General features: G+C 35.5%; 15 protein-coding genes, 1 long non-coding RNA gene, 2 other non-coding genes and 1 pseudogene across 29 annotated transcripts; 8 read left to right on the top strand and 11 right to left on the bottom strand.

The window, feature by feature from the left end:
* The first annotated feature begins 1723 nt into the window (after positions 1 to 1723).
* LOC103951619 (1-aminocyclopropane-1-carboxylate synthase 8-like) lies at positions 1724 to 7053 on the top strand. Of its 2 annotated transcripts, XM_048580003.1 has the most exons (6): positions 1724 to 2315; positions 2777 to 2880; positions 4424 to 4602; positions 5037 to 5168; positions 5515 to 5675; positions 5977 to 7053. In XM_048580003.1, the coding sequence occupies exons 3-6, from the start codon at positions 4462 to 4464 to the stop codon at positions 6923 to 6925; spliced, it is 1383 nt and encodes a 460-aa protein (XP_048435960.1). In that variant the 5' UTR covers positions 1724 to 2315; positions 2777 to 2880; positions 4424 to 4461; the 3' UTR covers positions 6926 to 7053. The 2 variants fall into 2 exon arrangements, with proteins under 2 accessions (XP_048435960.1, XP_009361327.2); XM_009363052.3 differs by having other exon boundaries at positions 1724 to 2880.
* Positions 7054 to 11346: 4293 nt separating this feature from the next.
* Positions 11347 to 16548, top strand: LOC103955266 (annotated as a pseudogene).
* Positions 15422 to 15574, bottom strand: LOC125480269. Its single transcript, XR_007260649.1, has one exon. It is a non-coding gene; the product is annotated as a small nucleolar RNA snoR138 (small nucleolar RNA).
* On the bottom strand, positions 15625 to 15748 carry LOC125480260. The gene has a single exon (XR_007260642.1). It is a non-coding gene; the product is annotated as a small nucleolar RNA U19 (small nucleolar RNA).
* Positions 16549 to 21170: 4622 nt separating the features above from the next.
* LOC103951639 (CSC1-like protein RXW8) lies at positions 21171 to 26962 on the top strand. The gene is given in 13 exon segments (XM_009363075.3): positions 21171 to 21481; positions 21775 to 22205; positions 22303 to 22449; positions 22632 to 22695; positions 22832 to 23041; positions 23297 to 23432; positions 23435 to 23481; positions 24293 to 24591; positions 24752 to 25028; positions 25404 to 25676; positions 25949 to 26182; positions 26290 to 26467; positions 26560 to 26962. Coding segments are annotated over 12 exon segments (2214 nt in total). The 5' UTR covers positions 21171 to 21481; positions 21775 to 21927; the 3' UTR covers positions 26631 to 26962.
* On the bottom strand, positions 26906 to 27921 carry LOC103951629. The gene is made up of 3 exons (XM_048579989.1): positions 27748 to 27921; positions 27381 to 27628; positions 26906 to 27135 (listed from the first exon to the last, which is right to left on the bottom strand). The coding sequence occupies exons 1-3, from the start codon at positions 27799 to 27801 to the stop codon at positions 26997 to 26999; spliced, it is 441 nt and encodes a 146-aa protein (XP_048435946.1). The 5' UTR covers positions 27802 to 27921; the 3' UTR covers positions 26906 to 26996.
* A 6142-nt stretch (positions 27922 to 34063) lies between these two features.
* On the bottom strand, positions 34064 to 35848 carry LOC103951652 (transcription factor MYB36-like). Its single transcript, XM_009363087.2, has 3 exons — positions 35665 to 35848; positions 35386 to 35515; positions 34064 to 35200 (listed from the first exon to the last, which is right to left on the bottom strand). The coding sequence occupies exons 1-3, from the start codon at positions 35798 to 35800 to the stop codon at positions 34198 to 34200; spliced, it is 1269 nt and encodes a 422-aa protein (XP_009361362.2). The 5' UTR covers positions 35801 to 35848; the 3' UTR covers positions 34064 to 34197.
* Positions 35849 to 41145: 5297 nt separating this feature from the next.
* LOC125478853 lies at positions 41146 to 44005 on the bottom strand. Its single transcript, XR_007259634.1, has 3 exons — positions 43678 to 44005; positions 43199 to 43410; positions 41146 to 42435 (listed from the first exon to the last, which is right to left on the bottom strand). It is a non-coding gene; the product is annotated as an uncharacterized LOC125478853 (long non-coding RNA).
* Positions 44006 to 45198: 1193 nt separating this feature from the next.
* Positions 45199 to 51702, top strand: LOC103955276. Its single transcript, XM_048579950.1, has 4 exons — positions 45199 to 45333; positions 45422 to 45655; positions 46055 to 46265; positions 46670 to 51702. The coding sequence occupies exons 2-4, from the start codon at positions 45470 to 45472 to the stop codon at positions 51556 to 51558; spliced, it is 5286 nt and encodes a 1761-aa protein (XP_048435907.1). The 5' UTR covers positions 45199 to 45333; positions 45422 to 45469; the 3' UTR covers positions 51559 to 51702.
* A 148-nt stretch (positions 51703 to 51850) lies between these two features.
* On the bottom strand, positions 51851 to 56262 carry LOC103951662 (branched-chain-amino-acid aminotransferase 2, chloroplastic). 3 transcript variants are annotated; one of them, XM_048579982.1, is made up of 10 exons: positions 56129 to 56262; positions 55735 to 55855; positions 54064 to 54140; positions 53559 to 53742; positions 53257 to 53433; positions 53010 to 53141; positions 52827 to 52925; positions 52527 to 52739; positions 52332 to 52444; positions 51851 to 52211 (listed from the first exon to the last, which is right to left on the bottom strand). In XM_048579982.1, exons 2-10 carry the CDS (start codon positions 55756 to 55758, stop codon positions 52097 to 52099), a joined length of 1134 nt encoding a protein of 377 aa, XP_048435939.1. In that variant the 5' UTR covers positions 55759 to 55855; positions 56129 to 56262; the 3' UTR covers positions 51851 to 52096. The 3 variants fall into 3 exon arrangements, with proteins under 3 accessions (XP_048435939.1, XP_048435936.1, XP_009361370.2); XM_048579979.1 differs by lacking the exon at positions 56129 to 56262 and adding an exon at positions 54640 to 54770 and having other exon boundaries at positions 55735 to 55851; XM_009363095.3 differs by lacking the exons at positions 55735 to 55855; positions 56129 to 56262 and adding an exon at positions 54640 to 55609.
* On the bottom strand, positions 55970 to 58871 carry LOC103951671 (branched-chain-amino-acid aminotransferase 5, chloroplastic). 7 transcript variants are annotated; one of them, XM_048579954.1, is made up of 10 exons: positions 58579 to 58871; positions 58351 to 58451; positions 58060 to 58237; positions 57560 to 57736; positions 57343 to 57474; positions 57169 to 57267; positions 56811 to 56927; positions 56583 to 56741; positions 56366 to 56475; positions 55970 to 56272 (listed from the first exon to the last, which is right to left on the bottom strand). In XM_048579954.1, the coding sequence occupies exons 1-10, from the start codon at positions 58660 to 58662 to the stop codon at positions 56158 to 56160; spliced, it is 1272 nt and encodes a 423-aa protein (XP_048435911.1). In that variant the 5' UTR covers positions 58663 to 58871; the 3' UTR covers positions 55970 to 56157. The 7 variants fall into 7 exon arrangements, with proteins under 7 accessions (XP_048435911.1, XP_048435925.1, XP_009361381.2 ...); XM_048579968.1 differs by having other exon boundaries at positions 56631 to 56741; XM_009363106.3 differs by having other exon boundaries at positions 56583 to 56729.
* A 5533-nt stretch (positions 58872 to 64404) lies between these two features.
* LOC103951701 (homeobox-leucine zipper protein HAT22) lies at positions 64405 to 66333 on the top strand. Its single transcript, XM_009363149.3, has 3 exons — positions 64405 to 65243; positions 65397 to 65476; positions 65691 to 66333. The coding sequence occupies exons 1-3, from the start codon at positions 64737 to 64739 to the stop codon at positions 66013 to 66015; spliced, it is 912 nt and encodes a 303-aa protein (XP_009361424.1). The 5' UTR covers positions 64405 to 64736; the 3' UTR covers positions 66016 to 66333.
* Positions 66334 to 75082: 8749 nt separating this feature from the next.
* LOC103951709 (homeobox protein knotted-1-like 2) lies at positions 75083 to 79516 on the bottom strand. Its single transcript, XM_009363161.3, has 5 exons — positions 78828 to 79516; positions 78485 to 78607; positions 78187 to 78337; positions 75732 to 75985; positions 75083 to 75510 (listed from the first exon to the last, which is right to left on the bottom strand). Exons 1-5 carry the CDS (start codon positions 79287 to 79289, stop codon positions 75307 to 75309), a joined length of 1194 nt encoding a protein of 397 aa, XP_009361436.1. The 5' UTR covers positions 79290 to 79516; the 3' UTR covers positions 75083 to 75306.
* Positions 79517 to 92074: 12558 nt separating this feature from the next.
* Positions 92075 to 98001, bottom strand: LOC103951721 (endo-1,4-beta-xylanase 1). Its single transcript, XM_009363171.3, has 10 exons — positions 97245 to 98001; positions 97088 to 97153; positions 95992 to 96323; positions 95753 to 95903; positions 95171 to 95526; positions 94923 to 95082; positions 94445 to 94797; positions 94127 to 94304; positions 93485 to 94021; positions 92075 to 93335 (listed from the first exon to the last, which is right to left on the bottom strand). Exons 1-10 carry the CDS (start codon positions 97320 to 97322, stop codon positions 92220 to 92222), a joined length of 3327 nt encoding a protein of 1108 aa, XP_009361446.2. The 5' UTR covers positions 97323 to 98001; the 3' UTR covers positions 92075 to 92219.
* A 5316-nt stretch (positions 98002 to 103317) lies between these two features.
* LOC103951731 (zinc finger CCCH domain-containing protein 23) lies at positions 103318 to 104892 on the top strand. The gene has a single exon (XM_009363182.3). The coding sequence runs from the start codon at positions 103359 to 103361 to the stop codon at positions 104478 to 104480; it is 1122 nt and encodes a 373-aa protein (XP_009361457.1). The 5' UTR covers positions 103318 to 103358; the 3' UTR covers positions 104481 to 104892.
* A 10252-nt stretch (positions 104893 to 115144) lies between these two features.
* On the top strand, positions 115145 to 117221 carry LOC103951742 (transcription factor MYB36-like). 2 transcript variants are annotated; one of them, XM_048579939.1, is made up of 4 exons: positions 115145 to 115449; positions 115589 to 115718; positions 115842 to 116308; positions 116986 to 117221. In XM_048579939.1, the coding sequence occupies exons 1-4, from the start codon at positions 115314 to 115316 to the stop codon at positions 116997 to 116999; spliced, it is 747 nt and encodes a 248-aa protein (XP_048435896.1). In that variant the 5' UTR covers positions 115145 to 115313; the 3' UTR covers positions 117000 to 117221. The 2 variants fall into 2 exon arrangements, with proteins under 2 accessions (XP_048435896.1, XP_009361466.1); XM_009363191.3 differs by lacking the exon at positions 116986 to 117221 and having other exon boundaries at positions 115152 to 115449; positions 115842 to 116652.
* A 2568-nt stretch (positions 117222 to 119789) lies between these two features.
* Positions 119790 to 122722, bottom strand: LOC103951751 (vacuolar protein sorting-associated protein 32 homolog 2). The gene is made up of 8 exons (XM_009363199.3): positions 122569 to 122722; positions 122265 to 122388; positions 122024 to 122123; positions 121478 to 121563; positions 121302 to 121393; positions 120962 to 121076; positions 120567 to 120794; positions 119790 to 120066 (listed from the first exon to the last, which is right to left on the bottom strand). Exons 2-7 carry the CDS (start codon positions 122334 to 122336, stop codon positions 120588 to 120590), a joined length of 672 nt encoding a protein of 223 aa, XP_009361474.2. The 5' UTR covers positions 122337 to 122388; positions 122569 to 122722; the 3' UTR covers positions 119790 to 120066; positions 120567 to 120587.
* Positions 122723 to 128992: 6270 nt separating this feature from the next.
* Positions 128993 to 133561, top strand: LOC103951764 (clathrin interactor EPSIN 1). The gene is made up of 12 exons (XM_048579908.1): positions 128993 to 129104; positions 129221 to 129268; positions 129365 to 129416; positions 129869 to 129948; positions 130056 to 130134; positions 130242 to 130325; positions 130445 to 130590; positions 130696 to 130953; positions 131215 to 131363; positions 131766 to 132007; positions 132262 to 132649; positions 133130 to 133561. The coding sequence occupies exons 2-12, from the start codon at positions 129228 to 129230 to the stop codon at positions 133354 to 133356; spliced, it is 1746 nt and encodes a 581-aa protein (XP_048435865.1). The 5' UTR covers positions 128993 to 129104; positions 129221 to 129227; the 3' UTR covers positions 133357 to 133561.
* Positions 133562 to 133924: 363 nt separating this feature from the next.
* Positions 133925 to 137672, bottom strand: LOC103951793 (piRNA biogenesis protein EXD1). 2 transcript variants are annotated; one of them, XM_009363250.3, is made up of 10 exons: positions 137510 to 137672; positions 137030 to 137205; positions 136372 to 136503; positions 136230 to 136280; positions 135653 to 135749; positions 135299 to 135345; positions 134767 to 134983; positions 134333 to 134462; positions 134194 to 134236; positions 133925 to 134100 (listed from the first exon to the last, which is right to left on the bottom strand). In XM_009363250.3, exons 1-10 carry the CDS (start codon positions 137562 to 137564, stop codon positions 134020 to 134022), a joined length of 1029 nt encoding a protein of 342 aa, XP_009361525.1. In that variant the 5' UTR covers positions 137565 to 137672; the 3' UTR covers positions 133925 to 134019. The 2 variants fall into 2 exon arrangements, with proteins under 2 accessions (XP_009361525.1, XP_048435874.1); XM_048579917.1 differs by having other exon boundaries at positions 137030 to 137231; positions 137510 to 137627.
* Between the last annotated feature and the right edge of the window lie 3413 nt (positions 137673 to 141085).

Here is a 141085-nt window from a genome sequence, read left to right as displayed (position 1 = left end):
ATAAGACTTCAGTTGTTTCTCAGAAACTCATCTAAAATAGAAGGTATGTAGTATTTTTTAAAAGGACGACTGTCAGAATTTCTGAGAAGTTTCAAAAATTCGTTGTCAATTAACATTCATATTGTCATTAATTTAATTAATTGTATGGTCTAATAATTGTCACAGTCGATCTTATGCAAAAATATCGATGTAATTAATAGTAAATTATTCATTTACAAAATAAATTTAAATAACTTCATGAGATTTATATAAGGTGGGAGATAAGCTTTAACGCTGAGAAGGGAGAAGGCAATAAGAAAATGGCCGAGAAAACTAAACGAGTAATTTATACGAAATAAGTTAACTGTTATAAGAGTGTTTCGATCTAATAATGTATTGTTGTGTAAAAAAACAAATTTAATATAATAATATATTATTAGTTCAGAACATTATGTGACATTAAACATGTTCCATGTAAATCCTTCTTGAAAAACAAAGGATTAAATGGGACCCGTATATCATATGGATTTGGAACATGACACTGCTAGCCCTTACCCTAACTCTACACGCCTTCTATTGAGATTCTCATTGCTCCTAAACGCCATGGAGTATGGACCACCCGATGTCCGAATTAAAAACACGACACCTGGCAACAGCCCACAACCAGGAACTCCTATCTACCATTCTGTGCATCTAATGGTACGGTATGGACCACCTAGTCCGTGTTAATCATTCACCATTGGATAGAATGGATATATGGAAAACATATGGATAAGAGAAATGCAAATGAGACTTTATAAAGTGATATTTTTTATAAATTTTTTATGAATTTTTGGTTATTTTATATTTTTGACACAATTTATATGACGACATTATAAAATATTATACCAAAAATATAAAGCGGCCGAGAGTCTATGAAGAGCTTCATTTCGAGAGAGTCTCTTTAACATTATCGTGGCTGGCATGGCATCATATGCCAAGCTTTGCAGAGTGCTCTCTCTCTCCCGCTCTCTCTTCAGTCCGAGAAATAAAAACAAAGAGGAACTCAAAGGCAAGTCCCAAATGTTCCCCAATTGGGTTACCTGATTTGGAGGGATCTGCAGAAGTATACAAGACCAGACTTCCTGGGTTCCACGATTGACTACAACTACTCAGGACACTCTAATAATAGTGATATTTCACCACCTCTTCTCCAAAGGATGCAATCATGCAAATATATCAATTTCTTTTTTACGAAATATCAAACCGATTTATAAGTATCATGAGATGTGATAATTTCTTCTTTTTTTTTTTCTCAACTAAAATAAGGTTAATAATGTTATTTGATATTCTAAGATATTCTAATTTACGAGAAGATAATTCAAATTTGAATACAAAGTGATAGACACATTATCTTAGACAACAGATACACATCCGCGTCTTTGTATGATATTTGAGTTTAAGATAAAAAATGAAACCATGCTTATTATCCTTAAAGACAAATTTTGATCTTAAGAAATATAAATAAGCCATTATTTAAAGGGTAAATTACACAAAATTAACTCAACTATTGGGTCAACCACAGTTTCATACCTCATCTTTAAAACATTTCAATGTCATACCTTATCTTACGAATTTGTTGCAATGTTATACCTCTGTCAGTTTGTCTGTCAATTTCTCCATTAAATGCTGACGTGGTTTGAGGCGGGCCCCACTCTTTTGTTTAAAAAGTGGGATCCACCCCCTACAAACCCATCACCCTCACCCTTCTTCCCCAGCCCACCTAAGGACATCAACCTCGCCCTCTCCTCCCTCACCTAGACTTCATCCAAAGCCCTATATGCCACAATCACAACCATTTTACACAAATTTTACCAAATTAATCACTTTTTAGTTGAAAATTCTAAAGCTGATTTCATTGTGTAAACCTCCTCCACCACTCCTTATCCTCCCTCTTCCTATGTTGCTATCCTCATCTTCCTTACACTCTCCTCGCCGTCGAGTCCTAGATTAATAACCAAAAATATTCATCAACTCGCCCAGTACACTCAGAACCTCAAAATCGTCGTGACTTAATATCACTGAGTTGTTCTTGAATAGGAATATGAGCTCTGCCGATGAGTTGTTCTTCGACTGGAAGATCCGACCCATAAAGCTCACAACGCACCAGGAAAAGCCCCAAATTAAAGACCCCTAAAATTCTCTCTCAAGCTAGTCCAACACCTCCGCCACCCACCACTACCAATGGTCTAACACCTTTACTCACGACCTATAAATTTCCCAGTGGCTCCGTTTGGATCTCGAGTTGGAAACTAGGGAAGACAAGGGGGATCGAGTCGGGTTTGAGCCCATAAGAGGTAGAGATCTGGTGGAATTTTGCCACATACTAGGTTGAAAGAGGGGCCCAGCACGGCAAGATTGGAGAGGGAGAAAAGGGAAGGAGGGAGGGAGTTGATGGGTTCAAACTCTCTCCTCCGTTTCTCTAACCTGCAAGTAATCTAGCAACAGTAATGGAGGTGGGAAGGAGGAGGGTGATAGAAAGAGAGCTGGAAGTTTATGTAAAATTATATTTTTCATGTTCAAATGCCCATTGTGGATAGTTTGTCAAGGAAGGGAAGGAGAGGAACGGAGGGAGGGGGAGTCGAACAAGTGGCGGAGGAGAGGTTGGGGTGACCGAAGATGGGTGAGGTTGATGTCTGAGGTGAACTGGGAATAAGGGTGATGGTGATGGGTTTGTAGGGGATGGGTCCCATCTTTTTTTTTATAAAAATATTTAAATGATTTTTTTTTCTAATATTTAATTAATTTTTTAATCCAGTTGGGCCAGCGAGTGGGCCCGCCTCAAGCCGCATCAACATTTAAAGGAGGAATTGACAAACAAACTGACGGATGTATGACATTGCAACAAATTCGTAAGATAAGGTATGACATTGAAATGTTTTAAATATGGGGTATAAAACTGTAGTTGGTCCAATAGTTAATGTAGTTTTGTATAATTTATTCTTATTTAAATTATGTTTTTTACACGGTTTTATCTTATTTAAACAACATAAATTTTCAGTATAAGAAAGAATGCACTCGCCGTTTTCCCTTGAGTTTGAATCCTCTTCTATGTGTGTAGTTTAATTTAAATTATAACAGCACTTCAAAGAGTTACTAAAATTTGCTAATTTAGCTAGTAAATAGCGTCAAAATTTTGCTAGCGCATTTAACTTGTATTTTCAACAATAGTCTCTATTTTAACAAATTTTAAATATATAAATTGAAACCATAACATTAATCCTACCACAACACACTTGATTAACGTGGTTACATATTCCGGAAAAGGATCCTGGGCAGATCATTTTTCTAGGGATCCTAGGAATTTTATGATCGTAACTGTTCATCGTACATTATGCAGTCAATTTTTGTTTGGTACTATTTATATTTAATTTAAAATTTAAAATTTTAAAATAATTTATGATCACACGATATATAATGAACGATCACAATCCCAGAATTCCTAAAATTCCTAAAAATAGAATCCGATGATGATCCCTTTCCACATATACCTACCATAAGACATTTGATTATGCGGTTATATTATATATTATGAAATTGAAAACTCAAAAACTTGATTAATTGGAGAACGATGACGCAAAAAGACATTCGTACATGATGTTCGCTTTCAGAGCAAAAAAACATGACGTTAGCGTGTCGGTGCTTCACTGGAAGTCAGAGTTGAGTGCCATCTGTCTTCGACATCCAATAATCCTATCCAGCTACAGCAACTAAAAATATAATGTTTAATTAATGATGGGAATAATGACATAACCACATTTGTCAAAAATTGCAGCCAAAAGTATCATGCATATAGCCATTATTCCCTTCGTTTGTATGTAATTTAACTGCGTGAATGTGGGGTGGTATGAGCTATTTTTCTTGATTTCTCATCTCCTTCCACTTTTATTATAAATAAAAGATTACCAAAAAGATGGATTTTACTTTGCATTTAAATGAAATGAATTTATAATATTTTGTATATGTATAGGCCGTTAACAAAAATTCTATAATACTCTTATTTACATGCTATATATAACAATCTAATAGTATAGTAAGAGAAGTACGTACATGCACAATTTTAATAATAATGTCTATATCCATAAAATGACTAGGACTTATGAAGTGATTAATTGTGATTACAGTTATAATTACTTTATATTTTATAAGATAAATTTTTTATATAATTTGTAAACACTGGTCAAAGAATCAGCACCGTCAATTTATTATTCATAGTGTCGGACTAATGTGCATTTCGGGTTTTTCCCTCATGTACCCCCGTGCCTTGAGGCTCCCTATTTATATGCATGCAGCGCTCTATTTCCACAAAGCAAACCCTCCTTCCTAAAAACCAACTTCTCTCTCTCTCTCTCTCTCTCTCTCTCTCTCTAAGCTTGTTAAGAAAAAGTTATTTTCATTTCACAAGTACTTAACCAGAGGCAAGCAAGCTTGGTTGCACTGAAAATGTTGTCAAGGAAAGCAAGTTGTGACTCGCATGGCCAGGACTCATCCTACTTCCTGGGATGGCAGGAATACGAGAAGAACCCATATGATCAAGTTCAAAATCCAAATGGTATCATTCAGATGGGACTTGCTGAGAATCAGGTGAGAATCCGTCATCATGAAAATCTACGATCTATTATTGCTACTAAAGTCCATTGAAATTAGTAAATTAAGTATAAGGTTCGAAGCCCTCTAACGTAAAAGTAAAAAAAAAGTACTACTTGCTAGCTTCTATGCCACAAAATATTTTGAAAAGATCTCATGGCTTGGTCAAGCCTCAAGCTATCATGATAAGAAATAATCATGTAATCAATCAGATGGTACATGGTTGTTCAAAGTCACAATCCAAGTTGGTTGGTGGTTTTGCATGCGTGCGTGCGCATGGTCTTATATCTGTTTATACATTTTTTAATTAATTTTTATAATTATTTGAGTGTTAATATTTTGTACATCTTTAGTCTCTTCCGCAATTCCACTTCCGGTAACTTGCACCTCTCTCTCTCTCTCTCTCTCTCTCTCTCTCTCTCTCTGTGCAGCTCTCGTTTGACCTTATTGAGTCATGGCTCGCAAGCAATCCCGATGCACTGGAGTTGAAAAGAAATAGAGAATCTGTTTTCAGAGAGTTGGCTCTCTTTCAAGACTACAACGGCTTCCCTGCTTTCAAGAATGTACGTAGTTACTTCTAAATTTATGTAAACATTTAATCTTCTAAATGTATATATTGAAATTTTTTTTTTTGTTAAGAAATATGAGGAATGCTATGGAGAATAAATTTGGATATTAAATTTATAAAATAAATTATGCGTCACCAATAGAAATAAGCATGTTTATCAACGTTTAAGTAATAAACCAATCATCAACTTCCATATATATTATTTAGTTTTCAAAACTTTGTTTTTAAATTTAGTTTCTCTAGCATTACCCAATAAATATATATGTTTACAATTTTGATCATGGATTAATATATACGTGTGTGTGTGTGTATTGTAAACTAATATGCGCTTGTATATACAGGAGATGGTAGAGTTCATGGCAAATATGAGAGGAAACAAAGTAAAATTTGATCCAAGCAAGCTTGTGCTCACAGCCGGTTCAACTTCTGCCAACGAAACTCTTATGTTTTGCCTTGCTGATCCCGGTGAAGCCTTCCTCCTTCCCATTCCATACTATCCAGGGTATTGATCTAATCTTTGTCCGCTACATCGTAATTACGTCCAATCATTTTTTTCTCAGTGTACTCTGAGAATTTTTTGTACATGCTAGTTACATATAAACCCTTATGTCACAGCTACAAGCAAGTAAAACTCACCACTCAAACTGAGTCTCACAAACATTTATAACTTGTGAGTTTCATATGCATGAACCGGTGCATACAATTAATAATTTAATCCCGCGTATAACTTCTTAGTTAGTACTTCGATTTTGATTGAAAATATAACTCAACTATTGTTGTTGTTCACTTCCTCTTTTTGGCAGGTTTGATAGAGATCTGAAGTGGCGTACCGGAGTTGAAATTGTTCCAATAAAATGCACAAGTGAAAATGGATACAAAATCACTGAGTCTGCATTGCAAGAAGCCTACCAACAAGCCCAAAAATTCAACCTAAAAGTTAAAGGAGTATTGGTCACAAATCCTTCAAACCCTTTAGGCACAACAATGACTCGACTTGAACTCAACCACCTCATAGACTTCGCCATGGAAAAAGAAATACACATAATAAGCGACGAAATATACTCAGGAACCGTCTTCAACTCCCCTAGTTTCATAAGCATCGCAGAAGCTCTAACTGAAAGAAAACTAGAAGACGACGAAGTATGGAATCGTTGTCACATTGTGTACAGCCTCTCTAAGGATCTCGGGCTGCCGGGTTTTCGGGTAGGCATGATTTACTCCAACAATCAAACTGTTGTGTCCGCAGCTACAAAGATGTCAAGCTTCGGACTTGTCTCTTCACAAACTCAGTACACTCTTTCCCAAATGCTGAAAGACAAGAAATTCACCGCCAACTACATGAAGGAGAATCAAAGGAGACTTAAAAGGAGAAAGGAGATGCTTGTTTGTGGGCTCAAGGGGGCAGGGATTAGGTGTTTGGAAAGCAATGCTGGGTTGTTTTGCTGGGTGGACATGAGGCACCTTTTGAGGTCCAACACTTTTGAAGCTGAAAAGGAGCTTTGGAAGAAAGTGGTTTGTGAATTCGGGTTGAATATCTCTCCCGGTTCTTCTTGCCATTGCTCTGAACCGGGTTGGTTTAGAATGTGCTTTGCAAATATGTCTGAAGAAACCCTAATGGTTGCAATGCAACGTGTCAAGGCCCTCGTTGACTCCGCAATTGTTCACCAGCAAACAGGACTGTCCAAATCCAGGTGGTTAAAGAGCAAGTGGGTTTTCCAATTGGCTTCATATGAGCGTGAACCAGACCGTTAGTTAATTAAGTAATTAATCCTGTGTGACGTACTGAATTTATTTGTTTTGCTGATAAGGTAGAGATTAAGCAGGCGATGCTTGCAGATTATGTTTTCATCACCATAAAATGTAGTTAATTATTGTATTTATTCGTTGTATTTTGTGTGGTATTTTTTATTCGTAAGAATGATGGTTCACGGCACGTTATTGGAAAAAAAATGAAAATGTAGTCTCATATGCATATATGTATACATATGTGTGTAAATTAATGATGAAGTGTTACTGATATTGTAGAATATCTAAACAGTGATAGTAGTAAACTACATGTGAGATGTATATGTATATATTTGCTTTTTAAAGGACTTCCTTAATCTAAAAACAGTCCTCTAAGGTCCAGTTAATCTGTTAATTAACTATTGATGATTTAGTGATAACTTCAAATTCGAATCCTTTAGTCGTAGATTATAAATGGAAAAACTCGTAGCCAAAGGACCTTCTATTTTAGATGATAGCTCTTGTCATTAATTGTAAAAGTGTGAAACTCTTTTTTTTTATCAGATTGAAAGTCCTAGCAAGATTTTTCATCGAGACTCACTTCTCGCATCCTACCCTTTGTTTTGGACAAAAAAAGGCCTTGCCGGTCATATTCCAACCAAAAAACACCCCAGTCATTAGTCATAGAAGTTGTTTTGATCTGTATTGAACTTGTCATTAGTCAGTATAATGCTTAAACGCATCTTTCCACTACATGCAAAACAATTTTCCCTAAACCCTGAACCCTTAATCGAACAAACCAAACCCTAATTGTGCTTTAATTTTGAACAAGAGAAAATAAAAAACTCAGACCATAAAGAGAACATCATTCTATTTTCTTATTTGTTTGGTTTTATCTGTGTTGGCATATGTTGCATCAAACGTCTTGTAAATCCCTTGCAACTTTCCAACATTGAAAATTAAGAGATTACTATATTTTTATCTGGTTTGAAACATTTAAAAAGCATTTGCAGCAACTTCCAGTCACTAACCTTGGTGCAAATCAGAATCTAATTAACCGGTGTTGCATGCATTCGTATACGAAAATACAATACGATACGGCGATAAAAAAAATATTCAAAAGTTAAACGAATACTGCAAAGATGCGACAATGAAATGGTGAACATATCGGTTCACAAGTTTGCATCCACTCTGTCATGTTGAACACAAATTACCATGAGAGATTTAGATTAGTCGTTGCAAGCTGAAATAAAATGGACCAATTATAATAGCTAATGCTTTGAACAAAAGAAAATTGGTACTTGTGTGGTAGGAGTATATTCTTGAGAGACATATTAAGGCATTGTAATGCATAGTAGGAAGATTGAAAAATGAAATTAGAGCAATTGTCCCAAAATTTTATTCTAAGTGGAGTTTTGGTACTGAACTAAATACTTGTGAGTTAATCTTTGAATTTCTAACAATGTGGAATAATGGTCATTTTAGGTAACTACGTACGTTAGAACTTTTGTCCTTTATATAGTTATATGCCCATCTAAACTCTATATTTTGGATGGAGGTTATGCCGGGAACCAATTCTCGTGAATTTTTAGGTCAAGAACCAATACTCCCATTTTCTCAATACTAACAATGACATAATCACATCTGTCATAATTGCAGCAAAAAAATAGGGTAAATTACACTTTCATACCTTAGGTTTGGGGTATATTTCAATTCCTAACATTTTCAAAACATTTCACTTTCATACCTTAAGTACTATTTTATTTCAAAATAATACATCCGTTACATTTTTCATCCATTGATCTGTTAAACGCTGATGTGGCTGCCAAATGTCTGCCACGTGGCAAATAAAATAATTTTTTAATTTTTTTTAAAAACCTGAATTTTCTCAAAAAAAAAAAAAAAATGAAACCCACTATCCCTCCCCCGCCCCCCCCTCCAGCAACCCACATCCCTATCCTTAACCCAAAACCCAAAAAACCTGTTGCAGCAGCAAAAAGAAGAAGAAGAAGTAAGGGGAGGAAGAAGAAGAAAGAAAAAAAAGAAAAAAAAAAAAAACTGCAACATCAGCAGTAGGAGGAAGAAGAAGAAGGGAAAAAACCCCAAACCCAGTTCGTCCCCCCCTCCAGTGCTGTGCGACCTTCCCCCCTTCCCCGTCCCCCTCGGGTCAAGATCTCATGATTTTCAGTATGGGTGGGTTTTGAAAATACTTTGAGTTTGAGATGATTTTTGGGCTGGTTTTGTGGTAGATCCACCTAATCTCGGGTGGAATTTTTGTGGATGATGGGGGATTTTTGGGAGGGGTGATGGGGGATGGGAGAAAGGGGTGGCTCGGGTGGGACAAACTGGGACTTTTTTTTTTTTTCCTCCCTCTTCTTCTTCTTCTTCTTGCAAGTTTTTGGGTTCTGGGTTAGGGTTGCTGGGGGGGGGGTGTGGGGGGGGGGAGGGGGCTGGGGGGGGGTGTGTGGGGGGGGGGGGGGGGGGGGGAGGGGGCCGGGGGGCGGGGGAAGGCACTAGTTTCATTTTTTTTGTTTTTTTTTGAGAAAAATCAGTTTTAAAAAAAAAATTATTTGCCACGTGGTAGACATTTGGTAACCATGTGGCATATATGTGGCAGCCACGTAAGCATTTAACAGATCAATGGATGAAAAATGTAACATAAGTATTATTTTGAAATAAAATAGTACTTAAGGTATGACAGTGAAATGTTTTAAAGATGTTGTAAGAAATTGAAATATACTTCAAACCTGAGGTATGAAAGTGTAATTTACCCAAAAAAATATCACGCACTGTCATTCTTCTTTTAATTTGTATGTAAATTAGCTGAATAAAATGTAATAGTAGCTCTGTTTCTTGATCTCCCATCAACTTCTGCCCTCCAATTTTTTTGGTTAGATTTAAAAACGAAAAAACAAAAAAAAAATTACCAAAAAGATGGATAAAAATTTGAGCTTGCAAAACATGAACTTGTAAAATTTTTTGTATATGTTATATTCAGTTTCCACCAGACTGCCATTTTAATTTCCATTTCTGTCCACGCAGGTAGATTCTGTGCTGAATTCACACATTTAAACTAAATTTTTACCAAAATGGCATGTATATTTCTAAAAAGTGAAGTTTCGGGGTTTCCAAAACAAGTTATTTTATGGTAAATAGATTCCGTGAATTTGCATGTTTTACAGATTGATTCACTGAATCAAAGATAAACCAATTTGTCCATTCCATCCAATGTTTTATAAGTTTTTCTTTTCATCGAACAAACCAAAGTCAGTAATTCTTTAATTTTGAATGAGAATTGTTATTAGCACTTCTAAAATCTCATTTGGCACTCTAAATTTTCTATAATTAGAAAGAAAAATACACGCAGTGTATAATAAGATTTTTTAAATGCTAATAACAGCTCTTATTCTGAATACCACAAGATATATTGTTTGGTTAATTACGTCTTTCCAATACTAGCATGAAATTAAACAAACATAATTGAAAAGGAAGACGACAATCAAACCAATCCCAACTAGGAGATTCTAAAAGTCATGAAACTTGATATCGCCAATGAATTGGAGGTCTCGAATTCACAAAAGGATAAAGTATTTTGGAAATAATAATTAAATTCCAACAATGTTTTCTATTTTATATACGAGATCAAATCTTTTGTGACCTTTCTTTTCTTGCCCTATTTATTTGAGCAACACGTGACCATTCATTTAAACTTCATTTAACAGTGTTAACTTTCAACTTATCTTCTTAATTAAAAAATTAAAAGCTAATGATAAATTAAATAAAAAAGACACGTGTCTCTCAAAAAGATAAAACACAGATAGACACATAGGATTTTGGGTGCATAAAATTTGAACTCAATATATACTTTCAAGTTTTCAATACTACATATATCCGTTATGCGTTCTATTGGTATTATCGGTCATACTTTCTTTAATTCATACGAGAATTTTGTTGAATTGAATTTGATCATTTTTTTAAACTTTGTTAATTACTCCCAGCGTCTTTCCAAGCTAGCTTTTCCCCTATATATATTGGAGTCCGATCTTGTGAGAGATATATACTTCTAGCATGCATCCTTCTCTTCGATTCTCTTGTTCATTCAAGACTTCTACATTCTCTAATTGGTCCATCAACTTCTTCATCCAAACAAAAAAGATTCGAGTTGCTCATAGATCGATTTGAGTATTGTAATTGTCCTTGAGGAGGTGACATACTCTAAAGGAGAGCAGTTACACGCATCAACCTAAATTGTGTTCTAATCAAGCATTCACAGATACCATTTCGAAGAGAAAATTAACTGTTTTCGTTTTACTGTTGTAACTTTATTCATAGTTATCATTTTCTAACCTGTTTTTGGTTTCTTTGTGAAGGTTACTGGAGGAGTACCATTCATCAAGCAAAAATTTCGAACGTATAATTGGAGCCTACCTACCATGGCTGTATTGAAAATGTTGTCAAAGAAAGCAAGTTCTGACTCTCATGACCAGGACTCATACGAAAGGAACCTTTACGACCAAGATACAAATCCAAACGGCATCATTCAGATGGGACTTGCAGAGAATCAGGTGACACTCTATGTATACCTACCTAGCTTAGCTATAGTATATATAATTATTAAGCAAACAATTTTTGCAGAGAATCAGGTGACACTCTATTTATACATTTTTAATTAATTAATTTTTACAGGTCTCTTTTTTTTTTTTTTTTTAAACAAATGGTAAATTTATTACCAACCGAAAACTTACAACACAAAGGCCCGTACTAAAACACAAAGCAAAAAGGGCCAAACAAACTACACACCAAGGTCCAAACCTTATACACAACACAAAATTGGACCTTACAAACTACACACAAAGGGCCAAGACAAAGGTTAAAGCCCAAAAACAAAGACCCACCGAAAGAGAACCCTTGTCTTCTGCTACAACCGCCTCTGTAGCACCGCACGAACAGCAAGAACCAAGTACACCATAATTCCAACCAATCAACACCTTAGAGATGAGAGGAAGGAAGACCCCATGATCCATCAATGAAACCCTCTCCGAACGCAACCACCAAGGAGAAGAAAACAACGAAGCCTGTGAGAATCCCACAAGAAACACTGCCAATAAAGGCAGACCAAGAGAAGGAGGTGGTGCGGACACCCAAGCCGATATGAAGACCGGAACTTGACACACCTTCTCGATGTACCGTGACAGATCACAGTCAAAAGTGACTGTAGACCAAACAAGGGTATAAATTGATGAAGGATGGAGCCAAATTGAAAATATAGAGGATCGGCTTTGTGGGGGATGGATGAGGGACATGAAGAGGAGTGATGGATTGGATGGATATGAGGAATTAATTGAGTAGGAATAATGGCATCAAGGATGCATAGGTCTCACTGATCATGATGGATAGCAGAGGAAGAGTAGTAACAGAAAATAAGGGAGGGAAGAGCAAAAAGAAAAAGAAGAGGATTACCACCATCCCCAGCCATAGTTAGGGTCGGCTGCCAAGCGGAAAAACCAAGAACGAAAACCTCACACAAGAGGTGAGAAGGAATCTCAGTTAGAGAGAAAGACTCTCACCAACTCGGGAGAGAAGGTTAATGTCGCTTAATTATTAAGTGTGTTCTTATTTTTGCAGCTCTCAGTTTGACCTTATTGAGTCATGGCTCGAAAGCAATCCACATGCACTGTTGCTGAAAAGAAATGACGAATCCGTTTTCAGAGAGTTGGCTCTCTTTCAAGACTATAATGGCTTCCCTGCTTTCAAGAATGTATAATTACTTCTAATTTTATTTTCTAAATATATAGCATATTTTTTTTGTAAATAAATTTAAGCTTACAGTTGACCTGGATGAACATATACTTAGACGTGTGTGCGCGCATGCAAGTACAGTATACATATTGTAGACTAACATGCACTTGTATATACAGGCGTTGGTTGAGTTCTTGGGGGAAATGAGAGGAAACAAAGTAAAATTTGATCCGAACAAGATTGTGCTCACCGCGGGTTCAACTCCTGCCAATGAGACTCTTATGTTTTGCCTTGCCGATCCTGGTGAAGCCTTCCTCATCCCCACTGTGTGTGTGCCTTGCATTCTATTTATGCCAAAACATGTTTTTTGATCACTGCTACTTTTCGGCAGGTTTGATGAAGATCTCAAGTGGCGTACCGGAGTTGAAATCGTTCCAATTCATTGCACAAGTGCAAATGGATTCAGAATCACTGAATCTGCATTGGAGGAGGCCTCCCAACGTGCCCAAAAATTAAACCTAAAAGTGAAAGGAGTATTGTTCACAAATCCTTCAAACCCTTTAGGCACAACAGTGACTCGACTTGAGCTCAACCACATCATCGATTTCGCCATTGCAAAAGAAATACACATAGTAAGCGATGAAATATACTCGGGAACAGCTTTCAACTACCCCAGTTTCATAAGCTTCGCAGAAGCTCTAACTGAAAGAAACCTAGAAGAGGCCGACATATGGAATTGTCACAATATTGTGTACAGCCTCTCTAAGGATTTTGGCTTGCCGGGTTTCCGAGTAGGCATGCTTTACTCCAACAACCCAACAGTTGTGTCCGCAGCGACGAAGATGTCAAGCTTTGGACTTATCTAGCTCCTCACAAACTCAATACATGCTTTCCGAGATGCTGAAAGACAAGAAATTCAGAACCAATTACATGGAGGAGAATCAAAAGAGGCTTAAAGAGAGAAAGGAGATGCTTGTCTGTGGGCTCAAAGGGGCAGGGATTAGGTGTTTGGAAAGCAATGCTGTGTTATTTTTCTGGGTGGACATGAGGCACCTTTTGAGGTCCAACACTTTTGAAGCTGAAAAGGAGCTTTTTTTTTAAAGTGTTTCGTGAATTCGGGTTGAATATCTCTCACGGGGCTTCATGTCATTGCTCTGAACCCGGTTGGTTTAGAGCCTGCTTCGCAAACATGTCTGAAGAAACACTGACGGTCGCAATGCAAAGAGTCCATTCCCCTGTGGACTCCAGTACCATTGTTCATAAGCAGTTAGTAATGACCAAACCCAGGTGCTTAAAGAACAAGTGGAGGCTTCATACGATGGTGAACAGGGCTGTTAAGAGATTAAGGACCTAAAAGAAATGCAGTTGCTGACAACTGGGTTTGCTCTCCTATCCAGCCATTTGACATGAACACCGCCCTTAAATATCCTTTGTGTGCCTCGACTTACAAGTTTGTTTCATCTTCTTGATATGTAGGTTAGGGGTCCAAGTTCTATGTCCCCTCTCTTTTACTTGTGTACTTCTTTCTAGAGATCAAGTATATACCCCCACGCTCTATTTTTGTATTTTTTTTTTTTTGTTTATAAATGAGGGATAAGGTTTATGTCCTCTCTTGGGTGTAACATTTTTTTAAAACTAATAAAATATTTCTCGTACTGTCGAGATTTCTTTAATAAAAGAAAGATTAAGGTTGGTACTTTAAGATAGTTTTATGTTTCATCACCAGTATTTGTAATCAAATTACTATATTTATTCATTATATTTTTGTGTAGTACTTTTGATTCGTATAGAATCGTAATCCTCAACACGTTATTGTAACATAAGTAATCTCATGTATATACGTGTGCGTGTTAATATGAAAGTGTTGCTCTCAAGCAAAATATATAGTTAGTGATATTATACGTATAGAAAAATTCCTCTAAGACAAAGGGCTTCAAATGTCGCTCTCATTTTCTATATGTTTCTCTTGTAAAATAAACCCTCGCCGGCACCCACGAATACCACCGCATAAAGCATTCACAGAAAATCTCACCCAACGTGCTCTTTCAGTTTGCCCCTTCGAAGCAAAGGTATAGAAGCTATTGGGCCCCCTATTCTGGGCTTTCGGTGCTCCATTCTTAGGTTCGTTGTTAATGGATATCCACTAAGTATTATCATTTTTTAATTTTGAACAACTTTAAAGTAACTTATTGAATTACGACTATTCAATTAAAATTTAAATAAATTTTAAGAAAACTGAGTATCCAATCAAGATTAAAATAAGTATATAAAAATTTACGCGTATTTGATTACTAGTTAATGCGAAAAATTAAAAGATTTTGTTGAATTTGATTAGCATTATTATTTGTTAATGATATTTGATGTATCCAGCATTATTCATCTGCTATTACTTTACTTGTTGCATGCTTCATTTTTCAAGTTCTTTTTTCATTTATATCCCCAAATTTAATCCTTAATCTTTTTTATTTTATCATGATGTAGGAAACTAATCAAGAAAATAATAATTAATACGAGGAAGTGAAAAATACATAACTTTCCGAAACAACCTATAGGAAGGGGGATAGAAAAACATTCATCCCTAACCCTCAAACTGATTCGGGGGGCCATTCCCTTACTCTGAGAGCCTCCGCGTGAACCGAACGGCGCCGTTTCACATCCACCTTTCGGTTTCTAAGAGGCCCCTAACCTCACAGTTAAATTTTTTTTTTATAACATATGATATTATCCACATTAAAAAAAAAATATCTCAATTAATCACATCAAAATAATTAAGCGAAAAATGAAAAATGTTCGAAGCAAAGTTTTTGAAAAATGAAATAAAGGACGAAGAAATAATCAGATCTTCGCCCACAAAACGGCTTCGGATCGCTGTTTGCCCCTGTCTGAACCAAACGGCGTCGGATTTGCATCTCGCCTTCTGGTTATTCGGAGGGCAAAAGTAACAAAGCAAACAAAAACTTAAAGAATATTTGGGAAAAAAGATTTGAGAATGTGTGAGGCTGCTTGGAGGACAATCGATTGAGAAACCCAAAAGGCCTCGGTCACAAAACACTGAAATTAAATTAAATCAAATCAAATCAAATTAATATCTGCCTCCTAACTAAGCCAAAATACGAAATTGAAATTGATTCATATGGCTACTCAAAGAGGCAGTGAAATGGAACATAAAATCGGAACAAATAAGTAAATTTCAGCGCCGGAGATTGGAGGACGACGGAGATGGAGGCGCTGGCGGCTGAGAGATGCGGGGGAATTGAAAATTCGAGAGGAGATGTTGTAGGGTTTTGAGATTGTACAAGGGAGGCACAATAATCTGGTGGTGCGAAGACCGTTATAAAGAAGTATGAAGCCAGTAGAAACGTGCCACGTAGAAATAAAATATTTGCTTGGGCTTTACGTTCTTCTATAGGCTAAGGCGCCCTGGACCGATGACATAAAAATAGCCCATCAAAGCAAACCGTGAGGAAGGAAATGTTTTGTAAAGCAATTGGGGCTGGACAAAGTTTTTTTTTTTTTTTTTTTTTGGGTTTGGTTCACTTTTGGTTTCAAAAGTTTAAAAAATTGAAAACCAAACCGATTTTTAAACATTTTGGGTTTTTTCTCTTCTGAGGTTCGGAGTTTACATGCCCACCCATAAATCCAATTCGGTATAAGAAGAGATTTACATAAGAGCGAGAATGGTTTACTTATATACACTATAAATGTTTTTCTTTTTTTTTTTAAAAGGAAACTGGTTGATGGCTTCGTCATGGGATTAGGATTCTCTCCCCTACTCTTTGATATTTCCATCCCTTTCTCTCACATTCTCTATTTTGTCTCTCTCTTTCTATAAAAATTTAATTTAAGATGTTGACGTGGCTTAACCATAACCGTTCAAATAGAAGGGGAGGGAAGAGGAAGGACAAAAAGAGGGGAGAGAATCCTACTCCTTCGTCATGATAGTCTACTCTTTTGGAGGCCGAGAAGACTCACAGAGACATTTTAATTCTCCCCTCGACTACCATCGTTTGATTCATGTGCCAAGAATCGAACTCATAATGTATTGTATGGAGTACACAACATATGTTTTCAGGGGCTATTGTGTTTTGGGTTATTCAATATCCCATAGGTTAACCAAACAAGCCCCCATAAGGCCATCTCCAATCAAAGGCTGGCTAGAGAGCTCGTTTTAGCCCTCTGGTCCTCCAATAAATTAATATTTTAATAAACGGTGCAAGGCCATATTTCTTACCATCTTCAACCGAGGTCATAGGGCTTGTTTTAGCCCTGTCACAAAAAACCGTCTCAAACCGAGGGTCATAGGACCAAACATAATTTATTATTTAAATTTAAAAACTACAACAACTTAAATTTTAAAACTACAACTACAACAAATTAAATGTAAGATAATTAAATATTTCAAATAAATTATGAAAGGAACATGCTTATGAAAGGAACTACAACAACAACTACACCCATTATAATTGTCCCACATTAGTTGTGGGAGATGAATGAGCAAGGAAACATGCTTATAAAATAAGGAGGAGGATTCTCTACCCTCCTATTCGCATGCCCTTCCATGCTCTCCTCTTACACATTGTTTTTTGTCTTATTATCTCTATAAAAAAATCAGTATAGGATTTTAACGTGGCTTAAACATGACTGTTCAAATAGGAGGGCGTGGAAGGGTAGAGAGATTATGAGAGTAGAGAATCCTCCTCCATAAAATAAACACCCCAACTTTGACCAAAACACCTTTCTCGGCCCAAAAAATCTAAACCCATAATTAAATATTTTTTAGAAAATTTTGGCCACAAAAAAAAAATGATATCATCATGACATTAGCATGTGCCCCGCCCCAAGGGCTAGCTAGTTGGTTTGGGCCAGCTCGTTGGCCCTTTAATCATTTTTTGTCCAATGAGGTCCACAAGCCATTTCGTCTGTCCCTTGGTTGAAGATGATTTTTGGGCTATTTTCGGCCTTCTGATCCTCTAAACCATTCGGTTAGAGAGGACCTAAATCGCCCCTCTTAAAATAATGGGCCCACTCTTGACCCAATTTGTTCTTAACCACAAACGAGTGGCCACTCACAGCAAACCACGTAGAGAATAAAATTGTGTGGTGCAGCGTCCGCATGTCCGCATATAAGATAACGAAAGTATAAACCCGCGACGTCGTAGGTAGGTGCTTTCTCGGTACTCTGTGGTTGTGACAAATGAAAGCTCCATGCAATACTTATCAACTTAAAAGCAGAGTTGTATTTGGACCCTAAAAAAATAATAGAAGCAGAGGTGTATTGCATGCAATGAGATTAGATATACTTCAAGCCTTTGTAGTGTAACAGAGAGGAGGAGAGCATCGGTGAAACTCTTGGAACATTGCCAGTGCGGTAGCAAATGCGCATATTTGTTTTAGTTTTGGAATTTAGATGGGGATTTTTCGGGGAACTGTTTTAGAATTATCGTAAGTGATAATTATGTCATGCATGGTGGAATCGTTAAGAAAGTATCAATCGAAACGAATAACTATGATTATTTCATGGTCATTTATTTGAGTCTTAAATTAGGCAAATATGTGATTTATGGTAGTGTATGGAACTAAAAGTAGTTGAATTCACTTTCGGGTGCACCAAGATTTGTGTTCAACCCGAGGTGCACGAAATAAGAGAGTGAAGTCCTTTCGGTTAGAGTCCAATGAACGATCTATTCGGGTTTCATATTTGAGGATTGAGAGTTTGACAAGATAACTAATGAAAAGAGAAAAGATTTAGCTATTAACTGGGTTAAGAACAAAATTAAGAGGAAACCTTACATTCATGCATCACTATAGCTTATGCTATGCATTATGGTTTTTGTCCTACTAAGCTAAGAGCTCACGCTTTATTGACATGTGTTGAACTGGACAATTGAAGAGTAGTCGAATTTCACTAAAAGTGTAGACAAGCTTTGGTGATGTAAAATAAAAGTATTTTATTTTCTTTGTATTTTTTATTTGCATACTAGGAGCAATGTTTAATTTTTTTAGCGACCCATGATTATGGGGTGGCAGTATCTTAACACCGACGCCAAAAAGAGGGGTGTATTCAATTAGGATCTTAAAGGATTTTACTTTATATAATTTCAAGGTATTCAAATAATGTGACAGCCCGTCTTGAAATATTTGTATCGATGGTGTGAAATTACTAAAGTACCCTTGAACGTTTGTGGCGTTGTATGGTTTAAATTTTGGATGTGGACCAATATGTTAAGTCCCTAATATTTTGAAACCAATTAGGAACTTAGACTTAGGTTTGTTTTCTTGTTTTTGGTTGGTTGCAAACTAGACCGCATAACACACACACACCAATTCCTTTCCCCGTTGACCTTTTCTCTCTCTTCTTTTCTCGAACTTCATCCATTTTCGTACAAGTCGTATGGACACCATCCAAACCATTCCATTTCTTCACGGATCGACGTCGAGGAGGATGTTTTTATATTCCTTGCAAGCTCAAGGAACTCATCTATACTATTATCTGGACTGTGAAGCCTTCATTTTCTCGAGAAACCATAATCTTTGATTTGAGCACTGTTCATGCAATTGTAAATGTGAAGTTTTGAGGAGATTTTAAGCGCTAGGAAGCTTTATAACGTCTTCACGAAGATCGGAGAAGAAAAACGAAGTGTTTTGGATGTCGGGAAGTTGAGTTTGGCAAGTTTCAAGTTTGGCCAGATTATCGAGGGTTCTCTGGCAAGACCCCGTGGATTTCAAGGCTTGGAAGTGTTTCCGGTGACACAGACGGCGGCCGGCGGCGGAGTCCGACGATCCACCGGAGAATAAAGGAGAATATTCCATCAAATTTAACGGAATATTCCTAACGGCGATTAACGACGTCAGTTATTTCGCATATAGGTAAGACCTATCCTCAGGACGAGCACAGTCAATTAGGCTTGAGGGCTACGACCCTTCCATATACCGGTGAGTGGGCTTTTGGTTTTCCGTATATACCTATATAGTTGAGTTTTTCCCAAAAAATAGATTTAAATGAAATTATGTTTGAAATGCCATGCATATTGATTTATGCTTAAGACTATGAATTTGTATGATATCTGCATATTGTAAATTGATGCGGTGGACGCTCGGGTAAGTACCAGGTGAGTTGTAGATTGTTTATGTGAATTGATGATTATGTGAGATATGTTGAGAGCTCATAAACCTGCACCCCAGGTGTTAGTGCTCCCGCCCAGAGTTAGGGCATAGTCCTTCACGTGATGTCACCTCCTGCACCATACGCTCACCTTGGATCCAAGTTTGGTGCACATTCCTGTCGTACAGACCACTATAGGTGGTTCCGACTCGTAGGTGACCTACAATTATTCGCACAATCTTCACGTGATCGTAGCACTTGAGCGTATTTATTTACACCCAGTCATGTCGTACAAATCACTTCAGGTGCCTCCGACTCGTGTGCAGGTATATTTGTTGAGATGTGGATTTGAGCCGTACAGGTCACGTTAGGTGACTCCGGCTGACATATCATTTTCATTAATTTATATCACCTGGCTTGCGTATTTTTTTTTATGCTAAGATATTTGACATGGCATATTCGTGGATTTTGCTATTCTGAGCATGGTTGTGATGTATAGATATGTATTCTATTTTTTGGGAAATTATATAGGTTTTACGACGAAGGGTTACTATCTTTGGTAATTGAAATGGTTTTGAAAAGCTTTGCTTTTGCTCACTCATGCTTTCTGTTTTGCACCCCTCCAAGTTCTAGTTAGGAGTGCTTTTTGGTGGCTTGCGAGGAATCCACGACAGCTGTGATAGATTACCACAATTGTATGGTCATTTTGAGTGTTGTATAATTAGTATTCGTCTTGCTGGACTGCACTTAGGCTACTTATGCTCTGTTGTGAATTCATACTTATTTCGTCTCGCACCTTATCTTATATAGTTAGTTTGATTTTTATTTATTCGCATTTCTTATATTATTATTGCTTCCGCACTGTGCACATGGGTACGTCACCCTCACGTGATGCCCAAAACGCTTTGATTTCGGTCGGGATGTGTCAAATAAGATCTTAAGTTATTATCTGAAAGTTTAGTGTATTCATAATTTTAAGAGAGAAAATTAAAATCTACCAAAGTTCAAGTACATTCACTTTCGATTTTATACGAGTTCATAACATTCTAGGAGTATTTAATTACAATTTATTTTGAATGACTTTTAAAAAGTTGAAAAGTTCAAGGGAATTAGAGAGGTTTTTTTTAATGTATTTTAATATTTACAAATCTTATATTTCTCTCTGAGAATCTGATGAAATTCACAGAAAATCAATTAAACTTCATTAAAATTCATAAATTTATAATATTCAAATTCTTCCATAAAACAAATTAATTAAAAATCCAAAAGAACCTTCGACAGTTACTTGTATCCTGGACAGTGAGGCCTGGACCGTCCATAGCTGTCCTCCACGTGTTCCACCCGTTAGAGCCGCGTATTTTTTAGTGGAAGTACAAATACATCAGACGCCACGTGGCACTCTCGAAGACGCTTTTACGGTATTTTACAAAAAAGTTGATTCTTCTTTCTTGGCTATGTCTCTTCTTTTCTTTCTCTCCCATTCATTGAAAATTGCCTGAAACATTTATCTAGGGTTTCTTTTCGAGGTTTTGCCTTTTCTTCTCTCTTTATTTATTTTTTCTATTTCTGTAAATTTTTGTTCGTGGATTTTTGTGCTGTTGGAGTTTCTTTGAAGTCGAAGCAAAAGCGCGGCAATTAATGGCGTGCGAGTCTTAATTCCCACTTTGCCCTCGGAATTCCGGTTGATTAATTCGCTTCGATCACTTGGATTTCTCTGCGAATTACGCGAATTGTTGATTCAGGTACTCGAATTTCCAGTTTTTTTATTTCTTGGATTTAGTTTCTACTTTGTTTTGGATTTTCGAAGACTCTGAATTGCTCATCTAATTCTTAATTACTGATTATTTGTGATGAAATTTGATGTATTGTTTCGAATTATTTGAGTTGACGCAATGTGAATAAATTTGGTTTTGTACGAGTGAGAATTGAAGTTGAATTTTGGAAATTTTGGAATTTGGGATATAAATAATTGAATGATGGCGTTTGGAATTTTATTTATTTATTCTGAGTTGTGTTCGAAATTTCGAATTCTTAGGCAGATCGACGGATAAGTATTGCAGCAGCTGATTTGTGTGTGTTCGGAACTTCGGATTACTGGTTGTGTTCGGCTTATGGTGTAATCGGGTGTCTCGAATTCGCTTTCTTGGGTGATGAGATACTTTGAAGATTGTAGATTTAGTGGATAGAGATGAATCTTGCAGCTCTTTTGACTTCTGCGGGGATTAATATCGCTGTGTGCGTGATACTCCTTTCGCTATATTCTGTTTTGAGGAAACAACCGTGCAATGTGAATGTCTACTTTGGACGAACGGTTTCGATAACCAAAAGAAGAAGTGATCCTTTCTGCTTGGAAAGGTTTGTACCTTCTGCTAGTTGGCTAGTGAAGGCATGGAGAACAAGAGAAGAAGATTTATTGGCTGTTGGTGGCTTGGATTCAGTGGTTTTTATCAGGATGGTTATTTTTAGGTAATTAAACCCTGCCTAGATCTTTATGGTTTATGCCTGCAGAATAATAGTTTATACCTAATGTTTTTTTTTTTTTTTTTTTTTTTTCTATTTACAGTCTTCGAATCTTTTCCATTGCTGCTGTCATATGCGTCTTTATAGTACTTCCGGTGAATTATCATGGGCAAACCAAGAATCACCCGGGAATCCCTGAAGAATCCTTGGAAGTATTTACCATCTTGAACGTTCAAGAAGGTTCAAAGTGGTACGAGACATATATTCTTGATTATTGAAACAATTATTAAAAATTGCATCTTTTATGCGCCTTTTATTTTGTTTTCTCTCAATCTTTATGAAGTTTAAATTCTGATTTAACTTTTTATGGTTATGTACACCAGGGAACTAATTTCTAATTGGTCATTTGCTTTCTGTTTTAATTCATGTCAGGCTCTGGACCCATTGTCTCGCATTGTACATTATCACTGCTTCAGCTTGTATTCTCCTATACTTTGTAAGGATTTAAAACCCATCCTCTTGTACAATATAGTATATATATTGTAAAAAGTTCTTATTCATGCTTTTTAATTCATACATATATAAGCATCCTAAGACATTGGTTTGGTGTATCTGTGGTGGTTCTTCTGTAGGAATATAAGCACATCACTAGACTGAGGCTGGCATATATTACCGGATCTTCGTTAAGTCCAAGTCATTTTACACTTGTTGTTCGTGCTATTCCATGGTCACCGGAAGAATCATATAGTGATTCAGTAAGAAAATTCTTCACAAAATATCACGCATCAAGCTACTTGTCACACCAAATGGTGTATCGAGTTGGTAAAGTTCAGAAACTGATGGTATGTACGTGGCTTGAATTATTTCAGCTGTTTCCTGAGCCACATTGTTTTATTATTGGCTTATATTGTCATAACTGCTAGCATGAGTTTCACTTAGACCAATATGTGGTTTAAGATAGCTATATAAACTATATGCTGGGTTTTTTTTGCGAATTGAATATAGGATCGCTGGGTTTTTCTTCCACTCATATGCATCTGTTCAATTATGTCTCATATTCTCTTTAATGCAACTTTATGAAAAATCAAATTTTGCAGAGCAATGCAGGGAGGGTGTGCAAAATTCTTAAGGATGTTTCTGTGGAACAGACTCATGCACCAGGTTTATTTCATTGTGGTATGTGTGGAGGAGCTACTGATTCTTTTAAGATACTCGCGACCGATTCAGAGAGTGTTAAGGGAAGTCATCCCTTATCGACAATAGTTTGGGTGGAAGAAAAAAGGTCATACAAGCTCTGGCCCCGATTAATTTAATTTGCTCTGGTTTTCATCATTATTCACATTCAACTAGTGATTATGTATGGCTTGACTCTTTGCATCTGGTTTGGTTCTTTAAGAATCGTTTTCCGACTATGGAGTTCTTGAAAATTATGTACATATCAGTCCTAGAATAATATTGTGTTCCTGTAAGTGTTCTTAGTATCACCATGTATTCTTGCCTCAGTAGGCTCTAGTTCTTGTTAGACGGTTGGCCAGGTATTATTGTGGCGGTTATAACACCTTAAGCATAAATTTGGACTTGAATGTTTGGAAGCAGAACTGTGTTTGGCGTGATTAATTGTATAGGCTCTTTAGTTTTTATATTGGATGTTTTCTTATTTAGTTACCATAGTTCAAATAAAATAAAAGTAGAAATAAAAGTTGTTCAATGTTAAAGTAATATCTATATCTATGTTTGTGTATGTATTTATGTAAGTTAATATGTTTATTTTATGATAAAAAAACATACATGCACACAAGTAAACATGCATATCCATTTCCCCCCCTAATTATTCCATTTATGTATAGGAAAGTACAAACCTTAATCTGCGGAGTAAGTAGCTAGTAAAAAAGTCCGACATGGCAGTGTCATAGACATGAGGATGAATCTTGCGTACTGTCTATTCACCGTAACAAAATGAGTGACATTTTCATTTTGTGGTTCTATTAGTTTGACTTTGTTGTCATCATTTAGGTTTAAATGTTTGTCTGAGTGAGTGTAAACTTCTGTGGAATTTTCAACATTGTAGCTTAAAATATATGTCTTACATACAGGTGTGTGCTGCTGCCTTTGTCTTTTTCAAAACTCGCTATGCTGCTGTTGTTACTTCAAAGGTTCTTCAGTCTTCAAATCCCATGCATTGGGTGACAGATATGGCTCCGGAACCAAATGATGTTTATTGGTCAAACCTTTGGATACCGTATGGACAACTGTGGATCCGGAAGATAGCTACACTTCTGGCTACTATTGCTTTTATGCTTGTGTTTCTTATACCTGTCACATTTGTTCAGGGCATGACTGCACTAAAAATTCTAGAAAAGAAATTTCCAGCTTTGAAAGGATTGCTCAAAAAGTAAGTCAATTGACACAGATACATTCTTCTTGTTACCTTAATTTTTTTGTTATGCTGTTTATCATGGATACTAGACATGGACCAATTTTTTGTGTGTACGGGGATAAAGATTCGCAATGGATTTGACCCATTTGCATGGTTGCTTTGTGCGCATGTGCAGGAAATTTATGAGCCAGGTGATAACGGGGTACCTACCAAGTGTGGTTTTAATTCTGGCTTTTTACATAGTTCCACCAGTCATGATGCTGTTTTCAACAGTGGAGGGGTGGATCTCCCGCAGTCAGAGGAAAAAGAGTGCATGCTTCAAAGTCTTATACTTCACAATCTGGAATGTCTTTTTTGTTAATGTTTTTACCGGCTCTGTTATCAGCCAGTTGAGTGTATTTTCTAGTGTGAAAGACATACCTGGGCAACTTGCCAATGCAGTTCCAGCACAGGTGATATGCCTTGATCTTTAAATTTGTTTAGAAGATAAATAGTTTTATGTTCCAGGTCTATTTGGACTGTTACATCACTTACATCTGCCCACTGTTTTTCCTTGTCAAGTTTGAAACGGGTTACTTTGCAAGTGTCCATTAGAAATTGTCATCTCATGTAAACTTTTTCAATCAATTTTAGTTTGAATTACGGATGGTCATAATGGTTAACAAAGTGACATAGAGTTTTGTGACCGATAATTGTTTTGACTTTTCGAGACATTACATCAGTAATAAGATGCTTATAAAAGTAGAAGTTTTCCAGCCTTTTATATCTTGGAAAGTTTAAAGCTTTATTATTGTTTTTTTAATTATGATTGTGTCTTGAAATTTCAGGCTAAGTTCTTCATGACTTATGTTTTATCATCTGGTTGGGCAAGCTTGGCATGTGAACTCATGCAAATTTATCCTCTTCTTTGCAACTATTTCCGACGGTTCATATTACTGAAAGAAGGGTATAATGACACCCTGTCATTTCCATATCATACAGAAATTCCTAGAGTACTGCTGTTTGGGTTCATCGGCTTCACCTGTGCTATCTTGGTTCCCCTAATATTGCCATTCTTGCTGGTTTACTTTGTACTTGCTTACTTTATATATCGAAACCAGGTGAGGACTTCTCCCATCCATCATTCCTTTTTCTGTCAGGTCTCATTTTAGGGAGAAGAACTACCCTGCAACGGGGATGCCACTGTAGCATCCCCGGTGTAGGTAAGTTCCTCTCACATTCTGGCCATCGCATGTGGTTTTTACTCTCATTCTTTCTAGTCGTATTTAGTTATTGTCCTCATTTCATAGTTATTCTCTTTTCATATTTTATTTTTGTTTGGGGGCATTCAAATAATCAATCTTTTGCTAAAGCGTTACGATGCCTATTTCAGATTCTCAATGTGTATATAGCAGAATACGAAAGTGGGGGACAGTTTTGGCCTATGATTCACAATACAGTCATAGTTTCATTGCTTATCATGCAAATAATTGCTCTCGGTGTCTTTGGATTAAGAAGAACACCAATTGCGTCAGGTTTCACTATTCCACTGCTTATCTTCACTCTTTTGTTTAACGAGTACTGTCGACAGCAGTTTAAACCGGTGTTCAAGAACCATGTTGCAGAGGTAGTTATTGAAAATGAACTTATGTGCGCTCGTGCGCGTGCATTTATGTGGTATTTGAGACCATGTTTCTCTACTCTTTCAAATTTTGATGAGTGGATTGTTTGCAGATTCTTATTGATATGGACCAAAAGGATGAGCAATCAGGGAGGATGGAAGAGGCTTATAAACAGCTGCATTCAGCTTATTGCCAGGCCCCATTAACTCCTGATGACTCGTGCAGTTCTGGAGGCTCAACTCGCCATGAGGGGGACATCGTTCCAGATCCAGAGAATGCAAAGCCCCCAGGTTTGATTCATCCAGTACTTGCGAGGGTTCCTGTTCCTGTATGCGGCATCAATGATGTAATCGCTTGGTTCTTTGTGCTTTTCTCTTTTCAGGGGAGGAACCCAGTCAAATTAATCCGTCATGGAATGTCACCTTCAACGGTGCAGAATCTAGGGAGATCTAAAGTGAGTTTTCTTCTGGGACGTAATTGACTTGTTCTTGTATGCAAGTTCAAGTTTATGGTGCCGGCTGGAACGAGATTCCTGTATCTTAAGAAGCAGGTTCTCCTTCTGACTGGAAATACCATCGGAGCGTTGTACAGATACGAGTGATACAAGTAAAACATTTTACAAAATTCCGAGAGAATTCCCAATTTCTACAGTATGAGTGCAAAGCAACTCTATCTTGTGTACAGTTGTGATATGTGCAAAGCAAATAGTTTGTATTTTAAACGAAATGTTGTCGAAAACAGTTGAAAAGTTTTATGTAATGTTAATGCAAAGTTTCGTTATTTGATTCTCGAAGCACATTTTGAATTGCATACATGAAATTAAGATTTCACATCCATGACCACTGAAGAATCGCGATTCTCGACATCATCTTCATCTGTTTCTGTTGAACAAACCTCGCCACAACCACAAAACTTGCAGGAACCCGCCATTTGCAACGTGCAGAAGAAACACCCTTGCCTGCATTGGGAGACCAGCAGAGACAAACTTAACAGCAGCAAAAAAGCAGCTTATACCAAATAAGTGCTTTTCGATCCCATTGGTGGCATCTCCTCTGAGCAGGGAAGCAGTTGCAGCAATGCCTCTTCCAAAACATCAGTCAAGAAGCACCCAACAAACAGACCAAATGGTATCACCAATTCATAGTTTCTGGAGATGGAAAATATGTCTGATAGGAAGCAGAGATGCCCAAAGTAACAAATTACCATATAAATGCTTTTTTCCCAAGCAAAGCTCCAGCGCTGTATCTGCTACTTTTTTCCATGGAAGCTCCTCCACCGGGGCAGGTACGGCTTCCCACAGCTTTCGCCTTCACAAAAGTGCTTTTGATTTGCAGCTTCTGCTTATTTTCTTTGTTGGGTTCTCCATACTGTGCCGTGGATGAAGCTGCTTTTACACAGCTTGGGTGGAAGCTGTTTCGAATTCGGCAGGGCTTCTGATTGAATAGGTTAATCTGAAATGAAGAAAAGAAGGAAAATTGGAAATAATCATAATTAATTAATCGAAAACCTGAAAATTTCAAAGTTTTAAGTAATTGGGAATTTGGGAGAGTGAAAGAGTGAAGAATGGTACCGGAAATTTGGGGGTTGCGGACGGCGGCGACAGAATTGACGCCGGAAACGCCATTGATGGTGTCTGGCTGGTCCTGTTTTATCGCCTGAGTTTTCTCCTCATTTTCTAGGGTTAATTTATCAGCTGGTGACAAATTGGGGATTCGAATTTCCCACTGTTGTTAACGTAAAGTTCACTAGATTTTTATTTTTCTAAAATATTAATGTGGGCCGGGCTGGTTAATGTATGAGGAGTTTGGACTCATTAAAAATGTACTGGGCCTTTCATATTCTTTTAATTTTGGGCCGTATGTTTAATTCACTCAATCAGTAAACTTTAATATTATTTTTTCTATGGCCTCGTATCAGAACGGACTTGATTGCCTAGGGCTCGTTCGAGCTTGCTTTTATAATTTAAGGAGAATGTTTTATTTTTATATTTTTTAGGGAAATTTTTAAAATATCATATGAATTTATACATAATTTTCAATTTGTCATATAAATTAAAAATTTCAACAATTTGTCATACTAACTTTCCGAAATCATTAATTTGTCATCTAACCCTGTTAAGTTTTCCATTCAATATAAGTTATGTGCGACATGTGCCTCGCACATGACTTGTGTATAGGGTTATTTGGGTCATTCTAACACTTCACTTTCCTTTTATTAAGTTGTATTTGACAAAAAAAAAACTCTAGGGTTTCTAAAGCCACAGAAGAGCATACTACTACTTTATACTTGTTCTCAGAGATTTTGTTCACACCAATCCCTGTGAATACCCTCGAACACAAAATTTAAGTGTTTGTACTAAGGAAAAGTAAAAAAAAAAAAAAGATGCTAAAATGATTGAAATAATCTTGAATTATATTAGATGAAAAACATAACAAAGTTAGGGTAAGATGACAAATTAATGATTTTGGAAAGTTGATTTGACAAATTGCTTAAAATCTTAGTTTATATGACAAATTACTTAAAATTAGTTTATATGATAAATTGAAAAATGCATACAAGTTCACATGACATTTCAAAAATTTTCTCTTTTTTTTTATTAAAGCTCTAAGGGCGCATTTGTTTGGTCTTGTTAAGTTTAATTGGAATAGACTAGCTTACTAGTTCGTGTTAGCAGGGACTTACTTTAAAGGGATTAAGTCGGACTTGTGCCGACTAAATCCTTGGCTATGTAGTCTTAGTGAGTCCACCCCCTGAGTGAATGGAGAGGATTGCTAATCTCGTCTCTAACATATGCTTTGCTTCGCCTCAAACTCGTCTTAGTTTGCTTCGCATCGTCCTTGTAGCCGATGGGCTCCGTCGAAACCCATATCCCCAAAAGACGAGATATTTGTGAACCCAATGGTTGGTGTGGAACGCGACAAGGAGAAGTAAAGTAAATAAATAACAAAAAGGGAACTGTGGATTCTTGCACAGTACATTTTCATGTATGTTATGGCTTAAGTCCTTCCAGTAGTATCGGTCATTTGTCCTACTTTCCTCCACATTTTATCAAGTAATGACCGGTTTGATTCCAGAATTGAATAAATCGGTAGATGAGAATATTTGTCCATCTGTAATGGGAATTACATTAGTAGGAATATAAGCCAAAACATCATAAAGAGATTCGTTGTTCCTGATCCTTCTTCACCTTAATTGTTATTTGAACGAGTAAAGGTTATGTCTTGGTCCAAATGGGGATAGCATTTTCTCCGCCGATTCCTTCTAGCTAGTCGAGCCTTTCGGTCTGTCATTATACCTCGAGAAGTAGAAAGAGCTTGAGGAGGCTCATGAGCCACCCGGTGTGCTTGATATAACGATATGCAGATTTGCAGAGATCGATATCGAAATAGATTTGCAGAGATGGCGAAGTCGATTTGCAGGTGTTGGAGAAGTCGATTTATGAGGATGGCCAAGTCAATTTGCATGCGTTGGATTCGGGGTTTTTTGAAATGGAGGATTCTGAGTTTTTATTTATTGGATTTTAGGTTTTAATTTTTGAGTTATGGATACTGCACTAAAAGAGAAAGTTGGACGGGAGTAGAGGGAGAGGGAAGAGAAAGAGCATGAGAGAGTTTTCATGAAAAGGGAAGGAAAAAAGAAAATTAATTATTTTTTGTTATTTATATTATTCTACATTTTAGTACACAACATAACACCAAATGTTTTTTTTTAAGTAAGTCCAGCGTAATCTCTTAAATTAATCTAGTTTGAAATAGTCTGTTGCAATAAACACACTCTTATTACTTCATGAAATTGCTTCCACGACCCACATATATTTTCAAAATTTTATGTTAGAGGTAGTTAGGAGCACTTTGATTATCATGAATTGCTTTTAATCTTTTAAAAAACAATTCTAAACAAGCTCTTAGAGCGATGATAAGGACAATAATTTATACGTTGCAAGTGTCTAACAGTCATTAACAATAATTTATATGTATGCAAGTATCTAAAAGTCGTTAATTCAATTGAGTACCACAATAGCTAGCTAGACATCAACAATCCACAACAACCCATACCTGTTTAGACGATTATACTAGCACTACTACTCTATGATATAAAGAAGAAATTGATTGTGAAATAAAATTGTACGAAAATTAAAACAAAAACAACTAAAGTCTTACTTTTCGAGGATGAAGTACCTTTTTGCTATCATTTTTTGGCAAAAAAAAAAAAAAAAGTATTTATGGAAGACTAAATATTCAATAAGCACGTGTTAAATTTGCTTGCGTATGGCATTGGATAAAAGATATACAACCTAACATTTAGTTTTCATCAAACGCATAAGCATTAGCCAAGGCCAAAACCCTAGAGCAAAAATAATAAACGACAAACTGTCGCAACGCAACCAAATGAGCCAAATCAATCCGACAAGTGAATTGTATGTTAAAAAAACTATCATATGCTTTACTTATCCTATTTCGAAACCCTAAACCAATCAAATTAGCACAACCCTAGGCGGCTCTATCTTAATTCTAATTCTAATTCTTCACCTCGTAACTGGTATATAATTTTGAATATCGCATGCAGAATTAGCACTCCAGCTCTGCAGTCTTTTTGCTATATTATTCTCTGATGAATTTCTTTTCATTTTTTAATACAAACCCACTTTTTTTCTGGTCCAACAGCTGAACAACACGACAAACGTGCAAGAATTTTTCATGTTAGTGAGTGTCATTATCGTTTTATAATATTGAAAATTAATAAATATAATATTTCTTGAGGATTATTGTGAAGTAAGGATCAAATTTTTTGGATTTAAATATCTAAGGGAGGTTGATTCAGTTGATTAAATAATTAAAAAGCAGTGACACAAGTCGTCCTTTTGCTCTTGTCACTTCTAGGCCTCATTCACGTATTCATAAGTTAATATGTTTAATTAATTTTTCTTGTGTTTATTATCGTCACCAAGTTGACGGGAATTTATATGGTAACCACAAGAAGTCAAATTTTGAGATGTTGGTTTTTCTTTGAGGACTTTTCTGTTCTGTTTCTTCTTTGTTTGGGATATTCCTTTTAACTTTACAGAAAGAAATTAGATGAATAACTAGCGATTATTTTAAATTCGTATTAGCCCTCAGAACTGTTAATGTCTCCTTAATTTGCTTGCTGGAGTTTGTGTATGTCCGCTTTATGTATGCTTATAATTCTAGTATACTATACTGAAAGCCAGAGAGACTGTATATCTTATGGGATATGTTTTACCTAGATCAGATATCCCACTTACGAGCTTACATTATTCCAAAAAATTAATTAATTAATAGCTCATTATTTTATGTTTTTCTTTTTCTTTTTTCATAAAAAAAAATTGTATGGTACTAGCTAGAACACAACTATGCAGTATAATTTTTCACATGTTATAATATGAGTTGAATGACTTATTTATTTATTCTTTATGATATAATACTCGTGTTCGAGAAATGTATGAATTGGTTACCTTTTAAAACCGTAATGTTTTCATGATTGAGCTCATGATAATTAAGAAAATAGATGAATATGCTAGTGGAATCAACTTAAGTAAGAAGATTTTTTTAACTTTGAGTTCAATAGTTGGTCCAGATGATGGGGCCAACTAATTTGAATCGCTAGCTTGAAGAGGCAACTATACAACCAATTTCAAAATATGTCAACCGATTCTAACAAATCGTGACCATGGCTTACCAAACATTAATGCAAAATTTGCAATGTCAACAGAAAGTAAATATTGTAATCCAAAAATTGCAGTTTACAACTGTAATCGACTTTTGCACTTGTAGCAGTCAGCGAAGACCTAAGAGATAATTTGAGTCCAGATGACAATGTATTTCTTTGACCTTCCTGACCAAAGCTACAAATAACTACATAATTAAGTAATCTGGAGGCCATTTCAATTATGTTGGGATATAGCTAGCTAGATGTTGTTTGACTTAAGATTCGAATATGGTCGATTGTCTTCGTGATTAGGGTATTTGTATTATTTTTAGTGCACTCAAGTTTGAATCCTCCCTCATTCTCTTAGTTGTGGTTTACATTAGAATTATCAATTGTAATGAAAAAGAGACTACTTATTAATGGAATACACATAATGTGTAGGTTTCATCTAGAAATAATTATGATTATGAAAAAAAACCCTAGGGACCTAGGGTTAGATTCCTAATTGTTGGAAAAAAGAAAAGCAAAAGAAAAAAGTGGATTTGGAAAGTAGAAAGGAAGAGCTTGTTAGTTAACAAGAGAAGCTGGAAGCAATAAATAATTGTGGTAGTTAAACAATAAGCTAATGATCGAAGACCAAAATTAAGCAACTTACTCTGCTAATTAACATCGGCCTGCTGTATTGATCTAGAAGAAATTACTGTTAATTGATATTGATTGAATTTAATTAAAGCATGTTCATTTGACATCCATTACTCCAAGCACATGCAACTCTTTTGACTGGTGAATTGATAGTTATTGCATACCATATATGATTGGAGCTTGTTACGCAACAATCGATATCAAGAGCTTGATTTACAGTACTCAAAAAAGACCAAGTCATATATGAGCCTTTGTTATTTTCATCCTCTTTTATATAACCTACATGTAAATATGCACATATATCAGATTATGTGGAATTTTAAAGCTTACTCAGAAGTTCCTTTATTTTCTTCATTTCTGTGGAATTTTTATGGTTACGCAGGAGGGTTTCGAACCCTATATCTCTAGCTTATTCATACTCATTACCCTACCCACCCATACCATTAACTCTAGTATAAACTCAGTAAAAATAATACTCAAAACACCAATGGCATTGCTTTGCCTATAGCTAGCAATATAACAAAAACTTTGAATCAGTTATCTTTGGAAGTGTGGATGTATTGATAGGTGCAGATGAATTGTTCTTCTGTTATTATTATTTTTTTTTTCTGAAGAAGATGCATTGTTCTCTAGATCTCAGTCAACATTGTTGGCTATACATTTTGTGTATATATCTAGTTAAGGTTGAGTATTGCATGCACCTATATATACACTAATAAATACTGAATAGGGTTTACTACTTCGTCAATATTCAAATGTAACAAAAAAATTGCTTAATCAGAAATAGAAATTCAAACAAGAATATATATGCAATTATGTACACATCTAGATGATGTGAATCATCAACTAGGTCAAAAGCTAAACCAAATGTTTTGTGTGGTCAGACTTCAAATGTTTTGTGTGTTCAGACTTCAGAGAGAGGGAGAGAGAGAGAGGGGATGATCCATGCATGTATTACAATAGAAAGTCTTACAAACTGAAGCACCATACCTTACGAGTATTAATTACTAAATTTTTTTATAATACTTGAAAGTTAAAACTGTTATATAACAGTAATAAAGCTGACAGTCTTAAAAGTTTAAATCATACAAAAAATATGAAGGTCTGAAAGACATATTATTCTTACAAAGCATGTGTGTCATTCAGAACTGATAAATGTTCAAAACTCTCTCTCTCTTCCCAAACTGAAGACATTAGTTTTCGAGCCTTACTACCTTGATTTCATAATCCTGGAATGCTTATTCATAAAACTTGTTCCAAGAAACTGCTTTCCTATCTTGGTTTCCAGTGAACATGCATTTTTACCAACATATATAAGTATAAATTAATAACCACGCTGGCAAGTGGCAACAAATACATACCCTTTTCCCCTATTCGTAAATTTCTTTGAAGAAATGCTGATCTCCACCATCTAAAATCAACTGGAACAACACACTGAAACATGCATGTTCTTTCAGTCAGAGAAAAAGCTTCACAGTACTTGACAAATCAAATTTGCCCCTAGTAGCTAGTAGGGCTTCAAACTCTGATTATTATACACTAACGAAGAAATTCAGTCTGAAAATTAACAGAATATAGAAGAAGAAAGAAACAAACATATCATTTAATGAGTTCATTATTAGGGTTTCCCTATTTGGCCCAAAACATCACCGATCCCCCTATTGCTACCAAATATTAACATAACATTAATTGCATGTACACGATGATCATCTTATAATGGCGCCCCAGGGTAACTACTCATCAACTGGTCGTTGGCGAAAGCACATTCTTGGACGGGTGCGGCCGGCATCAGTCGGTCCATGCCGGCATTATAGTCGTCTGAGGAGGAGGCCACAGGAGGACATCCCAGCATCTCACCCCACCCAATACTTTCTCCATAACTACTAATAATTCTATTATTCATAATCATCATCTCATCGCCATACAAGAACTCCATCCCATCAAATCTCTGTTGGTTGTCAGTGTTGTTGTTGTTGTTGTACACCGCCATGTCCTTTAGATGATCAGTCACATAATTACCACCTTGCCCTTGAAACATATTATGCATTATACCATTACCAGCTCCATCAATATTATCCGTGTTGACCATGTAATGTGTTTGTGCAAATTGATGAGGGCTAATGACATCAATGTTGCTTAAGGCCACAGGAGCAGAAGAATTGTTGAGAGCATGAATCCCATGTCGAGGAACTAATAGACTTTGCATGTTCTTTCCAGAATAGTGCTCATCCATTTGATGAGTAGGAGTAACAGCAGTAGCGGCATAGGGAATGTTATTATTATCATCAAGAACTTGATAGGTTGGTTGAATATCGGTGGAGCTATCTTGGGTAGCTTGATTAGTATCATGATTATGATTAATATCAGAACTAAACCTCCCTCCAAGCTTGATGAGCAACTTTCTGATAGAAGCATGGTCATTAAAGCAAGGCTGTTGTTGTTGTTGTGGTAGTACTGTGGGTGCTGCAAGCACTGGAAGCTCCGGCCAGTAAGAGTTTTGACCGTCAGCGGCCAGAATGGCAGAATGGGAGTTACTGTTTCCCCCAACACCGCCTGACCTTTTGATGATGTCTTGTTTAACTAGGCCCGATTTACGAGCCAGCTGATGTTCTTTCCGCTGTCTACCAAGAAGCTTTTTCTTCAGCCTTGTGTTCCAGTAGTTCTTTATATCATTGTCAGTTCTTCCTGGCAGTTGTGCTGCAATTATAGACCACCTACATATACACATACATACATAATCTATATTTATGAAATAATCAAATAATTAATTACCCTAGCTAGGAACTAAATTACACTAATTTACATGTAGATGTGTAATTGATATTGTGGTTATATTTATATATGCTTTTTTTCATTATATAAAAGCGATATTCAACGCTAAATTCATGTATGTGTCTACCTGCTCCCAATACTTATATAGAGGCTGCAAATTATGTTGTCTTCTTCTTCAGAAAACCCTCCATGCTTGATATTTGGGCGGAGATAATTTAACCATCTAAGCCGGCAGCTCTTCCCACACCTCTTAAGCCCTAAATCATCCATCAGAGAATTAAATTAGCAAAAACCTAATTCCATCTAATTTATACAGCTGGTAACTTCTAACTAATTAATTTGATATAGATTAACCAGGACACTAATTTGAGGAAGAGGAAGAAGAAGAAGGTTGAGATCTGCATACCGATCTTTTGTGGCAAAGCGATCCAGTTACCGCCGGTGCCATGTTGCTCGATGTAAGACTTGAGCTTGGCATCTTCTTCAGGTGACCATGGACCTCTCTTCACGTTGGCTTTATCACAGCAAGGAGCTCTCCCCATCTTTACTTTCTTGTTGGAATCTAATTGAGCTAAGATAGCTACCTTGATATACTATAGGATAAACAATATTCCACATTTATATAGTAATAGTAACAACTTTTTAGAGAGAGAAGTTTTTGAGATATTTGTGTATCCGGAACACTGTCATGTATTGTTATTGGTTCTTTCACATTATAATATATGTATTTTTTTGTTAGTAAACTTTAAAAGTAAAATGTATTAATCATATCCTCTATTCATATAATAATACATAAAATTATACATCACGTAACATGTGTTTCTGATACACATAAATTTTGAGAGAGAGAGAGAGAGAGAGAGAGAGAGAGTAAATTGATTAATTGTAAATTGTGATGAAAAGGGATAAGCATGGTTCCCGGAACGGGGCCAAGTGGAATTAAAAAAGGGTGTGGCTAAAAGAAGTGTGCTTCAATAGAAAATTGGAGGAAAATGAGTGTGCCAGAATGGAAGCAGGAATTTTCTTCTTGTCTTTCTTAGTCTGGAATCACCTTTTTTTTTGTATGATCATCAGGTTTGCTAATTTTCTCGGAACTACAATTCCAATAAGATCCTCACCGTCTAGTACTCCGGGACATATATACACACTAAGCACATATTATTATAATACGCCCATGTAGTTATATAGGACATATATTTTTTCTATTGAAATCTAATCTACGTATCATATCATTATACTCCTCAATAACTATTATACGTAAACTTTTAAACTGTGTGAATGTGTTTTATTATACGTAAATGGCGTTTTATCGTAGTGACAGAAAGTAATAATGTTTATGACCATGGTGTAGATTTGATCTCCATCAATTTTCCTATTCCTTAACAACAAACTATTTAACCCACTAATGTTGTCGTTTGCTAAAAAAAAAAAAAAAGAGTATAAAAATGTAAATATATTTGGTCAATTAGCTAGACTACTATACGTTTGAATCATTGGTTAGGGTAATTGTATGTGTGTGTGTGTGTGTGTGTGTGTATGTATACATACATATGTATTCATATATGTGGTCTAGTTCCTCCTTTGAATTTAGGGTTCAAGTGTTCGGTAAAGAGAGTAGGGTGTGATTTCAATAATACAGGCGCTTTAACTGTTAAAGTTGATTTCAAAACTTGTTAAATCTTTTATTTTCAATTACCATTCATCTTTCGTATTATCGAAGCAAAATTCAAAAGAATAAATCACCGTACATAGTCATATGTGCACACGTAGCCATTTGAATTGGTAGTTTTTTTTCTCTCTTTTTTTTTTTTGGGGGGGGGGGGGAGCGCCGCGGTGAGAGAACATCATGCATTGTCAAGTTTTCCATCAATGTAGCATTCTATGTCATAATACAACGTCATGTGAAAATAAACTTACACTTATATTAACATCAGAAGTCAAAATTACGATATACTTTTACGATAAAAGTTATTCTTCTTCTTTTGGCATTGCAACTTCCATTTCCATCAATAAAAGTCAGCCTTTAGGGTTACGTTTACCCAAAAAAGGTAAATAATAAAAAAAAACTATATTTGAACCAACTAGCTTAGCTAGCTAGCAAATTTCTAGAAGCAAAATGACAAACCGTTAGCAAAGATTGAAACTAAGTGGACATTAGGGTACATGATCCTTTTTGGTAGGTGACCAAATGACCAACAAGAGGAGAAGAATGCAAGACAAAGAGAAACCAATTTGATGACGTTGAAGACTTATTTCGATCCCCAGGAATACGCATTGCATAGGGCGGCCTAGGTTAGGGCAGCCCTATATCCTAGAGGATATATGTATATATAAGCAAAGCATGATGAATCATATTCCAGCGGCCATGCATGCAGCTATATACGATAATATTACTTTCTTTAATATCCTCTTTGTGAGTTGGAGTTTCTCTTGCAAGCCCTAGATTAAGTCTCCCTCCTTAGAAGGGGGTTTGTGGACCAACTTACCCTTCTCAAAGGGCCAATATAATTAATGTTATTAGGGTTCAGACTTTTCACAAGTTTGGTGAAATTACGTATTATTTGACTACAAGATACATGATAATGATTTTCCATTTGTTGTTTATTTTAACACTAAGACTTTTTAAGCTAGTCAAATTAATGGGGATTAAATTTGCAGGCTGTAATTAGTAATGACATACTCTCCAACAAAAATAAAAGTAATTAGACATACAAATTCCAAGTCAACTTATAATATATGGCAAAATCACCTAAGAAATGCTATTCATACTTTCTCAAAAGTATGTTCATATGTAAAATAAATTTCAGGGCAAAAATTGTTGAACATGAAAATTTTAGGGTACAAAATGCTCTTATTCTTTTCCATAAAATTATAATTATAAGAAATTAAACAAGATGCAATGTTGACTAAAAGCTGGAAATGGGATTATACAAATAATATTTTATTTTAAACTAATTTAAATTGCAAGGGTAAGAATTCAAAATCATGTGAGCACATCCGCTCTAACTAACGTGACATGCAGAAATGAAACAATCTTAACTAAACAAATTAGAAACCTAAAGATCCACAAGGATAAAAAAAATATCCCAGATCTTATTTCCTCATAAAACTACAAAAGATATAACTCAAAAAATTAAACATATTCCCCCAATTATATTAGAGAAAGCAACTACTATAAGAGTTAATGAAAAGAGCAATATATACACATATTTTTACCTCTCACACATTCTTGTAAATTTTTTACCATTAATCTTTTTTAATTCATTTTGATCCAACGATCAAAAATTAAAAAAAAATATATATATAAAACGTAAATATGAACGTGAATAACATTTCTCTAGTTAATTAGCCAGTGTAACTGGAGGTCAAAGCAAACATCAAATTCAATGTATAATGAGAGTTGGTGGTGGTAGCTATAGGGGGAAAGTGTCAAATCTCTGGCGTCATTTGCTTGACCTCTCGTTCTCTTTCTCTCTCTCTCTCCCGGTTTTCTTATGTAATGATGTTAGTGCTTGACAGACCCGCAGCCATGCATAAAACCAAGGCAAAGAAGCTGTGTTCTCTCATCGGATTCTACATTATCAAGTCTATATATTAATTTGCACCAACTATTTACTTTGGGAAATATTTTCGCCACGTTCTCTCCATGCATTCTTCTTGCTTTTTCCGGTCTTAGAACTGATAAAAAAGATACATAAATGCAGAATAAAAAGAACATACTGTGAAAATCACTACCTTTTCGTATATCATTTAAACGTCTTTTTATATTTTCAATCTTGAACGGACCTACATGTTTTTGAGGTTGAACAATATATTAAAATAGTATTATTTTCTTGACAATTTCTCGTAGGTTCATATGTAAATTATATTCTTTACAGCTAACTCACCCCATCTTCCTTCTCCAGGCTTTACCTTATCTTTTCTCTGTTTTCGACAAGAGCAAAAAGTATTTATATTTTAATTTGGTGAACAGCAAAACAGGCACCATGGTCACCAAGTCAGCATAGCTGTATTTCCCACGCAACTTGAATCAAATTTCTTCTTTCTCGTTTCTGTTTTGTCAAAAGCAAACCAACCTTCCAAGTTGTCAACCCCTTTTACACCACATATTACATGTTTGAATTTCGATCCCTTTTACACCATATATTACATGTTTGAATTTCGATCAAGTTACCATACGTCATGGGATAAATTGGTCATGTGAATAGCACATGAGAAAGAAAGAGTAATTCTTTAGTGTTACCTAATTAACATTATCATCTGACATCATAACATGTTTGAACGATGTGTAGATATATTAGAAATCTAAGATATAATACTATAATATAGATAAATAAATATGTTGTTATAATATAGATAGTTTAGTAACACTGCATGACATGTAATGATCACACTGAAAAATCTCTTCGGTTGAAGGCTTGAAGCCACCAGTTTTTGCATCATGCGGGAGAGTTCTGCAAACCTTTAATTTCTGGGTCAACATGGTGTAATTAGAATATAATTTTCCCGTTTGAGTAGGCGATTAGATGACCATTATAAATGCATGGCTGCCTATGCTGATGCATGCATATTGCACTATGACCTTAGACGAAACATATGATGAAAGTTCATGTCCATGAACAAATGGCAATGACGACATTGCAGTCATATATGATCCCATTTGGAAACTCTGAAGGGTTCAGTTACAGGATAATCTGGATTATTTTTCACATTCAAAGTTGGCGACTCTCCCAGTTTCCTGACCAATGTTTCAAAATGGACGATATTATTATACAAAATTGATAATTAAGGGCCAATTTGATAACCATTTCGTTTTAGTTTATCTTTTGCACTTGAGAAATAAGAAAAGTATATGAGGGAGGAGGAGGGATGAAGAAAGAGGTGGTTTGGTGTGGGATCCCAAACCGAAAATAGTATTCTGAATCCAAAACCGAAAATTTTTAGGACGGGAATTTAAAAACCAATCCCAAACCGAAATTTAGGTATTCCCAATTTTCGGTATTTAGGGATGGTTCGGTATTCCCAAATTTCATACAAATTGAAATACTAATCATTCATACCAAGTCAAATTAACATGCAACCAAATAAAATAAGTAACAAATCCAAAAGCAAAAAAATAAGTTACAAACCTAATATGTTCAAAAACTAACAATACAATTTTTTTGATTTCGTGTTAAGAAATAGACACATCTGGTTGAGAAGCAGGTAGGGTGAGTGTGTGTGGGAGGTTTGTACCCGCAAATGTGGTGATAAAAGGGTTATGGTTACTACTTGTAAACTACACCAATTATATTGCTACTAGTAGTTAGCAACAATTTAAATCTACTATAATATATATAATATTTATTTTCGGTTCGGTATGGGATTACCGTAACATTGAAGAGACAATACTGATTCTCGTACCAAAATTTCGGGATCGGTTCAGTATTTTCTTTCGAAAATTCAAAAATTTTGGTTTGGGCCTTTTTTGGTTTAGGATCGAGATTTTTTTTAGTTTGGTTTGGAATTTAGAGAATTTTTTCCAGCCCTAAGAAAGATGGTCAAAGGGAAGGGAAGAAATGAAAATTTGAAAGTAAAAACAATTTAAAATGATTTTTAGCTTTTGATTTTTTTTTTTAAAGTTTTCATTTTGTGTTTCTTTTCCTACTCCATCGTTTCTCCCATCCCACTTCGAACACAAAAACTAAAACCATAATAATTATCAAACGGATCCTAAGTCAATTCATAAGCTAATGGGCTCCATTCTTTCATAAACCTGGTATTTATGCTGTGTTCGTAGTTAAAAAGTCATTCAACTAAGATTTCTTTACTTCTTCAGGTTACTATGTTTTCATACTTGATCATGAGTAAGTACTAAAACTACTACCCTAGTTGATAACAGAGGAAGGAAAAGTAAAATTTTAGTAACAGAGAAGACACAATACAAGAGGAGAACTACGCCGCTCCCGTTATTGCTGCTGGGTTGGCTTTCAGGCTTGCTTCTATTGGACCTGGGGTTGGTCAAGGTACTGCTACACAAACAAGGGCCAAGCTGCTCAGATGTAATCATTTTACAGTACAGAGCATTCTAAAAGGTCATAAATCCCTGGCTTCAGGTCCATATATACATCGAGGATTACAATAAAATACAACCAAATAAAACTTCATGGTTCCGAAACCTGATCATAATTCAAGCCATGAATAAAAATAGAAGGTCGATTCCCTTGTTTTCACTGACGCTGTTTCTTGCATAAAGGCATTGGCGTGGAAGGGCCTAATTGCTCTAACTTGGTACCAGAATTCTTTTCATAAACCCGACCAAGTTCTCCAGAAGTGACGAATGCAGCTTTAAGAAACTGCTCATCCTCCACAAATAACTCCCAAGTTCTCATTCATCAGCACACAATCCACTTCACCCTCACTAATATCAAACATAAATCCCATTTGGATAAGCTTGCTCAATTTATCTGCTCTAGTAGGTTTTGCTGGTGCCAAAAGTTCTTGCGCGAGTTCAATAGCAAAAGAAGTAAGAAACTCTAGATCAATTCTTGTCCTTCGGAACCTGATTTATCAATGAGCAGCCGCTGTGAATCCGTCTCCCAAAGAACCAGCTTTTGTTTTTTTCACTTCCACGGTTGTCGCTGCAGATGGCATTAGTGACAGCATAACTACCGAATTTGCGGCCTCGTGTCTGTCTCTTAGTGACATATTTACCTCAGGACCAGCAAGAAAAGCCAGAATAGTCTTGACTAAACCCCTCCCGATCAATCCATTCCTCGCATCAATCTTTTCCCACTGCTCTTACGACTCAATGCCGTTCACTTTGCACTCAATTGACTCAGAAATCTTTCTAACTCCAAGAGATTCGTAGATTGCTTGTAGTCTTCCTGGGTAAATATAAGACAAGCTGTGACTCTTGGGAAAGCAAACAAACAGAGGAAATTTTTCACAGCCTGAGAAAACTTTCTTGAGTCGCAAGTCATCAGCAATGAATACTTCCTCTCTGCGGATTAGAAGTATTTTCTCCACCAGACATTGTGGCAGGTACTTTGGTCAATTTCTGCTTGAGAGTACCTCGTAAATGTTGATTCCAGTTGGCTGCAACATATTCCAGGTTCTTTCATGAATCTGACACAATATCCATTGCTAAATATCCATGGCTGTGAACTCACAAGAAACACACATTAAAATCCAATTCCTGCAAGAAAACATTGATATCGGGAGTTCAACTTGATAATCAAAAGTTCAATAGATAACTGGGTTCCTATACAGAATGCATGCAACTCAAAAAAGTAAAATGAGTTGAATAGACTGGGAACTCTACTATTATGCATTCAAAACAAGCGTGTATACGGGGCTATACAGTTTAAATTTGAAAACCTATCTTTAAGACGAAAAAATGAAAAGAATTGCAAAAGTCATCTCCTAGAGATGGAAATTTCACATAGAGCCCAACTATTCAGTCAGAAATGAAAAAGAAAAACGAAATCCAAGACCAAATTAGCCAAAGGAATGCCAAAAGATCCTAGACAGAACATACAAAAATAGCTTGCTAGAAAAGGAACACAAATATAGAATCTCAAAAATAAAGTTCTGCAAAAACATTTATTTGGGATAAACAATAAGTTCCATCACAACAGAATTGATTAAAAACAAATAAAGTCCATCACAAAAAACGTATATTCAACATTCAGGTTCATGAAAAGGAAAAACTGCAAAGCTCAAACCCTTAATGCTCGTTTGATAACCATTTCGCTTTTTGTTTTTGCATTTTTTGTTCTTAAGATATGGTGGTATCAAATGGTTATCAACCGAGCGCTTAACTACTTAGTTGCATTCTCCGTAAACACATACAAATGGGAAGGCTATTAGGGATAGCATTTCCATGTTCAAAATGTTTACATATAAACAGCTAAAATAAAACTATAAAATGAATCAAATGAAATAAAATTTTAATTTACCTTTTTCTCCAATAAAAGCCCTGCTGCCTCCTTCCCCTTCTTTGTTACGGAAAACTCGTGGCTTCGCCGCCGTCGCGCCGATGGAGAACAGCCTACGCTGCAGATGGAGTCCATATAGTGGCTGGTGCTCCACTCCCAGTTATGTCCTCCTTTGTCATCACAAATTCCCGCGTTGGTTCTACGCCTTCTTCGTATTCATTGTCTTCTGCATTCTGCAAATAAAAAACCCACAAATTAAAATCCACCAAAAAACAAACCCACAAATCAAAATTCACAAAAAAAGAAACCCACTACTGGTTTTCAAGTTCCATTGATGCTAGTGTTGAAAAGTTTGAATTTTTTTTTTAATTTTTTTTTAGAAACAGAGCAAAAAACCCAGAAATTGTTTAAAAACCCACATATTAATTTCGAGTTTCATTGACGTTGGTCAGGAAAAGAGTTTTATAAAACGCAGCAAAAAAATTAATATATATAAAAACCTGTATGAGCTCCACGAGAAAATGGATGTCTTTCTGGTGGAGTTCGGCTGAGAGGCTGGTGACCGCATGGTGAAGGTCGAGAGTTAAAGGGCTTGCTTCTTTCTTCCCTATCAAGTACTAAACCTAATTTCTTTTATGTGACTTTAAGCAGAAGCTGTGGCTTTTTCATCTGTGTGGCTCCATTCTGCAGAAACCCAGTTAACATAAAAATTTATGAACGATCAGTCATAAGCTCAGGGAGATAGAGAGATCGCTCCAGCAAAACGATGGGGGAGCTTGGTTTTCTTGCTCTGGAGTTTCGGGTGAGAAAAAGAAAAAAAAGTCAACATTCAGCATGCAGGGCCGCTGCAATGGCAGTGATTGGATTTGCCAGGGAGCACTGTTCTAAAAATCTCCGCATAGATGTTTTGTCCCGATTAATGTTTAGGTATTTGAAAATTAAGAAATTGTGTTTAGACCTAATGAAGCGTCCATCTAAACCTGCTGAGGCGCCCGCCTAAATCGTCTAGACACCCATCTAGCTCACCCAGCCCCATTTAGGCACCTGCCTGCTTAGGTTGCAACTCATTTAGAGAGAAAAAAGATAACTTTCATTTTGCATTTTAATTTTTTTAATAAATTGTAATAGATTTGTTGTAAACTTAAATGAACATACATTATATGTTTGTTCTTTATATTTTCACTATGTTTTAATACTTCATAATATATATGTAATTCTATTTCGTAGTTTATGATGAAATTTTTTATATTTTAAGTATAAACTGATATTTATTTGTACGAAATATAATAAATTTACCTAGTCCACCTAGCGGCCTAGGCGCTAGACCTCTTCTTGTCGCCCGACTAGCGTCTAGTACTTTTTAGAACTTTGTCTAGTACTTTTTAGAACTTTGCCTGGGAAGAAGCTAAAGAAAATTGAGATGTCACTCTAAAATTAATTGGTTTTAAATTTCTACTTTAATCGATAACAATAAGAGACTCTTTTACTTTTAGATTTTTATATGCTTTTTACGTGACAAATTGAGTTATGAAAAATGTGTGGTTGTTGAGCTTTACACGTAAGCTAATTTGTTTTGATATTATAAAAAATATTAAAGTTTTATTATAAACTAATAGGAAATACAGAGAATAAGTTAACGTACTTATAAGCATCTGCAAGTTTTTTCTTTTATTAATGTGAGATTCATTCTTATCATATATTCTTATGCGTGATGAATTTTTAAATCTAACATATAAATAATATAAATAAAATAATATAAAGTGCATGCGACTAGTAGACTTTACATATCCGATAATTTGCTCTAACGAGTTAATTAATGAAAAGAAGGTTTATGCATGTACTGATGCGAGTATATTTGACACGACTTATCAAGTCCCCGGCTTTTTTTTTTCAATAATGAAGAAAGGGGGGACTCAGTTTGTCTTGTCAAAAAAATTTCATGCAGGATTTAGATTTACACGATCTTCCTTCCTTTAATTACTCTGTCACCACTGTCTGCAACCTCAGCCAAGTTATACCACCAAACCACCACCTTCTCCTAATTACTCTGTCACCATCTGCTCTAAAGTTGAAGCTCTGTTTTTTTTCTTCTTCTCCATTTTTCTGCTGGAGCACCAAAAAAAAGCCAAAACTTTATATTTCTTAGCAGCAGGAAGGTATGCTTTTCCTCTCTTGAGCTTATGGCTGATCATTGTCTTAAATTTCTGCATTTCTCACCTTTGTAAAACTGTATTTTCTTGCTAGGTTGTCTGGCACAAACTCTCTCTGCCTCTGCATGCTGACTAGGCCACCATGGTAAACGACGCAAATGAAGCTTTAAGTTCCGCTAAACTTCACATACAAGAGATTAGGACCAAAAAGTTCTCAATAGCGAAGAAAGAAGCAAACCCTTTAACTCTCGATCTTCACCATGCCGTCACTAGTCTCTCTGCGGAGCTTTACCAGAAAGACATCCATTTTCTCATGGAGCTCATACAGGTATTTTCCTCTTTTTTTTTTTTTTTTCAGAAAAAGTAAAAAAGTTCAATTTTTTTCTTACTATCGTGGGTGAAACTTGAAATTGAAAACAGTTTGTGGGTTTATTTTTTTGCGAATTTTAATTGTTGGGTTTGTTTTTTCGTTGATTTTTATATGTGGGGGTTTGATTTGAAAATCGAAAAAAATGGAAACAATTCGTGGGTATTTTGCTATTTTTTTAACAAAAAAATAGAAAAAGTTTCAAGCTTTTCGATACTAGCATCAATGGAATTCTTCTCAAAAAAAAAAGCATCAATGGAATTCGAAAACAAATTATGGGTTTTTTTTTTTTTTTTGTGAATTTTAATTTGTGGGATTGTTTTTTTCTTAGATTTTAATTTTTTATTTTTTGTTTTGCAGAATGCAGAAGACAATGAATACAAGGAAGGAGTTGAACCAACGTTGGAATTTGTGCTGACAAAGAAAGACATAACTGGGAGTGGAGCACCAGCTACTCTGCTTGTTTTTAATAACGAGGTTGGCTTTTCCAGGAAGAATATGGACTCGATTTGCAGCATAGGCCGTTCCACAAAGAAGGGAAAGAGACGGCAGGGATTTATTGGAGAAAAAGGTAAACTATTAACAACTGAGTTTTATTGGGTTTTTGTTTCTTCATTAATTTTATTTGTGCATGCAATACACTAATAATTTCACGCATTTGACGTCTATATGTACAAATATATATCAAAATTCAGAATGAAGGAATCTCCGAATTGTTTTCTGCATCAGAGAGTTAGGAAGTTTCTGAATTTAGACCTTCTACCATGTTTCCTTCACATGCACACTTTCGACGTGTACTGAATGCATAATGTAGTTCTAATTTTAACCAGAGAGAGTTAAATTCTTCTGAAAAAGAACTAGTTGTTTGAGTTGTTTACATGCATTTGTTATAAGAGTTGAGTTATCAATAAGTGCCTTCTGAACTATTGGTCTGAAGGTGAACTGTTGAACTCATAATACTGGTTTTGCTTGCAGGTATTGGATTTAAAAGTGTATTCCTTGTGAGTTCACGGCCTCATATATTTAGCAACGGATATCAGGTCAGTTTTATGGAAGAACCAAATCAAGATTGTGGTATTGGTTATATAGTTCCTGAATGGGTTACTGGAAAGCCATATTTATCAAGCATATGCGAGGTGTATGGTTTCAACAAAATCTTGCCAACAACTACGTTTATTCTTCCTCTAAAGCCTGACAAGGTGGAAGCTGTGAGAATGCAGCTGTCAGAGCTGCACCCAGAGCTTCTCCTGTTCTTATCCAAGATAAAGCACGTATACGTACGTGGATGTGATCCACAAGAAGCTGATGATGTCTCCACAATCTCTATATTCAGTGAGACTGAGCATGTGAACTTGAGTGATAAAGGAGCCAATTCACGTGTTGTTCAACTTTCTGTGAAAGAAAAAAAATGTGATACTGACGAGTTGTGCAAGTATTATTTGTGGAGAGAGTCATTTCCAGTAAAACCGGGCAATAGAGTTAATACAAGGATGGATGTGGAGGAATGGGTCATCACCCTTGCTTTCCCATTTGGAGAAAGACTGAGAAGGGGAACGTCGTCTGTTGGTGTATTTTCTTTCCTGCCTACTGCAATGGTCACCAACCTCCCCTTTGTAATTCAAGCTGATTTCATTCTTGCTTCTTCACGAGAATCTATTCTGTTGGATGATGTCTGGAACTTGGGAATACTTGAATGTGTGCCATCCGCCTTCATGAATGCCTTCCAGTCATGTGTGAGAGAGCTCTCCCTCTTCCCTTCACCTGGTCAGGCATTTGAGTTCTTACCTGCTCAAGCTTCTCCGATTCCCACATTTGACGACTTAAGGGAGTCTATTAGAGTTAAATTGGAAGGTTTACAGATAGTGCCTTGTCAAATGCTTTCTGGCGGGAATTGGTTGTTCCTGCAGCCTAAACATGCAGTTCGGATCTTGCCAAAATTTAGGGCTCTAGTGCTACAAATGAAAAGTGAAGGGGCTTTTTCAAGTGGTTCACCTTTATTGAAGAGGGTCTTGCATTCGTCACTGGACCTTGAAAAATACAGTGCAGTTCTGTACTTTCTAGGTGTGGTATGGGCTAGTGGTCATTGGTACACAGAATGCATCAGATCCTGCAATCTTCTGATGGTATCTGATGATGTCTACATTGATCTGCTTGATTTTATTGCTGATAATGAGGTAATGACGTCAAAGCATATTTCGGTCATACCTCTTATTAAATACATCAATCGGGAAGGCAATTTGCAATTGTGTACAATTACCAAAACCGCGAAGGCGGAGTCCAAGATTCAATATGCTGAGGAGAAGGAAGTTCATACATGGCTGAACAAATGCAATATGGAGTTTGGATGTCCTGATAATATGTATTTCTTGCCAGATAACGTACAAAAAGCTCTTTTAGATAATCAGAGAAGTGTTGCCAGAAATAAAAAATCAAGGCATGGGATAAAATCATCTGTCTGCAATTGGCTTTGCGACTATGCAGGAGTGAAATCTTGTACAGCATATGATTATGCTGTATTTCTTTGCAATCATGTAAACAAGGAGCCAGGTCTTGCACTTACAGTTGCTAATTTCCTTTATCATGCGCACAAGAAATCCTTCCTTAGTGATTATGAGACTTCTTATCTTTGTGGAAGTTTCCCGCTTATTGATGGAACTGACCGTGTCAGAATGCAGAGAACTGTTACCCTTGTCCCTGCATCAGGTAGCAAATGGGTGAAGTTGTTTGGTTCCCAGAATCCATTTGTTGAACAGAACTATGTTGATATAGGGAATGCTTACGCAAAAAGTAGTATGTTTTTGGGAGACTCGGTGCTTGAGAAGGAGCTTCTTAATTTTATTGAAAGGCACAGTAAAGCTATGGACTTACCCGAGTTGTCGCCTCCAGATGTGGTTTTAGAGAAAGCATCTCATGAACTATCTAGTGAGCAGGCCTTTTTGCTGCTTGATTGGATCAGATTACTCCGGACTAAGGGTTCATCTCTTCCGACAAAGTTCATTGAAAGCATTCGAGGTGGTAAGTGGATGAAGACATACTCAGGTTATAGTTCTCCAAGAAAGGCCATTCTACCAGATGAAGCAGGTAAATCTGTTCTTGATATGATGAAGCATGTTCTGAAGGATGTCTGTATTATAGACCTCGAATTTTACATGAATCGGATCAATCTTTATCAAGATGAATTGAAATTTCTTGGTGTCGGGCATGGATCAGATGATGTGAGGAAGCTGGTTACTAATTGCTTAAGGTCTCTTGCTTCTCCTCGAATGAGCAAAGACTGCGCATTTTCTTTGTTGAATTTCATTAGTTTCTGTAGAGGGCGGAATGTGATTGACGAGGATTGGTTGACTGTTATGAAGGAGAAGAAGTGGCTGAAGACTCATCAGGGTTATAGTGCTCCAAAGGGATCTATGCTTTTGCCGTCTGAGATAGAAGTGGAAGCCTGTTTGAAAATCACAAATCTTCCAATTGTTGATGAAACATTCTATGGAAGCAGATTAGGTTCTTTCATATCTGAGTTAACGCTACTTGGAGTTGCATGTGGTCTTGAGGAGGTGCAGAAATCGATTGCAGAGAATATGAATCTAACATCAAATCTGTCATCCATGACTGGTAGTTGTGGTTTATTGATTCTTAAGTGTATCAGATGCTTGGGGTCTGGGGCTGCAGGCTTAATTAACAGGATTAAATGTCAACCTTGGATGAAGACAAATTTGGGTTTTAAAAGACCTTCAGAAACGGCTCTTCCTGGTTCCCAATGGGGTTCTTTGTTCACTGCTCTCCAGGTTCCTGCCATAGATGCACTGTATTATGGGGATGCAATTACACATTTTGTTGAGGAGTTGAATGCCTTGGATGTTGTAGTTGATGATTCTGGAGCATCTAAGATGATCGCTGTCCAATTTAATTCCCTAGTGTCTTCTTCTAACCTAGCTCCTTCAACAGTGATGTCACTGCTAGGTTGCATCCGGGAACTGAGTCAAATTATGTCTTTATCGTCCCCTGAACTGATGTGGTTGACATCTGAGAAGTGGTTAAAAACACGACATGGTTACAAGACTCCTAGAGAATCAATTCTTTTTAGCTCCAAGTGGGGGTCAATCTCGTTCTTTGTTGATCTTCCTCTAATTGATGACGCGTATTATGGTATCGACATATATAAATTCAGGGGTGAGCTGCAGATATTGGGTGTAATCATGGATTTTGAACAAGGAGCATCATTTGTTGCTAAGGGTGTCCGCAGCCCTATTGAAGGGGAACTACTTAGTGCGGATGGTATGATGTCAATTCTAGAGTGCATTAAGCATCTGATGTCAAGTTCTCTTGATGAGGCTTTAGTGGGTGACTTGGTCAGTAATGTCGCAAAAGGCACGTGTTTGAAGACCCTGAGTGGTTACAAAACTCCAGAAGAATGTGTTCTTTTTGATCCAACATGGGATTGTATTCTAAAGAGGTCAGATGTGCCAAGCATTGATGAATTTTATTTTGGAACTAACATTCACGCGTACAAGAATCAGTTGAGAGATATTGGCGTGAAGGTAGATCCTTTGGATGTTTGTTCTTTTCTTTCTGCACTTCTTTTGTCCCAGACAAAAACGGCTGTAATAAGAAGGATTTATAGCTTCCTTAACAAGTTCAAGTGGAGTCCAACAGTTCAAGATAAATGCAACTCTCAGGTGTGGATACCTAATCCCGAGGGCACAGGTGTGTGGGTTAATTCTCAAGATTGTGTACTTCATGATCGGAAGAATCTGTTCGGCTCCAGCCTGTTTTGTCTTGACAAGTTTTACAAGAAAGAGCTCCTCCCCGTGTTTTCTTCGGCTTTTGGAGTTTCCGATAATCCTACCATCAATAACTACGTGCAGCTATGGAACAATTGGGCCTTGAGGGATAAGTGTCAAGTAACTGTCAGAGAATGCAGCTCGTTTTGCGAATATATTGTAGACAACTGGAATCAAGACGTAGAAGAAAATCTGAAGCTGAACTTGATCAGATTACCTGCCACAATGTCCACAGTTGAAGAAATATATCTGATGAGTAGAGAGGAAGTGTTCATTGCTGATGACTTGCAACTGAAAAAGATTTTCTCGAGCTTCGACAAGGCTCCTTTGTTTGTGTGGATTCCCAACAGTTTCAGCGAGTTTCTTATTTCTCCTAGAAGGCTGCATCAAATTTATGAATTACTTGGAGTTAGAAAGGTTTCTGACTCAGTTGAGTGCAATGTCAGTAGCATGCTATCGGTGGATCATTGTGAAAAGGTTGATGCAAGAAACGGATTGATAGGAAGGGGTTTAATCAAAATTATTCTTGGTTTTCTTGCGGGTCCTGAGGTAAACATGTCAATGAAAGAGAGACAAAACGCTGCTAAATCAATGGTTATGCTGTCGGTGTACAAGAGTGACAAACCAATTCAAGTCTGTTACAGACTAGTTCCATCTGCAAGTACATCAGTGGAAGTGGAAAAGTTAAAGCTGGTTCTTTGGGAGAAGGATTCTCAGCGGTTGCTTATGGATAAATCTGGCTATGAAAATGGGAAAGATGATCTTGAATTTGTTACGTCTTTTGCTGACGAACTCGCACAAGGATTGTTAGCACAGGCAAAACCCACTGCAGCAGATACATTGAGTAAGATTATCCAAATTGGGTTCATGTTTCATTTCAATGAGAATGAAGTTGATTTTTTGCTGATGAAGCAAAATTTGGAGCTGTTAGTGGAGGATGTGGCGTTTCTCGACAGTGCATTCCTCTCTTCAGAAGGACCTTCTCGTGTTTACCGAAAACGTGCAAGCAAGAAGTTGGAGCTTTTAGCCCCTTCCACACCAATGCTTTCCTGGCAAGAAACGACGTCAGTGAAAAGAGGGGTTTGACCCTGTATGTTTTCTGTGCTGTAGAATGCATGTATCTGAACAGTTTGTGCAAAAGTTAGTGGATGATGAACTTCCTGAATCTTATCCGTGCAATTTTTACTTACTTTTCCCTCCTCTTTTCTTACCACTCAACCAAGCGTGTTATCATTGTAACTAGCAAAAACACACATTAGAGGCCGTGCCCATTTAAGCTTTCTTCACTATTTTAACCACTCTAAAATGTATCCATTTTATATAATATATATATATATATATGTATATTTTTTTTTTTTTAAGAAGTTGGAAAAGTATATTGGTGTTGTTTTAATGGGGACCAATGCTTATTTTATATAAATTTGATGATTCATATGGTGTTTCTTTTAATTAATAATCCAAGATAAATCGAACACAAAAACTGATAAAACTGGGAAGCCAAAAAAAGAAAGAGTTCTGCAGTCCGCACAATTGGCAAAGTGTGGATCATGACCGTAATTTTATCTTTTTACAACTGATCCACAGTAAATTGTAATCTGAAATGTGGTGGTGGGTTAAAAGGAGCTTAGTCAATTTCCACAATCCAGCCTTTCTTATCCTCAATCTGTCCCGTTTGAATTCCTACTAGGGTTGAGTAAAGTTGTGGACATGCAGTCCCAGCTCCCGTTCTGTACTCCATCCTGCACATGAGAGAAAGTCGGTATATTCTTTTCTTTGGCTATGCCCAACTACGTATATATTGCTTTCTTCCTTGTCTAAATAAAATAATCGAATTTTGAATGCTCCTATGATACTACTACCTTTTGCCTTGATATGTAATGCTGCCCACAGGAGCAACACCAACAGCAGTTCCAGTGCAGAACACTTCATCGACTTCACTCAATTCCTCCACTGGAATAACTCGTTCCTCAACCTAAACGCATTTGAAGGGCAGTGTCAGAATCAGTCCATGAGGGAGATAAGAAATGGTGTAATCTACTGGCATGGAAAATCACCTGGTAACCATGATCACGAGCAATTTCAATAATACTTCTTCGAGTAACTCCCGAAAGAATAGTCCCCGATGTGGGAGGAGTTGAAATCACGTTGCCTTTCAGAATGAAAATGTTGCAAGAAGATACCTCCTCCAGATTTTTGTTATGTACTGAATCGAGATATAGAACATCCGAAAATCCCCTGCTTTTTGCTCTGGTTAGTGCCTTCAATACCTACATATATCCAGTACAGGTTATAAGTTATAAAGTTAGTAACACATGAAAACCCTAATTCAAAATAGTCGTAATTGTTCTGCTTACCGGGGCATAATTGGTAATGGTTTTGACACCTCCAGCTCCGCCACGAGAGGCACGATCATACTCCTCCTCGACATATATGTTCAAGGGTGCAGAGCCCTCCTATTAAAACAATAATAAGTATATAAATCTTACTATAATTAACATACATAATGCTCGCGTCTGCGTGAAAAGTGTATTGCTAACCTTGAAATAATTTCTGACCGGGGAAGCATATATAAGGAATGTGTACTCAGGTGACGGTGCCAAGCCTAATATGGGGCCACTTCCTAGAAGTAGAGGCCTAATATACAAAGACCCTTTGCCTGGAGGAGGAACCTGTATTTCATCACGGCACAGATATGTAAACTTGTAAATAATTTGTACACAAATTCCATACTCCAGGAAGATATTTAACTCGAAACAAATAAATCAAGTTTCCGATAGCAATTACCCAACGCTTGTTTGCTTGAGCAGTTTGCTTCACGGCATCAATGAATTGATCAACCGGCAGTGAGGGCATGCACATTCTTTCTGCGCCAATCTTCATCCGCATTGCGTTCTGGTCTGGACGAAAGAGAAGGAGATTCCCATCTTTCTTCCTGTGTGCTTTTGTGCCTTCATATATTGCCTGTTTACATTAAGCCAGCCTTTTCAACTTCCCGAAATCTAATTATGTTTTCCCCAAAACAAAAATTCTACTTAAGCCTATATACCTCGAGCGTGTTTTAAACAATTTCGATTGAAAAATCTTACCTGTCCATAATTTAAAACTCCAGCAGCAGGGTTAAGTTCAATATTTCCGTAACGACTGAGTTGGCCTTGTTCAAATTTCCCGTCGTTGGAACATTTCATAACGTACATGTAATCAGTTTGCACTAAACCAAACCCGAGATTATCCCAATCCACATCAGCATACTCATGCTTATCAAGATCATAGCTGCACAAATTATGCAGAAAACATCAAAAAACATGCCAATTAACCACCCCCCACCAACGCTTATATGCATATTCCCACAGCAGTGAATGTTAAGATAATCAATCAAATTGACAACCGAAGGTTCTGAAAGAAAAATACGAAGACGCTATGTGTTCGAGCATGTGATTTTCAATTCTTTTAGTTCATAGTAGCTACTAATCAATAAGCTATTTGCTTATAATATAATATCTTCGAATTACTTCAAGCATTTATATATGAATGATAACGTGGAATACAAGAAAGTTTCAAGCTGCCAAATTTTGAAGCCATTCCTAATCATACCTGTATTCAAATGGATCACATGCTTGTTCTGCATTCGATGAAGCTACAGTTCCGAAGCAACGGTAAACTCCAAGATTCTAATTAACACGAGAAAATAGATATCAGGAAAGCTTAAACACGTGAAACATGCAATGTAATATATACGACTGTTTAGATAACGTGAAACATGTGTCGGTAGTCACTTGTCTGACAGAAGTAAGATCCACCATACAATTAGAGGTAATATAATGTCTCTTCAACATTTTTCTCGAATGAAATCAACACGCATGTTCGGAAGTTAGACACCAACGAAACACCTGAATTGTGTTATCGTAATCATGATTCTCCTGTAGGAGAAAGTTTGTATGAAATGTGGTGTTACTAATTCCCATGTTGTTATATGAATCGTGTTCCAATTCGTGTCTCATAAAACGAGCAGACGACATAGTTGATATTCATGGAACTATAGTACGGTATTAATTAACAGATATGTGTGTCATGAAATGGATAAATTAGTAAGATTATGCGACAAGGTAATAAAACATGGAATCTAAAACAGGGGAAATCGAAAACAGAGGAGGTGAAAGAATGATTAACCTTGGACGACGGAGATAATGAAGAAGCAACTCCAAGAGATCGAACCAACTTATGAAACCTTATCGTCCTTTGAATCATGGTTGGTGTTGTCTCTCTGTCTGCCTCGAAATCTCACAACCCAGAACGCGAATCTAGAATTTGAGCAAGAGATGGGAGAAGGGGGGTGGTGTGAGGAGAGAGAGGTGGGATAGGGATACGAAGAGAAAGTATCAAACATGGGGAGAAGGATGGGCGATGGGTCACATTTATATCGCGCCAAGTGAGATGAGAGAAAAGCGGGTGGAAAGAGCCAAATTGCTCAAGGATGGGGGATCCTGAGCAGAGCACGTACCCGTACTTGTTATATTTGTAGGCTCTTTTTATATGTAGTTATATTAATGACTTAGAGTTTATTTGAAGCTATTTTTGAAATGATTAAAAACGTTTTTAGAAAATATATTTTTGAGTTTAAAAAAACTTAATGTATTTCGTGCAAGATGCACCAGTTATTTGCTTCACTTCCATTTTACTAAAGATTGGTTTGAAAAACAATTTCACAAAAACCTGGCTTTAAAAGAACGTCCAAACTAACCCTAAATAATGAACAGGTCTGATTATAAAATTATTCTGTGAAAATGATATAATAAGTTAGCGTCAGATTAGGTTACTAATTACATTATTTTTTTTATTTGTAATATTTTGAATGATTTGAAATTATTACAATAATTTAAGAGAGGGAAGAGTTTCGAATCTGAGACGCATGAGTAAAATCAACACTTTATTCATTATAATATTGAACCACATACAATTGCATTTAATTTTACTATAAAAAAAACTAAACTGCTTTTAATTTGAATGAATTTTTGTAAAAATCTATTAAAACGAAAATTTGAAAAACGTACTTACTACTCTGTAAGCCTTTGAACTCTAAATAAGTGAGTCACTCGTTTATCACAAGTTTGATAAACCTTAAAATAACTTAATAAAAACAGAGATGGAGATAACTATGCATGACAAAAAGTTTGGAACGCTGAGGACGCCAGGTCGGACCACTACATAAAAAAATAAAATAAAATAAACCTAATTATTGAGTGGATAAGAACATGGCGGACTCACCTTGTTCTGCTGTCTTTTCAACATTGTCGTGTAGATATAATTAGAGTTCCAGGTTTCATAACCTCATGATATTTTTATGTAATCTTTTGTATTTTTTTTGAACTTATGGCCCGCCGACAACCTATAAAAAAAAAAAAATAATAATAATAATAAATGCTTTTTATTTACGAAGGCAAATAGTGAGTACTCCATTGCATCTCATATGTGTCAACATTTATAAAATCTTAATACGAAATTTATCAAAGTCGAAATACATTATTGAGTAGCTATTGATGTGATAATATATTTGTTTATTATGTTAGGAAGAGATTCCGAGTTCAAATCGTCCATGGATTATGTTGGACATATACATTTGGTGAACAAACTACGTCGTCTATATGTTCTACAAACTTGCCTAGTTTTTGCGTCGATGATGGATCCTTCCTACTTCAAGTTTACTGTCCCGCCGAATTCTGTAAGACCCATCTGTATATTTGAAAGCGCCCGGTGCAGTTCCTGAGACACGACAACACCGGGGCCAGTTTCAAGGTAAGACACCCTGAAAAAAGAAGTATTAACTCAGCTCTAGTAGCATAATCATCATACATAAATTATGAGCACATTACACTTTGTAAGACAAGAAGTAAATCACCTTTTATCGAGGTAAGTTATGCTGCGCACGGGTGTTAAGACAGCATTTCCAGTACAAAATACTTCATCGGCTTCAAACAATTCCTCAAACGACACAAGGCGTTCCTCAACCTGTCATGTATTCGATGTGAGGATCTCAACGAGTAATCTGATATATTTGACAATCCTAGGGAAGTAGCGGAGTTCGAAACTCATAAAATCATGTTAAAAAGGTTTACCGCCAAGTATAAAACCAGTTTGCAACTGGAGGATGCCCAAACACATGCCTGGTACCCTTCGATGCGAGCAATTTCAATTACAGAGTTGCGGGTAATGCCAGGCAAAATGGTCCCTTCGTGCAGTGCCGGGGTGGAGATTACATTATCCTGTAAGTAAAACTTTCATAGCCTCAGAATCAGACAACCATTTTTTTCTTGATAACCAAAACGCTAGAGCTTCAATAATACCTTCACTAGAAAAATGTTAGCAGTCGAAGTCTCTTCAATGTATCTGTTGTGAACAGAATCAAGGTACAAAACATCAGAGAAACCATTTGTTTTAGCGTCCACCTGTGCCTTCAAAATCTATTCAAATAATTCACAGGTTTCATATCAGTCTTTGACAAGTTGAAGTGCATCTACGAGACCATGACTACAGAAAATAATATGAACCCAGCGCAAGATTTATGGAAATCAAGTGTAGTTTCTAGGTGATTTGTTAACACTGAGAATGCAAATTGACCACAACGCAGCAATAGGAAGAAAAATATCTAATAACGTAAACAGCCATCAACCGCAATGTGAACATGTGGTAATTAGCACTTACAGCACTATAATTTCCTATGGCTTTCACACTTCCAGCTCCACCACGGACTGCGCGATGGATTTCATTTTCTACCACCAAATTGATTGGTTGCAAGCCCCCCTGTTGCCATCAGAGAATGGAAACTACAATTGAATTAAATCCTCTTCGAAAGGGGAAAAATCACAAAACGTTTACCTCAAAATAGTTCCCCATTGGAGAAACATAAATCAGAAAGGTGAATTCTGGAGCTGGTGTAAGACTAAGAACAGGCCCATTCCCAATAAGTAGTGGTCGAATATGAAGAAAGCCTTTACTCCGTGGGGGAATCTGTAGTGATGCACTGAGCACCATAATTAGAACATGCTACAGAAAAAAGGACTTCTCTTAAGAACAAAACATGGTGTAACATTACCCAACGTCGATTTGCCAAGACAGTAGCTTTTATACCTTCCACAAACTGCTCAACAGTTGGTGAAGGCATACACAGGCGCTCTGCGCCCGTCCTCATCCGCAACCCATGTTCCTCTAGGTGAAATAGTAATAAAGAACCGTCATGTTTCTTGTATGCTTTCAATTCTTCAATTATTCCCTTGACATAAAAGAAAGTGAAATTCTTTTCAAAAACTTTGATTTTGAAGATAAATGCATAGTCCTAATACAATGACAATGTAAAACACATAAATATCAAGATGCTAATGATGCCAAAATTCACATAAGCGCTTTTTCTAGAAAAACACTTCAAACGCAATACTTTTAGGGAAACAAATTCCCCAATTCTGTATAAAACTTATTGTTTTCGAAGTGTTATTTCAAATTTACTAGCTTAATTTTAAAGCAGGCCCAGAAATCAAAAACCGAGGTCTAATAAAATAAGGGGTATTACATAATCGGAGCAGAGGACTGAGGACAAACCTGTCCATAGTTCAAAACACAGGCAGCTGGGTTGAACTCAATTTTTTCGAAACGTTGTAACCCGCCATCCATAAAGTCTCCATCTTTGGAACTGTTCATAACAAACATGTAATCTGTCGACATGGGTTTGTTGAATCCGAGCGTGTCCCATGTTGTATCAGGCAATTCAGAGGTTTGACTGTTCTTTTCGAAACAAAATTTGGCAACTTTATGATAAGTAGAAGGACCACGTAGTGTAATTAATCAAACAGTGCAAGTTTTGGTACTGAATGAGAGGTGGTCCGTACGTACTCATGAGCGACACCAGATGGAGTGACGGCTCTGAGGCTTGTGGTGGAGGTGGCAATCGGAGCCGCCGACCGAAGCCAAGAAGGCGCGAGTAGAAGCTGCTGCTGCATCATCAAACGCATGCAAAGCTATTAATTAATTAATTAATGGGTATTTATAATCTGGGGAAAAAATACGGCAAAAAGAAGACAAGATGTTACACAAAGTAGTGCGATTACTGCAATTGCATGCCTTGAGGGACTGAGACGAGCAGGATGAACTGGGAGTTGTTGGGAATGGGAGAGCAATTGAGAGGGTAGAATTGGAAATTGTCATCTCTGATCTCTCCTCTTCTTCTTCTCAGCTAGGGCATGCAGATTGCAGAGCTTTTTCTGAAGGTTTTGATCCGAAATTGCTTTTGGCTTTTGGCTTTTGCTTTTGGTGACAAGAACGAGGCTTTGGCTTCGGATCAGTGATCAAATTCCATGGATTGTCAATCGACACCTTTGCTGTTATGGCGTGGGATGCCCGCCATATGCTGAATACCCGCCAGACACGCCCTTCAGCTGATTAAAATATAATTAATTAAATCAATTATTTTGGGCTGGGCTTTGATTTTGGGACCAAAAACCCAATGAATGTTTGGTTTTTGGGTGAACCGGATTTGGCATTGAAGTCCAAAGGCCCAAACTATGTGGATCCATCATCCATCTAGTATTTCATTTCAAAGTTGTAAAATCTAGACAGAGTTGGCCTACGCTGAGAAATTTCAGCATAATTTCATATAGTCTTCTAGGTTATGTGTAGACTTAAATGGGTATGCTAGAACTTGGGGGGCCGCGACCAACTTAAGATTGTATGTGCAGGGACAGATCCAGGATGTTAAAATCGGGTGGTCGCTTACGTCCTTGGATGTTAAATGAGCAAGGATAAACTCATTGAAGTTAGGCGTTGAGGGAATAGAAAAGGGCTAGAGAAGTTAAAGAGGAATGAAGGTTGTGTGAAAGGAGAAGAAAACTATACCTAACCAAGTAACCTAGGTAACACATTTTTCTTATAAATCTCTTTTGGGCTATAGCCCAACCTAGTGAAGGTTGGATTTCCCTCTATGTATGTGAATCCGCCCTTGATGTTAGCTATATGGCAAGTCATTTTGTCTTTCTAAACGTTTGTTAGTCACTCTTGGCCAGTCAAGGGAGAGAAATAAGTTTTGCTGAACTTTGGTTTACTTTTTCGCTTTTCCTTAAGGGCCTATTTGGTATCATATTTGAACATTTTTATCATTTCTCAAAACATTTTTTAAGAACATTTCTTGAAAACAATTTTCTTTAAAACTCAAAAATTTGATTGGTTTGCAATTTAAAATTTTAAATCTTACGACTTAAACTAGACAAAGAGATCTAAATAGAGGGGGTCGCAGGAGAGGGAGAAAGAGGAGAGAAGAGGAAAGAAAGTAAGAGATGATTGAAGGAAAGAGAAAGAAGAGAGAGGATCGGACGAGATAGAGAGGAAGAGAAGTGAGAGAAAGAACCAAGATAATGAATAGAACGGATTGGATGAGAGATTAAAAAGGTTATAAAAAAAAAAGGAGAGAGAAAGAAGAAAAGAAAGAGAGATAGATTTGGAGTGAGAGGGGAGGAGGGAGAGAAAACAAATGAATGAGTTTAAGTTTAAAAACTCTAAAAACTCACTTTTTATATTTTTGGAGAGTAGATTATATTTTTGAGTTAGTCTTGAGTTTAGTTTTTTTTTTTTTTTAAATAGTCATACCCAACAAGTTTTTAAGGCCTAAAACTTGAAAATTGTTTTTGAGTTTAAAAAGTTGGATTCAAGTAGAGTACAAAATATGCTCTAAATAATCCAGTTTTATGGAATAAATAATTTAATATTCAATATTAGTTAATACTAGAGAGCCTTTATTGGAGTAGCATTATTGAAGTAGAGCTAGTTATAAACAATTTTGTATTATTAGGAATCAAATTTAACCAAACTTTTGGCCAGTTTCGCAAGATATGTTCATCAATATATCTTCAATTTTAACACGACAAGTCTTGTTAGATGGAACAACATTGCACATATATGATATGGGTTATGTACTTGCTACGTGGTGTGGACCTAGGTGGGGTTCATCTCATGCTGCAAGAAATCCAAAGTCAACCCATCCTCGACACCAAACCCCTAGCACCCATTATAGGAACCCATTAAGAAGGCAATCTTCATTTTAATATGAAGATTTGAAAACTGCATTCAATTTTTTTAAACAAACGATATATTATCTATACTAAATGGTGGAAGAGTGGGTTAAGTTTCACAATTAGTGACGGAGTTAGAATTTTATAACAATAGAGTCATAATAAATAAGCGTTCCAAAAATTGATCATACTTTCATTATATTCTCTTATTCAAAAAGGGGTACAAATATTCCAAAAAAAAATCGTATTATACACCAATATCATGAGTTAAACACACAGCAAAGAAGAACAGGGGAGATCTTTCATCAAAGGTGAAAACAATCCTTAATGAAAGTAAGCAAGTTGTACACTCTTACTTAGTTCTTACAATATTCAAAATGAGATTAACACTAGGATCAAATAAATTATCAAAAAATTAGCTCGAATATTGTGTTTAATTGAGATTTTATTTTGAGCTCAAGAAGAAGAAAGATAGAGGAATCGAAGAAGAAAATAGAAGGAAGAAATAGCTGTTTCTATAAAGGGGAGACCGGCATGAGATGAGCTAGTTGGGAATGGAGTCAGTTAGGGAAAAAAAAAAACTAATGCTCACCTCCAATATTACTTTTCTAAACTAATTATAGGGATGAAGACGAAAAAAACAAAGGGAAAAATATTGAGTTATTAAGGTCAAGTGCATCAATGCACCCATTATAGCTCTGCTACTGTTCACAATGGGTAAGCTATAATAATGTGGTTCAAATCTGCCTTTGGTGATAATTGAACTTAAAATTTCTCACTTACAAATGTAGAGGAATACTACTAAACCATAGTACTAAGTGTAAAAGAATATTACTAGACTATAGTACTAAGTGGCAATTCCATTTCATTTAATCAGTAAAGAACTATTCAATGACATTTATACAATTAAATTACGTCAATCACAATTAAATGAACAATAAGACGCATCCCGGAGGCGAACGCAAACACTTCATGTAAAAACTTTTACTTGAGAGATATTCTGTTACAAAGTTTTTTGAAGCATGATTGAGAAGCAGTCGCATTCATGGAAGGTGAGGTGGGAGCTGCTCATGACATGGTCTCTATCTCTATTTCTGGGGCCAAATGATATAGATGCTCCAATCTAAAAATTTAATTAGTCCCACACAAATAGAAATCAATATATACCACAAACTGAAAGACAATCCCATTGGGGTAAGTAAAGGCTTTGCTTTCGGAAAGGTCGGTGCCTTGCTGATGCTCTCCTGCTCTCATTTATCATGAAAAATCAACGAAGCTTATGTTGCTATGACTAGACTCTTGTTGTCCCATCCTATTTCGAATTTATTCCCCAATTATCTCAAACAGATTTGACAATCATAAACACTACTGCTTTTTAAATTGACAGTGTCAACTAAATTTTCTTTTACAATGTATTCGTAACGCTAGAAAACAAGTTACTGTTATCACACAACTGAAAATCGAGGTCACCATAAATATATTATTGTTTTCCAACCATATGGATCGAATTATACCTCATTTAATTAAGTTGAGACAAATATCAATAGACAAAAGGATAGTTCGTAGCCCAAACAGATCTTATTATTGCTCTTTAATATTGAAAATAAAATGATTAGTAATAACACTAGTTAATAATATGCTTAAAAGTGTAGATGTGGCTTGTGATTTTACGTAGTTGAGAAATATATACATACAAAAGTGGTGGCTTCTTGTTATTTGACATGGACGGTTGGATATGGGAAAGAAAGGAGGGACGATGTGGAAAAGCCAAACACCTAGCACAATCATACACGCTCTCTGGTCGGCTGGCCTTAAAGCCCGGAACGCATCTGATGAAACCTTATCTCCAACACCACCCCCCACCCTTACAGATTGCTCTCATCACATCCATTCCATCATTGCGATGCCAATTTCTTTTTAGTTTCTACTCTACAGTCCTTTTTAGGTCTTCTGAGTTCTGGCTCCATCTCCAAAATTAAACTACAATTATTTTCTTCCATTAGAATCGATTCAAATGCCCCATCATGCAAAATCATTGGTGGGGTCTCCTTGTCTATCCATTGCCGCCTTTCCTCTAGTTCACACTTGCTAATAGGAACGAGAATAATTTGGTTCACAATCCTTAATTATAACGGATATTATTTATCCACGTGTCACACATTATTTATGTACTTAATTCTTACAAAACACGGCATGAATTGTCCCTGAATAGACAATAACAATACAACACAGTTAAAGATGACAACAGTCAAATTTGTGCGTCATAACATTATATGATTCGTTTCACAATTAGATTAGTGTAATATTAGCTAATCTAGGGATTCTTTGTCGTTTGTAACCCTGCTCTTTTTCCTTTACTTTGAATTTTAAACCTTGAAGTGTAGGTTAATGATGATGGATTAAGGAATAAATCTGTTTAATCTTAATTACCCAATTATTCCCAATCATCTTTTATACCAATTATATTCTTTTTATTGGCAAAACTGTTTCAAAGTCAATGTATCTGTATCATCTCAACCGCACTAGAAACTTGTAAATGAAGGATACCTCGCCAGGATAACGATAATCCTATCTCTAATCTTTATGCCATCTAACTAACTTTCGTTATTCATGTTATGTCCATGTCATGAAGAACTATTTCGTGAACAAAGTCACTGTTAATCAGTGCTAGACCAAAGAAAAAAGAGACAAGAAAGAAAAAAAGGTGCATCGATCACCCTGACGGTTACATCTCATCAAAGACTATATGAGAGTTTTAATCATAACTCGCACAAAAGTTGCAATGAATTTGTAGATTCGTCGGTGGATTAATCGTACAAATGGCATCATTTAATTTCCATCACTACCTAAAGATGCTCTTAAAGTTTCTACCTAAAAAGTCAGATAGCTCGGCAAGGTGATAATTAACATGTAATAATTGGTTTTTCCTTTCTGATTATCATGTTAAATTTCCATTTTTGTTAATTAGTTTAAGGTAAGTGGTTGAATTATCGAATAAGTATTCAAAATAAAATTCGAAGAAACAATCAAGCTTTCATCGTTGCCAAGGAAAAACCCTAGCTAAAAAGGAGTTCAGATTTGGTTAGTATCTAAAAGTCTATACGTGTTGAGAGTGAAACTCAAGTCGAGAAATGAAGGATTTTACATGTGCTTAGATGTAAGTTGGACGACTTATATAGCTAATTAATTTTATATTGAAACAACTCCTCATGTTGTCGTTAGTTTTATGAAGAAATCCTAGCCTTCTACAGTCTACAAGCAGAAACACAAGGGATTGTGGTATTCAGAGAGGCATTTCGGTGGTCTGCGATGTCTACATGCAGGTTAACACAACGGATTTGGTCTTCATCAGACTCTAATAAATGTTGTCTCCGTTGGATTGCTTCATTAAATTCATCACACACACAAAAAAACAAAAACAAAAAAAAAACTACGAAGATTATAAAACAGAGAGAAAAAATAATTAATATTAATAAATTAAATTTGAAACTTCTTCTTATAAATAAAGACATAAATCATTAAACAAATAAATATATATCTCATGTGTTATGTGAACAATTGTCAACTATACATATATGAATCACACGCAATAACGGTGGACAGTTTTTTTCACACTAAATCTATTATGTATTAACGTAGAAATGATCGGAGGTATATACGTACCTAAAGAATCTCTCTCTCTCAAGCACTCTCCAAAAACTGTAGAATAGAATAGTTTTTCGTATAATATAAAGTGAAAATCCAGTAGATCAAAAAGTGGAAAGAAAAAAGGTAAAAAGTGCCGAATCATCATTCTCTTCATCACTCTTTATTATGCGTTCTTGTGTACACCCACATTCCATGTGGTTCCACGCATGCTTACACGCATACACGCAGACACAGAGACTAGCTTAATTAGCTTCATATGCCTTCTACACACATCAATTGTATAGAGACATATATAGACATTAGAGTATTAGAGAATTTGTTTGTGATATTAGTCAACCTATGAGGACAAAGAGACATGGGGTCGATCGAATTGTTATAATTCCACAAAACCATATTCGTCATTCACTTTCCTTCCTTCCTTTGCTTAAATAATCCGATCCCCACATCCCTCCTACTCCAACTCCCTCCTTAAAAAAAAATTACAATCTTCTTTTGCCTCCACACTCGCACCTTTTTATAAATATTTTTGTGATTTGCTACTCCATAACAACATTTAGTAATTTCACAGAGATGGGTTTTGATCATGAAGCTTGTAACACTGGCCTTGGACTCAGCCTAGGTTGTCAAGCTAATCCAGATCATCATACAAATTTGCAGGCTTTCGATCTCGATCACCAAAAGAAGAAGAAAATACAGTTGAAATACGATCACCTATTGCCGGCTCTAACCCTAGGTCCATCATCCGGGGATTCGAAGATTGAGGCCGCCGAATCAGATGATCATTTGCACCAAGTAGTACATGTGCAAGCAAAAGAACAGGTCTCTTCTCCCTGCAGCGGCGCCGTTTCGTCGTTCTCCAACTCATCTAGTTTCAAGAGGGACAGAGATATAGGTGTTGAAGAGATAGAGGGAGAAGAAGAGAGAGTAGTGAATATCACTACTTCATCAAGAGTAAGCGATGAATTATATGATCAAGATCAAGATCATGAGGGCAGTCCCAGAAAGAAACTCAGACTTACAAAAGAACAATCTTCCACTTTAGAAGACAACTTCAGAGAACACACTACTCTCAATCCAGTAATTATATTTTTCCATAAGCCATCTTTGTTTATTTATTTGTCTTCATGTTATTATAAGCTTGTGTTTAATTAGATTATCGTTCATTAACAAATTAAAGTTTAAATAATTAAAGTTTTTCTTTTTATTTTATTTTTTTCTTGGATAAATCAGAAACAAAAGCAAGAACTAGCAAGAAAGCTAAATCTACGCCCGCGACAAGTTGAAGTCTGGTTCCAAAACAGGAGGGCCAGGTATAATTTTTTTACTTTAATTTACAAAATGTGCTAAGTATTATATTCTTACTTGTAAGTAAGAGATCTTCAGTTCAGCTTACATGAACATCGAGTTCAATACTTCATTATTCTTATTATTTGTATTCAAATTTTTCAGGATGTCCATGTTTGATGCTTGCTCATATGAGAGTCTCCAAAAATATAATATTCTTAATTTATTACAATTTTGTAGGACCAAGCTGAAGCAAACAGAAGCAGATTTCGAGTTATTGAAGCAATGTTGTGAAACATTGAAAGAAGAGAACAGAAGGCTGCACAAGGAGCTGCAAGAGCTCAAATCAATGAAACAAACAGCAACAGCAGCAGCACCCTTTTACATGCAGTTTCCAACTGCCACTCTCACCATGTGTCCCTCCTGTGAGAAAATCTGCAACGGCGGCGATCATCGTAATCATAATCATAACAACGGGTCATCGACGAGTCCATTCTTAATCGGATCGAATAAGACTCACTTGATCTTCAACCCCTACAGTACTCATCCATCTACAGCTTGCTAGTCTGCTGCCAAATTAATTAAGGCTAGATTGTCACTAGCTAGCCTTTTTATTATGAAGTAACATGCATATTTCGAATTAATTTGTACAGGATGAAATTTAACTGTAAAGGTTAATTCATTTCTGTCTCTTATTTACGAATATTAATTTGTACATATTATAATTCTGCGTTTTTAGCTAGTCATCTCATCATTTGAAGGATCTTTATTTTTTTGCGTCTTTTCCAATGACAAATCTAGCTAGGTTAACTTTGCACGTAATGTCATTGTTATGTATGGACAATTTGTCGATCATAATTAATAATATGGTTTAATGTGAGTATGATGCTATTTGATCACACTAAGAATTTCAGAAAAGTTGGTAGACCGGTCGAATGGGATGTGATTGGAACTGAGATGTATGATCAAATTCGACATATTTCTTGGTGTGAATGTGCCCTAATTAGTTCTCGATCCGTTGCTTTTTCTAATAGTAATAACAATAATTAATGAATGTGCCCTAAGTAGTTCTTGATTATAGGAACATAAACCCTCATGGTTGCTATATTAATTAAATTAGTTCATGAATCCTTGCACCAAACATGATTCTTTTGGCTTAACTTGTATTTAAGTTTTTACTGATTCTTTTGTATTATGTTGTTATGCTAATATATGAAAAGGAAAAGAAAAGATCTTATTTTCGTTCTCATTTATGGCCTGCTAGAAGTTTTGGTATTCGAATTTTTCTATTAGCATATGGGTCCATGCGAAAGTTTTATTATAGTGTATCCTACATATTGAGATTATTGATCGTTAGATTTGGTTATTACATTTTTAACACAGTAAAAAATTTGATGTTTTGAAATTAAGATAGCTGAAAACATACTAGAAAATTCTGAGTCGATAACCATTAACATCCCTAATTCAATCTTTGTGACAATTTGACATGTCAAAAGAAACCTGGCTGAAAAGATGTGAGATGTATGGAGAAAGTTTTCCATTTCAAATTATTTCAATGCTCTCTTGACGTATTCAACTTTATAAGTTGTAGTCTACCATCTAATAAGAAAGAATCAAAGAAATAAAGGATCTAAGGAACCACCGGACATAATAGCAAACATTTTGATTGAGGATAGTTTTATTGAGTGACTACATGTTTTCATTTTTTTGTTTAGTAATGATTTTTTTTTTCAGAGGTTTACTTTTTTATTATATTTTATCTTCTTGTACGTATTTTTTCGTCATTTTAATGAATATCTGACGTTTTTATTAAATAAATAAATAAAGAGAAAGAAAAGCAAATCTTTAATGCTAAAGAAAGCAAGAAATAAAAGGAGAAGTGATGCTTTCCAACTCTTACAAACCGACTGTTCATTTATTTTGCGTAATCTGACAATGATATTTTCGGAAGTACTGCAGGACTATTTCTTATGATTTTGACATATTAAAGTTTGCTGTGCCCACTGCCCCACTGCCCTAATTGGTTAATAAAAACAGTACCTTAAAAACAAAGTGACAAAACAAAAGCAAAACAAACCTAATTGCATGAGTAAGACCTTCATAGGCAGACAAATATACTAGCTACTTAGCTAGTGTCAATATTTAGAGCGCTTCAACGATATGCATTTCCAGACTTTAGAAAACCTTTTGAATAAAAATATTTGTATCACCTCAATTATTAACTTACAATTATGTCTATTTTTTATTTTTTTTTATAAAGATATTGAAGAATTTCGAATTCTCTGGATCCAGTATACTATTTCTACTAATAATTTTATTCTCACCTTCATCACTAAGCTAATCCTAGCCCAATAACTCATGTCTACTGTCTTTCTAATTAATATATTAAAATCACTTATATGAATCTCGTGAATATAATATCTACAAAATGAGAGTCGTGAGATGTTACAAATAATTGTATCTAGCTATTTCACTTCTTGTTGCCCGTTGAATCGTTGATGCAATTATGATCAAAACAACTAACAAACATCGGGATCATAATCATGTTGTTTATGTTCCTATAATCTCGTACCAACTACCAAAAGTACTTGCCTTGATCAATGATCAGTCCCCTTCTTTTTATGCTTTGTTAATTTTATCCAAAAATAATAACAGTCAGTTCTGCATTTGCGCCAATGATCTGCTGGAGAACTTGAAAGGGCTAGCTTTAGGGTTGTGTGATTGATGACGACGATGATAATTAATTAGGTATATGTAGCCTTCTCACCAATATATTGAACCAATATGTCCGGACTTTAGATAATGGTTAAATTATATCATCAAAATGGAAAAACTGGAATTGATATACCACTAAATTTAGTGTTAGGCGTAGCATCATATATATAAGCTAATGTGGACTGAGATGATGATTGTTCAGTATTAATTTATGAGCACTTTTGCTTTGTTCCGTGTTAGGTTGGTTCACGAGGGTGAAGCAGACAAATCTAATTCGTAATCTCGGAAAAAAAGATATTGTTCTTTTCTTGTCTCGGCCGAGCTACAGACACAAAAGAATATATATAAAACTCCAAAAGAGTATGGGTGCATGTCATGGATCCATAACTTCACCAGGTGGTAACCTCTTGGACAATGATTAAAAAGGGCCTGCATAGTGTCCATGGCTGCGCTAATTCATTGCTTGAACAGAAAAATATAAATCCGTGTTGTATCTATAAGACATTCAAACGTGTTAAGGCCATCTCTAACCAAGAGCTGGTCAGATAACTAGTTTTAGCCCTCTAGTCTTCCAAAATATTAATATTTTAATAAACAATACATGACTATATTTGTCTCCATCTCCAACAAAGGGCCAAAGGGCTATAGGGCTCGTTTTAGCCATGTCACAAAAAATCGTCTCCAACCGAGAGTCATAGGGCCAAATATAGTTTATTATTTAAATTTAAAAATAACAATAACTTAAATTTAAAAACTACAACTTATATTTAAAAACTACAAATTAAATTTTAAAACAACATTAACTTAAATTTAAAAACTACAAAAACTTAAATTTAATATCCATAATCAACACCATCTTCATCATCCGTCATTGTAAGAGTATAGTCAGAGGTAAACAACTACTGCCGGGTCATAATTTCTTTTTTTTTTCCTATCAAAATAGGCCATACTCATTAGAGTGTAATTTGTAGTGTTCATTTCCATATTCTTATAAACCAACTCTTCTTGTATTTGTGCCTAAGATTCCTTTCTTCCATGACAATGGCATTTTGCTCCACCAGCAATAGCAATGTGGCCGCCACTTCCTGTTGAGCAGCGTAATTATCATTTGCCTTGCCCTTTCCTTCAACATTCGGGCCTTGTTTCGACCCATAGCCCTAGGTAAGGAACCTTCGTTCGGAGATGGATTTTCTACCCTTGTTTGTTGAATGGTAAGAGATCCATCTTCATCCATATCTACAGCTGGGGATGCAGTTCCAAACACTGGCGTAGAATCTACTCTATGTTGAGGTGGATCTTCAAACAACACCTATCCTTTACAAATTTCCCAACAACCGTACCGTGAAACTGAAAGGGTTTTGAGCTACCCTCCAGATACAATTCCTCCGCTTGGCGTACCTAGAAAATATAATTACAAAAATTAAAGGAAATTAATTTATAAAATTAAATGTAATATAATTAAACATTTAAAATAAACTGTGAAAACACTAACTTTGTCATAGTAATCGGTGCCACTTTCATGTCTAATTGTGCATGCTAACAGTGCTTGATGCCATTTATTCAAACTTGGATGAAGATGTTTCTTCTATCTTAAAGAACAACTCTCGTGGTTTCGAGCATTCGGTGGAATGGTGCCATCGTAGAACTCTAAGTATTTTTTGGACACACGAGTCCAAACACCTTCACTTGTTTGAGAAATCCCCCTTACACTATCTTCCGAGACCCATCTATAAGCCATGCAAAGAGCTTCATGTTCTTTTCGAGTCCAAGCCCTACCTTTCATTGCAGATGAGGCCATTTGAAAATTATTGAAAAAATTGAAGGAAATATTATTGGAAGAGGTAAGAAAATATAATATGAAGAATTGAAATAGAATGAAGTGAGATAGTATGGAATTGTGAAAATTATGTGAGAAATGGTGTAGGAATGGCTTAGGTATTTATAGGGAAAAAAAAAGGTTTAAATTCATTAAAAATTTGAATACAACAACTAGATGCAGTTAGCTAGCCGTTGTATTCAAAATTTTGCCTACTATTCGTGTTCGTTATAACCGACACTATTGCTTTTATTCCTATCGTTATATCTGACAGAATTAATAAAAAATTTGGACCAGCCCGGGGCTGGCTAGCTGGCTGGAATGGCTAGCCGGTTGACCCTTTGGCCCTTTCAGATTCCGTGGGGCCCACGAGCCCTCTGGCCTAACCCTCGGTTGGAGACGGTTTTCAGTCAATTTTCGGCCCACTGGCCTAATTGACTATTAGTCTGATAATATTTCTCTTAATTTTTCTTTCATTGTTTCTTGTAATGATATGAGAAGGATGGTGAGTAAAATTCCTTTTTTATGTAAGAACATCATGGGATTCTTGTTTAGAAGATGCTTAGCTGCTTAAGAAGAAGCTCTTTACAATAATGCTTGCATTCTCTTTTTAGCAATGAACTTATTCTTTTACTTACAAATAACATATCTTTACGGTAGAAAATATCCTTTGTGTCTATAGTCTGGCACACATGCAAAATTAATGCATTAAAATCACAAAAAGAAAAGGTTTGTTGGAACATGTAAGTGTGAGTTGTATGCAAACAAGAATCTCATTGTATATATGTAAGAAGTTAAGTATTTTCATGCTTAGAAATTGTTTAACACAAGTCTTGCTTCAAAGTCAATCTATCACCTTGTTATATTGACCCTCAGCTGAATATGGTTTGCAACTGAGCTATTTAAAGATTCAACTCAAGTGATCTAGGAATAGTGAGACTCCATGTTGGGTTTAGACTTTGTTTCACAATACTGCAAACCTGTTGAAATTTGTAAAACTACATAATATACTGTACAGAAATTTGTAACCACCACAGCTAATAGCCCAAACACATGGAATTAAAGCCCACAACACTAACTAAGCCTGATTTTTGGCCGGATCGAATCAGAAATACATGTTTTTAATTTGAAAGAAAAAAATTTCGGAAATGCATGTTATTTCTAATTTAGAAATTTCATAAACTCATGCCAAATTCAGTATTTTCGGAATCAGATTATTTTAGAGTTTCAAAATTATAGGAGTTGTATGACTTCATCTATGCCAAGATAAAAAATATGTCATCACCATGGCTCACCCTACATAATATAAAGTTTCATGGTGCTCAAATTCTCATTTTTTGTATGTAATATATTCGAAGGAGTTATAAATGAAAAAATAATTACATATTGGAGGACAGTGTATTACAAATCCAAAGTCAATACGTACATAATTAAGTGTATCTAATAGAGCTATGAAAGTTTCAGAATTTTGGATTGAATTGGGAATATTAAATACATTCCAATTCCTATCCAAATTTAAGAATTTAAGAATTTAAAATTCAGGATATGAATCGGATGGAATATTTTAGAATATTTCGGCTTGAAATCGGAGATTCGTATCCAAGTTGCAGCCCTACCCATGTCGCTCACCTTTATTGTGATTCTTAGGTGGATCTTTAGAATGACGAGTTATCGGCTCAATGTTTTTTGAGAAAAATATTACGGTGATGATATCCAGTATTTGGTAGTGAGCTTTATTTTTTAGTGTTTACTTGTAGCTGCTCTCTTAGTCTTCATTTATCCTGCGTTACAGATCCTGCAATTTTCATGACAACATGATCAAGAAACTTATTTTCATTCTATTTTGCTGCAGATTGAAAATGTACATCCCATTGGAGTAACAAAGTTGAAGATGTTAGGTAGGAATTGATGAAGACGTGAGTTAGTTCAATTGGACGTGGTTCAGTCAAATATCTTTATACTAAGGTCATCTCCAACCGAAAGGTTCAGAGGGCCAGAAGGCCAAAAATAGCTCGAAAACCGTCTCCAACCGAGGATTAGGCCAAATGGCTCGTGAGCCCTACGAGACAAAAAAAGGGCCAAAGGGCCAACCGGCTGACCATCTTCAGCCAGCCAGCCAACCTGTTGCCTAGCCCACACTTACGGTTTATGATTTTTTTATGGTCCCAGGCCACTTTTTTTTTTTTTTTTTTTTTTTAATTTTTAACTTTTTCCTACACCATTTCTCACATATTTTTCACCATTTCATACTATATTATCTCATGTTATTTCAATTCTTCACATTCCATACTATAGCTCTTTGGCCTTTAGTTGGAGATGATTTTTTGTCACAGGACTATGTTTGGCCTATGGCCCTCGATTGAAGATGATAAAAAATATGGTCATACACTATTCATTAAAATATTAATTTATTGGATGACCAGAAGGTTAAAACGAACCATTTAATTCTAATTCGGTTAGAGATGGGCGAACAGTGAAAAGATAAGATTCTTTCAACTATTTTCTATTGGTATTTACCTAACCCTATTATTCATGATATGATTTTCAAATTCTCTTCCTGTAGCTGGATGCCAAGAGCACGTCACCATCCCATCCCATGACTTCTTAAAGCCTTTACATATATATTGCGGGCAGTGCTATTCATATAATTATTCTTACTTCACATGCATTTTATTAATTTTCGATTGTCAAAATGACTGAATTAAAGATGATTAATGTAATAAAAAATTAACAAAGGTGTGTGTGAAGTAAATATGGATGTGTGAATTAAATATGGATGTGTGAATTATATCCATATATTATATATGGGTGAAGATTCAGGGACATATGCTTTTCACATACATTTTGACAATATATTTTTATGGTTCACTCCGTAATGTATTTTAACAATCAAACCATTTACCAAAAATCAACTAAATTTGAAACCATATGACAATTGGATTAAATTTAGAGTAAATATTCGTCAATTTCTTTCACTACAAATGAATGTCTTAATGATTTAAATTTATCTTTTTTTTTTTACAAGAATGATCTAAGAATAATGTACTAAAGTTTAATATATAAACGACTCGGATCGATAAATTTATTACAAAGTAAATTTTACAAAATAAGTATCAAATATGTGTAAAAAAATATGTATTTCCGAGTCCTAACCCTATATACATAGGTCAGCCCACCAACCATGATGTAACCTATTAAACCTATCTTGTTTCGTCTCTCGATCAGCAACCCCTAACTCAAAAAAAAATTGAATACGCCTGCCTGCTGCCATTGAGGCAATAGAAAATAAATAAATAAATAAATAATTTAACGAAATATTTTTGGTATTGTTTATTTTTAACTAAAAAAAAAAAAATTATATTTTTACCTTTCATTGATACTATTCACTACACATTCATTTTTTTATTTTTCAATAAAATTAAAGTTTTTTTTAAATTTTCGTTAACTTTTCTTAAAAAGAATTGTGTGGGTCCTTAATTTATCATTAACCTATATACATTAATCTATCCAAAAAAATTCTTCGAGAATTATTTTAGAACTTGATCTCAGATTGGAACTGAACCACCCAAAACTTCATTGGCGTTTTGCTAATGAATTTTAGAGGCTGTCTGAAAGGTGGTTTTATAAGAAATAAGTTTTGCCGCCCTTCCACCATGGGCTAACTGATTATTCAGCATAGTTTATGTCTTCTTTTATTGAGAAATGCTCTAATAAATGGTGGAGCCACATTTATTCCCCTAGGGGTCATGGCGGTAAGGATAATAAGGTATAAGAGTCATAAATTGGTGGTTAAATGATAAATCTTATAAGGATTTATAAACTATTGAATTACTTTTCATATTGTCAATTTATTTTATGGTATAACCTTAACTTTTGTTTATGATATCAAAGCAAATTGGCTCATATGTGAAGCTTAACAGCTACACATCTCTCAATTCGTTGCCCATGTGTTTGTCTTGAAAATTCGTCACATGTGAGGGATATATGTCGAGTCATACACCGATGAAAGAAGAAACCTTGCGATGACTTATACGAGATTGAACTATTTTCCATATGACCAATTAATTTAATGGTGGAATCCTAACTTTTTTCACCCCCTCCCCCTCAACTTTTTTTTTATGATATCAAAGCAAGTTGGCTCACGTGTGAAGCTCAACAGCTACACGTCTCTCAATTCGTTGCCCATGTGTTTGTCTTGAAAATTCGTCACATGTGAGGGATATATGTCGAGTCATACACTAGGTGAAAGAAGAAATCTTACGATGACTTATAAGAGATTAGACTATTCTCCATATAACCAATTAATTTAATGGTGGAATCCTAACTTTTTTCAACCCCCAAAACACAAAAACTTCCCAAAAATCTAACAGTGAACACGTTTGAATGCAAATACATGACAGATAGTTATCCCATTTTAATCTGATTCGCATTGGATCATGAGTCTTTACATTTAAGTTTGATGCATTCACCAGTATGGCTGTATTTGTTACATCTAAGTCATTACGACAATCTAATGATTTTTGAACATGAAATATCAACTACAATTAAGTTTAGTTGTTTGTAATCTATTATAAAATAAATAAATAAAAATTAATTGAATATTGATTCTAGCTTACAACTTACAAGAATTACTGGTGCAGGGGACATGTATCCTCTCCGGATCCATTAGTCCTAATCCACCAAATCTCGTAATTCAGGTTATTGAAATTTGATACAACGGCTAAAATTATTAGAACTTTTAAAATGAATCCCTGTTTGTAACCGTTTGATCAAATTTCAATGGCCTGAATTATAGGATTTGGTGGATTAGGACCAATGGATCCGGAGGGGATCCATGTCCCTGGTGAAGGTATCCCTACTTTCAGTTTCTATAGTAGAAGCCTTATAACATGGCAGTATGCATGCATTAAAATAGAAGACTAACGATGCTCTAAACTACTGATATTTCACTCCTTTTTGGCGCACAATGACGCAAACATCAACTCTAAAACGTCTTATGTCACGCAAAATAATGGAAACCATCCAGCTTACTGCTAGCATCACATTAATGAAATATACCAAAGAGACCACTAGATAAAATCGCAGCAACACAGCACGTAATAAAAAAAAAAAAAAAAATCCATATACGTATAAATCATCAGCTTGGATTGTGGAATATAGAACATTACCCAATTAAGTACGTACGTACTTAGCCATAAAAATTACAAACTACGATAAGCAGTTTGCTTTTATCTTCAGATCATACATATAAAACTAATTAAGCCAACTTTTAACTGTGAGCCTTGCGTGAGCAGAAGAGGACACAATGTCACGGAGTTGTTTAGGTCATGGACCGAGACGGTAGTGACCGTCACCTATGTAGTGTCCATCCATATAAAGGGCTGCATTCTGTGGGTGTAGGCCATCCATCACCATAAACTGCATGTCCTCGGAAGGCTTCCAGTGCCTCTTCCTTTGATTTATGAACCAATTGTTTATTTGTTTCTGATCCAAACCCGTAGACTCCGCCAAAGCCACCTTCTCCGATTCCTGTTTAGTAACATGATCATTTTATTAGATTGTAAACCCGGTGCCATACATGTCATTAATGCATCGTCCAATCAGTGATATGAAATCCAGTTAATTAATAGTCTCACAACATAACACAACATAATATTTGACACGAGAAAATTCCTCTATGATCGACGAACATAATGACATGTACCCATTCTTAATACGGACTTCAAAATCTCAATGAATCGAAAACATACCGAAGGATATGGCCACTTGTAATGTAGCTCCCACCAACTAAGGAGCTTCTGCCTGGCATCTTTGGGCAATTTCCCTTTCTTCTTTTTCTTGGAAAGCTCTTGCTTCAGGCTACTTAAGTAACCACTATACTTTCTCAGCAGGTGATTCTTGAGCTCTCTGTCTTCAGCTCTTGGATCAATCTCAGGCACTTCTGTTTCTCCACCACTATTCTCCTGCTCCTCTTCAGATGAACCAATTCCCTCACACTTGTCCTCTGCATATATTAACATGCATGTGACTCTTAATTATAAAAACTGAGAAACCAAGGACGTAGCGGTGCACAGAAGGACAGAGCCGCATGTGAAAATCATTTCCCTTAATATATATATATATATATATATATATATTTAAGAACAAAATGGAAAGGCGATAAAGCGATTCTATGCGCAGACGTGCATACTCTATCGATAGAAGCATTCTAGCCTATTTAGATTTTGTCAGAGGAGCAATTCCCTGGTCTGAGAACACGCTAAGGAAGAGAAATCCTTACCAGAAAGCCGGGGAAGTAAGGTTATGAAAGGTAGTTTGCTCGCTCGATCAAAAAAGAAAGATTGAAACAGCCAAGAACAACGAAAACCTTTCAAGAAATACACACACACACACGTGTGTGTGAAAACAGGAATGGAGATCCCGGAATTCTATCCCAGAAAGTGCATGTGTTGTGCTCTTATATAGTTAATTACCTAAAAAAAAGGGAATTGTTATTGGTACTTCAAAAATCTCATTCTATACTTCAAACTTTCTATATTTGGAAAGAAAAATACACTTGTGAGAAGTGTAGAATGAGATTTTTAGAATGCCAATAACACTTCCCAAAAAAAACCTTATAAAAGAAGAACTTTTAAAGGGAGAGACACCAACTTTGGCTACAAGAGCTCGTGATAGATTTATTATATATTTTGTTGCAGATCGAGTGCATTATATAGACATTGTTAGAAGCAAACTTTGTTAACTATTACAGATCATGCAGATTCCATAAAGTAAATCAAATAACCAGTCAATATAAGTTACTGTCAAGGTTAAGATATATGAACACTTCAATATATGTGGACTGTAGAGTGTGATAAACATAAGAGATTCTCTACGCAACTAAGAAGGGACCTCATTAGCGTTACCCCGTCAATAAATACTTATCCTATGTGCAAAAGGTAAATCACTCGTTCAATAAACACTTACGACGTGGTGTGGTGACTAGAAAATATCTCTTACAAACTGTCAAGGTTAGCTAAAGCTGATCTACCACCAGAAAGGAATACAACAATGATAGATTCATGCACACATAAAACATAAATAAAAAATAAAAGAGGTAAAGAACGATCATGTGCATGAACCGAAGATATGTCAAATCTGGGGCATGTAGGTATAGCCAACATGGAACTTAATAAATGGTGGCATTCTATTTCAAATGAATTCTGCCATGTCCGTACCGTCTAGGTGGTGTAGCTAGCTGATTTAAATAGCATCCTATGTTTTTTTTTACTATAGCTTCTGCAAGGTTTTTATTCTTTATTTGGTTTGTATAAGGTTTTATTGTATACGGATCTGTTAAAACACCTTTTTTACCAAATCTAGTGAGTAACTAGGGAATGAAAACAATCATGTTATATATAGAAAATCAGATTTATGAAACAAATGGGAGGTCTTGGTTTTGGGTTGGAAAGTGGAAACCCTAAAAGAAATGAGAATTATGTCACCACAAAGGCATGGTAAATCTAACCCTTAAAAAAGAGAGAATTATTAACCAAATCAAATGTTTGATCTCTCTTCTCATCACTGTTTACATATAGAATAGGGTATTTACACTAAGTCTTTGTCTTAATTAATAGTCATTTCCCTTCCAATGTGAATATATTTTTAAACAAATCTATAAACTAAGCAAAGAAATTAAGTCATTATCACACTATTAAGCTCGTGATTAAAATGTCTATGTTCATCGACAGTTATTGAAGCCACTCATGAATGAAAAAATGGTAGGTGTGGTTTCTTCCTCTAGCTTCCTCTTTGTTCTTGGACATTGGAAGGCACTATTTGATGGGTCAAATTGGTCTCCCTCAAAAAAATAACCGGATTTGACGTACGCCTAGAAAATAAAAGAGATGCTGACAAGTTTTGGGTACTCTCCTCAAGGTGAGACAAAACAGTTGGACTAGCAGTTTTGCAGCAGTTCAAGACCAAAAAATCCACATATCTCCCATTTTATGAATTCTAACTCCAAGCTCCTTCCCCATGCTCTACTTATACAATAATATTTAAATACAGTATATGGATTTAGGTTAGCGGTAATGGAAAGATGGATTGATGTACGTTAAGTACAGAATTCGAAAACGCCTAATATAACATAAGAAAAATCTAAGCACATGGATATATGAGTCCAAAATTCAGTTATGTTTGTAGGGAAAAGTAAGTACCACTTACCAGAGGGTGAGAAGATCCGAAGGGGAGGAGCATTATTATTATTTCCAAGCATGTTAAGCTGAGTTTCAATCCTCCTCATGAAATCCATGGCTTCTTGTATTGGCCTTGTTAGTTCTTCACGATATTTAACCAGCATATCGTAGTAAGCTTCCTGTTAATTTAGTAATTGATCCATCCAGATTTTATTGTTTATAATAATAAATAAAAAAAACATCAAGCAATGCACATATAATATATTAATCCCCATTAAAAAGCATAGTAACTAAGAAAATAAATTAAAATGGAAGATATGGATCACCATGAACTGATCCAGTTCTGGGTCTTTTGAAGTCTCTCTTGAAGTCCCAGAAGACCGCTGTCGTGCCTCAAACTCTTGCCTAGCAACTGAGAGCCGAGCCATAACATCAGACGGAGCTCCCACCTACATCCATAACACGAATGATTCATATAAATCGAAGAGATGAGCTTAGCTGAGTTTGTTAAACCATTGTACTATCCTTCTTTACTCGAGTTTAAATAAAAAAATTCTCATAATTTGATAGATTTAGTACAAAAGATCGTTTATATGAAAAAAAAAATTCATTTATTTAATCTTCATGGTCTAAGAAAGAGAAAAACGTGTTAATTAATAAAACAATTACCCTTTGGCAATCCATGTAAGCTTCCAAGAGGTTAGAGTACTGAGGGTGGGCGATGATCTTGGCTTTGATGGCTTCAACTTCGTTGGAGCTCAGGCTGTGATCGTCGTTTAGAAGATTCAAATTATTCTGTAGCTGATGAACAACTGGTTGGTGCCCTCTTGATGAAGAAACAAGATGATTATTATTATTGCTGTTGTACTGAAATTTTTGGTGGCCATGCTGTGATGTGGTGGCTTCGGTCTTCACATTAATTGGGTGTGTTCCTGGAGACTGAAAATTACACTGATCACCGCTGCCGCCGCCGCCTCCGCCGCCACTTGACTGAAGATGAAAGGTGTTGATCCCCATCTGGTGATCACTTGCAGCTCTCCCATAATTTCCTCCAAGGTTTGGTGAGGCGTAGAGGAAGTTTCCCCTACCACCCGAACTCTCATGATCCATTTGATTGTTGTAGTCTTCCATTTTTTTTTCTCTCTCAGCAAACCCCAAAGGCTTCTAATTTATAAATCAACTAAAACCCCAGTAGTAGACCGAAACCCTAGCTAGTAGCTAGTCAAGACAGAAAGGAATAATTTATGAGTACCGGGAACACAAAACGAGACCAGGGTTTTATGCAAACCAATGGGATCCGAACTATTGTTATTGGCAATCCATGAGATTATGGAGGCCAGGAAGTGAAGCCAAACAAGGAATTAAGCATGTTATAATTTCGTTACAGAAAAATATATATCATAATTGATTACTTTGAGGAACTGGGAGGAGATGGCGTGGCCGGAACCGGCTACTCGCAGTTCTGTGTTATGCGAGGGTGAAAGAGACTGACTTTGCTTTGTTGAAAGAAAATAAAGAAATATTTGAAAATGCTCGAAAGCAATGACTGTATAGGAGACCTAGCGAGCAGGTAACTCACTAGATTGAAGATTTTTCTTCCATCAATCTCTCTGTCCCTCCTAGTCTTGATTTTAACCTTTCTTTCACGGAATTTTTTCCTTTTTTTTCATTATTTTATTATTATAATTTTTCTATTTAATTCAATTTTATATGTTCCTTCCCTTTTCTTATTTGTTTTTCTCCTATTTCGCATAGGAAGTCATTAGATTAAGCAAATAACAGAATAATAAAAATAAAAATAAACTAGAACGTGCAAAAAAAAAAAAAAAATTAAGTGCGAATATCATTTTTCATTTACACTTTCGAGAAAATGAGCAATTTTTATAGAACCCTAAGTGCATCTCAAACAAACTCCACACACTTTTCAACTAAATATAGATCCATGTCATCAAAACATGCTCCCAAATAGATGTAGAAAAGAAAATCAAAACATTTGTTGTAATAATGACAAACAATAAATCATAAAATTTGTAGAGTCGGTTGGACTGTAAAATTGGAAACAAATTTTAATTCTTTATGTGCAAATAAATTTTGGCCTTTAAGCTGTCATCTAAGTAAACAAACTTGCAGTTGAAAGGAAGGTTTTTCCACATACCCTTAACACAAACCGCTAGATTGCATGCATAACATAAATGAAAAAGGAATATATGTAGTGTTTTTCTGCTTATATTTAGTTTATGCTTAAAATTTTCTCTATTTGAAGAGCAACATTTATGGTCTTCTGGAGATGATTGACTCATTTGAAAATGTTTTTAAAATAACTGAAAACGCTTTAAAAGAAACTTTTTGGATTTCAAAAGCACTTAAGGTGTTTCCTACAAGAAACACGTACTTCTTGTAGAAAGCATTTTAAGTGTTTTTTTAAATTCACAACTATTTCTACTAAGGATTGATTCTAAAAATATTTTATTAAAAGTGCTTTCAGTCATTTTAAAAGTACTTCCAAACGAGCCCGACATTTTTTTTTATTTTATGAACTTATTATAACTTGGGATTATATCCGACGTTCCAAATGTAACTTATCTTACCTTACCATGTTTAATACTGACCGAGGCCTATTCTTTCTTTACCAATTAATGGTTTTACTTTGGATACTTAAACCTCTAACAATCATTTCTTCTTCTTCTTCTTCTTCTTTCTTAAATCATTTTGAAGATGAGTTTTCTTATATAGTGAGATGAAGTGATTGTGAATGACCGAAAAAAGGTAAGTGCTTTACCAATAGAAAGAGAACAAAAACAAAATTCAACTTCAATTGGAAGGAATACAATATTCTATTGAGAAAAACACCTCATCCATACCCCAAGTATAACTTGCACTTGCAATTATTAATCATTCTTCAGGTCCAAAAAGCACCAAAAAATAAAGTGATGGACAACATATCTTATACAGTTCCTCGTTTTTTGTCTCTTAACCAAACCAAACTAGTGCGAGGCGAAATTAATGGATAAACATCACTTGAAATGATGATTTTCTCATTATCATGTAGTTTTTTACTGTAAAAGATTAGATAATTATTGATTTGTAAAACTATAAAAGATTAGATCATTATTAATTTGATAATATACACGAAATTAGGAATATTATTTTCGAAGAAATTGTATCTGGACTGGAATTTATCTTTCTAGCTTGGTATTGTATTGCCTTCACATACCAGACGGGCGAATCAATATATGTCAGCAAAATTTTTCTACAAGATCCTATCTGAAGGACCTTATTGAATTCACCTTGAAACAGATTCATATTCATCGTTTAACCATGTTGATGCCAGCCACCGTCGACAGAAGCACAAGTAACTAATTAAGTCTTTCAATGATAGGGCTTTCTGTCAAAGTTGTTTATGCAGCACAACCCCTACGGCAGCCTGAAAACAAAAATTCGTATTTTTTTTCTAATGAAAGAGGAGTCCTTAAAATTTGAAATGTTTAATACCTACTAATGAAGAAAATGAGAAGTACTATTGGTGTGGTTAACATTTGAAATAATAATTAGGGGTATAAGTTGAAAGAGAAGTGACAAATTTTAAACATATTAATTGCCTAGATTTAGTTGTAAGTGAAATGCACATTACATAAACGACTGAAAAAGGAAAGGAAAAAAAAGTAAGAAAGGAAAGTGGCTAGCATTCTCCTTGTTATATTAATGTTGAGTTTTTAATGGTTCATAGTTTCTTAATTAAAATAATTTTACATTTTTTTTTAGCCAGGACACATTCAAAAAACAATTGAAATATGAGTCTGCGGACTCTTTTTACAGTGCATTCCTTTCATTTTCTCTCTCAAACGATAGGATCTAATTACAAATCTCAGTAGCTAAACTCACATCAAATGCCTAGAAGAATTTGTAATGAGAAGACACTTGATTGACATAATGTCCCACAACTATCAAGCTAAAAGAGATAAAATTTCAAAGTTCTCCCTAACTTCCGAGAATAAGTAAGGTTTAGGTAGTAAAGAAATTACATTGGAGATTAAATAATGAAACCCACTATAAAGTCCTGTTATAATTTGTACATAATATCCTCACTCTCGTACATAAAAAGTAGGTCACTAGAAGGAAGTTTTGCAGTTTAATACTGTATAATTAGTTTTGTATATAATAACTTCCCTCTCATACGTACATAATAGGTCAATAAAAGAAAAGTTCTGTAGGTCAGTACGCATGTATAATTAGAAAGAGGAAAGCATGGTATGCTCGAATGTTCTTAGCAAAATATTTTGTTATGTTTTTTCCTTTTGGCTAAAATTAATGAGTAATTATTCACAAAGTGTATATATATATATATATATATATATATTTTTTTTTTTTTTGACAAACAAAGTATATTAATTTGAGGTATAGCCAATACTTTGGAGTGAAATTTTTGTAATTGTTGTATTATATTTCTTGAGAAGGATAATATAGCGAGTCTCTAAAATATGCTTTTAGGATTTAATATATTTATATAATTTGTCTCAAGTCCGATAACTATTTTAAAATTCAATATGTTGTCGATTTGATACTTGTAGGTCATATTTCAATTATATTGTTCTTATGGTTCTCAATATATCGTAAAGAACTTAATTTAGAAAACTATTGTTACCTTAAACAAAAAATAACATTATATTTATATATAAATAATAGGCAGTAGGACAGGAGGACTACGACATTTCAACTGTAAATAGTAGTAAAAGGAACCTAACCCTATCTCAGCATATTGTCTGTAACTTTGTATGTAGACATATATTGTTCATTTTTATTGGTCAAATATGTATATATATTGTTCTGTAAATCAAAGTAAAATGATGAGACTAGCTAGCTAATGGAATATAATTATATGAGCAATTGGGCATTGCAGGAAAACCACGTGTGTGAGTGTGTACAATGAGTCGATGACGCGGAGGGAAAGCCAATAAACCGCGACACAAGCAATATCAAATTTTACAGAAGCGGTGGGTGTGGTATCGAGATATAGCTGGCGGCGACGACCACCTTCTCCACCCGCACGCACCTAGAGATAGAGAGAGAGGAGGGAGAGGGGGGCCAGTGATCAGTGGGCCAGTGTAGAACAGAACTGGGCCTTTTACATAGCAAATTCCCCCGGGAGTCTCGCGCTACTAGTAACTGGTACTGCAAAAGCCGTGGGGGCCAGAAACATGGCAAAATTTTAAACATGTCCTCTCGTTGCCATGCTTTTTAGGTTATTAACACTTTTCTTCTCTCTCTCAATTCTGAGTGGCGTTTGGGTGAGAGAAAATTAAGATTGGACGTGTCCAAGAAGGAGAGGCACCAGTGTGGTTGTACCTGCAGTACCACCACGCTTTCATGAGCTGCAGCATCATCTTCACTTGTCACTCACTCGCACTGCTCTCTTCGCCTATTCCCCATGCACTCACTACTATTTCTGCAGATATTATCATATATTTTTATCACTCCCTCTCTCGCCAAGATTAGTACTTCTTTGACCAAAAATTACACAGAAAAAAAAAGATACAGAGAGATATGTCCATAAATGATTCATTCAAGAGAAAATTCGATTTGTTTTGTTTCTTTTATAGCTAATTTAAAACACTATTTGTTTTGCTCACGTTTGTTTTTATAACTTTTGATTTGAATATACTAAAAAATCAAGAGAAAAAATTAAACTAAAGATGCACAAGTAAAAAAAATTATGTAAAAATCATTTTCTTTATTTCAAAAAGACATAATCATTTCACTGCAAGCGACAGAGTTCTAATTTATTCCTCATGTATCGTAGTGAAATTTTCAACCTCTTTTCTTTCACAAAAGGAGTGATTTTTGCACTTCTGTTTCTTTCCATTTTTTTCTTGCTATTAATTTGATTTAAAATATATAAACAGCAGATTGACAAGATTGAAAAGAAGTGCGGAAATGAATATTCTACTAAACTTGGTATAAAATTCAGGTGGAACATGCTACTAAACTTGCTAAAGGGACTTATCTTCTTTGATTTTTGGTATTAATGTTGTATAATTAGATATGCAGTGGCAAATTCTCATCCCAACACCGATACATACACCATGGGCGTGTTGAGTTGGCTTCGATTAGACTGGCTCCACAGTTCAGCTGTCTATTATTGGTGCTAACCTTTTTCCAGTCACATCACTATCTTCTCATCATCATATGAATGAGCTGTTCCTGTCAACTCACTCACAAGTTAGTAGTACAGATGCCTGGGATTAAAAAACATTTATTAAATCGATTTCTAACCTTTGCGTAAGTTTTGCAATTGTGTAGATTAGAGTATCTCCAACATTTACTTTGGGTTAGAATTTAAAATTTTTAATTCAAGAAATTTAAGTTTTTATTCAGGAATCGTTTTTATGTTCCAACATTTTTGGGTTATATTTTTTATCCGAAATTATTAAAAAATTTATTTAAGATATTTTTTAAAGTAAAATTTTTTAATAAAAAAAAATATGTAGATTATCTTAATTTAATTTTATAAATATTTAACCTAAAAATATTTAAATTTCGATAAATATTGAAAAATCACTAAACTGACACCAAGAAACTCGTGAAACATCATAAAAGAATACAAAGCACATGAAATAATTTTTTTTTAATTATTTTAGCTGTTGGATTTAAATTTGGACCATTAAATATTTTTCTTTTACAGTTTGATTCAATACATTTATAAATATAAAATTAAAGAAAAATACACCTATGTAGTGGGCTAGTCCACTAACCCAAGGGAATCCTAACCTAAATTTGCCCCATAAATGAGTTTTGGGTTAAAAACTATATTTGTCCCAAGACTTTGAGCAAGTTAAGGATAAGTTTATAACCTAAAATTTGAGTTTTATTTCAAGAGTTTGAGTAGGTTTGAGTGGGTCAACTTTATATTTATGAAGTTGACAAGTATATAAAAAAATATTTTCTCAATTTGATTATGACCGTATTCATATTATTGAACAAAATTTGATAACCTTCAACCATACAAGGATTTTCATTTGGACCTTATGAACTTTTTTTTTTCTTATATTGTTGAAAGATGATTAGAAGTATTTGTTTTTGTGTCATCTTTTAAAGATGTCACTTAGTAAATAAAAAAATATTTCCTTCGTTCATTTCACGGAATATCAAGTATTATAGAAGAAAAATTAATAACCTTCAACTGTATGAGGATTCTCATTTGGACCTTATCGACTTTTAACTTCATTTTATATTGTTGAAGAATGATTAGTAGTATTGTTTTTTTTTTTATGTCATACTGCAATATAGTGGTATTGTCTTCACTTGTCAAGAAAAGAATTTTATTTTTACTTTATATTTAATTTTCCATTAACTTATTAATTTATATTCATTTAATTTGTTATTTCACGTGGCACAAATTTTGTGGGCCAACAATGCCATATTATCATTTAACGAAAAACTTGACAAATAAAGTAACGAAAGTATTAAAGTGGCAAAAAAAATAAAATTTAAGTATGAAAGTGAGATGAAAAAAATTAAGTATAAATAAAAAAAAAAAAAAACAAACAAATTTCACAATTCTTAAGAATGGTAAAGGAGAATTACCCTACAAAATAAAGTACTGAACAAAAAATAAAACTCCTAATATAATACCTAGCCTTTTTCTTTTGTACGAATTACAAAGCTTATTCCCAAAAAAAAAAAAAAAAAAGTAACAAAACTTATAGTAACATGTATTTCACTTATACATGTATAATTAGGTGATTCAACATTTCTCAAAGTTTCACTCATTGACTTTTAAACCAAATTTTCATCATATCAATGGACGACCAGTGATATTGGTATTTAAAATCTTGGTAGTGACCCTAACTCCAACCTCCACCGCCTCTCTCCATCAAGACTATCACCTCCAATTTTGAAACTTTTACATTGGGATCTCTGATATTAGAATCCTGGATTCTGCGCACAATATTAAAGAATGAAAAAGGAGAGTTGAGAAAATAAAAGGATAAAGCATGACTAAGAAGATTGGTAGCATTCAATACTGATATAATTTACTTAATTATTTTCGTAAAATATGTGTTGAATTAAAGAAAATTTAAAGGTGCAAGTGATCCTTTACCATTGTTGTGGGAAGGTGTTGAGTCCATGCATGATGGCGTGGACTTGAATCATGTTAGTAGCTAATCTAAAATTTAATCTAATAAAATCTATCGGTCAATAAAAAAAAAGAAAAATTAATGGTTAGAAATTAATAGAGACGTACTTAAAGAGAAATAAAGTATGTGGACTTTTCAGAAATGTTACCATATGTGTTGGGGATCATACTTTCATTAGAAATATGACACAAATGTGGCATAGAAATGAAAATATTTTCACCATCACCCTCAAGTGGTGGTGAATGTATCCACAAAAATAGTTAAGTATAGCATAACTCTAACTACTAGTCAATATTTTTCAACAACACCTACATACCAAATTTAAAGGGTATGAATGACGCAGAAAGAAAGTTTGTGGGAAATATAAATTAGTTTTATAAGTGGGGCAAAGGTCTGCGAATACATCCCAAATTATATACAATATCTAGATATTATATCTTAACACTTCCTTAACCAACCAATCAAACTTAATCAAAAGTATCCAATGAGAGAATGTTTGGCTGTAATTCCAGATTAACCAGCTTCACGTGGAAGGATTGTTGTATATTAACAAAAGCAGATGTTTTAGACAAATATCATTGCATTATTAGATAGGTAAGATATTCCACTTTTGTGTCTAATTAAGAAAGTGAAAAGAGGTTGAAGGGTCGCCAGCAAAGTTAAATCAAGAAAAAGGTCTCTCTTTAATCTATAGGGTAAAGACTAAAGATGGATGTTTCAATCGTACAGCGATGAGCACTAAGTATTGACTAATAGGAATAATTCAGGTATTAGATGTCTAATTAAATCCTTAAAAGTCGGATTTGATGTGAACAGTATTTTAACTAGCGTAAACATTTTGTGGCCATGCACGGTCTGAATTTGCAAAGGAGTCTTTTAATTAAGGCTCTGATTTTGTTCATGATTTTAAAGTTTAATTTTTGTACTGTGATACTATCTTATGGTAAAAATATATATATATATATATATATATTATTGTCACGCTCTATATTTTTTCCTTTTTTAGTTTTTGACTATTTGTATTGGATAAAGTTAAAAAAAAAAAACAATTAAAAAAACTGTGAAAATCATTTATTTTCTTTACAAGAATATATAAACAATATTTAGCATAAACGTTAGCAATGAAATTGAATTCATAAAATAACATGTCGCAATTCTTTATCCCCTATGTTGGAGATAAAAATCCAAAATGCTACAAGAGATCTGATATGCCAATACATCCTTTGTTTTTCAACTAATATCATCAACAAATAAAATTTATTTTTTTTAAGATTGGTTCGAGTTAGCAGGTAGTTCCGGAATAGATAAATCCCTTCCACTCTCTAATTTGCTTCAATGTTATGATGACTTAAAGAAACGTCCAACCTATCTTCTATTTTGAACAAACAAAAAAAGCCCTCTTTGGATTAAGTGTTTTTAGTAGAACGGTAGCGTTAGTTGATTATATAGTTAATTGTTAGGACTAATGGGAATTGATGGGAGTTGAACTCATATTAAAGTGCATAAACATGATTTTTGCCATTGCGGTAAAGCGTATATGCCCCTGAATTAAGTTATAGGTTAATTAAGGGTGAGCATTTGATCAAAGAGAAAAGCAAACTAGATGAAAGGGAAAAGAAAATAAAAACTATTTTAGAATTAAAACAAAACAAAATTTCAAGATTAGCAATTTTATGGTCATTTACAAAGATGTGTTAAAGTAATCAAACAATGCAGATAAAACTTCAATATTTCTCATTCCCTCCGGCAAGTTTTAATTTTCAGCTGTATAATAATATTAGTGACCTCAAAACAATTTTAGTGCATGGTGTGGACTTTTCTTATATTTCCAAATAGTTATCCACATGTATACTATAAAATATTACCCAAGTTAGAAAAAGTTAACACAGGACAGAATCTGCTTTCCTTTTGCGCTTTGAATGTAGATCATAATTGTTATGCGCACTCCAACAACCAGGACAGAATCTGAGTCAAAAGCTTACTTTAATTTAATTACTTAAATTTAAATACGCGTAAGCAGGACTTAGTAATAATTAAATTACTATCAATGGTGACCCATCTGTAATCTGTTCATGATTATCAGTAAATCTTCTTGCATGTCTGCCACGTCGTACTGTATAAATGATATCGTTGGACCGTGGAAAATTAACCACCAAAAACCCTAATATTAATTTCCCTGGAAAATTATGTGTAAAGAGTCTTTAAATAGTGTTGTTTGACGCCTCGGTGAAACCATATGCAACACCTGGCAGGTCCTTCCTTCGTTTGCAGTCCGTTATTTAATTTAGTAATATATATTTATATTACTAAAACGGTTACATAATTTTTTTAAATAATACTATTGATACATTTATTTTTACTGATTATATATATATTTTTTAATTTGAACAGTTGAATTGAATAAATTGAACAAAATTAATGACTAAAATTAATGTACAAACAACAATATCCATTTTTTAAGTAGATGGTTACATAGTTAAAGAACTATTAACACAAACCCTAGTTAATAAAATAAAAGCAATCTTAAACCTAGTATTTATAAATCAAAATTCTCAAAACATTATCTATGTCCCATCATCTTTAGAGACTTCTAATAAAAAAATAAAATTTTATGTTTTCTAAATTTCACCTGACCGTGGACAATCTTAATCAGTAAATGCCTAGTCAAACAGTCCTAGATAACTTCTTCTCTTACGTAAGCCTAGGTATCTCCAATTTAATTAAGCTTCTATTTGATTTTACCTTTGAAGTTTATTGATCATTCGCCATTAATTCTTTTTAAGGTTAAAATGAAGTCCCCATGCAAGGCAAGAGCGCAGAGAATCATGGGGTAGGTGGTAGATGTGTGAGATTGAGACAAGTGTCAGTAGCTGTTAGGATTGTCTGTTAGTCTGGTATAAACAGAAAGCAATGGTTGTTATGAAGGTGGTTAGAATACCTAAGTCTGTCAAGAGCTATGTTTGTATAAAGTGAACGAATTGTATCTTCTTCTTCATTAAGTGAAATATACATCTTTCTCTTTCTTGATTCAATCTCTCTTTCTTTCTCTGAAACTCTTTTCTTTATTTACATTACATTTCTGCATTATTAGCTTGTATGCTTAACAGTAGGATCCAGCCGTCTAGGTCACCATCAGTCATTAGAGACTGAACACAACAGCAGGCTAACAGACAGTAAAAAAAACTGTGTAAAAATATAATTAAAATTTTGATGAAATCTGTGAGACTCTGAATGATTCTGTGAGTGGGGTGGGGAAGGACGGAGGTGTTGGATAATGACAGACAAGAGCTAAATCCAGAGAGGGTGGGTGGTGTTCCACTGGCGGTGTCATTTGGGAGAGGGCGCGCGAAAACAGCGCGGGAGCTGTTTCCCAATGCACTAACTCCTCTTCCCAGCTGCTGCCAGTCGACCCAGTCCCCACTTCTGTCCCTCTCACTCCACCATTTATTCTTTCTTTTTTTCTTTGATCAATTTTCTGTTTAAATTTTATTTAAAAGATGAACTTTTCTTTAAAACTTTCTGATACGTCTGCGACCCACCCAATAACCCCCATCATGTCAAACGTAAACTCTTGTGAGGCTGACATCCGGATATCTCAAACACTATAGCTTCTATTCTGCCAAGGGAGGTGATTTCGGATGATTTTAGCTCTTTTTCTTATCGAATTGAATAAATTATAATGGTTAAAGTTAAATAAAAGTGTGTAAGTTACAGTCTCTGAATAACTGATGGTTTCATTTCATCTAAGCATTGTTCGTTGAGTAGGAATATGAATTTTATCAGACTAGTTTAATGCACGTTGAAAGAAACAATGAAACTTTTAATTTTTCTCCAAATTAACAGGAAAAGGTGCATTGGTTATAAAAGAAACTTATTCTTTACATATAACTCTACCATTATGGGAAATTGAAAGAGATAAGTTTCATCAATCTCATTCCTTCAACTTGAATAGAATTTGAACGTTGGTGTTTGTTTCTTTTCTTACTTCAACGTACTAATATAACGAGTTATGCAGTCTAATTCTAAACACCAACCGTGACCTCCATTCTCCATGTACCCATGTAGCAGAACATGATACTATGAACCCATGTGGGAAGTGGGGTTCACAGGAACCAGGTATTTAGAGACAGGGATGAGACTGTGTTGGGGTCCCATTATCATGATAACCATATATAGTAAGAGGAAGAGAGAAAAAAACAACTCAAAACTATATCGCTTTTCAAATATATATACATATGAGTTAGGGCATGGAGCATAAGCTTTTGACACATATTTTGATATATATATTTTTTATGAATTTCACTCAATGATCTAATTATTTATCTTTTATGTCTTGCTTCAAATATCATATCTATCAAAATACGAAATTATATGGCAATTGAATTACATTTTAGTGTTTTTTTTTTTTTATAGAATCTTATTCGTCTATTTTTTTTTCACTACAAATGAATGTTTTAATAGTTTCAAATTTATCTAATTTTTTACAATAATGATCTATAAATGATGTACTGAAGTATGAATGGTCGGATTCATTGTTTAAAAGGTATTCAATTATGAACCGTTACATTACATGATCTATCAATTATAATCCAAAAACATGAATCTAAAACTTGTATCTAAAATAAGGTCTCGTGATTATATCTCATATACATAAATAGAGAAAGGGATAATGCTAAGGAAAATCTTTCAAGGGAAATTTTTTATAGATATTTCACTATGATGTAACTTCGCAATTTAAAGTTGAATATTATAAAGAATTTCACTTTGAAAAGAATTTCGCTTAGATATACATGGCTAGTCATAGCAGTAGTAGATGCTAGAAGTAGTAATTGATGGTGGGAGTCTATCAGGTCGATGTGATGGGCGTGATGGGACATTCCTTTGATAAAGATGTTTAGGGTTTGGGCCCTTCGGATGAAGAAATTATAATTTGAGTCTCCCAAATGATTGTTAGGATACAGACCACACGATTTATAACAGCACGATTTATAACAGCTCCTCCCCGTGGAGGATTTTTCTATCTTTTTCTACATATTTAGTAGGTTTAATGTGCTCCGTTTGATGTTGATCTCATGCCCCATTTTCTCTCTATATATATGGAATAGCCAATCAGAGGTTCATTCTAGTGAAACGACACTTTACTATACATTTTTAACCCAATAAAAAAGTTAGTGTATGGAAATATATGAGTAAATAGGAAAGGGTCCCCACATCCTTATTATTTTTATCCAATGATCTTATTCAATTTGCCAAAAATTGAAAGATAGTGAGATGTAATAAGAGGTGTATGAATAGCATTACGCTGAAGTAAGTCATGTTCTGTCTAAAATTATCACTTTTGTCTTGCTATTGTTCTCGATTATATTTACTATATATTTTGTACCCAAAAGTAAAGTTACTGTATAGAAACATGTGAGTAAAAAGGAAATGGTAGCACTATTAACACATTTCATTTTACTTGTCATACATCTTTATTAATTTTTTTACTTATAAATCTTTTTCAATTCATTCGATCCGACGGTCAATTGAGAAGAGTGTTTGAAAAGTAAAAATAAGTATATGAATATCACTATTCTATTTGGTTTGGTTTTTAAGTTGTATTATTGAATCGTGTTATGTAAAAAATTGTCACTTTTGTCTTGCTATTGTCTCTTGGATTTTATTCACTTTATAAGTACTTTCATGGGCATGATAGGTTTTTGCTCAACCCAAAGATTGGCCCAACCAATATCCAAAGTTTAAAGGCCCATCGGAAGAATCAAGGGAAACAGCATTACAAGATTCACAACCAACAATATGATACCTCATTTCTTTTCACTCAGAATTACAAACCTTTACATAACAAGCAACATTTTTTCATTTGACAATGCATAAAGATATGAACATAACGAAAATAATCACACCATTTATTGAATAAGCAGCAATTTTAGAGAGCAATGGAGACCTCCACTGGGGACTCGCCCTTGTCAACGACAAATGTTTTTGCAGGCTTCTTCGGGGCAGTAATAACTTCAACACTGTATGTTCCCGGGAAGCCCCTAAACCGGAACTCTCCCTGCGCATCAATGTGGCCGTGCGCATGAGATAGCCACTCTTGCTTGAGCTCCAAGAAACGTTTTCCTGCTTCGTTGATATCCCCTTCTGCATTCACTAAATGCGAATTTTCCCGACTCATAAACAGCTCCCAGAATCCCCATAGCATTACACCTTCAACTGTTGGATTGGCAAATGCTTCACGAAGCATCACTTCCAAATCATCTGCTCTAACATATTCGTTACTGGATGACACATCAAGCTCCGTGAACCAGATTGGAAGGCCGAGAATGCCTAATTTGTCAAGAGCTGAACAAACAATTGGACCCACTGGACTATCAATATGTCCTTGGATGCCAATGCCACCAACAGGTGCACCTTGTTGCTGCAAATCAAGGATTTGATCAGTGTATTTTTCTGGTGATGATCTAGTATCGCATCCATCCTCAACATGATAATCATTCACAAATAGAGTGGCAGATGGATCCAACTGGTTTGCAGTCTTGAACATGTTGGCTCTGATATCTTTTCCCAATTTGTCCTGATAGAATGAGCCGTGCAGCATCTCATTGTTGACATCATAGTGCCTGAACTTCCCTTTGTAGCGTGTGAGAAGATCTGTCAGTCGATTCTGAACAGCTGTTGACAAGTCACTCTGGCTCAACGAGCGGATCCACTGCTGCACTGTGTCGATGACTTCCCAGAAAATACAGTGCCCTCGCATTTCTATGTTGTGACTCTTGCACAAGTCCACCATCTCATCAGCATCCTTGTAGTTGAAGTTTCCTTTTTGTGGTTCAGTCCAATACCACTTCAATTCATTTCCGAACACAGCCCAGTTGAAGTTTTTAACAAAGAAATCAATGAAATCTTCGTTGTCAATGTTTGTTCTACTTATACATGTCCCAATTGGAAAACTATTTTGCGTTTGTTTAACTTTCACAAAGGTGCCGAGCATGCTGCTCGAGTCCAACCCTGAAAATTTCAGGACAATATCGCACTTACGAACCTGCATTGCAGTAAAGGAGAAAGACTTCAATCAGAACAAATTAGAGAAAAGCTCATTCTGAGTCGTCTATACTTTAGGCTCTTATTGAAGCAATGCTTGGTGAGGAAGGAATGATGCTTATGAAACAAAAGGGACCACACACCATTTACCTTATCAGTCTGCCTCTTCAGATGTCTAAATCTTGCCGGTCTGTCAACGGGGAATATCTGAAGACCGGCAACCATTAAGTCTACACCTGCAGCAGGACCTTGGATATAAACCATTACTTTTGATGGCTGCTTCTCAACTCTGAAGGAACCACCGATTTCATGCCATCTTGTGTCACTTGCCTCAGCTTGACCTCCATTGACCCACTGGTTGTCCACGCTGAGTGCAACATTGATGTTCTGTGGACCAGTTGCTCCAGCACCAATCCGAACCCAAGCAGATACTTGATACGTCAAAAAGAGTTTCAATTTGTCACCAATCATCTGAGCAGGACCCATCCAAGTTTGTGTGCGCTTGGTTACTAGAATGTAGCAACCGCTTAAAGGTTCATGAGGTCCAAGGCTCTCTCTTGCCATGGGAGGGAGAATATGCGGTGAACCAGTTGTGACACTCAAAGTACAATTACCAAGCGGGAACCACCCATTTGTGCCGTTACTCAAATTGCTGTTCTCAATTATATTTACTCCAAATGCTGAAAACTACAGAAACAAAAGCCTATATTTTAGTGTTTATGTCTATGAATTGGGCTCGCAGAAAATATGCTCAGAGAGTATACGAGAAAATGAATCACCCATTCAACCAACCTCAATAACCGGTGGAGGTGAAGGAGGAACTTTCTCAGCATGTTTGACAACAAAACTATTGACAAGAATATCTGTTCCCGCTTGTGGACCTTCAAGATAAACTACTACTTTTGACGGGGAGCCATTTAAAAGGAACTTCCCCCGCAACTGTGTCCAGTCCTTGTCTGTTGCCTGCACACTTTATAGCACACCAAAGTCCATTAAGATTAAGGCGACATAATAGGAAGGGAAATGATTTCTCATCTGATAGTAACTTAGCAGCGAAGAAACATATAAATCACAATTTCTTTGGAAGGAGACGGGGAGAAAGATAATAACTTAGCAATGCCGATATATTGTTCACGCTGATTTGGTGACTGGACCCATAATGTAGCCCGGACAACAGCAGTAGTGACATTGTTGCCAAATATCCTAACAACAGCAGTCGCCTCATAAGCTAGCTTTCGCTGCACTCTTCCAGTGATGTCCTGCTGGATGCCATTCCAGCTCTGTGTGCGTTCTGTTGCAGCTGCAAAAACCTTTCCAGATTGAGGGACGATTTTCCCATCTCCCATCGAGTCATGCAAAACAATTTTGCAGCCTCTTCCAGACCAATTATTCAGAGCATCCTCAAAGTTTGGGTTTAGGATTATATTCTCTTCTCCATCATTGAAATTCCCAGTGCTTCCACTCTTCAAAATATACATTCCAAAATCAATCAGCAATAGATAAATAAAACTAGATTGCTGTGGCTGAAAGCTTCTTGAACAAGTTACTGCTACACATGATTCCATATATAGGGAGCAAGAAAAAGTACCTGCCATTCATTTGGACTGGAGGAACAGATCAAAACTGATTTTATTAGAAGGTCAACTCCAGGTGAAGGCCCTTCCAAATAAAATACAACCCTATCAGGCATCGTCGACAGAGAAAACTTCCCATCTAAATTTCCCCACCTTCCCTTCGATACAGAACATCTGCAAGCAGTTATTGCTGTTAAAACAGATTACTTTCCCTATAAAGGGAAAAAAAAAAAAACACTTGATGGAATAAAAGCACCATTACCTTCCAACTTTCAAATAGTTGGTCGCTGAACCTCTGTATTCCAGCTTCAAAGTTGCCAGGACATCAGCGGAGCCCTGAAGAGATCCGCAGACTCCAACACATGCTGAAACCAAATATGTGGAGCCTGGGGAAATTCTCCGTGTGATATCTTGCTCTAAACCTTGCCAACTTTCCTTACGATTTGTAACAACGGCATAATTGCCTGCTTTTACTTCTGGGTGACCGGAATCAACAGAAGCTACAAAGCCATTGCAGCAATTCGGGTGCCAAGAATGCAGTCCTCCAGAGAAATCATGGTTCACTATGATATTTGTAGCATTACTGCTACTTGAATTGGCCAAATTTTGGTTCTCAGACTGCCAGAAAAAGCAGAAGGCATAAGAAAAGAAATTAAATAATCTTTTACGTTTCTGCCATATCCTAAATGCTTATTAAAAGAAAGGAAAACCAACTTATCATATCTTGTTTCTTTGCCTCGGAAGTCTGAACTACAACCCTTAATAAGCAAAATTTTACCGTGTAAAACCGCGATTCCATATGTACTTTAGACGTAGCAACAAAGGTGATTAGAAACATAAGTACCTGGCCTTCAGAACAAGAGATCACAACTGATTTGATATGAAGGTCAACTCCAGCAGGAGGCCCTTCCAAATAAAACACAACCCGATCAGGCATTGTCGACAGCGAAAATTTTCCATCCAAGCTTTCCCACTTCCCATTTGACACCGAACTTCTACAGGTGCTTACTACCATTAAAACAAATCCCTTTTCCATAAACAAAAATAACAATGCACTAACAGAAACCAGACACATCCATTTACCCTCCAATTCTCATATAGCTAGTCGCTGAACCTCGACTTTCCAGTTTCAAAGTTGCCAGGACATCAGCAGATCCCTGAAGAGTCCCTGAGACTCCCACACGAGCTGAAACTGAATAAGTGTTGCCAGGGGAAATTCTCCCAGTAATTTCTTGCTCCAGGCCCTGCCAACATTGTTGGCGATTCGTGACAACCGCATAACTTCCTGCTGAATCCACTACGAAGCCATTACAGTGATTGGGGTGCCAAGAATGCAGCCCTCCAGAGAAATCATGGTTCAGTACGATATTTGGACCTCGACCGCTACTTGAATCAGCAACATTTTGCCTCGAGAACTGCCGAGGAAAGAACAGGTTGAAAAAATATTGGTGCATTGGTGTTAGTTCTCAAACTCCAGCAAAGACCAATTTTTATTTCCTCCTCAGGTACTCACATACAGTGTAATATAAGAATGTCTGCTTATATAGAAACTATAAACTTTTCAGACAGACGTTTTGGGTTTGGCCGCTGAATGAATGCGCATGAACCTGCTTTTGGGATTTCAATGCAATGCAATAGGGTGGAGGTAGATTGTTGTAGTGTGCGTATATATATTTATATATAAATACATGTATAATTGTGTGTGTATATATGTGTGTGTGTGTGTTTATATCTATATATTTTTATGTCGAGTAATGCTAAGGAGACTAAATTTAATCTTCCCAGCATTACTCTTTTATGTTTTACTCATTTCTTTAACTTTTTCAAAATTATAAACATTTCATCGGCAAGTAAGTTCATGTGGTATGATTAATCATTTAATTTAAAAAAAATAAACATTTAACCAAAACTAAAAACTTTTAGTTTATGACCAAAACGTTGTAACATTGTTTTGTATATCAACGTTATCAAGTACTGTAGCTTAAATCAAAGCTTAGGTTCGAATTTCACTGCCAATAATCACTCTTGTAAAAGTAAACTATAATAAGATGTGTAAAAGATTAAACTAAAGTAATAAACTGCTAAAAGAACGAAATGTGACAAAATAAGGGGGACCAAAGTGAAAACCCGAGAAAACTACAGGGCTAATAGTGTAATTTGGCCAAAGTATAAACCAAACCTCCACATTGTCGGCGGCATTCTTGTTGGTGTGTTGGTTCTTCTTGTCCATGGCTTCTTTGGATCCCTAAACCAAATAAAACACAATTTCGACTCAATCATTAAAAAAACAGTTTATGGGTAACTGCATTTTCCTCCGACAGCTGAAAACAACATACCTCTGGATGCTTCTGCTTCTGATGGTTGCTGCTGTCGGAGACTCGGTTTCTGAAGCACCAGGCTATGAGCCTCCTCATATATATAATCCCACGATACCAACTGAAAAAACTGAAAATTTTCCAGCGGAAAAGTGAAGTCTACGAAAAGCGCGGGATCATTTGTTTATAATTTGTCCGGATTTAAGGTTTAATCCAGATGAAAACAGTTGGATCGACAATCCTTGAAGGCAAAAGTTCGAGAAATTTAAGAAAAATCTGATCTTTGTTGTTTCTGTGTCGTTGTTTGTGTTTTGCTTTGGCTTGCAGATTGGAATGCTTGAATTGGAATGGACGCTCCAGACAAGCTAATATATGATTCCTTTTTCCTTAATTTAGTCTTTGATTGCAAGACATGTGAATGTCTGCACGCCTATTGGATCATATCTTGCTTGCTAATTAGGTGGGACTTGGCTTTCCAAGTTTCAAACTTTCAGTACTTATTTTTAATGTTGGAATTTGGAAACCCACCTTTGAACTTCCTTTTTTTTTCTTTTTCTTTTTTTTTTTGGGTGAAAGCTGCGCATTAATTTATTGATAAAAGATGAGTAACAGATCAGTACAGTGGGCTGGTAAAACCAGAAAGTAGAACATCCATGAGAATGTCGGGAGGCTCCTCGAACCAAAGACATTTGCTGCAAAATTAAGATTTGAAGAGGAGGAGGAAGAGGAGGAGGGGGAGAGGAGGGGAGGGGGTTTCTGCGGGTGGGAAACAGGTTTTTAGGGTTTCGTTTTCATTTTATTTTTTATAAATTTCAATATTTTGGTAAATTTGAAATGAGTTTTCAAAAGGTAAAGATATACTTAATTACTAAATTTCTTTTGTCTAAATACTTGTAATCCTTTTTATTTCTCAAGATTTAATTAATCTAGTCCATGTATCCTATTTTTATCGGCGGATATATTGAATTGTAAGCCTGAACGATGAAAAGACAAATTTTACCCTTAAATGTGACGGAAATGTGGATGAAGTCTAGCAGCAAAGGGTGAATCGGCTAAATTTTAAAACTTGAAGTCTTTAATATTGAAGAAATAATTTATGGGATCAATTTCAACTAGAGTGATAGTTTGGGGTTAAACGGCAGTTTATATTTTTGCGTTCATAGGATTACATATTACTACTACATACTTAATCCAACAACATAAAAATGTGAGCCTCACATTACAATTCATAATTAAATTCTTGATAAATAAGGAAAAACGTATCATGATTACTTACGTAAGCATGAATTATAATTATTTTGATGCATTGACTTCCCAACATTTACTAAAACATGGGTGGACATGGCTTTCCTTGTGTTAACTAGTACGTATAGAATTTAAGAAAAGTGTGTGCTCTACCATAAAGTCCATAAACAAAAGAAGCACGGAATCAAGTTTGTCTGAAGTTCAATTTTGCTACGTGCCTCGTCTTTGTAGTTGTGTTGTTCACCGCTTAGCTATATCTTCTCGTTTAACAATTGACTTGGTTTGGTTTGAAGATCCGCCTGAGATCATCCAAGATCCAAGATGCCCTTATCCAAGACTCTTGTAACTTGGATCTGAAGTTTTCGAATAAAAAGCTATCGTTACAGTCAGCTCGGAATCCGACCTAATTCAGACGTTTTCCTGGCAAACTTGTTGGATTTTCTTCTGGTTGGGCTTCTCGTGAGAAGATGGACTGCACGACAATGTTCTTTTAGCTAGTTAAGCCCAATTTTCAGAAGCCCGTTTGATATGTTCGGCTCATGCCCATAAGATAATCCTTGGATTAGTTTTTAAAGAAAACTAATGATAAAGATTTAAAAACTTTGAGTTTTAACGATAAGGACAAAATAAATGATAAAATGAATAGTATCAAGATTGACTTTTTAGTGTAAAAATGTGGTTTTTCGTTAAAGTGAATAATACCGGAAACTTTTCATTAAAGTTCCGTAGTTTTTAATTAATCCTTCTCTATCTTAATAGTTTAACGACTCCAACTCTTCTAGCGATCAAAAGGTTCTACAAATGTGATTAAAAAAAGGAAGGTGATGCTCCAATATGCATTTTTAAGTGAGTTAATCTCATCTTCTGTTTCACATCCCGGCGACATTCACTAAACATGAGGGATTAAAACACGGACCGATGAGATTTGTTATAAACCCCCACTAATGACAATGATCTCTTAAGTATTTGTAGGGAGGCCAACCAAATTGCATGGAACTCAATGATTATCCACTAATTCACCGTCCAACACTAATAGCATACCTTTTTTGCACATTCATTGAAAGCGTGGGTAATGTGATCATGTGATTTGATCCTTATTAAAATTTTAAAACCAATCTCAAAGTGTTTGTTTATTGATTTCTCCAAGAAATTGCAAATGAAATACTAAAAATCTCAAAGAATAACTATTATCAGTACTCCAAAAGTTGATGTGCACTTTTTGTTAGAACTTTTTTTTTCTTTTTAATAATCATAGAAAATTTAGAGTGTACAAATAGGTTCTTGGATGTCAATAACAAACCAAAATGTTATCATTGTATGAATAAATTATGGTCGTTGATATATTGTAATGCGTCAACAAGTGCATTTCGCTCACCACTAATAATGCTCATCACTATCAAAGGGTGATAGTACTCATCATCGTTGGATGAGTTTAAATTTTAAAATTTGTGTTTATCCACTACACATATCTCAAAATTTAAAACTTATCTAACTGTAAAAAAATAGGGTAGTGAATATCACTATCACTTAAGTGTGACGATAAAAAATATTCACTGCACCAATGCCTAAAGACTTAAAATGTATGAATAACTTTTTTTTTTGTCGGAAAATGTCTGAATAATTAAGAATTGACCACGTATAGGTGATTGATTGTTAAAGAATTTTGAATGTATAATAAATATAAATATACTTTGAAAACTAATGAGCAATTAGATTAAATAATCCCAAGTTATTGTAGACGTCTTATATTAATTTTTTTATAAAGATAGAAGGGAAGACACCACGTATTTATTCCTTCCTATCAAATGTTATAAAATATCATTGATTTATGAAATAAGCAATGCTTAAGACACCACGTATTTATATTAGATTGGTTGGTGTAACATCTTCTGCGGCAAATGAGAAGACAATTAATCTTTAATAAGATAAATTTGTTCATTAACCTGACACATCATTAACCACGCCTAAATAGTACACAAATATATTACAAAATCTATGCCTATCTATATTAGTTTTTTAATAGACGAAGATTATAAAAGATAATACTATCACTCGTTCAACTTACGTTGCGTTGAACGAGTCGTAGTAACGGATACCTTTCATCATTATTATGAAAGAAAATAAAAGATTAGGTTTAATCTCCTTTTATTATTTCACAAGTAGCCTTTGTAAATGAGATCGTTTTGAGCCAAATTAATTATTCAATGTTTTGGTACCTGAGGTAAACGTTTCTACTCGAAAGCAAAGAAAATCTTATAGAAAAATAAAAAGACACTTTCGTCCTCAAAGTCGACTGACTAGACAAGATCATGAAGATCTCGAGGAGGATAAAACTGGGAGCCACCTAAGTCCCCACGCGTAAGCCATCAGAGGGCTCCGCTGTCAGAGGAGGACAAAGAGGGTCACCGCCACCTCGAGAACTCCAAGCCACCAACCACGTGCTAACCCGACGGAACTCTCACGTGCCGTCCGTACGGAATTTGTTGTGTCCAAATTACACGTAACCCTCCCCGGTGTATTTACGAACCACGTATATTTCAGGGGGGTCCCACTGCTATTACAATTTTGCCCACCTGTCAATGCTTTTCTTTCTCCGCGAGATTTTGACCCGTAAGGTTGAAGATAGAATATAGACCCGAGATCTGCGGGTGGGTTTTGTATCCCGGGTGGTGATAAACTTATCCAAACCAGGGCCGTGGTCCGTGAGTATTCATAAAGCCAAGTAGCTCAAGGGAATAAATGCGCAATTGATTTCTATACAATTCTACATAATTTCGATCTTCTTTTGTGCGCTAGTGTTTATTTTTTCTCGCTTTGTTATATACAAAATTAAAAATAAACATATGTATGCATAAATATTTTGTCTCAAATTACGAGTATAAAGATTAAACGCATGATTATGTAAATTACTCTTACATGACTTGAACTTGAAACTCGTTTTTTTATTTTTTATGAATAGTACTATTCAGCAATTTGGTTTGGAAAAATAGCTGTTCAATATACATATAGTATACGTATTATTTCTTTCAAAACATGTTAAGTGCTTGAATGTAAAGATTATTCTTTTGTGAATGAACGGTTACAAATTCAAGTCATGGAAACAGTTGCGTACGATGAACGTTATTTTCCCTTACTTCTGACTCTTGCAAGCAGAAAGCTTTATTAGTTTGAGATAGTCTTTTTTTTTTTTTTTTAAATGGTAAAAAAGGCAATATTCACATAATACCAAATCGAAAATGGTTGAAAAAATGTGTTGGATTAACTCTTTCTTTACCTTCCATTTGTCAATCCGAATTTACCTTCTTTCATATTCTTAATAGGTTTCGGAGCAGTGAACTAATACAAGAAAGTCAAAATCGAAGTGGTTGAAATGTTGTTGCATGATTTCATTGCCCCAAAGCAATATTACTATGCTTGATCTTATCTTCCTATTTGTTTAATCATGAAGCATATCCTCCATTAATTTATGCATGCTTTTTCATTTAAAAACACTTAATTAGTATTAGTATATTAATTAAACAATTAAAAATTAAATCAATCAAGGTGAAACTGGGTACAACATGCACACCGATTTGTAAGATTAATTATTTGATTGTATAATATAGCACACAAATATTTGTTCCTTTATCTTTATATATAAAGTTAATGGCTAAATGAACAGTATTTTTTTTAGTGTTACAAGCTTTATAAAAAAAATAATTAGACAAAAAAGCTCCTCAAACAAAAAACTTCAAAAGCGACTCAAAATAATGCATAAAATGTGGCAGATGTATTTTCATCATTTTAACAGTATTTTTTTAATAATTATAATTTTTTTATACAGTTTTTTTTTTTTTTTAAATAATGAGTACCTCACAATAGACTAGTAATAATATGATTCAAAAAGTTTTTCATTAGATATATATATTTTTTATTTTGAAACACGTTCAAAACATCTTAAGAGGCATGTAATGCTAATTATAAAAAAAGTCATTCGTACGCAGATAATAATGTGACTAAATTAGCTGTTAAATGATTGTTTTTTTTTTTTAACAAACGATATTATCTACACTAAGGGGAAGGGGATTGGGCTTAACCTCACAATGGGCTAGCAATAATGTGATTCAATCAGTTGTTTATTAAATATTGTTTTCTCTATTCTTAATATAAATTCAATAGAGACTGATTTTATTATGTAAATTCAGCAGCTTTAATTGGTTTATGAAGGGTTTATTCTAGCATGATTTAAGATTATTCATGTATTTCAAATATTTGACTTTTCTTTTGTCAATTTACGTATATAAATACATTTAAAATATGTAAGTCGAGCATAGCACGCAATGATTGAAAAAATGCATTATGCATGTACGTGCATTAAGGCTAGGATAAGTATATTTGAAGGACGAGAACAAGGTGAAGTAGACAATTTGTCATTTTCAAAAAATTAGTAGAAAACTCGTCATCCAGCGAGATTAAACTTAAAATTTTCAACTAATAAGTGAGTTTGATATATCGTAATGAAAATGCTAAGGAAATTCTCTCAAAGTAAAACTTTTTATGAATTTTCATCTCTCAACTAAACGTTAATTCTTATACTAACACTCTATACATGATACAAAAAAATAAAGTATATTTCCTACCAATTGTTGAAGGGTTTTAAAATATTATTAATTTTGTTAAACCATTGGTTTTCCCACAGAAATTGCGGTAGATATTTTACAAGAGTCACGACGGTTCAATCCGAACCCCACTGTGTGATTATGTGGCCTACTTGGCATTATTTAATCCCCCCTCTCTCTCTCTCTCTCAAAACCGGTTATATATAATAAGAGCGACTGAACTACAATCTACCCTCGCATTTGAAGAAACTCCGAAGTCTGAAAGGTCCAAACCTCGAAACCCACCCGAAAAATGATGCTCGGAGAACCGACTCGAGTCCACCCGACTATCCAAGTCCCTCCCTGGGACTCATTTGACGATCATAACCCCACCTCACCCTTCCCCATCCCCATTCACTCCGTTAACTATAACGGCAATGCCTCCAACGGAGGAGACTTCTCCCCGCTCTCTCCAGTGTTCCTCGACTCCCTCGCCGCGCTCCACCGTTACCTCCCGTCGAACGAGTCCGACTCGCTAGCGGAGGACCCGGACATTCCCATGAACCCAATCTCCTGTGACCAGTTCCGGATGTTCGAGTTCAAGGTCCGGAGGTGCGCGCGCGGAAGGTCCCACGACTGGACCGACTGTCCATACGCCCACCCGGGCGAGAAGGCCCGGCGTCGCGACCCGAGAAAGTACCACTACTCCGGTGCTGCATGTCCTGACTTCCGCAAGGGCCACTGCCCGAAGGGTGACTCGTGCGAGTTCGCTCACGGTGTTTTCGAGTGCTGGCTCCACCCGGCTAGGTACCGGACCCAGCCATGCAAGGACGGGTTGGGCTGTAACCGCCGCGTCTGCTTCTTTGCCCACACGCCCGAACAACTTCGGGTCCTTCCCGGGCAGAGCCCGAGAACCCAAGGGTCGGGAGCTTTCGACTCGTATCCATTTGGTTCGCCCCCCACCTCGATCCTGATGTCCCCTCCATTATCTCCGCCGTCTGAATCGCCGCCAATGTCGCCAAACAGTCCTCAAGTTGGCCATAACTCGGTTAGTGAACTCGTTGCTTCGATGCGAAACTTCAAGCTTGCTAAGATGAAAATGAACTCCCCGCCTGCATGGGGAGCCCAAATGGGATCAGGGTTCGGTCCGTCTCCACGTGGGTCCGCCTTCCGATCCGGTTTTTGCAGCCTTCCATCGACTCCGAGTCGTACAACGGGTCGGGTCGGACCGAACCCGGTTGATCTCTGGGATCAGCCTTGCGAGGAGGAGCCGGCAATGGAGAGGGTGGAGTCCGGGAGGGACCTCCGGGCAAGAATGTACGCGAGAATGTACGAGAGGCTGAGTAAGGAGAATTCTTTTGGCCGAGTCGCCTGTGTTGACTCTGGATCGTCAGCTCCGGATGTTGGATGGATTTCGGAGCTAGTCAGCGAGTGAGTGCAGACGACGAGTCGCGGGACCGTGACTGCTGTGTCGACTCGTTTGTCGTTTTATCCGTTTTTGATTTATATTTTTGGCAGGTGCGGTAAAAATGGGAGTGGCCTTATGATTCTTCTGACCTTTTGTTGTGAATAGCGCGGTTAATATGAAGCTTTTTTGGTGTAAATGGTGGACGTGGAACTGTGAAGAACTTGATTTCGTTTTGCAAGTTTGTACAGAAAAAAACAACGAAGAAGAATTTTGTCGGGGCTGCTGGGGATTTGGGTAGCTAATATTAATGCTTTCATCATTGTTTATGAAATTGTTATTTTCTTTTTTTTTTTTCTTGTTATATCTAGTTTTCTCGGATAATATTATATTTGTATTTTCTCCCTTGTTGCTTAATCAAATTGAATCTTAGTATTCGAAATCCGTTAATCACCGCTTATTTCAAATCACAACATAATTCATAAACGTAATTCACTGTCTTGGTTTATTTTAAGAAAATTTTAACGAAAAGTTTGTAGTACTATTTATTTTAATAAAAAATTATATTTTTACATTAAAATTTTAATTTTGATATTATTTATTTTGTTTTTATCTTAAAATTTAAAGTATTTAAATTATTTTCATTAATTTTTTTATTTCTTAGTTTTATCTATATTTAATAGAGGTTTTTAGTCGTTAAATTTTTTATTAGGATAAATTTTCGGAAGATTCCCTGATGGTATAAAAGGTTAAGATGATGAAAAGTTGTATTTTGGCTTCAAGCCTTGGATTCTCTCATGCAAATGTATACGAAAGAAAATCAGTACTCGGTAGAGCTGTGTATTTTTTGCCATCTTGTATTCATTTTAATTTTAATGCAATGGGCGTGTGAATCTGTGGCTCACTGACTCTCTGGGTGTTTCTTTCTTTAGCAGGGACCATTTCTTTGATTTAATAATAGTTTCTCACTTTTTTGTGGTTATATGATTGTCGAGTGTTGTTCGCGTTCCGCGTAATCAAAATAAGTAGAAAATTAGAAGAAATTTTTTAAAATACAAAGTTAAAGAGGTGGTCGGTAAAAATTAAATATCAAATTCTTTAAGTAGAATACAAAGTTAAAATTAAATTTTTAAAATACAAAATTTTATATAAAATTTTTACCAACCACCTCTTTAACTTTGTATTTTAAAAAATTTCATAAGAAGAAGTGTTATTAACTTTGTATTCTACTTAAAGGTTAAAAAATGTCATAAAAAGAAGAGAGATTTATGTATGCTTAAAATATATTACAAATTTTTTTTAATTTCTTGTAATTTTTAAACTTTTTTAAATTCTTTAAATTCAAATTATAATTGAATACACTGAAATGTTATTAGCTTTTTTAAAATTCTAATTGAATACATATGAATTTTTAAAAATTTTAATAAATTATATTAAAGTCTTGATTAAATATAACATTGAATTTCAGATAATCATTTAAAACTCTGATTGAATAACTATAAATTCAGAATAAAAATTCTTCAAAATTCCAATTGAATACATCTCTTTAATTATTTTCTTCTCATGCCAATTAAACATGAGTAAATAAATAAATAAATAATTAATGGATGATTCCTCATTAATTTCTTTTTGCGAATCAAACAAAGCCTTACCGTTGAAGTGTCCATTTAAAATATTTTATAGTTAAAATTAATGTGTGGTTTGAAATTTAAGAAAATGATTAAAGATGTGTAAAGTAGAATTATATCCAGCACCACTACCTTTGTCAGTAAACAATTATATCATCTGTTTTTCAGGCAACAACGTGATTGGATTTGTGACGTGGCCTGTGGATAAGCCCGTCCTTATCCACATATAAAATCTTTCTTATCATCCAGTTTTGGTGCCACTTGTGTTTGACTATTCTTTCATCCTCAGGGGTTATCTGGAAAAATATAATATCTTTGATGTGAAGGTTTTGAAGACGGGATATGGTCTAGGAGCATCATTGCCTGCGGCCTACAACTCAAGTTACTCAATGCTTTTGTTGCACATTTCTTTTGAGAGAAATCCAGACTCTATCAAAATGAGATTCTCGATTGATTCTCAAACACTTTATATTTTGGCATAATATTTTAGAATAACATCGTGAGAATTGTATGAAAAATATAAAGTTGTAAAGAGTTCATTGTGGGACTTACTTGTCACCTTTCGAGACTTGTAGAAGGAATTTTAGCCTTTATTTTGATTTGAAAGACATTTCAAAGCTGCGTACTAATAATGAGACAATTGAAAAGACGCGAGTTGAACTTGAAACTCATTGACGTTTATATAGCGAATCAGTTAACAAAGTGGGATTTTAAATATGAATATTAACGTTTATGCGTGTGATAAACCTCCTGCTCGAATTGAATCATAGCTTATGGCTTATGGATGATATTTGTAGAATCTTTCGAACATGCTTTGTTCATCGTTAAAATACATATTGTCTTGATTCTATCCATCTATAGAATCAACTAAGATCAAATTGGAAGGATACGAGAGGCACATCCATGTAAAAATATAAAATAATAATTTTATATTGCAATCAAATCTGCAAATGCAAATACTGTTTCTGATCAATAAATCTCATTAACTCCATAAGGTAGATATTAATTATGAAGACAGATTATCTACCCTTCTGTTTGGATGTCCTTTCGATTCTTCTTTATTTATGTGATCTCGATTAAACCACGTCAATATGTTATATTCATATTGTTTTTTGTTTTATTATATTTATAAAAAAAATTAATATAAACTGTTAACATGATTTAATCGTGATCACACAAAATAAGAAAGGATGTAAAGAGCACTAAACAGAAGGGCAGACAATCTGCCTTTATTAATTATTGAGTTTAATGAGAGTAAGTGCTGCAGGCTGCAGGTTAGTAAATGAAGGAGTGATTTAATTAAAAAAAGGAAAAGAGGAGACAAAGTGGCGGTGGTTCCTAGGGTTTCGTTTATTTTGTCCTCTTCGTCGAACCACGGGAACTTTTTTAGTTGGGTGGGGGGGGGGGGGGGGGGGGGGGGGACGAATCCTGTAGTGGCGTGCTCCTCAGAACTTTTTGCTGGTCATCAATCACAACTAGACTTGATTCTTCAGCAGGCAAGTTCTGTTTTTTATGTAATATCCAATAGTCTAGACTATTATGGAAAAATTAAATACTTTGATAGTTGAAAATGTTTTCGACCAAGTTTGGCCCAAAAATAGTGTGTAGTTTTTCTTTTTTTTTTTTTAGGTCAAAAGTGTCTGTAGTCTATGGAAGGCTTTAATAAAGAAAAGCTTATCCAATACTTTTTCCATGTATGTGTGTGACATTCTACATTCTTTTTTACTTCTCACACATTCTTTTAATTTTCGATCGTTGAATCAGATAAATTAAAAAAGATAAAGAAAATGACATAAATTAATAAAAAGTGTGTAAAAAGTAAAAATGAGTATGTTGATAGGCACACCCCTTCATGTATAAAGCACTTCCAAATGTTTAAGTGGTGTTTAATTAACGTGTTGGTAATAAAATCACTTCACTTTAAACAAAAATATTTATGAGCAAAAATACTTTCTACATAAACAATTCGAAATTGACCTTAAATATGCACAAGCAATTCAACAACAATGACATAAGCTAACGTCTATCTCTTCTTTAAAAAGATTAACACGTAAAAGAGGTATACGATCACTTCTTCATCCGACCTCATACCCGTCGTATAAAAATGTCTTTACAACATTAAGGCTTTAAAATAACTAAAAATGCTTCTCTCAACATTTGTCATAAGAACTCGAAAATGTTTGTAGATTATAAAAACATCTTTAAAAAACATTGTGATGAAAAAATACTTATAAATTATCGTGTTTTCTAATAGGAACGTTTTGAATTAGACGTCTCATTTTTAAATGTTATAGTCTAAACATCTATTCCTTTTGCAAATTTGATTAAACATTTTCACTGCAATTTTTGTACTTTCATTTTATTTTATTAGAAGTCCATTCACATTAACATTCCCTTTTTCCCTCATATTTTTATGCATCTCTTATTATGATGATTTAAGGTTTTTTTTATTATTTTTTATTAAAATATTTATTTTAGTAAATTAAATAGAATGTAACAAAACTCGTTGTTCGGTACGTTTGATTATAATGGTACATTTAGTTACTTGATACATTTGAATTTTTGGTCCATTTGGCTTCTTGGCATATTTGAATTTTTGGTACGTTTGTTTTCAAAACATAAGTTTTAGTACTTTTTGTTCTAATAATGAGGAATTACTTTAATTAATTAATTTTTTTTTATAGAAAATGACGTTAACAATGTAAAAGTTTAAATTACTTTAATTAATTATTATTTTTCTAGAAAGAGTCATTAATCAACGGATAATAACATTTTCGTTAATTCAAAATTATATGATTTAGTGTTATTATTTAGCATTATCTACAATAATAAGGATTTATCTCCGATCAACTAAAAGTTGTTCCAGAGACTTATCTACCAAAAAACAAGACTATCTAGAGCATTGTGTATGAATCAAACATATTTTTAAACATTCCAAAAAGATGAATATTCATTTTAATATAGTTTATAATTGGGTACGTTTTTATTCGGGGTTGGTACATTTTCGTTTGACGTTGGTACATTTTCATTTAACGTTGGTATGTTTCCATTTGGTGTGGGTTTACATTTAGATTTGAAAAGTTTAAATTTTTAGACTTAAATATAGTTGAAATTATTTAAATATATAGCAGATATTTAAATGTAAATTAATTTCAATTAATTTGAAATAGGTCAAGTCTGAGTATCTTTGTCACATCCCGGCCCGGGTGGGACGACTTCCCGGGCCCGCTCCACCACCGTAGCACGATATTGTCCGCTTTGGGTCCCCACCACGCCCTCACGGTTTTGTTTTTGGGAACTCACACGAGAACTTCCCAATGGGTCACCCATCCTGGGAATGCTCTCGCGCGCTACTCGCTTAACTTCGGAGTTCCTATGGAACCCGAAGCCAGTGAGCTCCCAAAAGGCCTCGTGCTAGGTAAGGATGGGAATATACATTTAAGGATCACTCCCCTGGGCGATGTGGGATGTCACAATCCACCCCCCTTAGGGGCCCGACATCCTCGTCGACACACCATGGCCAGGGTTAGGCTCTGATACCATACTGTCACATCCCGGCTCAGGGCGGATCACTTCTCGGGCCCGCTCCACCACCGTAGCACGATATTGTCCGCTTTGGGCTTACCATTCCCTCACGGTTTTGTTTTTGGGAACTCACGAGCAACTTCCCAGTAGGTCACCCATCATGGGATTGCTCTAGCCCCCTTCTCGCTTAACTTCGGAGTTCCTACGGAACCCGAAGCCAGTGAGCTCCCAAAATGCCTCGTGCTAGGTAGGGATGGGAATATACATATAAGGATCATCCCTGGGCGATGTGGGATGTCACAATCCACCCCCCTTAGGGGCTCGACGTCCTCGTCGGCACACACGCGGCCAGGGTTAGGCTCTGATACCAAATTGTCACATCCCGGCCCGGGTGGGACGACTTCCCGGGCCTGCTCCACCACCGTAGCACGATATTGTCCGCTTTGGGTCCCCACCACGCCCTCACGGTTTTGTTTTTGGGAACTCACACGAGAACTTCCCGATGGGTCACCCATCCTGGGAATGCTCTCGCGTGCTACTCGCTTAACTTCGGAGTTCCTATGGAACCCGAAGCCAGTGAGCTCCCAAAAGGCCTCGTGCTAGGTAAGGATGGGAATATACATTTAAGGATCACTCCCCTGGACGATGAGAGATGTCACAATCTTAATCAAATGTTTCAAAAGCTTAATCAAAAACTCAAAAAACATAAATGTTTAATTGTAAAAGTCTAAAATGAGGCATTTAATTCTAATTTTCTCTTTCTAATAAGCATCCCCGATTAAGTAAACGTTGCATGGGACCCCAAGTCCCTTTCCATGTCTCATACATTGTCGCAATCGTGCTTAGATTGAGAGAATTGTATGCTAATCTTTGGAGATAATTTCCCCTTTGACCCATCTATTTGTTGGGTGTTACGTTGCTTAGGAGGAAATACATTAATATTTTTTAATTATCCGAATTGAAAATGTAGCGGTTGCATAAAATGATGTGGACAAGTTAGGCTCTTATCCACACATATATATAGATATCCATATCTGTTTTATCTTATATAAAATGTCGTGTATTGCAAAACAGATATGTAATGATTAGCTCTTAAGTTTGATTTCGAAGTCATTAAAAATATATTTTAGTTAATGGAAGTAGTGATTAGAAAAATAATGTAATCATTATCTTATTGGAATTACTATGAAAATCCTAGAGAGACATGTTTTTAGACCAAATTTTATAAGTCATGTGATGTGGCAGTTGATGATTGAGTTTTTTTTTTTAAAAAAAACCTCAACCGTCAATTGTCACATCATGTGGTTTACAAAATATGGTTAGAGTAAATGGGGACGAATTCCAGACCTGTATTTCACATGGCACGTCCTTAATTCGATTCATGACATTGGTAAATCACACGATTGGGGGGGGGGGGCAAAGGGAGGTTGCAATGCCTCTATGAGTTTTTACGACCTTCGAAAAAATGGAATATTGTGACAAAATTAACAACTGGTCTTTAAAAAAAAAAAAAAAAAAAAAAAAAAAAGTAAAAAGAAAGAAAGCATAGGAGAAGGTGTAACTTAAGTTCAAATTTTCAGCATTAATATTTTCTTGATTTTTACATTACTGCATTTTTTAAATTCCCTTTAGTTCTTGGTATGGACGCAATTATGCAAACTCCATAAATTATGATGCGTATGATGGTGCATATAGTTAATGTTGGCACTGAGGCCAGTCTAGAGATTTTTGAGGTTCGGGGCAAAGTAAAAAGTTGTGCCCTGATTTTATATAAAAAATTATTTGTTTTTACACGTAAGACATTGATACAATTATATTTAGAAAAGCACTTCAAACTTAGTAATTTAGAACACATGGAAAAACTAATTTATTTTGTATTGAAAGAAGGAAACCAAAAAACTTCAGGTGTACAAGTAGATAGATTATGGGTTTTGTGTTCTATCTGAACTTTTAAAGTGATTTTGTATAAATCGTGAGATATTTTTTCTTATTTACTAACCTCGTCAATATATGACTAAAAAATACTAATATTTTCAAATCTTTAGGGATATGTATAAGTAATGAATGGGCACCAAATTAAACCTTTTGATGACACGTCATCAAGGTTCTAAAAATCGTTAGGCGCTAGTCGAGCGGCGGGCAGGGGCCTAGCTCCTAGGCAACTAGGCGAGGCCTAGGCAAATTTATGTAAATTTATTATATATCTTGTAAATAAGTGCCTATTTACACCTAAAAAAAAAAAACTATACTCGTATGGATAATAAAAGAATGATAAAATGAAAAAAATAGAAGTAGAAGAACACACAAATTATATACAACAAAAAAGTTCAATATTTAAAAAATAGTAAGCATATAATCATAATGAGGAGGATTTGGATGATAGACTAAATTCTTCTTGTTCATGAATCATGATCCTTGTATTAGATTAGACATAGACTAAATTATTTAACCTTGTTATATCTAGTTTATTTATTTTCTTTGTATGTATCCCCTTAAAAGTGCTCCAATTCGTTTCACTATTGGATGAACTTGTAGTAAATCCATCATTTGCAAATTAGGTACACTATTTCCATAAGTATTCCACCATGAAACCAAAAAAGAAAAAAGCACACAATTAATAAAAAAATATATATATAAACCGCCTCGGTGCTGCCTAGGACCGCCTAGCTTCCAGCTGATTTTTCCAAACGCCTTGCTCAAAATCGTGGCAGGGCTCCACCGCCTTGTGCCTAGGCCGCTGCCTAGGCCAATTTTTAGAATAGTGTACGTCATATGATTTACAAATTTGGTCTAAAAATTTAATATGCGCATTACTTTTTGTTGAAGATTAGACTTCAATTGGAACTAATGTTTAAAAATAGCAACCCCCATAGTTACTAGCTAGTAATTAAAATTAAATTAACAACAAAACAAAAATTCGTAAAAATTTTGAAAAATAAACATGCACATAACATTTCGAACTTAGGACCTCTCGTTAATTTTAAGTACAAAAACCATTGCTTCTAATTAAACTTCTAATTATTTAGTCAAATTTTATAAATTTATACTGTTATGAAAATAAATTTGTAAAAATTGGAATTTAAATAAGCACACATGGTGTTTTGAACCCAATACCTCCTCATTAATTTCAAACAACAAAATCACCGATTCTAGTTAAATTTCTTTGTAATTAAACCAAATTTTATAAATTTATATTCTTATGAAAACGTATATAAATATGCACACTAATAATTTTGGTGCCCCTAATTTTTTTGGGCCCTAGACGGTCGCCCTGCCAGCACTGGCCCTGGGTCGGCCCTGTTAGCACTTATTATACATCTAACTGTTGTGTACATTGCATATGATTTTCAATTATTAACTCGCGAGATCTTTATGGTGAAATTCATGATAGGTTAAGTTATTTTATGAACTAGTATAATAGTTTAGTTCAAAATTTTCATTGACGAAAACCAAACTTAAACCACAAGACCGTAATGCTCAGTGGTCAAGAACTTATATGTGACAATTCAAGTTTTCTCTTGTGTGGGGACAGTTTGAATTAAACTCTTTCCTTAAGGCGGGTTGATACCGTGAATTTAGGCCTCATAATTTTTTGCACGAACCATTAACTCGACACGAAAAATTCTTGCATAAAAGTACAAGTTGCATAAAATTCAATATGATTGTTTGGGACAGCCAAATTCCTTGTTTCACATTGGATTCCATAGTCATTCAAATTTGCAGTTCGTATAACTTCTTACATAAAAGAATCTTCTCCCTCCTCTTAGAAATTTCTGACTTTGAATGGGTGTGCTATCCATGCAACTTTTTACTTCTCACTCATTTTTTATTAATTTTTGTCTATTAATTTTCTTCAATTCATCTGATTCGACTGCCAAAAATTAGAATAGTGTGTAAAAACTAAAAAGAGGTATGTGAATATCACACCCCCTTAAATAATTGTTTCAGTACACTCGACACGCATGTCAAATGCCTTCTTAACTGGGCTAACATACACATTTATAGCCCACACCAGCCCAGCCCAAGTGGATCATATTTAGATCACATTGGTTCTGCAGATCCTGGGCCCAAAAGGTAATTGGGCTGTGAGCTTATCAAATAACTTCACAGACCAAGAACGAGATTGCTCCTCTGTTGTGGAGTGATGGAGAAATCGTACCATTCAAGCCTTTCGTCGATGTCAGAAGAAAGCTACAACCAGTAAGATTTCCAGATTCCTTCTATCCCGGGGGTTGGTGGGCGCTGGCAATGCGGAAGAACTGCAATAGCAGTGGTCCAAGTTCGACTCTTACTCAACTCTACAAAGGCTACCTCTCACGGTATTTGTGTAGTTCATTTATGTTGAACAATCGCTTATCACGAGTCTTGATTTAACTAAGCATCACGAGTTATTGATTTGATTCATAAGATCAGAGTTTGCCTTGTTTATACTCAATCTAGTATATACCAACTTCAGAATTACTCGAGCATGCAGAGTAGGAAGAGACTCCATGTTAGAAAGAAAAGAAAAACACACACAAACATAATTATAACCGTCCGTGTACCAAAACACTCGCCGTGGATTGTGTTAAAATGACATGGTTGATGTAACATTTTGTAGAAGTTTACCGACGGAGAAACGTAAACGTGAGTCCGTGACAAGGAATCTGAAGACTGAAAACAGAGAAAACAACAAAATACAAAGTCAAAAGGAGAGAGCAAAAAGCAGTCACCGCCCTCAAGTTTTACCACTTTTTGCTAACCTTATTGTAATGGTTAAAAATTTTAAACGCAACTTGGTCCAAAGCCTTCAAAGCTTACTTTGAATAGTAAAATTAAATTTTACTAAAATAGCACAAACCCACTTTGAAAAATTCACTTGATTTGATTTATATGAATAACCAAGCGGTTTTCAAAACAAATAAATTCTTTTTAAAATGGTCTTTAGATTATGATGTTTTTACGATAAAATGATGTCACCTCGACAATAATAAAAAAATGATTGTGTAAAGAATCAACAAGCAACTACATATACATATAGGATGGTTATAAAATAATAATAATAATAAATAAATAAAAAAAACCCCTCATCTCTTAATTCAACAATCACATGGTTTGACTAAGTCCATATTTTGTGACGCTAGCTTAGAACACATGCACTTATGAAATAGAATCAAACTAGTACAATTCGACCAACCAAATTAAAGGACATTTGGAACGTCACTTTGTAACCCATGTGTTATTAGGTGTAAGATTAATAACTAATACGCATATCATAATTTGAACGATAAGACCATGTTCTAATTTATGAGAAATGAAAACGAACTCTATTATCAAAAAAATCAAACCTAAATCTCTCATTTTTATAAATAGAGAAAAATAATACTAAATCGTAATATCAACGTCAACTGTTTTAATGTTAATTCATCTCCATGATTAAAAGAACCAAATAATACAAGGTCAAATACACATCCATTTGCTGGGCATCTATCTTGTTAAGCAAGAAACAATCTCACACACAAAATATTGTAAGTAAAATTGAACAACGAGGGCATCCGTACAATGGTCAAGCGTTTTATTTATTGTTTATTTATTTCAAGGTGCCACCATCTTTATAAAGTCCTTCCTCCCCAAAACCGTCTGCATTTTGCGCGTCTGAATTTTTTCTTTATCGTCTCTGTCCTTTCTGGTTGGTCCTTAGGGAGTGAGTGAGGGCACACAGTAAGCAACCATGGGACGCGCTCCATGCTGTGACAAAGACAACGTGAAGAGAGGCCCGTGGTCTCCGGAAGAAGACGCAGCTCTCAAGTCCTACCTCGAGTCTCATGGCACCGGCGGCAACTGGATTCTTCTCCCTAAAAAAGCTGGTCTCTCTCTGTCTCTGTAAATTCGATCTTTTGGGCTCAAAAGAATGAAAATTCTAGGAGAAATGAGAAAGGGGTTTTATTTTCTTTGCCAATCTCTGCAAAAGTTCTCAACTTTATTAATTTTTTTCACACTTTGTAGGTCTGAGGCGGTGCGGGAAGAGCTGCCGTCTGCGGTGGCTGAACTATCTGAGGCCAGACATCAAACATGGAAGCTTCACTGAAGAGGAAGACAGCATTATCTTCAGCCTCTACAACCAGATGGGAAGCCGGCAAGTAAACAAATTTAAATGGTTATTTAAAAAAAAAAAAAATCTTAATTTATAATACGCAACATTTAATTTGATCAGTTTTCTAATTTATTTGCATTTTTTAAATTTCCCCCATTTTTTTAGATGGTCAGTCATTGCTTCTCACATGCCTGGAAGAACAGACAACGATGTGAAGAACTATTGGAATACCAAGTTAAAGAAGAAACTTTTGGTTTTGGGAGGAAAGGTAAAGAATATCAGTAGTGAAGAGAGAGAGCCCACGATTACAAACAATGCCAATTTTTCTGGAATCCCAAAAACTGAGGAACCTCAAGACCCTGCCTTCTCAACTTTCCAAACAGCCACATTGCAGACGCTATCCGATGTGAACTTCGGACTCAATGCCTACAACCAGACGCTGAGCTTAAACCCTGATCAGTTATACAGCCCCAAGCCCTTGGGTTTTTCGAATTTCGGTGCAAGTTCAAGGAGGAATTTCAGCACCACTGTTTCATTGTCTCAGGAAGGATCGAGCGTTTCGGATTCGTCTTCGATTGCTGGGAATGGTTATCTTGATCAGGATTCTTGGTTTTGTATGGATTATGGATATGGTATGGCTTATGATAATAATGTCAATTACTATGGCATGTGTTTTGAGAAAAAAACCAGTGAAGCTGTCCCATCAGGCTGCACGGATTTGGGTGAATTGTTTTCAAGCTGAAATTTACAACTACTGAAACAAAAGGGTTTGAATTGGCAAAGGAAATGGGGGGAAGAAAAATCACAAATTAGTTAGCTAGAAATGCTTTAATTTCTATCTTTGATATTAATTTTTTTCACTTGCTCTAGTTTTCAGTGTTGTTTGGAACTCTGGTGCTTTTGATAGATGGGAACATATTATGTAAATCAAATTCAAGTAAATGGCTAGTTTATGAACAATATGCATTGATCTTCACCATTCTCTCTACTTGTCACTTCATGTGATCATCTTTGTATTTATTGTGTAATGTGATTGAAATCTTGTGTTTGTTTTGTTCATGGATGAGAACACATTATGTAAACCAAAATAAAGTCGATAACTAGTTTATGAACATGCATTGATCTTCCATTCTCTCTATTTGTCACATCAAGTAGTTGTACGTCTCTATATCTCTCGCATCACGTGAATTAAAATTCTACGTGTTTGTGCTCTATGTGAAAATTTCAACTTTCTCAAATTTGCCATTGTTGGGTTCTGAGAAATTTCTGAACATGATGGCCTCATCATGTTTGCCTGTTTCCCTTGTAGGTCAGAGGTCATGAGTTGTGCGGGAGTCTGGCCAATTCAAAGTTCATGTCCCTCTCTCGACACAACAACCATAAAGATATTCTGCCCTAGCTGTGTTGATTTTTACAGTCATAACATACATCACGTTTGCAAGTTTGGGATATGAAGTGGTAAAAATCAAAGGTTGTATATGGTCAATGAATTATTTAACAAAAAAAATATATATATATGTCAAGCAAAAATAATAATTCTTCTGATTCTAGAATATTTCACTTTCAGTTATACGGAGACAAAATCAAAACTAAACTTAAGAAACAACTACTCTGGTCCGAACTAGTCTTGTAACCTTTTGAAAGTTGAGGATACCATGAGAACGAGATTTTTTTAACTGTCTTCGAAGATGTATCTCTCTTCGTATCTTGATCTGATGACAAAAAATATCAAGAAAAGCTGAAGATAAAACACGGTTGTATGTTAAAATCTCTGGCTCAGTCAGCGATATGAACACATTGTAAGTTTGCAGCATCATATTTGTCAGACTCACATGCATTATCATCATATTATAAGCTTTTAATTATTCATGCAGATTGCGGTGTGCTGCCGAAGGTTAGTTGTCACTGTTTGAAAGCTGTAGTTCAAATCAAAATATTAACTTAAATTGGATCGAATTGTTAATTGTACGGTCAAGTACTTTGAAGTCTGACTATTCAAGAATCCAGACTACATAATATTAAAAAAAAAAAATTAATAGGTGGCGAAGCTATGATAATTTACTCTTTAGAGAGTAGAGAAGACTTACAGAGATATTGCAAAGTTCCCTAATCACTATCGTGTAGTTCACATGCGTCAGGAATCAAACCTAAAATTATCCGTATAAAATACGAGTTTAAAATTCATCCCACAACTGGGCTACTCCGTAGTGATTATCGAGAGGACATAATTAAATAAAACAAAGGAAATGTTATTGGCACTTTAGAAATCTCATTCTACACTCCTCACAAGTGTATTTTTCTTTCCTAATATAGAAAGTTTGGAGTGTAGAATGAGATTTTTGGAGTGCTAATAATAATTCCCTAAAACAATTGTGTGTGAAGACTTTTTCATGTGTTAAGGCTAAGCCATTATTTAAGCCTCAACCACTTCATTTATTAACTTCATTAGACTTTTTCATATGTTAAGGCTAAGCCATTATTTAAGCCTCAACCACTTCATTTATTAACTTCATTAAACTTAGTTAATCATCATTGTTTTCGAATAGCATAATTTAATAAACCATTGTAGTTTGTTAGTCATCACCTTAAAATATGAGATTAATTAATTAATTCACATGCTATAAACTATCAAAACATTGCATATGCTACATCTATGTGAGATGCCGTAATTAGGGTTTGTTTGACAGGCTTTAATCTGGTGTTTAAGTTTCTTAATTAGTGTTTATATTCCAATAAAAGAGAGGTTTAGAAAACTTGGGCTTCAAATTTTGTTTTCTATCTGTCCCTCTCAGGTTTTCACATTGAACTCTAAAAATTGCAACTTAATGAATGTAAGTTATCTGCTTCTTGGTGGCATTATCTGTGGATGAATATCCCTTCCCCAAATAAATTTTAGAACACAACCAAAAATATGCATACATCCCATGTATCCCAAATAGTAATTACCCATCTAAGAGATATGTCCCATTTTGATCTTTCTTGCTCAGCGTTCATCTTCCGAATGATGACTTTGATGAATGAGAAAAAGAGAGAGGTAACATATCCACATGACGTGGGAGTTTTTCTTATCGTTTTCACACTTGAGCAAATGCTTGTGGAAGTAAGCAAAGGCAACCTTGTTCTCCATTTCTTGTTTAAGATATAAATCAAGTGAAGAATCTTTCAATTAATCAGATATGATTAAGAACAAAAACACCAACATTACTATTTTTTAAGCTGGAATCAGTGAGTTAAGATTGGACATACATCCCTTTCAAATTCTTGTTTATGACAGACAGAGTGATCGCAAGTCAAAGGAAAAAAAAATAATCTTATAAATGCCATTGCCAACTTTGTTGTCTGTCTAAAAGTTAGAATCTGAATTAGTAAAATATTTGAAAGTCCACATCAAAACAATATGTATAAGTTCTTGTTTTTCCTGGATATAGTCAAAAGATGATAGATTGATGGTTGATGGTCCCCCATCTTTTCTGTTTTGTTCTATTAAGTAGGGGAATCTTGTGATATTTAAACATTGCAACATAATATGATTTGTTATGGTGGTGGAGGTGGTGGTGAAGGTGATGATGCTGGGTGATGGTGGTGGCGGCAACAACAGTGGTGGAGTGGTAGTGGCCACTCATGGATGAATTTGTACTACATTTCTATGTGTGAATCCAAACAAAGTATTGATGCACGTCTATATGTAAATTTTGACTTTTGTTCAAATTCTAAGTTTATTTCCTTCGTTCAAATAGAAAATAAGTAGAGGGAGTTGTTATTGACATTCAAAAATGTCATTATGCACTCATCTATACAGTCTATACAAATTTTGCCCTTGTGTTTTTATATAGTTAGAGTGTTAATAACATCATATAAGCCTGTCATTTATCTGTACTACACGTGATTGTGTTTCAGTACTCTACAATTTCTTTGTTCTCTCTGTCATTGAATCCTACGATACATGGTATTAAAGAGGGTTTGTGGTGTAGTGTATGAATCTGATCTTTCATGTCCCTTTGCAATATTTGCGTGCATGTTTGCGGCTTTTGCCCACTTCCATACGACGACGTTTTATATCTTTAAATATGCATGGATTCAAAAATTGACATTGACAAAAGAGGACATCAATAATTGTATCACTAAACTATAACGTTGTTTTCCCATCTGGTTTTTTAGTCTTTGAACTGGGGGAAAGAGGACACAGAGGGTCCCACTAGTTTTACAAAGAAGCCTACAATATTCGAGTAAATTACAAAGTACACACTTCGTTATCTAAACTTAACTATCTGTACAGTGTGTCCTCAACATCAAATGCAGTATAAAAAGTTTACTAGTCAGTATGGAGAGAGTCCCAGCGATTCGCATCGTCGTCCAGAGTTTATTAAGCGTCTGCTGCTACATGTTACTACTGCACTCAGAGAAACGAAACCCGTCAGATTGAATGGAATTAACATAACGAAAGGCAGATGCATCAAATGCTTGCAGAAACATAACTCTTATTCAAATTCCAGCACATGAAAAGATCAAACAAATAAACTATCGGTGTCTTTCTCAATTGTCATAAGATGCATGTTAAACGTTTTCAGCACGATGACTTTTTTTAAAATGACCTGCTTGTTATTTGAATGATGTAATCTCCGTGGAGTGCAACTACCGTAATTCAGCAATAGTTGATAGCGACATACATGTGGACCGTTTTCAGCATGCCATTTTTTTTCTTCTAAAATGACCCGTTGTGCTTTGAATGATAATCTATGTTGTGTGCAGTGACCCTAACTGAGCAGTAGTTGATGGTTGATACAATTAAGAAATCTTTTTCAAGTTTTGTGATAATTTAAATCACATTATGTGCATTACCCACTTGAATGATAAACTATCAGGGTTGTATTATCAAGAGAAATGATCTACCTGATACACATATATAACCGCTTAAAGTGCCATCTCTGCCTGTAATGCAGCAAGCTCATCTTCCTCACGGTTATTTCTTTGAGGAGCTGGTCGTGTTGGCTGCCTGCCTACTTCAGGATTTACAGATACTGGAGGTGTGGGAGCTGCGGGAGCACTTGTGGCTGGCTGAAGAAGCTCCTCCTCCAATTCAGCTCCTTCTAGTTCTTCAAGCTCTGCTTCCAATTCATCCTGCGAAAATAAAATTGTAATATTTGAACTATTGGATTGGAAAAAGCATTGAATCTATGAACTAATAACTTGCAAAGACAATACCTCATAAAAAAAATGTAATATTTGAACTATTGGTTTGGAAAAAGCAATTGAATCTATGAACTAATAACTTGCAAAGACAATACCTCATCAAAATCAGCTGCTGCACCGATAGGTGCTGACAATGCCTCCTGAATTTGTTTCATGCTTTCAGTTTGGTCATTGATCTCATCCATTGTTTTCTCCAAATCATCAATTTTCCTGTAGGAAAAACAGGCCAAAGTTGAGTTACACTATGCAGAACAAAAGGATACGGAATGCTTCCTTTGACAGAACCTCCAAAGATAATCATTCTTCAAAACAAAGCAATGTAAACAGAAAGTGAAACAAGTAATTTAAGACGTATTTACGAATATGCTATAGTTATGGAAATGATGGACCAATGAATCTATAACTTCTATATAATTCAGTTCAGACAGAACTTACGTGGCCTTGTTCATGGCCTTCATTACAGAGGTTCCACTTCTCAATGCATCAACAGTTTCTGTCGTAGCGTTTGCACCTTCCAGCATTATCATCTAAGACCCCAACGCAAAACAGGTCTTCAACTTAAGCTCTCAACACATGTAACTTCATTATAGTTCAAACAATGCAACAAGTACCTGATCATGAATGCGCAATTGGAAATTTCCAAGCTGTTCAATTTGTTGTTCATAAAGCCTCTTCCTTTTTAAACACTTTATCGCCGCTGTATTAAAAATAGCAACAAGGTATACAATTTAACAATAATTACCACACAAGAACATAGGTTCCACAATCTCGCTATAAGTCTGAGTCACACAGGTCCACTCATTTTCTTTTACAACCTACAGATTTACTCAACGGAATCCACACACGATCATGAGCCCCAACCATGATTTGCGCGGAAAAATTCAGACCTAAGCAAGTAACTAGTGACTACAATTTGTTCTCCCTAGTCTTTAACATGTCCGTCCACCAAAAATGGATAACGCGAAAACAAAATTGGACACTGAACAGCCTACCCACATTCTTAAAAGCCAATCAAAATCGACATAAAGCAAAATTTCTGTTCAAATTCAATACAAAACATATCCACATATGATGTCAATTTCACAAAACATTCAAATGGGCTAACACAAAACAAAGAACGCCGAAAAAATCGAATCTAACCTGATCGGGTTTCTTACCATTTCGGTTTTTCGCTTGAGTAAATTGTTTAGCTTTCTCAGTCTCTTGAGCTGCCTTCTTCACAAGCACTTTCTCCTTCTTCTCCAGCATGTCAAGTGTCTGCAAAATCCCAAAAAGCGGACACTTATCAGAAGAAGAAAAAACCCCAAATAATTACAATCACAAAACCCAATTCCTCGTCATAATTTCTGCAAAACATAACAAATTGAATAATAAATAAAAAAACCCCAAAATTCATACATCGTTTAATTTGTGAATCGTGGGCAGGGGACCAGCCTCCTGCTTAGCCTTCCCAAACGCTCGCTTGAACATTTTCACTTCGATCGGTTCCCAGAACAAGAGAAAGCAACCGACTTTAAAAACCCTGCAACCAAATCGAAAGTTTTGATCAGTGACTTTGACCCATAAATACTTGAAAATTATATGACTGAAAAAAATAAAAAATAAAAAAGCAAAAAAACAATAGTCAACAAATGAAACTATATAAATTAAAATTATAAAAATTAAATTTATAAGAATTGAAAGAAAAAAAAATCAGACTGACAATATTGAAAACCGCGTTGAAAGGGAAGAGCTTGGGGGATCTGTGTGAGGTTGCTTGGACAGGTAAACAGTAAACCGTAAAAGTGTAATGTGGAGGGAGAACTAAAAACTGGTAGGTTTTTATGGGTAGGAAAGTTAGTTAACTTTTACTTAACGAGAAATGGAGGGAGGCGGATTTGTATAACGGGCTGTGAGGAATTGTTTGCTGACGGACGAATAGGCGAAGTAATGTGACCGGCGGTTTGTTGGTTAGTATTGTTTATGAACCGGCACGCCGAAACCTACCGGTCCAAGCGTGTGTTAATAGAAACCCAAACCCAATATTCAGACCAAAAAAAGAAGCCCTAACCCAATATTTTGGGCCGAGTGGCCAACCTAACTGTTAAAGTTTCCCAAACCCAATTTAGACACCGCAAAAACATCGTCACATTTACTTATCATGAATGAGTACGAAAAATAAATATTCGAATTCAAGAGTTTTAAAATTTAGTAACACCTAATTAATAAAAAAAAAATATGTGGGTCCGACCTTAAAATCATTGACCAAATACTCTCAAAATCATGAATGAGATCCAGAGAACTAATCGTATTATTGTGTTTATAGAATGATATTACTCTTTTACTGACAAGGTGTCATAATTTCATTGTATAAATGTTATAATCAGAACCGTTAATTCTCTTTATTATTATTCAATAACCATCTCTAGAAAATTTAATTTAATTTGAAGACCATGTAGCCGTTCGCATGTATCAAACAAACGGATGATTATGGTAATAGGCAACATAAGCTATCAATTTGTTTGATTTATATGTGACTAAACGGTTTCAGTATTGAATAAATGCTTCTAAATATGATGACAAAGATAATTACAATTCCAATTATAATATTTGTACTACAAAATATTGCCATGTACCCTAAACCCACAAAATGCCATTCCAAACTCATCCATAAAATCATCTTAAGAAAAAAGAAACACGTGAGTATTAGAGTATAATGATATTTACCTATAAATGATGGATACAAATGATATTTACCCATAAAATCATAGGAAAATTAATGAAAAATGTTTGAAAACTTTTAGTTTTAACGAAAAAAACAAAATAAAGCGTAAAGTGAATAGTACCATAATTGATTTTTTAGTATAAAAATATGATTTTTCGTTAAAATGAATAGTACCAGGAGCTTTTCGTTAAAGTACCCTAAAATAATTTGAAAAAAAAGGAAACACAAGTATTACAATGTAATGATATGAATAATACTTGAGTTCCCAAACGAGAGAATGCACATATTCCATTTCTTTCGAAAAACATATATTCACCATATAAATGTCATAATTAGAATAGTTCAATTTCTTAATTTTCATTTGAGATCATCTCTACAAAAAATCATTAGAATGAGAGATCATTTAGTCATAATAAATATATTAAACAAATTGACAAAGTATCAAGTAACACATTCATAATAAACCATCCATTTAATTGATACATTTAAATGAAATACATGATTTCCAATTCAAATGATTTTTTTAGTATGGATGATCTTTGAATCAAGATTAAAAAACTAAACAGCTGATGATGGAGTTTGTAGGATAAAGATACATTATTTGTAAAAAACGGAGTATGTGCATTCTCCCTTTGGGAGAACACAACTACTATTCTAATGATATTTGTATTTTGTTGGTGACGAGTTCAATGCTAATTTATTATGATCGACTCACTATGTTATTTAGCCGAATTGAGCTATAATATGGATCTTGGTTTGTATATTTTTGCGCTCCTTCCCCAATAGCTTATGCTACATGTAATGGATGACCTTGTTGATGTCCATATGAGCGGTTTCATTGTCACTAGCCTCTCTGCACGCACTAACGTGCGTGCGAGAGGCATTTTTGCATCACGGGCGCTACGCGCCCCAAAGATGTGTTGTTTTAGATATTCTTATATTTCTTAAGTGATTATTTTATAAATTGTGTTTGTGTCCATCACAACAATTTCTTATTATTTTCAATTTTTTATTATGTTCAATCATCTAACTTAGTCTTTTTGCACCTGCCCATTATGTATAAATATGTAGTCTTCTGAAGAAAAAAAAGCCAAGGCGTTTTTGGATGATCAGATTAATTTAATTATATAATTTTCAGTTTGACTTTAAGTTTATTGTCTGTTTCATTTATGAATATATTAGCCTCTCCGCACGCACGCATTTTTGCATCACGGGCGCTACGCGCCCCTAAATGTGTATTGCGTTAGTTTTTTTTCATTGTAATTGTCAAGATATATTTTAAATGTATTGTGGAAAGAGGAACTTTTTCGTTACCATGCACATCCTAAAAAATTATTCAGTCTTTCGTTTTCACTTTGCGTAAAGTAATGATTTAAATGTTACGCAAAGTGAAAACGAAAAACATAACTTTTTAGGACTTTATCATGTTTACAAAATTAAATAGTAAGAAATGTTAAATGTAATTGTGAAGATTTTGCATTAGTTTTTTTCCATTGTAATTGTGAAGATATAATTTAAATGTATTGCGCAAAGATGAACTTTTTCTTTACCATGCATGTCCTAAAAAATTATCATGTTTTTCGTTTTCACTTTGCATAAAGTATTGATTTAAATATTATTTATGCAATTGTCAAACAACATGGGTTAAATGTTTTCTTGCATTAGTTGATTCTTGCTAGATTGTCTGTCAACTTTTTCGTTACCATGCACGTCCTAAAAAGTCGTTAAGTTTTTCGTTTTCACTTTGCGTAAAGTAATGATTTAAATGTTATGCAAAGTGAAAATGAAAAACATGACAACTTTTTAGGACGTTATCATGTTTACAAAATTAAATAGTAAGAAATGTTAATGTAATTGTGAAGATTTTGCATTAGTTTTTTTTTCCATTGTAATTATTAAGATATATTTTAGATGTATTGTGCAAAGATGAACTTTTTCTTTATCATGCACGTCCTAAAAAGTTGTCATGTTTTTCGTTTTCACTTTGTGTAAAGTAATGATTTAAATGTTATTTACGCAATTGTCAAACAACATGGGATTTTGGATGCAAGTTCCTACATAAAGTCCATAAACAATAGTAAGTAGATGTAAATAAAAGAAGAGTAGATGAAAACATTAAGTACTCGCCTAGACTACTATAAAAAACAGTAAGTAGACATGCCAACGGAAGAGCTGACACCTATACAAAGGTGTTCTTACTATAAAAAGGTAGTATGTTGTATGTTCCTACCTGTTTATGTGAGAGGTATTTTTTTTATCACAGGTGCTATCGCCCCTTGAGATGTGTTGTGCTAGCTATTTTTTTGTCATATTGCATCTTAAAATAAAATATATCATACATTGAAAATAAAAGGAAATAAAACATAATTAACTCGCATGTAAAATGCATGAGAAAAAAAAGACTCTTTGCACGTACGAAAGCACGTTAGAAAAAGCTAGTAATGAATAAAGGAGAAATACAGCAAGGAACCAAGATATTTCATATGTATCATCTTTTCCTTGCCGTTTATCTTATTAAAATTTGCTAAAAATGAGTTGATAAGTTTGTGGCTTCATAATATAATATATATATATATATATATATATATATATATATACTATTTTTTCTAGACATATATGTTACACTTTCCCATTCCACCGCAAATTGCTTTGTCAATTCAATAGCACCACAACACTAATGCTTGTTTCCATAACTGCAAACGGAGTTTTTGAATGAGAATATGAGTTGAGGTGTAAATTGCATTATAGTATGTAGTAATTAAAGTGTACATACATTGACAAAAATAAGAAAAAAAAATAGTCATATCCAAAGGAAAATGCATCATTTGTAGCTTTCTTCACATTTTTTTTCTTATGGGATTGCTTTGATTTTTCTTGTATTGTCTTTACTGCAACCATGGAACTGACACCATTGTATAAGTGTTATTATTCTCAATAGAATGGAAATTTAATTCAACTTGGAGAAATACTATTTGAGCAGCGAAGCTTAAATCCTGCTCCACTACACTCATTTATGTATGATCAAATCACTTGTCATAGATATTGCATTGCATTTTAAACATTTGCACATAATATTTTAATTGGTATTGACAATGAAATAAAAACATTAGAGATGACCACCTCAATTATTCTAAAATCTTGAATTAACATAAAGTAATGATACAATTAGATTACCGATTGTTAGGCATTTAGAAGAAAAATAATAAAAATGAATCATTCCAAACACCAACAAAACGGAAAAGAGAACCGAAAATGGTCTTGAATCTTCAAGTTCCTTAGCCAAGCAATCCTTATGCAGTATCGCAAGCCAAAAGTCTTTTACGCCTATATAGAATTTTGTCCACATACCATGTAATTCATATTGCATTCAAAAAAGGCTTTTTCATATAAAAAAAAGTACATAGCAAATCATATACAAATTTATAGCTAGAAAAATAGTGTGCACATTTACTATTGAGAACATCTAAAATTAAACTAATAGAAATTAAACTATCCAATTATTATTACAAACAGGTTGGCAATCAGTATTAAGAAAAAGCTGCTTGACGGAAGACAATGATCTTTGTTCTTCAATCTTACAATAAAATGAATAAAGTTTTAGACATAGCTTACCAAAGAAAAAAAATGCAAAACAAAGAGTCATTTACTCGTCAACTTGTCACAAATTTGTGCAGTTTTTTATTGTCTCCAAGTATATTTTGGCTCTCCCTCTAAATCGCTTTCTCTATCCCCATGTAGTTTATATTTAATTTAATTCCTTATCACATTTGGTATATATAGTTTATCAGTAATACAAATTGGAATTTATAAACACTTACAATGCCAAGTTGTTAACATATATACTTGAGCATCTCTGATCTTCATCCCAATCGTCGCTGTCTCGGAGTCTTAGTAATTTGCACCCCACGGTCACCTCAGACCTTATTCAAAGACTGCGTCGAAAAAGAAGGGGCCGCGTTCCATCGTTAAGGGCCAGGGGAAAACGATTTTTGGTTACAAAGAAACCAATCAAACATCATATCAACCGCATAAAACCCCATATAATATGCTATTTTTTTTATCAAAATAATACGCGGATTATGCAGACAAAAAAAAATAGCGAGAAATAAAAAAGAACAATACAAATAGATAAAAAGTACCAATTAACAGAACAAAGAGAGCTAATGTAGAATAGAATATATTTATGAGAAGAATTGGTTCTCTTCAGCGTGTGGATTACATTCTCTTAGAAGAGGCCAAGGCTATCTTCTTGTTTGTGCCTGTCCATGAGATAACTCAAAACATTAAGTATATGAAGTTTAAAATTAAAAAAAAAACAAAAAGACAACAAAAGAAAGCTGAGCAAATGGGGAGTAAGAGATCAAACAAACAGTGTGTGGTTGAATAACCTTCTTGGTTATCTTCTAGGGAACACCATCTTGGTTCTCTTCTGGGGAAAATTATGATAGTCTTACCTCCTTTGCCGAAGCCTTGAAAATTCTGCCTTCTTGTTTGTGCCTGTCCACCACTTTTAAAATCCCCAAATCAACTTTGAACTGCAAACCCATATTGTAATTCAATAAAACCTGAACAAAGTGAATTAGGATTAAACAATTCGATGTTGAAGAAGCATCAAATGAAATAAGGTGGACCGGTACCCATAAATTATATTAAAGGAGAAGCATAGATGAAGAAACACCAAATTGTAAGGTGGACGAAGAAGCACCAACAAAAAAAGAGGGGTACGTGAAGTTGAGTGGGTTTCTCCCGAATTGAAATGTGGGGTAGTTGGGGTTTTAATCGTGCAACTCTGCAACCACTACAACTGCTTGTGGGGAGTTTGTTGGGTTTGGGGTGGCTTCAGTCTAGAACTCTGTAACTGCATAACTGCTTCTCTATATTTATTTATTTTTTTGGTTTTTTTAGAGAGAAAGAATGTGATGAGTAATCAAACGGTCATAATTAATCTAAAAGTATGGGTGGCTTTCATATTTTGTTTATTACGATTTTAACCTTATTTTATTTGTATTTTACGATTATTACCCATTTATATTGGGATAGTTTTGTGCTGTTTTATTGAAAAGAGAGGATATTTTTGGCATTTTGGAATGCTTCACCAAACTGGAGCTCTCCCTTTATATATATAGATTAATGATACAACTTAGTTTGGTTTGGGGTGATGTCTTTTTCCACCAAAAAATAAAGGAAAGTGTCATTAGCATTCTAAAAATTTTATTTTACACTCGTGTATTTTTCTTTCCAAGTATAGAAAGTTTAAAGTATAAAATGAGAATTTTAGAGTGCTAATAACAATATAAATATTGAATTATTTTGAGTTGGGTGAATTTTAGAGTGCCAGAATAGGCACCCAATTCTCTCTCTCTCTCTATCGCGGGGCCTCGTTGGCTTTTACCGGTACTCTGTAATTTAAAAGCCACAAAATAACCACCCGATTATTTCTCTCTCCCTCTCTCTCTCTCTCTCTCGCGTCTGGCGACGCACGCCGAGATCTGAAAATCCTTTCCTTTCCTTTTTCTTCAACTTTCTACTCAAAGGTCCTTCTTCTTTCTTCCTTAATCTTCTTGCATTCCTCCAAAATTTGACTTCTATTTCTCTGATTCAGTCGCAATTTTGGTTCTCCAATCTCATCGCGCATTTCCGAATTTTTCAGATTCGTCATGGATTTCATGAAGGTCTTCGATCAGACGGTCCGAGAAATGTCAGTTTTTATTGCGATTTTACGCAATTTTTCCGTTTTAATTTGATATTGCTTGCAATTGAATTGACATTTTGTTTGCTTAATCTTGATGTGCAGAAAGAGGGAGGTGAATCTGAAGGTTTTGAAGGTTCCAGAGATGGAACAGAAGGTAATTTACTGTTAATTCGACGAAATTTACATTTTTCATTGGAATTTCTTATCGTGTAACGAAAATTATAGATCTGAACTCGAATTGTTGTATTCATGGCGGATACAAACACCAAAATTTATTGTTTAATTTTCGTCCTCAATAGTTATCGTAGCATTGCAGACTTAGATTCTATCCTTGTAGGTGCATTTGAGCTGATATTGTAGCTATACTTTAGGTCGTTTAGCTTTGAGAGGTCATTTCAACAAGTTTTCTCCAATTACGAAATTCCTGCATTGATTTGCTTTAGCTATTGTCTATTTTTCGCATATACTAGCTCAACTGGCTGACATGAATTTGTTTAATCTCGTTTTGGGAGCTGAACTCTAGATAATTATGATTTGCTTTAGTTATGTCCAGTTCGAGATTTTTTTTAAGCTTAACGAATTCATTTCATTGCTGTTATGTGACAGGTATTGGATGCCACGGACAATGAACCTTGGGGTCCTCATGGCTCTGCTTTGGCAGAGATTGCACAGGCCACTAAAAAATTGTGAGTCTCAACTGCATTACTGTTAAAATCTTTTTTATGGTACAAATTTCCGGAATCTTGAAGGAACATGTACTTATACAGACTTGCTGATTTTTGTTATCTTTTAGTTCGGAATGTCAGATGGTAATGAATGTCTTATGGACAAGACTGAGTGAGACGGGAAAAGACTGGCGCCATGTTTATAAGGTAGAATCAAATATGGTGCTTATAGAGATGCATATATACTAAATTTTGACATCGTTGAGTCATGTGCCTTTCTAACCCTTCCATATCTGAAACCACTTCTGTATCAGGCATTGGCTGTTATAGAATATTTGGTGTCACATGGATCTGAACGTGCTGTTGACGACATTATAGAACATACTTTCCAAATCTCAGTAAGGGCTTTTTTTTTTTTTATATGTTCTGAATCTTTTTTTTTGTGTATATCAAGTTGAGAATAAGGTTGAATATGCTCAAATATTCTATTTCTCCTTTGGTTTTCTTTCTGTTGAAGTCACTCTCAAGCTTTGAATATGTTGAGCCAAGTGGGAAAGATAATGGTATAAATGTGAGGAAGAAGGCGGAAACCATAGTGGCCCTTCTGAATAATAAAGATAAAATACAAGAAGTTAGAAACAAAGCTGCTGCAAATCGTGACAAGTAAGCTTATTTTCAGTCGACTAGCTTTTCAAGTTTACTTCAACTTCTCTGAACTCTTTTGATTAGATTTCATCTTATAAACTATTCGCACGTTGCCAACTTTAGGTACTTTGGACTTTCATCTACTGGGATAACATATAAGTCAGGTTCAGCGACTTCATCCTCGTATGGTAATAGCAGCTATCAGAGTAGCGACCGATATGGAGGTCTAGGTGGTACAGGAACTGGTGATAGTTTCAGGGATAGCTACAAAGACAGACATGAAGAAGATAAGACTGAGAAGTTCAGCACTGGCAGATCACGCCGTGGAGTTACAAGTGAGAACCGAGAGAGCTCTTCAAAGAAGGGCTCAACAAGAAGCAGGTATTTGATTTTTACATTTCGCGAGAGGTTGCAACCTTAAAAAGGTTCTTCTGAGACGCAGAACTGCAATGCGTTGGAGTATTGGTGGTTTCTATCAGTAATAGCTAATTTTGTCTGCAGCTCTCTTTCTCACAGATGTACATGCACGCACACACATCCTGCCCTCTGCACACAGAGATACTGAATCCTGTACATATTGTCCTAATAATTTTTCTTCTGTGTGATCGTGTCTGGATTAATTTTAAAATGCTTATCTTGCAGGAAGGGTCAGGATGATATATCATCTACTGTGTCAAAGTCATCAAACAAATCAAATGAAGCTGATGCATACAGTTCAATTCATTCTCAAAGCGCAAGTATTCCTGATGATGATGATGATGATTTTGATCCACGAGGGACTTCTACTACTAGTAAGTACATATGAACTCTGATGCAATTGGCAGTTTAATGCAAAACTAAAAGGAAGCCTTGTGGGGAAGACATTGGCAAATGGTGTTTAGCTGCAATCAATTCCATGCCATTTGGCCTTTCAAGATTGTCTGATTTGTTAAACACAGTGATCTTTTGAAGGCTGCTTGTGCCATGGAACACAGTACATCTTTTGTTGAGTTCTACGTTATTTGTTCAAACATATACGCTTTATATGAATATCACTCTACTATTGGTTGATGAAGTTTCCTGCTTTTTCTTCTTTCATATTCATTATGCAATACATTTAATAGAATAAGTATGTAGTGTGTGTTTTTTTTAATAATATGAATGATTTCTTTGATTTAATTTAACATCTCTGTATACTATATTATTTTCAATAGAGGCTGCTGTTGGAAGCTCAAACCAAGTGGATCTGTTTGGACAAAATTTGATGGATGACTTCATAGATGCTCCAGCATCTGTTTCTGAAGAAAAGCCTGGTGTGAACAGCAGTTCAGCGGATGTTGATCTGTTTGCAGATGCAGATTTTGTGTCAGCACCACCCCAGGCAGCAACTGGAGTATTTGCAGACTCGACCTTCGTATCAGCACCACCCAAGGCAGCAACTGGAGTGAGTTCTCAGGTCAGGCATTCCTATGTTTCAATGGTGATGTTTGCGTTAAAATTTCAAACACAGAGAGGGTATAAGTTAAATTGCACCCATCTATATATGCAATTTTTGCAGAAGTTTGCTTAAGCATGTGAAATGTTTTGATTTATGATTTTGTAGTTCTTACAAGGAACTGCTTTTAGGGACTTCCTTTAAGTGTTTTTTAATTCCTCAAATGGGTCTAAATTTCTTTGCTAACAGACTTCTTCTGCAACTAATTTATACAGAATGGCGTTGATCTATTTGCTTCTCAACCAGTCATTTCTCCACCGGCCTCTTCAACCGTTGATCTTTTTGCCACCCCTGATCCAGTTATCCAGCCAGAAACCAAGTCTACAAATGCTGCACCAACAAACACCAACATTGTTGATCCCTTTGCCACTGTTCCTCTTAACAATTTTGATGGATCTGATATAATGGGGGCATTCGCCTCACATTCTGATTCAGCAGCTTCAGAACCCTCCCAAAGTTCTGTCAATGATGGCAGCCACGATAATTTGGGGAAACAATCTTTAGCAGATTCGAAGACTCCACCCAAGAAGGATTTCCAAGTGAAATCTGGCATTTGGGCCGATTCACTTAGCCGTGGACTGATTGATCTAAATATATCTGCTCGTAAGTATATCCGTGTCAACTAGCATACTTCCTTCCATAGCATAATTTATTGGTTTGCACATGAAATAAAATTTGCTTAATGTTCAAGGTGTGAGTTGAGAATTAAGATTCAGAAAAATTGCCGTTGTGGTTTATCTAAAAATGTGATAAATGTCTGGATCGTGTTAGGATTAAGGTTTTCTGTAATCATCATACATAACCAGGGATTATTGATTTGAGTCTTTCATTTTCGGTTAGTGGATTGGCTGGGTAAACGTTTGGAGTGGGTTTCTCATTGAAGTGACGAGTTTATATCTTTATTAGTGCTTGCTTAGGAAAATGCCTGTTGTGTTTCATAAGTATAATGTATAATAATTTGGGAGAGTGGTGCACATCTCTGGTTCCTTAGTAATTGTGTGCGCAAGTTTTGCGTTTCTGCACATCAATTACATGTTTAGGTTGGTTTTTTGGTAATTGCCTATTCACTTCATGTACTTGCAGCCAAGAAGGTGAATCTGGCGGATGTGGGGATCGTGGGTGGCTTAACCGATGGAACAGACGAAAGGGAGAAAGGGCCCCCAACATCGTACTACATGGGAAGAGCAATGGGTTCGGGGACAGGTCTTGGGAAATCAGGGTTCCCCTCTTCGCAAGGAATAGGTGACGACCTCTTCTCAAGTCTCAGCGGCGGCAACCAGCAATACCAGTACGGTGGATTCCAAAAGTAATTTTGTTATTTTCCACCATTTTTCGTGTCTGCATATTCTTTAAATCCTGCTCGGCCAAAATATTGGAAGTCGTGTGTTTTGGTGTGCTTGTTTTGTTCGTAATCATCAGTGGGAATATTGAGGAATGCATTGATCCTGAGTCGAGATGGTTTCGACGCTTTTTAATATAAATTCCGGTAGATGCTCGCCCTTGATCTCGAGCCTATGTTTAAGTGTAGTTAAACGTATAAGGAATCGAGTTGGTCACAATTTTTTAGTGGTTCCTAATCTTCCATTTTTCAAGAACACACTTCTCTTCCTCCAATCAATCTTCTGTTCGGCCCTGGCATGCCGAACTCCATTGTAATCTTCTGCTGCGCCTCCTTCCTTGCTGGATTGCGCACTCTCTTATCAATGACAAATTTATTACGAATGATCAAAATGATTTACCGTGGATAAACTCAGAGACCACTTCTATAACTAATGCGAGGAGTTATGACAACCTTATGGACTATTTTAACTAGAAAGCCTGCTTTTAAAACAGAAAAGATAAAATTAAAAAAAAATTAAAAAAAAAAAGGAGTCCGAATTATTAGATAATTTTTATTTTTATTTTATATAAAGGGTTGAAGAGGACATCATCATACAAGTTTTTTTGTTTTGTTTCTTTTTTGTTGTTTCTAGTTAGTACTGCACGTCCATCATCCTCCCCCTTACCATGGCTTCTGCTTTCCTCACCTGCGTCACTGGTCCTATGATAAACACCTACATTCAGATAAAAACCCCCACAAACTTACGATTAGTTCTATGCGAATACTTCGAAAAAACTGTTATGTAGATTCGATGGACTGGATTGACCTTATGCGGCGGACCCTTATTGCCTCCCATGAAAATTTCCGCACTGTAATATCCATAATAGTAAAATAATAATTAGGCGGCGATAGAGAGAACAGCGGAAAACAGATGGAGGTACACAGAGGAAGTGGGAGAATTGTACTTGCAAGACCCTTTTATTGCCAAGATGGAAGCTCCTCTTCTCCCGATAACACGGCCCATCTTTCCCAGAGGAACATCAAGGACCGAAAGGATTTCTTCCTCCGGAGCATTACCCTCCACTTTTAGGTTATCTGCTAGGAGAAATAACATCCGATTTAGCATCCAATTAAATTACACTGTGTACACAAACTATGGCGGATTCTTATCTGTCAAAAATTAACATTACGAACACTGATTGATGGATGACATGCACATAAACTTTAGTGGCAGAATTAATTGGATTTGAATAATGCAATACATAATAGCTTTAAGCCTTTAAGCTTGTATATGATTCAGCTTCTGAGAACCTAGGTTATATGCATGCAGAATATTTCATCTCATTTTGAAGTCTAAAGTATTACTTGTGTGGCACACATATTGAAAAAGATTCAAGACCTGGAATAGGGGGTAGAGATGGCCAGTCTGCAAAATTATTATTGCTGATGCAAAAACAGCGGCAATAGAGCGCACCACGAACTGCAAGATACCATAATGACTGTTGATTCAATTTCTCCATCATCTTGTAATAGATATGCAGAAGAAAGCGGACATCATCTGCAGCTGCACGGATCATCTGTTCAGATAAAGGTCTGTATGTCCAAAAGTTGGGATCCTGTACATATATTAAATACATGTCATTGACAGAAGACCCTAGTTCAAAATGATGTAATATGACTATAAGATAGTTGTAATGTGTATACGATTCTACATCAAACTATGCAAATTTAAGTTATGGTCAATGCTCTGTTGTTGATAATCTAAGTGCAAACCAATTCATTCGAAACCTTTTTCATGAGGCTGTAATCTCATTTTCCCCGTCTACCATCACACCGACTTAACCTTCAATGTATTTTATATGGAAAACCAAGATAGGGAGAAAAAGATAATAAATGAAATCCAGAACAATTGTTATGATGTTGAAACTAACCTGCCTAAGGAGGAAACGAACTTTTTCCTTCTCAAGATAAGATATTCCTGCAATCAGACTCTTAAAGTGAAAACTGAAGCCATCGTGTGAAGATCAAAACCTAAGAATCCAATTCATCATGTCCCCATGTCTAATTTTGTCATCCCGAAAGCTTTTGAATGTAATCAGATAACATGACATACTTGGGTGCAGTACTTGATGAATGAACTTCCAAACAAATTATTCTTATGATTAATTTGAAACTCTTAGAAAACAAAAGCATAAGCTATTTTCATCAAATCAATGTAATCTGAAGGCATATGGAAATATGATAAAAAACAGAAACTTCAATGGATACCACAAAATATATAATACCACAATAGCGTGGATCAGCAAGGAGGCCAACGAATGATATATAATCATCTTGCACTCTTTTCCGTCCTTCTTGCTCCTCTATCAGTGAATAGGCAATCTGAACGCAAAAAATTATATTATTTTTCAATCTACCATCATGCCTAACAAACAAATATAGATAGCTAGAGAGATCCAATTAAGAATCATATCGATCATTAGATTGGACCAAAGATAAACCATATGTTTATAAAAGTTAAAGGTTGACTAGGCACAGGAGTAGGAGTCGATGAAGCACTACTATCAGGCCAACCTTCAATAAAAGTGGTTTCGAAGTATTATCAAGGCCACAGAAGCAAGCCACATATCAGAAAATGTTAAATTCAAACGAGAACATAGAGAATGTAGAGATGTATTTGTAAGTGATGTCAGCGCCATTCTAAGCCAGCCCACTATGGACAGGTCCTCAAACTCAAAATTTCAATTTAGTCCCCGTAGATTAAACTTCTCTCCGTCTAAGGACGGACAAGGATTCTTTTTATGTTAGATTTCAAATCGAAAAATACGTAGAAATTTCTGACAAGTGATAAAGGATGCTCACCTGGGTATCTACAACATTGTTCAGCTTGATGCCAAACTGAAAGTACAAGGCCTGTAAAAATAAAACAAAATTCAATATCGGCAATAAAATGTCTTGTTACAAAAAGGTACAAGCTGGGATGCAAATAAAACCGATCAGAGACCTCACTATCTCGTTTGCAGTCATGAATGACTTTAGTGATGTAGGGAGACTCAAGTGCAGGCTTACAGGCATTGATAAGCATCACCCCTCCCCGAATAGCATCAACCAGATATATAGCATTTGGGAATGCAAGCTGGCAGAAACAAACACTTCCAGTACATTAAAATAGCAGAAAATTACACACAAGAGATTGCCTTCATTATATACTTCTGATAAACAAAAAATACATGCAAATCCAAGAAATCTAATCAGAAAGCAAAAGGACAACCAATTTGGGAAGCAATGAACTGTTTCTCTTAGTTTTTTTATTTACTTACTTTTTTGAAGTAGGCTATTAGCAAAAAAGCTTAAAAGCGCTTCGTAGTCATATAAGCATATTCTGGAGAAGCACGTGCTACGTGCTTTTCCAGATAACTTCCAATTGTTTTTTTTTTCAGCAAGAATTTGGAATTTTAATAAAATTTCAACTTGCTTCTAATGAAAGCACTTCAAGTGTAAACGTATAGAAGCAAAAGTGGTTCCTACAGAAGCATTTCCAAACGGGCCATATATGCCTTGCTTGGATTAGACAAACAACTAATAAATGAGGTTGGTTGGACCCAAAGTCAAAGCTGATACAAAATCCATAAAATTACAGAGAATATATCAATTTGACATACCTGCATAATACAGAGAGTTCCATGGCGACAGAGGTCAACTCCCTCGCAATCGAAACCAATGATCAATGGCCTTTCAGCTGATGGCTCCAAGAACTCAGCAGGCAGCTGAGATGCATGAGTAACTATATCAATAGGAGCCATTGGCAACTGGGTTTCATGATTTAGGGGGTTTTCACCTGCAGTGCACCCAAAAAACAGCTGACTTTCACATGAAATTAAACAAAAAGAAATCAAATTTAGTTCAGATTCATAAAACCCACTTCACAAATATTTGGGGCAACACAGATATTGAAGATAATCATCCAAAGATTCAACATGTTGCATATATTTTTGCTTTCCCGCATTTTCCCAGCAAACAAACAGACCAAAATCGAAAAAAAAAGAAAAGAAAACATAAATTAAAGGTGCACGAAACTTGTAATAAAAATTGAAAATTGGGAATTGGGGAAATTGGATTGGATTCGACTGGAGAAGACTGACCTGGGTCAGGCGAGAGAGGAAGGTGAGTCTCAAGGGGAGGAGGTAAAGAGGCCATGCGATCGGACCATCCACGCAATCTTTAATTTTACCTCCGAAACCAGCTAACCCTGATTCTCTCCCACTTCACCAAATTATATTACGCCCCCAATTTCATTATGTTTTACGCTTTTCTTCGGCGGCAGTGGAAAGGCGACAACCCGTTGGGTAATCCGACCCGTTCTCTTTCGATGAATAAAGTCCCTTTAAGATATCCCTAATAATTGGGTTAAAATCTAAAAAATTTAACGTAACACAATCATTTTTTAATGGTTGGCCTAAAATATATTTAGGTTAAAACATATAATGAGCAAATTTAACTCAGAATTTCATCAGAGTTAAAAGGCTAGACCACCTTATGTGTGTGGATGCGCATAGAAAAGTGGAGACCGTAGTAAGGCGACACATCAACATGTGAGAAGCGCAAGGGCTGACAGGATGTGAGATTCGTCAAGAATGTCGGCCACACAAAACGAGCCCAACGACACTTTTTTTTAGATGGTTTTAATTATTAAATTGTTGGTTGATCTAACGGTCCAATTTCAAACACATTTAATTTTAAAATTTTAAATACATTAAATTCAATGAATGAGATCGAATATAATCAAATATAATAGTAAAAAAAAATTAATGTTTCAAAATTAAATTCAACAACTAAAAGTAAAATAATAAAAAATATTTAAATCAAAAGGTCACCCATAAACTTTATAACTATATGTTTCATGGGATTGGTTTAGTGAGCTTTTAACTTTTATTTGAATCTAAATATTTTTAGATTAAAATGTTCAAAAAATTAAATTATGATAATCTACATATATATTTTTTAAGTTATTGAAAACAAATTTTGACACACCCCAACCGAGATCAGGGCATGCTGGCCGTCACGTGGAAGTGACGTAGCCATGTGCACAGTGCGGAAGCTAAAAACAGTAATGTAAAAGTACGAATAATTTAAAACTAGCAAATATAATGTGATAAAGTATGTGCTAGCAAAAGTAAGACGCTGAATTCAGAGCTTTAAGCCTACAGCAGTCCAAAAGAAACGATACAACAATAGTGCACCCGAAGGTGACCCTACGTAGGTGAGTGTCTATCAGAATGCCGGGACGTCCTCCGGGAAAACCACCAAACCCGCTAAGCTACTAGAACCTGGAGGGGCGCAAAACAAAAGCGTGAGTGGGCAAAAACAAATTCTTTGAAAACCAATTCATAAAATACATTCTAACCCCTCGCCGTAAAACCTGTATATTTCCCAGAAAATAAACACATATACGTAGATATGCCAAGTCATGCTCAAGGGTATGCCATCACAAAACCTCATAATATCATGCATGTGCTCAGGTATAAATTACATCAATAGCATAATAAACTGGCAGCCGGAGTCCCCTAAGTGACCTGTACGGCTGATCTAGAGCTCAAATCTCTACTAAATCACTAAACCTGCCCACGAGTCGGAACCACCTATAGTGGTCTGTACGACAGGCCTGGGTGTAATACATATGAACGCTCTAGTGCTACGATCACGTGAAGGCTGTGCGAATAATCGCGGGTCACCTACGAGTCGGAACCACCGATAGTGGTCTGTACGACAGGACTGTGCACCTAACTTGGATTCAAGCTGAGCGTGTGGTGCGGGAGGTGAACAACACGTGAAGGACTGTGCCCTACTCTGGGCAGGAGCACTAACACCGGGGATGCAGGTTATGAGCTCTCTAAGCATCTCTAACCAATATTTAATGCAATCGTTAAATAACGCTTACCTGGCACTTACCTATGCCTCCACAGCACCAACAAATATATATATGACATATGCATAATCGAATATATAATTAAACGTATATGCCACTAATCATGCATAACCATCAATCATATAAAAAGAATGGCATAAAACGAAGCATTTATACTAATTTCTGGGAAATAATATGTATATAGGTATATACGGAAAACCAAAAGCCCACTCACTGGTATGTGGAAGGGTCGTAGCCCCCCTGCCTCGAGTGTGCACGCTCGTCCTCAGGAAACGTGTCACCTATATGCGAATTAACTATAAAAACGTTAACTTTAAAGCACATAACCGTCCGTTCAAAATAACTTCTCATACATTGCTCAAAATGGACAAATGAATATACCAACGTGATCTACACAACCTCACGATCACACCTATATTTTTAAAATAATTTTTGAACCTCCCACGCGCCCTCACGCGCCAAAACAGGCACGGACCCACGCGCCCCCACGCGCGGCCACGTGCCAGGCACACTGACAGCGTCAAGTGACGCCGTCAGGAATATTCCGTTGAACTGACGGAATATTCCGTTAACCCTTAAACTGATGCCGTCAACGTCCGTTAGGAATATTCCGTTAAACTCAACGAAATATTCCCCTTTCTTCTCAGGCCAGTCTCCCTCGCCGGCGCCGTCGCCGGAAAACCTGCAACTCGCCATAACTCGCTCGTTTTTCCACCTTTTTCCACGTTTCTTGCACCAAAATCAACCTTAGAGCTAGTAGAACACGATCCTACAAGTTTTAAGGCCTAAAACTACAAGATTATACCTGTCCAAAACTCCAAAACTCGGCCAACTTCGAACCAAGCTTTCCCGACGTCCAAATTTGTCCAATGAAGCACTCCCAAGCTCCTGGGAACCTCACAAACACAACTATAAGCTTCAAATGTCCAAAAACTCACTAAATTAATCTTGCATGAACAGTAGCTAAAACGGACATGGCGATTTCGACGTGAAAACGTCGAAGTTCTTACCTGAAAATGGCACCACTGGACTCCTCTCAGCCTCACAAGCACGATGGTGGTCTTGGATCCCTCGATCTGTGATGTTTTAGGGTAGTTGTGTGTGTGTCCGTACACTTTCAGAAGGAAGAGGAAGGATAGAGACTCGGGAGAGAGAGAGAGAGAGGGACAGGGAAAGAGATTGAGAAAGGGATAGGGACAAGGTGTGTGTGTGTGTGTGGTCCAACTCTGGCCAACACCACACAAAACAACCAAAACATAACAAAAACAAACTAGGGGTAAAATGGTAATTTCACACGTACGTTTCAATAATTCCGGGACGGGATGTCACAAATTTAGCCTACATTCATTATTTAATAATCTCGGACTAAATCTTTTATATATTATAAAAATACACTAAAACTCGTATGTTCTTTCGGATTTTACTTGAAATAAATGTAATCAAGGTGGCAACTATCCAGGTCATTTTCGATTATGATGAGTTTGATATAAATTTATTCTTCTACTGTATATTCAAAGTATATTAAAAGGTTATTTTTTATTTTTTGGCAAAATATTAAAAGGTTATGCTTTTTTATTCTTTTGAGATTTAAAGACAATTAATATGAAACAAAGCAATTCACATTCTACTTTATAAGTGATAGATTGCCATGGTGTTCAACGCCGCCTTCTTCAACTTTTCGAATCCTCCCATCTCCCCTTAAATATAGAACATCATTTGCAATAAAAAATTATATAAAAAAATCCATATTATACTTAAACCAGACAGAATTGTTTAATTACAAATTTTAACA

This window comes from the organism of the source record quoted next, unplaced genomic scaffold (assembly GCF_019419815.1).
Source record: "Pyrus x bretschneideri cultivar Hongxiangsu unplaced genomic scaffold, Pyrus_bretschneideri_v1 Contig1, whole genome shotgun sequence".
Lineage (NCBI taxonomy): Eukaryota > Viridiplantae > Streptophyta > Magnoliopsida > Rosales > Rosaceae > Pyrus > Pyrus x bretschneideri.
Note: the sequence above shows the minus strand (reverse complement) of the source record. Positions and strands in the feature narration are given on the sequence as shown.

Coding starts and splice junctions, on each gene's coding strand:
- LOC103951629 (XM_048579989.1), bottom strand. CDS start 27,801: ATGGCGTTTCCGGCGTCAATTCTGTCGCCGCCGTCCGCAACCCCCAAA. Junction 27,629..27,747: donor CCGCAACCCCCAAATTTCCG/GTACCATTCTTC, acceptor TCTTCATTTCAG/ATTAACCTATTCAATCAGAA. Junction 27,136..27,380: donor GGGAAAAAAGCATTTATATG/GTAATTTGTTAC, acceptor CTCCCAATGCAG/GCAAGGGTGTTTCTTCTGCA.
- LOC103951671 (XM_048579954.1), bottom strand. CDS start 58,662: ATGACAATTTCCAATTCTACCCTCTCAATTGCTCTCCCATTCCCAACA. Junction 58,238..58,350: donor CCATCTGGTGTCGCTCATGA/GTACGTACGGAC, acceptor CGAAAAGAACAG/TCAAACCTCTGAATTGCCTG. Junction 57,737..58,059: donor GTGTTTTGAACTATGGACAG/GTTTGTCCTCAG, acceptor TTTTATGTCAAG/GGAATAATTGAAGAATTGAA.
- LOC103951652 (XM_009363087.2), bottom strand. CDS start 35,800: ATGGGGAGAGCTCCTTGCTGTGATAAAGCCAACGTGAAGAGAGGTCCA. Junction 35,516..35,664: donor CGCTTTGCCACAAAAGATCG/GTATGCAGATCT, acceptor TGGATGATTTAG/GGCTTAAGAGGTGTGGGAAG. Junction 35,201..35,385: donor TATATAAGTATTGGGAGCAG/GTAGACACATAC, acceptor GTGTATATGTAG/GTGGTCTATAATTGCAGCAC.
- LOC103951619 (XM_048580003.1), top strand. CDS start 4,462: ATGTTGTCAAGGAAAGCAAGTTGTGACTCGCATGGCCAGGACTCATCC. Junction 4,603..5,036: donor TGGGACTTGCTGAGAATCAG/GTGAGAATCCGT, acceptor CTCTCTGTGCAG/CTCTCGTTTGACCTTATTGA. Junction 5,169..5,514: donor GCTTCCCTGCTTTCAAGAAT/GTACGTAGTTAC, acceptor TTGTATATACAG/GAGATGGTAGAGTTCATGGC.
- LOC103951731 (XM_009363182.3), top strand. CDS start 103,359: ATGATGCTCGGAGAACCGACTCGAGTCCACCCGACTATCCAAGTCCCT.
- LOC103951793 (XM_009363250.3), bottom strand. CDS start 137,564: ATGGCCTCTTTACCTCCTCCCCTTGAGACTCACCTTCCTCTCTCGCCT. Junction 136,504..137,029: donor GAACTCTCTGTATTATGCAG/GTATGTCAAATT, acceptor TGTTTCTGCCAG/CTTGCATTCCCAAATGCTAT. Junction 136,281..136,371: donor ACTGCAAACGAGATAGTGAG/GTCTCTGATCGG, acceptor TTATTTTTACAG/GCCTTGTACTTTCAGTTTGG.
- LOC103951662 (XM_048579979.1), bottom strand. CDS start 54,717: ATGATTCAAAGGACGATAAGGTTTCATAAGTTGGTTCGATCTCTTGGA. Junction 54,141..54,639: donor CATTATCTCCGTCGTCCAAG/GTTAATCATTCT, acceptor CGTGTTAATTAG/AATCTTGGAGTTTACCGTTG. Junction 52,740..52,826: donor CCATTACCAATTATGCCCCG/GTAAGCAGAACA, acceptor GGATATATGTAG/GTATTGAAGGCACTAACCAG.
- LOC103951764 (XM_048579908.1), top strand. CDS start 129,228: ATGGATTTCATGAAGGTCTTCGATCAGACGGTCCGAGAAAT. Junction 132,008..132,261: donor CAACTGGAGTGAGTTCTCAG/GTCAGGCATTCC, acceptor TAATTTATACAG/AATGGCGTTGATCTATTTGC. Junction 132,650..133,129: donor TGATCTAAATATATCTGCTC/GTAAGTATATCC, acceptor ATGTACTTGCAG/CCAAGAAGGTGAATCTGGCG.
- LOC103951721 (XM_009363171.3), bottom strand. CDS start 97,322: ATGAGGAGGCTCATAGCCTGGTGCTTCAGAAACCGAGTCTCCGACAGC. Junction 94,305..94,444: donor CAATATATCGGCATTGCTAA/GTTATTATCTTT, acceptor TGTGCTATAAAG/TGTGCAGGCAACAGACAAGG. Junction 94,022..94,126: donor CACCTCCACCGGTTATTGAG/GTTGGTTGAATG, acceptor TTGTTTCTGTAG/TTTTCAGCATTTGGAGTAAA.
- LOC103951709 (XM_009363161.3), bottom strand. CDS start 79,289: ATGGAAGACTACAACAATCAAATGGATCATGAGAGTTCGGGTGGTAGG. Junction 75,986..78,186: donor TCGGATCTTCTCACCCTCTG/GTAAGTGGTACT, acceptor TAATATATGCAG/AGGACAAGTGTGAGGGAATT. Junction 75,511..75,731: donor ACAAGTGGCCATATCCTTCG/GTATGTTTTCGA, acceptor GTTACTAAACAG/GAATCGGAGAAGGTGGCTTT.
- LOC103951751 (XM_009363199.3), bottom strand. CDS start 122,336: ATGTTCAAGCGAGCGTTTGGGAAGGCTAAGCAGGAGGCTGGTCCCCTG. Junction 122,124..122,264: donor CGATTCACAAATTAAACGAT/GTATGAATTTTG, acceptor GGGATTTTGCAG/ACACTTGACATGCTGGAGAA. Junction 120,795..120,961: donor CAGCAGCTGATTTTGATGAG/GTATTGTCTTTG, acceptor TTATTTTCGCAG/GATGAATTGGAAGCAGAGCT.
- LOC103951701 (XM_009363149.3), top strand. CDS start 64,737: ATGGGTTTTGATCATGAAGCTTGTAACACTGGCCTTGGACTCAGCCTA. Junction 65,244..65,396: donor AACACACTACTCTCAATCCA/GTAATTATATTT, acceptor TGGATAAATCAG/AAACAAAAGCAAGAACTAGC. Junction 65,477..65,690: donor TTCCAAAACAGGAGGGCCAG/GTATAATTTTTT, acceptor ACAATTTTGTAG/GACCAAGCTGAAGCAAACAG.
- LOC103951742 (XM_009363191.3), top strand. CDS start 115,314: ATGGGACGCGCTCCATGCTGTGACAAAGACAACGTGAAGAGAGGCCCG. Junction 115,450..115,588: donor TCTTCTCCCTAAAAAAGCTG/GTCTCTCTCTGT, acceptor CACACTTTGTAG/GTCTGAGGCGGTGCGGGAAG. Junction 115,719..115,841: donor TACAACCAGATGGGAAGCCG/GCAAGTAAACAA, acceptor CCATTTTTTTAG/ATGGTCAGTCATTGCTTCTC.
- LOC103955276 (XM_048579950.1), top strand. CDS start 45,470: ATGGTAAACGACGCAAATGAAGCTTTAAGTTCCGCTAAACTTCACATA. Junction 45,656..46,054: donor TTCTCATGGAGCTCATACAG/GTATTTTCCTCT, acceptor TTTGTTTTGCAG/AATGCAGAAGACAATGAATA. Junction 46,266..46,669: donor GGGATTTATTGGAGAAAAAG/GTAAACTATTAA, acceptor TTTTGCTTGCAG/GTATTGGATTTAAAAGTGTA.